Genomic DNA, 144,179 nt, shown 5'->3' on the forward strand with positions numbered 1-144,179 from the left:
CCAAAGAAAAAACCCGAAATTCCTAACGGGATCTAATTGGCAAAATTGACTTCAAGACGGGTTCGTTCCGGGTGGAACACATTTAATTTCTTTGATTTCAATTTCTTTTTTTTTTTTATTTTGGTGTAAGCCCGGTTTTATTCCCTTTTTGGGCCCAAAATTTTTAGGGCTAAATTTTTTTTAAACCCTGCATATTTTGGCGGGAAAAATTTTTGACACTGGACAAATTTTAATTAAGGTATATCCGGCAAACTTTTGATGTAACATCTACAGAAAATGAAAACACATTTTGAATTTTTTTTTATTATTAAATATGCATAATTTAAAGGGCAATGCAAGCTTTCCCTGCAAAAAAAAATATGCATACAGTACTAGAATTTTTGATTTTCCCTTTGGGTCCTTTTTAAAAATTCCTCGAAGATATTGCTGTGGTCGACGCTATTAATTTTAAAATTTACTTTAAAGTGTTTTTAAAAAAAGTGTCCCGTCATCAACCCAAAAAAATAATATAAATTCCCTTTTTTCATTTGAGAGTTAAAAGGCCATTTAAAACCCCAAACCCCATGAAAATCAAACCAATATTTTTCACAATTTAAATATAAAATAAAAAACATACCTAAAAATCCTTTTATGACCAATTTAATGAACGGGTTTTTAAAAATTTTGGGATCATTTGGCAAATTTAAACCCTAATGAGTTCAATGCCCCCAGCCCGAGTTAATGCTTTTTTTTACAGAAAAAAAAAAATAACATCCCTTGAGATAACCATTTTAACAATTTTTTTTAATCAAACTGAAACAAAAAATTTACATACCACATCCAAACAATTGAAAAAAATTTTCAAAATACAAGTATCAATTTTTGAAAAATCTACGTTTTATTTTTTCCCCCGCCAAAATAATGTTTTAAAAAAAACAATGATTTTTAAATGCAGCAAACTGAACACAAGGGGAAAATTTCGGAATGACCCCAGTTTTTTAAATTTTATTGAATGGGCATTTCAGTCTTTTTTTCAGAATATTTTTTATACAATACATTCCCGATTAAATTTCAGAAAAATTTTACGATTTTCATCATCTACGGCCTTTTTAAAATAAGTTTTGCTATTTTTCCACCTAAATTTAAATGAGCGTAATTTACCGCACATATTTTCGGGGCAAAAAAAATTTTTGGGAAAAGGGTTGATTTAACATCCATTAGAATATCCCAGTTGCCCCGATAAAGTGAAAGAAAAAAAGTTTTCATAAAAATACTAAAAAAGAATTTATATACAATAATAAAAGATGTTACGGGGCTTCCCCGGTTTTGAAGGATGTTCCCTGTACAAAAATAACCCTGATAATGTAAAGCTTTTTTAAACTATAACCCCCCAAAATTTTTTTACAAAACAATCAAAGGGCAACAATCAGGGACAAAAAACCCCTTTTTTTAAGGGGGATTTTAAAAAAATGCGGTTTTTTCAGATATTTTTCCAATATTTTCATTTTTTTGGACAATTCTAGACCTGAAAATTTATCAAAATAAATAAATACCTTTCAAGTAAAAAAAAAAAAAAATGAAAACAAAAAAAAAAATATGTTCTTCTATCGAACACGGGGCTCCCTATCGAAATCAAAAGGGGGTCCCCCCAGCAACAGGAATTGCACTTTTAAAATTCACCCGGGAACCCCTGATGATATTAGTAAAAACATTTCTTTTCCCTTTTAGCCATAAAACATCATTGGTTATAGTTTTTTCTGGCGTGATCAGAACCCCCGGTGACCCTTTAAAACCCGGTGGGTAATTTATTTGTATAAATTTAAAAAATTTGGGGTTTTAAAAATGAAATGGAGGTGCTTTAAAAAAATGGGTACACAACCCCAAATTTTAGCTTAAAAAATGGGAAAGGGTTCGACGATTGTATTGTGTTTCAAAATTTAAATTCCCCAATTCCCAAAAAAATAACTTTTTTAGAAACATTGTAAAAGTTATGCAGTAAAATTTTATTGTGGGTTTAAAATTAAATGTCGTATAATCATGGTTTAAAAAAAGTAAAATGAAAAAAAAATATGTATTTTACTTTTTAGTTTTATCATCACATAGTGATATTTTGGGTTTTCGTAATTTTTCATAAAAACTGTCCCCTGTCCCCCAAAAATAAAACAAAAGGACCGAAGGCCGAACACTCATTGCAACCCATGAATCATTTAATAAAAAGCCAAATCATCAAAATAAACATTTTAAACCCGGTTTGTAAAGATCCACCCAAAAATGTAATCTTTTGAATGGAACAGGGGTTTTCTATGATTTTGGGCCCATGACATAGATTTACATGGCCCCGTTTCAAAAACCCACCTGATTCATCCCAAAAAAAACATTAGACAATTTTTAAAGAAGAAATTTAAACCCCAAAAAAGTGACCTCAAAAGGTTCCCCCCAAAAATTTTTTTTTGGCCAAATTTTACCCCACGGGCCCCCGGTTTTTTAAACTTGTTCTAGCTACCCTTATAAACATTGGGACAAAGTTTGGGCGGTGAGCTATTTCTTTTCTTTTTCTTTTTTTTTAAAATTAAAAATGCTTTAACCTTTCCCAAAATTTGACAACTAAAATGATGAAACTTTTACCATACTCACTATCCCCTTTCCCTCAGATCGATTAAAAAGATAAAATTGGCAAAAATGCCCCAAAATGTTTTACTAGGTACTGGTCATCCTTTTTCAAGGGGGAAAACAAAGAAATGAAAAATTTAAAAAAGTAAGAAAAAATAGATCACCCTCTTTTTTAAAAAATACCTCCCCCTCCATGAAAATTTTTGCTTTAAAAACCTTCCAACTCCTCAGATCAGTTTTTAAACCCCTGATTGAGAAAAAGGGGAACCTGAAGAACTTTTGAATTACTAAGGTATTTCGAAAAAATTTTTTTTTCGATAAATTGGTAATGTTAAATGTAATAAAATTTTAGCTTAAAAATAATATTAAATTTATGGTCTAAAATAGGGAAGGAAAGAAAGCAATTTTGGGAAAAATCTTTTTAAAAACTCCAGCCCCCCCCAAATTTTTTGGGAAAATTACCACCATTCTTTTATAGTAAACCCAAGCGTTTGAAAGGATTTTCAATTTTTTAAAAGGGAGTTTGCCATAAATGTTTAAATTAAACGTGATTTAAAAACACCTAATGACTTTTAAAAACGGGGTAAACCCACAAGGTTTTAAAAATAAAAAAAACTTGAAAAAAGGGATTTTTAAATTTAAAAAATCCCGAGGCGAAATTTCCCCAAAAAATGAAAGAGCTTTAAAAAAGCAATTAAATTTTTGAGCACCTGCGACGTTTGAATGGTGGCCCCTGTTCCCAAAAAAGGTCTGGTGGGGAAATTTAAAAACAAATGTTTTTAGATGTTTGTAAGTCTTGTCTTACTGTGTATATCAATTTTATTTTTTTAAAAGAACCCTTTTCCCTTTAAGCCCTTCAGAAAAGGAAAATTTTTTTGCCGACACTTGTTTTTGTAAAAATTTTGCATTCTTTTCCCCGTGAAAGGGTTTTCCTTTTATACCCGAGAAATTTAGTGCAAAAGAATTAATTTTGTGGTGCCAATTGAAACCTACAAGGGGTTAAATTTTTAAATTTAAACCCAAAAAGAATGACAGGTAAAATTTTGCTACATTTAGGTTTGGGGAAACCCAAAAGTTAAAGGGCAAATTTGTTTTATTAAAAGTTGGGTTGGGATGGTTTTCATCAAATTTTTTTTTCCTTTGGGTCTGTAGTATTCAAAGGGCATTCCAAAATTTTGCTGCCCGTCTTTAGGGTTTCCCCCAAAAAGAAAAATGTAATGGTGATAACCCCTTTTAAAGGGACAAAGGAAAACTTTTATTTTTTAATTATCTATAAAAAATGATCCCCCCCCAAAATATACAAAGCCCAAACAGAATCCCAAATGGGGAAAAAAAACTTTAAAAAAGTAAACCCTTTATATCAAAAAAGCTGAAACTTTCACTATATAACGGTCCCCCAAAATGCATGGTACAGTACAGAGTATTACTTTCTATTATTGGGGATTTTTGGGTCAAGTTTTCCCAAAACTAGTGTTTTATAAAAGGGGACTAAAATACATAAAAAACCCGTTGAACAATAATGACTTCAAATTTCAAAGAGGGCATCAAACATTAAACAAAGCCCAATTACCTAAGCGGTAAGTACAACTTCCCCTTAAAAACTTTTTTCTAGAGATGTTCAGATAAAAACTGATAATTCTGAAAAAAGGAAAAATAATGTGTTTTTTTTACCCTTTTAACCTTTTTTCCCTTGCTCGCAGAACAACTTTTGAAATTCACTTTTTTTGTGGGAGATCAAATCAATGTTTAAATTGAAACAATAAACCCCAAAGGGGATAAGGGGTGTGTCTTCAAAAGGCAACCGTTAAAAATTAGACAGGTGGGATTTCCCGATTCAACAGTTTTGGGGCACAACGTATGTTCCCCAAAATTTACATTTTGGGAAAAACTATTCCTTTAAATTTTGAAATTTTTTTCTGTTTACAATTTTCTCAAAGATAAAAAGGGCGGCCCAAAAAAGAAGGGGCCCAAAAACTTATACTTATTGGGAAAATTTTCTACGAAAAACCATCAATTGAAAAAAAGGGTTTGGGGGAATGAAGGGAATTTTGTTATGCGGAATAATCGACCCCTTTATTTAATTTGTTATATACAAAAAAAAAAAAGGAAAAAAAAACTTCCAATTGGCAACAAAAAAACCCGATCTTTGTGTTAAATTTCCCCCCAAAAAAGTGTATTAAAAAGGTTTGGTTTTTGTCCCCCAAATTAATATTTAAAAAAATAAAGCCTTGGGGGGTGTCCCCCCATTTGCATTGTGAAAATTCTAAATTTGCTTATCTTTAAATTTTTTTTAAAACACTACTAAGGCAAAACGATTTGCATTATTCCTTTTAGGGAAAAAAGCGAATAAAAAAAACAAAATAACCAATAATAATCGTGTGCGGCGGGTTGGGGGTGCTGCGTTTTTTAGAACTTGGGTTTCCCTGTTTGGGCTTCTTTTCCCTTTTTTAAATGAACCCCCTTTAATTTCTTTTGAAGGGACAGCAAAGAGATCTGGAAACCCTCTGTATAATTTTTTAAAAAAATGTCGGTTTTTTTTCAGAAAATTTTTTTTCCAAAACTTTTTCTCACCTAGATTTTTTTTTTTTCTGAAACTTAAATAAATTTTTTTTCAAGAAGCAAGTAAATTTGGGAGCGTTTTAAAAAACCCCCTCTTGGTCCTCTTGTTTTACTTTATTGTGGGAATTTTTTAAACCCCCGGTTTTAAGATTGAGTATTAAAAAAAAAACACTACTCTATCCCCGCACGAAAAAAATTTAAAAATCATTTTGCAAACAAAAAATATCCCTTTGATAAGGGCGATTTCAAAATTTTTTGTTTTACCTTTTTGGGAAACGGAAATCCGAAAATTCCCCTTTGCAAAACTTTAAAGGGTTTTTTTCATGTTTGGCTCGAAAAAATGTTCTACAGTGTATAATTTAAATTAAAAATCTGTTTTTCAGAACTTCGGGGAAAATTCTTAAGAAAACCCGTGCTAGATTGGGTTTTGTTAAAACGAATTGAAAATAAATGGGTCCAACGCATTTTTTTATAAAATGGGTTTTTTTGAGAAAAAACCCCAAACCTTTTTTATTTTTTTTGCGAAAAGAAATTTTTCCTACAAATTTGGAAATTTTAAAAAGAACATTTTTTCTCACTCAAAAGATAAAACAAATTTGGGCCCAAAAATGGTAAAATAAAATGTATAGAACCGTGTGCTTATTTTTTAGGGATTTGACCTGATGAAAAAAAACCTCCCCGTTTTAAACATATTTTCCGAAAATTCATTGGGATTTTCTAACCCGTCAATTTTTAAAAATCATACTTTTAAATTTAGAAAGGGAGTAATAGTAACCCTTGTAATAAATGTGCTCAAAAGGTTGCCATTAATTCAAAACTATTTCATTTTCCCTAAAGCCGAATCCCCATTTTATTTCTACGTTTTCCCCGGGTAAGTGAAGTTACGGGCCCTCACTTCCGGGTTTAAAAAAAAAGTGCAGAAATACCTTTAAAAGAATTATTTAAATGATATTTCAGTTTTTAAAAACTTTTTTTTATGAATGTGCATATGCTTTTTCATTTTTTGTTTTAAAAAAATTTGGGTTTCAAGCAAAGGGGGCCCCTTGTGCAAAAAAACTTCCGGGTTTTTGTTCCTTTCCTCCGCCCGCAAAAACCCCCACATTTCTCCCTTTAAATTCCCCTTTTTCCTTCCCATAAAGTTTTTATTGATTTAAAATTTAAAACTCTTTCCCAAAGGGGGAATCGGACCCTATAATAGAAAAGTCACGTTACATTTTATGTAACTGATGACCATAGGCCCAAACTTTCTTTTTTACTTTTTAAAAATACTGTTTCCAAAACATGAATCTTTTTTTTGTATTCGATTTTTAATTTCCATTTGGGGCCCCAGCTTTTCAATGACAAAATATATATCTTTAAAAAAACTCAAAATCGAAAAATAATGAAATATATAATTTCCAGTATTTTAAAAGGGTTTTTTTTGGGGGGAAAAAAGCTTCGGAGATACAAAAAACACCCCTTTTTTTTTTTTAGTTTTTTTACTTATGAAATTTAAAATTTTTTGGTGTATATTTCCCTTTCCCGGAACTTCTATTTCCTTTCCCCTTATAAATTTGGGATTTCAAAATCAAAAATTGAAAAATAAGAAATCGTCCTTTTTTTGATTTTGCCTTTTTTTAAAATTAATATAAAATACCTTTGATGAGGTTTTTTAAATTCACACTAATAAGATAAAAGGGCCCCTATGCTATTTTTAAACTTTTTATTTTCAATAATACCAGCTACTATAATAAACAAATTCTACAAAGTCCAGTCAGGTTTTAAAAAAGAGGGTGGTGAGGGGCAAAAATTTCAGTAACCCAGTATGAGTAACAAATTAAAGACAAACACGTATTTAAATTTAAGGGAAGGGCGACAAAAACCCCAAATCTAAAAAAAATTTTTTCACATGAGCGAAAAGAGGTAACTTTGTTTAAAAGTTACGTAGACGAACTTGTGGATTAACACTCATATTCCCAAAAAAGGGAAAGTATAAAAAAAACATTTTTTAAATAAACAACAAAGGAAAAAAAAATTTTTTAAAATTTTTCCCAAAATTTTAATAATGACAGAGACAAATACTAACGAAATATAGGCCGTTGATTTTGTATAAGGACCTTGACAAAGCAAAAGGGTGGAAAAGAAACCTTTAAAAAAATATGGAAAAGGCCCAAAAAAGTACACTAATACAATTCATTTAACTGATCTGTTTACATTCCGCTAAACTTTTAAAATTAAAACCCCAAAAAAAAGACGTATTTTGAAAGGCTTTTAAAATTTCAAAAAATAAAAAAACAGCAACAACTTTTCAAACATTAGTTTAACCCATTCTAACATTGGTGCATGAGAGAAAACGGTTTAAAAGTTTTTTATTGAACACCACTAAACTTTCCCAAAAAACGGTTTTCCCCACGGTAAAATAAGGGTAGATAATCCTTTAAAGTTCAGTACGGAACTTAAAGTATTTGATTGCAAAAATTTTTTTTCTTAATAAATTTTCCTTCAATATCCAAATTTTAAAAAGGGAAAATTTTTTTTTGATAAAAATTTTTACCCCTTCTCATATACAGAAACTGTAGCCCCCAAAGGGCCCTTTAAAAATTTTGTAAAAGGGGCCCAAATTTCTTTTAAATATCATTCCTCAAGTCCCTCACTGCAATACATGTAATTTATTCCGTCAAGTAAGCTGTGGTCTAAACCCTTAGTATAACCTTAAACCACTTTTATTATTTATATTGACTACTTTTTAACATTTCTTCACTTCCTTAACAAAATTTCTAACTTGCTTATTACAAGTTTTTGTTAGATACTAGTTCCTTTTGTATATCTACTAACTTTCTTGACGGAATGGAAAAGTTGTTCATTTCACTTTTGCCAGATAATGGAAGATAGCCTAAAACTTTATTGCTTATACTGCAAGCGCTTTGTATAAACTGTGCTGTATATGAGTCAAGCTTTGTTCGCCATTTTACTGCAGTTGCACTAGAATTTTTCCTCTGCGTGCAATGTCTACAAGTATCTCGGTTGGATAGTGTTTGGTTTTCCAAAAACATTTTGATGTTGTTTGAAAACTCTAAGCTTGCAAATTGAAACATTTCTTGTGCTGTTCGTATTGGTTCATTTGCCAGATTCTCATAGCTAACAATGAACAGCCTATTTGGATATTGTACAAGAATCTGTTTAGAGTATGTTAGATCTTCTATTAATGTTCTGCAATGACTCTGTACTATCAGTTTCCAATGTGAGTGTTTTTGTTTAACCCATCTTGAATTAAAAATTCCCCTCGGATCTCTAACAAGATGAACCACTCTCAAATTTGGATACACATGCAAAAACCGTAATAAATATTTCATCCTTAATTTAATAAATTTCATAACTTTTACAGGTGCTTTTTTACAGTAATTTTCTGCTGCTTGTAGACTAGCTTTAAAAGTTCCATTTTTCCCACAGCATCCATTGGCATTTGGTGTTGACTTTTTTTCCACACATATTGGAATACATATTGAACTTAAATTACAGTGAAGCCAGAGATTAATTGCATATAGCAAGTCTTCCATTTGTCTTGTCATACTAAACAAACTGAAATAAAAGTCTTATTCTATATTATATATAAAAAAACTTGTTCTATAATATACATATACCAATTCATATTTGATATTATGTTCAACATTATTGATGCCTTTGTTTTCATTTAATAAACATTGATAAATAGCTTTTAAACTATAACTATAAAAAGAGGATGAATATCAAATCTGCAAAGCAACGTTTCAAAACCGCAACTGCAGCTGCAGGTGATAACATACAAAACATTGTTACAAAAATATGAATTATTTTGCAATCAATTGCAACGAATGTGGAAAATTTAATATTTGCCAAACTGGAGATAAATTAAGAACTATTCATGCACACGAAATAAAATATCTTTTAACTAGATACATCCAACTAAGTAACCATTTAGATGTTTATAGTAATACAGCACCACAGTTTCACGTGTAAAATGAAATTAGATTGTACTTCACTTATGTTAGCGACCTTTTCATAAAATTCTTTAAACCAAAACTTAACAGATAAAAGTGACAGTTAAATGCTAAACAATCAAAACGGTATAATAATTACATTCCGCTGAATCAAGCAAAGTCGATATTACGTCCACTAATATTGACATTGCGTCGTTCCCATAATAAACTCACATTACATATGTATACACTGATTAGCCGATAGGCGAAACTAGTTTTTCCTCTAGATACTGTTGGGAAGTCAATTGAAGTCGTCTCGTTTACTTGATTTAAAGATTTAGTGTAAGTGTATCTCTCTCTCTCTCTCTCTATTTTATATATAAAATAAAAGATGGGAAAAAAGATGTGGAGAAAGATGCTTATGTCTTTACATTTTAATATTGTCTATAAACATTTAAAAATCAATAAAAATAAAGAAATGAATAACCGGTTTCACCCGTTCAACGCGGGATCCGAGTGAAACCGGTAATTTATTTCTTTATTTTTATTGACTTTTAAATGTTTATAGACAATATTAAAATGTAAAGACTTAAGCATCTTTCTCCACATCTTTTTCCCCTGTATTTAATCCGTATTGTGCTTTTCAATTCGGATATATATATGATATTTGTTTGTTTGAGTGAATATGGAATATATCTCACTGAGAACTGAGAAAATTTTAGCGTAGCGCGAGTGAACATGTGAAAATTTTTTCACTTCGAGGTGAGATATATCCATATTCACGAAAACAAACAAATTTTCTTTTTATTTTATGCTCAATTACATTTAGATTTGCATTTTGCAACTATTTTTAATCTCAGCGCGGGAAACAGACGCGCGTAAACAGACATGACGTCAGACGTGCAGTGACGTTATAAAGACGCATACAATATTAAGTTCCATTTTATTTTATTTTTTGCTGCATTACGTTATGAAATTCTCTTTCAGTAAAATAATTTGAATAGAGAAATAAACTATAAAGAACAAAGTGCGACTACAATTTTTATCCTGCTTTAAGCAAATAATTAAAAATTCATACACAATGTAATGAGGGGGTGGAGCTATATCTCTCACAGTGTGAAAATATAGATTTCATATTTTCACAGTGTGGGTGATGAAATATGAAAATATTTAACTGATAGAATACAGTATTTTATTAGTTAGCATAAGATAAATAAATACTCACACCTATATATATCTTGACACGTGTTTCTCATACTAGATAATGATTGAGAAAAGTACGTATATATACTAAAGCAACATTAACATAAAATCTTTACATCTAGGTCTCATAATTGGGCTGCTAAATGACGTTGCAATTACATAATTGTGGAATAATATTTGCAAACAATTAAAATACAATTATTTACTTCCTGACCTATATCACTACATTAGTTGTGATCATTAGTTGCAATCTTGGATTCAATCACTTTTGGTTCCATGGAACTCCACAAGCTAGGTATACACATATCAAGTGTAACCGATCCTCAGAAATGTGTCTATTCGTTCATATAATTCTACAAGGAAAGAAAGTTCAAAGCCTTCTTTTATTAAATGTTGACCAATGCATAAACTTCAAAAATCAAGATAGCGGTAAAAAGTTAGAATTGACGCCATTTGTTTACCAAATTGAACAGAACATTCCTTAATGCAATTGTAACGTTTTTTATTTTCGTACTGCTAACTGATTATGGAGTAATGACTCGACAAGAGAGTTGCTTTACTGAATGGGTATGGTTACCGTTTCACTAGAAATTTACGATTGTATCAAATTATGCCGGAAGTATTTCAATCATTTGACTATCAACTATTTCAGTTCTGCAAAAATGAAATATGTATATATAATTGGGAAATTATATGACACGATACTGCTGAGTAAGTTACTACTATATTTTACGGAAGAGCGTGAATATTATTTATTAACTCGGAACTTCGAATTACTAACTCGAAATTTCAAGTTACTAATGTTAAAATTTCGAGCTACTACCTACAGTAGTTTACGTTGATGTATAGGACCTGGCCAATATTGAGTACCTGGTGTATCCATCGGGTAGCCCTACAGGGTAATATAATTAAGATGACCGGGCCGCGTTTGCTCATAAAAATATCACTATTTAAACCATGTTTATTTATTTATCATCTTTCACGTCGAAACGACACAGTAATAGTGCATATGGCGACTGCTGAGCTTTTATGTTGGAGAAATACCCCATGTGCTTAAACCATGTTTAAGTCTGGAAGATGTTCGACCTAGTTTGAGCCCATATGACAACAAAATATAGACATACCCTAAATAAACGTTAGTTAGGAGTCTGACTAAGATCTGGTACCTGCACAGATCAAAATTATGAGGAGCGGTCATTAAAGGAGAACGAGAATTATACAACTTTAGAATATTTCACTATTTTGACTATATCTTGAAAGTTTTCAACCTAGCCCTACACCTGAATATAGCATACATGTAAATGAAGGTCTGGATACAATTTGAAATCGGAGTAGCTCCAGAGGCTATTGTAGGTCATATTTTGATGTATGATAGTAGAAACTCATGTATACATATAAGTTCGGTACGATATATTCCTTTTCGAAGAGGCAACAGTTCATTATTATAACACTTTTGGCCTTTGACAGACAGACAGACGTTCAAATTTTGCGGATGAAAGGGCAATATTGTTTTTCGAAATTTCGTGTTATTAACTTTCGAGTTCGATACTATATTAATAGAAGGATGATTCCTTTTCTAAGAGTCAACAGTTCTTTATAACAGTTTTGGCCTTTGACGGACAGACAGACGTTCAAATTCTGCGGATGAAAGGGCAATATATGAATTCGAAATTTCGTGTTTTTAACTTTCGAGTTATCAAAAAACGCACATGGCACTATTACTCCTCCGTAACATTTACATATATTTGGACAATTAAATATTTAGAAGAAACTTATATATAGAACTTCATAACTACGTTTATTGCCACATAGCTCATTAACTAAGGGAATAAGTTTTCTTTTCTGTCAATAAATTAAATCGTTTGAAAGGTACATGAAAACATTTTTATACTACTGTTTCATTTCGATTTGTGCAACTTGAAGTTCGGGTAAAATGTCCGTTAATTACACTTAGCTATCATTTGGTATCTTTTGTAAATGTAAAGAATAATAATTATATTTTTGTTGCTTTTCCGCTTAAAAGAATATTAAAGGAATAACATAATATGAAAATAACTATGTAAAAAGGGTAACAAAAGACAGAATGGGGGCGAAGAGGTGAGGGTGTAAAAAGTGTATAATCTTTTACAATGTTTATGATGATAAAAAGTGTTTCATAATTTGAAATGAAAAAGTAATGAGGTATTCGAGGGAATTTTTGCCTTTTTTTGTTTGAAGAGGTCTAGATTTTCCTTTCCCAAAGCTATAACATTTTCCAATAAGTTTCTGTTTTCTAATTTCTGAATGACGCTTTCAATTTTTGGAACTAGTTTACAATTTGTCATTTGCATTTTTTTTATCGATGCCTGTTTTTAAGGTATTAGGCCCCTAATAGTGATGTTTAAAAATGACATTTGCTTGGTATATTCTTACAGTTGACCGTGCTTCACACTATGTTGCAAATTTTTAAAAACTTTTACCGTGCCGATTTTTATAAATTTTGTGTAATTTATGGTTTTTCCTCAAGCTCAAGTAGAGACAAATTTCAAAGCGGCAGCCTTCATCCAAAACGTTGCAGATAATTCATTATACCAATATTTTTTATGAAAGAAGCATCAAAGTATTGGTAAACAATTACAAAAATTAAAATAAAACAGTCAATATCATTTTTTTTTCTGGGGTACCTTAAATAAAGGGATTTAATGAGACAAAATTCTAATTTCAACATTGAAAAATTAAGGTCAAATCCTGCGGGTCTGTTTTGAATTCTGATCACTTCATTCAAAAATACCCTTGGGGCAGAAATAAAATCTATCTACATTTCTTCCACAATATGTAATCGAAAGAGTGAAGGCAAAATAGAGAACTTTTACCGCATGTAACTCAATATTTTTAAAGATTTCTAACTCTACCCTTTCTGTTTCAGAGGTAAATTCACTTTGAACAGCAAGAAATCACTTATCAAAAGAATTATTTACACTTTTGTACAATGAGTCAGTAACAAGTATTGAAAGAAGTAAAAAGTTACTAGAACAAAAGAAAAATAAAGGAAAAAAAATTTGGTCCCAGTGTGACTTCAACCTACGCACCCCGCCACCCCCCCCCCCCCCCCCCCCCAAACCCCACCTGAAAATTGCAGCCAAAGTAGGTTTGTGGTAGGAATTGAATACTCTTCAAAAAGGAGGTACTCTGTTATGGGCCTAATACCTTAAAAAAAATAGTCGCTTTTTTCAACATGTTTTGTGCAACTAATCACTCCCAGAAAACGTGCTTTAGTGTTTCATCACGCATGTTACAAAGTCTTCATGATATAAGTTGGCAGTTATAAATGTATATATTTGTTGAAATAAAAACAAAATAGGTAAGGGTGAATTTCTCGGAAGCATGGAGCTTCAAAAATAAAGCCTCAGAGCCACGCATTTGCAAAGTAGGCCTTCAGCAAAAGGAAGCTGTAATGGAAAAAATATTTCCGATGGGTTGCTTCAAAAATCTAACAAGTACATATAAATTTATGCCAAAAAGAAGATAATCGAGGCGAGGGAAAGTAGTAAGGGGTAAAATGTGTGGCGGGTGGTAGTAGTGGGGTCGGGGGAGGAAATAGAAAGGAAAAGTAGCTGTAGAACTTTTTTTGGAATAATTATATTTGACATTACTCAATATTATCATTTGTTGACACAATAGAGATGAAGATATTCAATATTATTTACTATCGTTATCGACATGACTTTCTCATTTTCACAGTGGAGCGACTGTTTCTCCTTTCATTTATATAAAACATAATATTTTATTTGGGTATTACATTTTATCACTTTTTCCATTCAAGTTTCATCTTTGTATTGTTTTATTATTTTTTATTTACTTAACTTTGATGACTTGAAAGCGGATACAGCATGGATAATCTCACGTTCGTTCAAAAACTATGCGTGGAAAAATGGTACATTTGCCTTGCCGTTTCAAAACAAAAAGCAATGTTTGACCTAAAGTCACCCTAAAGTCATATACAGTGTAATGCTTTAATCATACTATTCTTTCTACTATTATTTCTACGTCTTCTATATTATTTTCCCATATAATAAAGCGGTTTGCGTTAATGTTTCCAGGGTTTATATTCTAGATAGGAACATATTTTGGCACTTATCATTTTTATATCTTTCATCGAAAATTTATTTTTAATCATACATTTGTATTTTTACCAAATACTGATCCATGGCTTGTTTTTTAATGATGTTTCTTTTAACCCAGCAAGCTTTCAATTAATTTAAGAAAGCATAAGTATCCATTAACCTAATCCCTCCAATTTCGTAAGAGTTCAGACGGGCTATATGAGTTTAATAATGTGAAGTAGATTGTATTAATGACATATGAATATTACACATGATTTTATTAATTTCAAAACTTTAACTTATCTTAAAAGACACAATAATATACATGCATAAAATTGTTAATCGGGGGAACATGATTGATGCCAAAAGTAACGCAATGAAAGAGACACCAAAAGCTTCAAGAAAGGCAGGCTCTTTCTGATTACTAATGTCGGGACAAATAATTTGAGCATTTTTAATTTTTTATATCTGTTTAGACATGTCGTGCTTTTGTAGGTTTAGAGTCAGACCATCATAACTACATGTAATGTGATGTTTTTACAAGCATTTTATGGAGAAAGAATATCACACTTGCCCACCAGGCATCGTTGCAGCAATGGGAGGGCACGACATTCCGTAAGCATATAGATGGCTCCCTCTAATTAAGAATTATACTCTTGCCATGCTTTGAGTGCACGTCGATGAAAGGCAAGCGATTGCATTGATTCAGTCAACTTTGCGACGGATGCCCCCACCAGTTTATACATCTGTATCACAAATAAAAAAATGATACCAGTCTTACGATGAAAAAGAATATATTATGATTGTGGGACATTTTTGACATCTTAATCTTTATATTTAACTTTAAGTTTATTGTTTAAACTGTGATGTTTTATCCGAACGTAAACGACGTTGTTATACCTTGAACGAAATTCCGAATGGTAATCAAACGCGAGCTATAAACATGGCGTTATTCGGAAACGATATTATTATAAATTTCCTGGATCTGAAATATTCGTAAACTGAAAAATCAGTATAACCTAAAACGTAGTTTTGACACAGTGAAACGTTACTTTTTGTCTTTGGTCGTGCTTTTGATATCAATAATTACTGATTGTACAATTCCATAACACGTTACAACATGTTTCAACAAACAACAAAGAAAAACGGCAGGTTATGTTCAAAGTAATAAGTGCATCTTGCGGTAATGTTAAAACAAAGATCATGAAACGTACCGAAGGAGCAAATGACATTCATAATGCTATGTAGCTTTTTTACCTTAAAAACACGTCAGTGATATAAATGTGTTGGTCCTGGTAGCCCTTTAGACTATGGACCTCCTGTTAATGAACAAGACGCAGTATGCATAATTCAAGGTCTTTGTTATGATTTTTTAAACAAAATTTAATTGTGACATAATTTTTGTCTCCTTTCGAAACATAACATTCAGTCTAAATAGCAAAAAAAAAAAATGGCAAACGACCAATTGATATGAAATATAAACTTGGGGTTGGCAATACTGATGTAATTTGGCCAGGTGATGTTGTTGATATGCAAGTTTTTCAACAGACAATAGAAATATAGATGACTGGTTTACTGTAATAGATGTGTTAAGTAAGTACGCTTGGTTTATTCCATCAAAAATAAAAACGGAGGAACTTTTACATAAGCATTTTACAAAACAGTCTCAAGGAACTTTTACATAAGCATTTTACAAAACAGTCTCAAATGGAAGAATTCCTAAACATTTCTTTCTAGCAGGATGAAGGAACGAGTTTTATAATTAAACTGTCCAAATATTTTGTTTTTAAATAATGATAAAATAAATTTGTATGACACATAATACGAAGGGAAGGCGGTAGTCATAGAGGTATAAAAATATAAAACAAATAGTGTGGAAATACTTTTCTGCAAACAATATTTACACTTACATGAATGATTTAGAGGAAATGGTGAACGAGTCTAATAAAACAAAGCATTCTAAAACTAAACTGACACCGACTGAAGCCTGCAAAGATTCGAATTAATGCACTCTTTACTTTAACTCGAACAGTAATTTGCTAGTACAGAAGAGTTAGCTAGTATTAAATCGGAGACCGAGTTCGTATAGTTAAAATAAGGAGGCATTTTGAAAACGTTTAGCGGTGGTCTAGTGGATAAGGTGTCGGCCGCTCAATCCAGGGGTCGTGGGTTCGAGTCCCATTGGGGTCACGACCATGACTTCTAATATGACACCAGTACTGGTTTTTCCAGGAAGCGGACTCGAGAGTGGTTCCAATAAGCTTGAAGCTTTCATCACAATCGAGCTAAAACAAATTAGTATAAACTAAACTAAACAAGCTTTTCAACTTATAGGTACACTTGAACCTCTCCAGAGTGGCCCTCTCTCTAGCAAAAACCTCTCTATAACAACACCATCAACAATTTCCTAAGCTAAAATATTCTATAAATTTTACCTCTCCAGAACAACAGCCCATACATAACAGTCCATATTTATATCCCCCAAAACTTGTTGCTCTACAGAGGTTGCACTGTATATTTCTCAATAAGTAATAAGTATTAAAGCTTCATTGGGCAAAGACATTAATTTAAACACTCTTTTCTGTACTCAACTGTTTAGTACAGAATAGGAAAATGCATGATGATTTAATCTTTATTTATTGTAAACAGTTTTTTAAAGTAAATAAAACACAACATTTTGCTATTGAAAGAAAACTGTTTTACTGTAACAAAGCATTACACTGAACAATACCAGCTGTCCAACATTTGAAAATATTTCTAGAAATATTTAATTCTAGTGATACAGTAATAAAGAAATAATTTAAACCAAAGCAGTGTTTTAATACTATTTATACATGATGAGTGGTTATACATCAGGCGTAATATTTTCACAATGGTACAGCCCGAGCGAAATTGTTTCAAACGACTTATAACCACCGGATTGTATCAATAATTCTGCAAAAAAAAAATTTCCTTTCTAATGATGATGTCGCAAAATTTAGACCAATATAATGGAACTGTTTTCTCATGTATTCATGGCGCCAAATGTTAGGTCGTCACGTTCCTTTGTTTATACACACAGGGACTGGAAATAGTAATACATCTTGCGGAAGAGTTCAATTTGGGCGAAAATGATGGCAAATTATTCTATAAAGCAAATAACAAAATTAGTATGTGTGTAAAATAATCTAGACAGTTTTGCAATGTTATATTTCATTTCAAATATGCTATTAAGTAAAATACTGGATCAAATTTGAAAGCACTATTTCTAGATGCAAATATGGTGGTAAATATCAAGTTGACGTTATGTTAACATAATAACTTTGTGATGATTAATACACTGCTAGTCATATTTGAATGAATTTTAGACTTTTAGGAAATATAAAGTCTGAAATGCGGTTTTTAAAATTGTCTTAAAAGTGATACACTAATTTAGCCAAAGAATACGATTTATAAAGATACACTGATTGGCTAGCCATTGTTCAGTGTAATTATGAGTCTGAGATATTACTGAAGTTTAAAAAGCTTTATAGATATGTATTGTTTCTGTATTTAATGTTATAAATATTTTCATGTATTATTGACAATATAATCAGCAGATTAACCAGTGTCATTTGTTATGCTATGCTCCGTATAGTGAACACTACTTTTGATTACTGTGAAAGAAATTAAAGGTCCTACTTCTTGTGTCCAGCCCTTAAACACCACGTTGTTTTACTATATACATGAAAAATATTTCCTTTTAAAAAAACATATGCTCAAAACCAAAAACTTTGAATGGCCTATACATTTTAAGGGCTTACTTATAATGTCACTTAGACTCTTTTCGAGCTCACAAAATTTTCTAATAGTAAACAAAAATGGCTGCGAAAATTTTTTAAGTGACAAGGTTTTAGTAAGGTTCATCTTATTCAATGATTTCAAACACAACGAAGAACTGGGTACAAAATGGTGAATTTTATACCTCTTTCATAGTAAGATATAAAATCACTTAGAATTTTGTCGAACTTACCTTTTTGTAAATTTGTATCTATTTGGAGTGCGAAAAAATTCTTAGTGACATTTTGATTAAAATGTCTTTCCTGTCAGACATTCCTTTAAAAAGTCCACTAGATTAAAAAATATATATAGTTGTTTTCAATCATATTTTCAAATATTACAACAGCTGCCAGAATTGTAAAGCAACAGGAATGTTTTCCTTCTCCTGTAAAATTTCAGGAAATGCAATTAGCACTTTGTCGCATTCACCCCTCGATTTAATCTTTATGACATTATGGCAATAAATCATTTCAACTAGGATGTGTCTGTAGGACACAGGGTGTGCCCCCACTGTTACATTTTTCACAAATAAGGGGGAATAACTAAAATGTTTGCAGTCTTAATGGGGTATAGCCTAAAAAATATGAAAAAGGTTTATTATTCTATACCATATACATTTTGAGCTATGAGCATCACAAACAAAAAATCCACTATTTTGGCTATTTCAATGGCCACAACTCTGTAATAAACACTAAAATTCTCAAGAAGAATACCAAGTGTGCAAGGTCACATTATCATAAAGACTCAAGCAAGGTTTCATGAATTTACGTTAAATACTTCCTGAATGAGGTACATAATTAGATGAAAATGTGCATATTTTTAAAATTTCAGGGGCCATAATTCTGGAAATAGGGGGTGGACCCTGAAGAAAAATATGAGGTGCGCAAGTTCATATCATGATAAAGACTCATGCAAGGTTTCATGAATCTATTTCAAATACTTTTTGAGCTAGGCGTGTCACAAGGTAAAAATGTGCATTTTTGACTATTTCAGGGGCCATAACTCTAAAAGTAGGGGGTGGAGCCAGTCGAAAAATAGGACGTGCATAAGTTCAGATCATGATAAAGATTCATGCAAGGTTTCATTTATTTATATAAAATACTTTTTGAGCTAGGCGTGTCACAAGGTAGAAATGTGCATTTTTGACTATTTCAGGGGCCATAACTCTAGAAATAGGGGGCGGACCCAGATGAAAAATAGGAAGTGCCTAAGTTCATATCATGATTAAGACTCCTACAAGGTTTCATGAATCTATATCAAATACTTTTTGAGCTAGGCGTGTCACTATGTGAAAATGTGCATTTTTAACTATTTCAGGGGCCATTGCTCTAAAATTAGGGGGCGAACCCAGACGAAAAATATGAGGTGCGCAAGTTCATATCATGATAAAGACTCATGCAAGGTTTCATCAATTTATATCTAATACTTTCTGAGCTAGGCGCGTCACAAACTTCGGACGGACGCACGGACACACAGACGCACGCACGGACAAGAGCAAATCTATATGCCCCCACCACTCATGGGGGGCACAAAAAGCTCTAGAATGCGAGACTGAATGCTATTTAGTAATAAGCCAGACCTGGACTTGATAATACATATATTCTTATGTAACTATGATTATTAGATATGTTTATAATCTCTCTTTACAGGATTCAAGAAAACACTTCCATAGACTTTAGGTCAACGAGCTGTTAATTTACATATTATTTTCCTGAAATGTAAAAGCGTAAATATCAACAGAAATAATGAAACCTTTCGCACTAAATGAAGTCGAATAGAAATCAACGAAGAACGCCGTTCCTGCCGATGAATCTCAGCCCTCTCCCAACACTTAACCTCTCGCCTCTGTTTAAGCAAGAGTACTCCCTCCCTATCCTCCCACACTTTAATACTAATTTGTTATTTTTTTTTAAAATAATTATTTCAAAATCAGTCTGTTCATAAATTAATATTTACCTCTTCTTGAGAATTATCTGTACGATTTTGTTCAAATTTTCTATTATTTTTCGTATAATTAAATGCGAAATTGGACAGCAGACCTTAGTCCGCGTTAGTCAAATCAAATGTTAAGAGCTTTAACTACTGCCAGTGTGCGAGGGGTCTCGCAATTTTAAATCATTATATTGCATCACATTTTGGAAATGTAATAACACATATTTAAAAAAGTACGAGTGAAGAGGTATATGTAGTACACTAAAAGAAAAGTCAAACGTAGAGTTATCACTAAATGTAATGAATGTATCCCCGCACACACTAAAACATTGCAATTTGACGCACATCGGATCGCACAAAAATGTGGACTGTATGTTCATAGCATATAAAAAGAAACAGTAGTTCAATAACTCTGCAGAATATATATCGAGGAAAACCTCAGCATCCACCATGCGAGACTAGGGTTAGTATTGATTACTTAGGTGAAGTTTCACATAATTGTGTGGAAAGGTTAGGAAGATAAGGCGTACACAAGATTGCATATGCAGATTATATGTATATAGTATGTTAACAAAAACAAAGTCCCGTGAATGTGCAGAAATATTTTTCTGAAAGAAACTAACATGACCGTATAAGCTAGGGTAAATACGGATCACTTTAAACTGCTAGGCGCTTTGCGCCCTAATTGGTCTGGTATATTGTGGTGGTGATTTAGTTCGTATAAATTCTCTCTACTATATATATTTATACCATGCATATACCAATAGGAACATAGGTTTATTCAGAAAAGACTCCTGCATTTACTGGCATGAAGTATTTGTTTTTATTTTTTGTAAACCAGGGTTGGACAATAATTCGCGCTTTTTGATTATAATAATAAGCAATATGCGATTCAGCGTGACCGTTATAATCGCACAGCCGATTTTACATTAAAAACATACATATCAATACGATGCTTAACAATGATTCTTTCATTTAGTAGCATAAAATAATCAAGCAATATGTTATTCATCGTTTGACCTTTCGTCGCCTTATTTCCACAATACACCTAGTACAATTGTTTTTCAAGTTTGGAAAATGCAAATCAAAAGTTTAAGTATCACTAACTTTGCACAAAACTTTTTCAGACTTATATAAAGATTTCAAAAGAATTGTTAAAATAGAACTGTAGAAAATTAAAATGATGATTATAAAATATCATTTGAAGATAAATATTAAAGTATTAAAAGTGACTTCAAAATTCAACTTCTAGTTAGGTCCTTGTGGAATAAAAATAAAAATATAAAAAAATGTAAAATTGCCTTTAGAAATAAGATGGCAAATGTCTTTTTCGAAGTTTAATACTGACTATAAAGAAAAAAAAAACAAACGATGAGCATTTACAAAACATTAATATTAACGTGATACTGGAAACTGACTTCAATGTATTCAATAACTTTCAAGCATGAATCCTAATGAACTTTTAAAGAAATATTTAACAAATTTCAATAATGCAATATTCCGAAATGATCTTCTTACAAAACATGTGCCAACATTCAACAGAAACTGAAGAAAAACTATTGGATGACTATTAATATTCAATTATCTACTAAACTAAAATTCAAGAAACAATTTCATTTTCTTCATCTTCAAAATGAAAATTATAACAAAACCAACAAGATCTATACTCTTCAAGCCTATATATTTCAGCATTAAAGGAATCGTGCTTTTAAGATATAATTATTTTTCATCTTAATACCAATTCACAAAAGCAGCATTAATACTGCGTATTTTCAACGTACAAAATTTTAAATCAAATGGAAATTTATAGGTTTATTGACAAATATTTCATTCAAATACTGCATACTATTTATGTAAACATAAATTCAACAGTATCCTCGGCGTACCATGATTCGCTGACTTAATCTTAATTCAGCGCAAACTCAATAAATAACAGTTGTCATGAGAAAATGTTTATATACCTGATTAGATACATTTATCCTCAACCACATACATTATTCCAACTTACTTTATTCGATTTAGTTATCTAGTGGGATTCATCCGAAACAGTCATGTCAAATAAATTAAGTCAGTCGTCTGCAAAACCTTGATTTCGCGGATATGACATAAGAGCATCCTGGGACTTAAATCACGTGACTTAAAGGTCAAATATAGTTATGTTATAGTCATGATTTTCAATCAATGTTTTAGCTTTAAAAATTTTTCACTACGTAACAAAAATTAAAACATTAACATTTCAAATTTCCAACAAAATGGCTTCTATTTTTCAAGACGGATATGACATCAGAGCATTCTGGAACTTAAATCATGTGACTTAAAGGTCAAATATAGTCATTTTATAGTCATGATTTTTAATCAATGTTTTAGCTTTAAAAATGTTTCACTACGTAACAAAAAATAAAACATTAACATTTCAAATTTCCAACGAAATGGTTTCTATTTTTCAAGACTTACACAGTGAGGACATAAAAAAGGTTCCCCTCTTTTAGTTACTTTTACGTCAGTGCAGTGAATCTGATTGAGTCAAGTGTTTCTTTTCCCATCTCATTACATTGAGCTCACTTTGGGAACGTGATAGAGACAATAATGGCCTTTATTTACTTCTGATAGGCTAAGGTTTATTCAGAAAGTTTGAAAAAGCAGGGAAAATTATCCTTTGATAAAATGTAAACAAAGTAGAAGAAGGAAATTTGGACTTTTATAAAAACATTTTAGGGTATGACTTCGTAGTGGCTATATTTCGGGATTAACGTAAAAGGTAAAATTGTTATGACAGATTAATATTTAATGCACTTGCCTTATAAAAACGCATTTTTTTTTTAAATAATTAGAATAATCGTCATGGTTGAGTAACATTCGTAGTAAATGCTGGCGCAATTTTCGATGTGTGAATGGAAATCTCGCGTGACCAGTAAGCAAACAAAAAAGGCCGCGAACCAAGATACTCCGCGATTTGAAGGACTCCGATATATAAGAGATCAAACCACATTACCAAACAGTTTGAATTATTTTCATCAGTATCGTGCTCACACTTTGTATCGACTTTGTCCTATATGTGTTGTTCATACAGACAATTCATTTATCAAAAATGAGAACTGACTGTATATTAGACATCATTATTTCTCTAGGTGTGCGTTATAGTTTATAACCACTTATAAACACAGTAAAACACTAGTCTCACACAGACTTGTGCCTAATTATACTTTTTATAATTATAATCAACTAACAAATTTGAAATAATTCTATATCATTATTTATTGAGAAAAAATCAATTAAAACAATTGTAATTAATTTATAACTGACTCAAATTTGACTCATTATTGTAAATAAATGCTATTATTCTTAATAATTGTGCCTCATCTATTAGTGTTAAGGTGAAATTTCACACTGTTTATACCTATTGTGCTGTAAGCTTTTTTGGTATTCTTTCATCACTTATATCTTTAAGGTATTTTAAAAGCTTTGATTGTGAATGCCACATAAAAACAGTCAGTTGCATTATTTTTCTTTAGAAAATATTGTATTGATGAAAATAATGTATCTTATTATAGTTCGGTATAGCCTTTTTCAATCTAAAAAAAATAGCAGAAAAACAAAATACTGTCCAGTACTGTTTACCAATATAAAATGATTTTATATAACTGTAGTGTAGAGTGATTTATTAGTGAATACAGTAGTCTCACATCATATACACAGGTCACCTGGTAGGAAACACATATTAGTCTTGTTTGTGTCATGGTATAGAACATTTATATTAAAAACACGGGTATGGTGGAAATGTTACATTTATATTTTGCGGCTCGCTGGTAATTAAACACGTAAAGCTTCAGCCCTATGACACATCATGAGCTTTGCTGCGTTTAAAAATGTTCTATTTCCAAAAGTTACAAGAAGACATTTTAAGGCATGATTTGATGAAAAATAATTATTATCAATTACTTGTCCTGAATAATTCTAATTAATAATTATTTGTCCCTGAAACCAAATAATTATTTGTAATTTAATTTAGAAGATTGCCAACATGATTGTTATTATAAATTATTTTATAAAATAATTAGGCACACTCCTGGTCTTGCACTGAAAGTAGAATAAACTATCTACGCGAAAAAGTGATACACATTAACATTGTGTTTCAATCTGTTTTAAAATATTTTTGTTAAATGAAACATCGCCATGTTCCTCATACTGTTGTCACGTGATGTGAAATTGGTGTTTCAAAATGTGGCCTTGTGGAAATTACCTTAAGTGTTTTTTACGACTTAGGGCTTTTTGGAAATGTGATTTACTCTAGTTATATGCGTTCCACAACGAAACAATCAGGATATTATGATACCAAACATTCCAAATTGTCCAAAACTGATATATGGCGTTGTGGAAATCAGGCGACACGTTATAATCACACGGACGATATTAGTTTTAAACATATATACCGATACGGCGCTTAAAAAATGATTTCTTCATTTATAAGCATACAATATTTGATATTTTTTTCTTTTGGAAACCAGTGTTGTATAAAATTTGGCGCTTTTTTATTAAGCAATATGCGGTTCAACGTGCAGCCGTTACATGTATAATCACACGGACTGTTAGTTTAAGACATTTTTAGAAACACGACGTAGAAAATTATTCAGGTATGATTCCTTCATTTACTGGTAAACATTTGAATATTCAGATACGTAGGAACTCAGGGATGGGCGATAAGCATCATAATTTGAAAATTGAGAATTTTAAAGGAAAATTATGATGCATTTCCTTTTATGATACTTTAAAAACAATTCTCTATATCCTATTTAAATAGAATGTTATAATGTTGGATTGAAATGAACTTTTTAAAAAGTCTGGGGTCGATAAATGATTACGATAATTGCACGCTTAGAGTAAGATATCTATCTGTCTATCTATATGTATCTATGTATATATCCGAACTGAAAAGCACAATACGGATTAAAATCATTCGAAAAAGATGTGGAGAAAGATGCTCAAATCTTTACATTTTAATATTGTCTATAAACATTTTAAAATCAAGAAATGAATAACCGATTTCACCCGTTCGACGCAGGATCTTCAGATAAATAAGTTTGTTCCTATGCGTTGACGTCATGACGTCATTATTGTCGCTTGCATCTTAGAAATGACGCCGCTTATGTCTTGTACAATTATTTACTTAATTAATTGACAGTTCTAATGTTAAAGTGTTAAGCAATGGATGAAACAATTTAACAAAGTGGTTTTCTTTGATTCTTCGTAGAGTACTGTTATTTGCTGTTGGTCGGTATATAGGGGAACTCTTGTTTTTGTGTTGCAATTTTTTTGCGCATTGCGCGATATGTCTGCTAACTGGAATAGGAGTATCTTTGCCTTGTCGGATATGCTGATTATATAATATAACCCTGTTTCTCAAATTTCCCGTTTCCCCTATGCAATCTTTGTTGCATCCGTTACATTTTATTGCATATATCACATTAGTGACATCGCATGTTCCTGAAAATTTTATTATAAACGACTTGCCATTATAAAATTTGAACTCGTTCCCTTCTGTTATGTGTGTACACAATTTACATCTAGGTCGTTCACATTTTCTTTTTGTGGCCTAATTGTTCGTCTCATCGTATCTTGCTGGAATAAGGATCCTCTTCAGATTTTGTGGCTGTCGTTTGGTTTTAATAATAGAAATGTTTCCTCATGTTACATGTATGTTGTTTCTAGATGAAATAAAACGATTCATTGCAAGTGGAGTTCAGCTGAATAGATATGTATAAAGATACATTTCTCGGGGGATGGAGGCGGCGGGAGGGGGTGGAGGAATGGCCATAGGAAATATAATGTGGTAGACACTTTTATTTCGGAAATGATTAACTTTAAACTGTTGTCTTTTCTCTGTGTGTTTTGTTTTATTGTTTGGAGATGTTTTGGTTATGAGAAATAAACTGTTCAATTGGTTCAGGTCTTAAACAAGGTAGGTGTGAAATTTAGTAGCCGCGATTGAACTGAAAGCACACATCTTAGTCACAGCGCCACCAGTACTGCATAGCGCCATTCCTAATGCGTCAGCGCCACCTCTTTAAAAAAAATACTGCTATATTTCTTTTAAGGGAGAATTCAATACTACTATTGTTTGCCCATGTAAGCATCGTACATATTTTGACCAACTGCATACGCGATAATGTTCTTATAGTGTGTATATGCATCCTATTACAGCTCTAATACAGACAGAAATCAAAAAGTATAATTTCGCAATTCAGAAGAAACGATCTTGACGCCACAATTTTTTATAATATTTTAATAAAATGACAGTCATCCTGAACTACTTCATCCGATTTTAAAAGTAAATTTCATCAATTAAAATATAGGACAAAAGATAAACATTTACAATTTGTTACCACGGAAATGTCGATAGCTCTTTACCGTAACACCACATTTTGGTGATGACGCTAGGGTTTAGTAGTTCTGTTATTATTGGTTGCAACGTCTCATCGACATAATTATAGGTCATGCTTTGATGGTGGAGGAAGACCTCAATTGCCCCATCCATTCATCATTTCATCACGGGCGGGCACCTGGGTAGAACCACCGACCATCCGTAATCCATGTGTTTGGCTTCTTCACATGAAGATATCAACGTCCCGGGTGAGGCTCTGTAAGAAGCAAGTGATTCAGTCAGAGACCTTAACCAATCGACCACGCCTAGTGTAAATTTTGTAGACATTAAGACCTGTATTGTAATAATATTATATTCGAACAACGCATCTAAATTTAGGCGTGTAGCAAAACAGGTGTGTAACTAGAACAATATAATGATCTAATTTTAATAAAAAAAGTTAGGGTACTGCCGTTATAATCACACGGGCTGTGTGAATTTTACACATTATATACCTGTATTATCGTGTATGAATACAGCATGCACTGGTATAAATATTTTGGGTATTAAGGCGCATAACAACACATGGGTCTGTGTTCCTTTATTTGTTTATTTTGTCCCTGTGTGTTTGCTTTGCGCGCGCGTGTGTGTGTGTTGATCGCTTGCAGTGTTTGTGTTTGGTGTGGCTACCTTTTTAGAATGCGGCTTTCTCTGTCAGATATTCTTCCTTGTTTTTTCATATTAAATTACATATGTATCTTATGTGTAAGAAAATATGCTTCTTTTGAACTACTGCTTTGGTATTAAAACCATTCGATTAGGAGAAATGGATTATGAAGTTGAAATCGTGAATTCTTGAAGTTGAAGTCGTCAATTCAAGAACTTGAAATAGTGAATTCGTGAATTTATGAAGTTGAAATCGTGAACATAAAGCTGCAGTCTTTAATTCATGAAGTCTTTCGTAATTTTTAGCATTAAATACTACTTATATAAAATTCCGGAATGGGAGGTATATAGTTTTGGCGTTGTCGGTCCGTCCGCAGCCATATCTATAAAGTGGTTAAGTGTACTTCAATAAAAACTTCATATCAGTAATAACCACTATAGGGATATATAAAATTCGGTCCTGCAAGTTACAGTCAGATTGCTCAAGTAACAACAGAGTTATGGCCCTTAGTAGTTGCAAGTGTTAACTGCATAGGGGACCATATATAGGTGAGTTTCTGAATTTGTAAATGCTTATAATTCAAAAAGGTTTTAAGCTAGAATCCCCAATCTGGAAATAATTATCAAAAGGCACAGGACATTTGATGTCACATTAGTATTATCCCCCTCTGACCCACAAAAACAGAGTTTTCTCCCTTGATAGGTTATAAAATAAGGCTTCTGGTCTCTCATTAAAAAGTATTTTAGCAAGAATCACAAAACCTGAAATTATTATTCATTGGCACATGACCTTTCTTTACACTTAGTACCCACCCCTCACCCCACCCATTCCCTTGATCCAGTAAAAGCAGAGTTTTCCCCTTGATTGGTTATAAAAATAGGATTTTGGACTCATTCGTCAAGTATTTTAGGTAGAATAGCTAAACCTGAAATAATTATTCATCGGCACATGACCTTTATTGACACTTAGTATTCTCCACCTTTGACCTTGTAAAAGCAGAGTTTTTCCTCTTGATTGGGTATAAGATAAAATTTTATTGCCTCTAATTGAAAAAGTCTTTAAGCAAGAATCCCCAAACCTTACATGGTTATTAATAAGCACGTGATCTTTGCTGACTTGCAGTACTATCTCCCCTTTTCCAAGTAAAAGCAGAGTTTACCCCTTAATTTTATAAGAAAAAAAAGAAAAGAATTTTGACTCTATTACACATATCTTTACAAGAAGACTAATAAAAATAGTCGAAACGTTGAATGAAAATGGAGTTAGCTTTGTAATTCTCCTGTTCTCTGAACATATCTTTACAAAGCATCCTTATATAAAAAAATATTATCCAGTGTTCAACACAAACCTGACTTATTACGTCTGGGTATGTTGTTTGCAGTGTTTTAGGGCGAGGGTGGCGGGTGGCTTTAGATAGGTGGTTTCTGTTTATTAACCTTAATTTGGATAAAGCCATAACAACCAAATCTGATGGATGGGTAACTTATATTGGGATTGCTTTTGGGGTTTCTGATCAGGGTCAAGGTCACTGTTGCTAAATAGAAAAATATATTCTGCTTAATAACTTGATTTATTAATTTCATGAAACTAATTATGCCTTTGCACTCCCGACTATAACCTCATTCGGCGGGGGATACCAGTTCATCGAATTTGCTTGTTTCTCTTATTTTGCAGGTTCTGATTTTATCAGTTTTTGACGGGATCTTTGGTGTGATTACTTACAGAATACCACCAGTGCACCATGAAACAACTATGCAGTTAATAAGTCATTATTTCACCATTGGATACAAATACAAAGAGATACTTGTTGCCCTTCTGGTAGTGCATGGAATAAAATTAAGTTTAAGACATTTGAAACGATTACTGAAAACACTTATTTTGCACCGAATGACCGCCGAATCACCGATAGACGACATAATAACTTTCAGGGAGTGGAAAGTGCATTGGATACAAAACAATGTGGAAACGATTGAAGCTGAAGTACGGATTGAATGTGTGCCATTCAACAGTGCTTTGATTAATGTGGATTGCTGATCCAGTCGGAATGGAATGGAGAAAGAGGAGGAGGTTACTCCGTCGACAATATTCATGTCCGGGCCCTAATTTTGTTTGGCACATTGATGGCTATGATAAGATAAAGCCCTTTGGGTTTGCCATCTATGGCGCAATTGACGGATTTAGTAGACGGATCATGTGGCTCACTGTTGAAACGAGTAATAACGATCCGAAATTAATCGCAAGGTATTTTTTACAAACTGTTTAGGGGCGATTGTCCCAACACTAATTCGGGTCGATCGTGGAACTGAAAATGTGATAGTGCATCAGCTGCAAATATTTCTTAGACATATGTATGGAATTGTATACCCAACCACTGAACACATCGGGTTGCATTCCAGAATTTGTTACCCTGTTTAAACTAATTAGTCCATGGCAAACGGAATAACTGGGCTTAAGGATGCTGAGGATGCTTTTAGCCTTTACATAACCCTTATTTCATTTACTCAACAGATGTTATAAAGTCTGTTTATTTATCCAAAAGAAGAAATAAAATCAGTCCATTTATTTAGGATTTCATTCATCATTTCTATTTTTGTTTATTGTCGCCACAACAAAAAAAGCAAGACTGCCCCATACGTACGAGGGGTGTTCGATACGTATCAAGAAATGTGTCACAAGTTTTTTGATATTGCATTTCTTTGCAGAAAATTTTGACCATACATACCTTGATATGTTTTGTATTTAAAGCGAAGGGGAAAATTAACCCAACTGAACTGATGCAAAAAAATCACAGTCACTATGGCCACGTTGTGTGTTTCGTGCAACAGAGAGTGTTTTGTAAAGAAAATGTAATTTTAGATGTTTCCGACAGATATTGTTGGCGCCATGTTTCACGTATGCGTAGGGTGCCCCGCTCAACGTTACCCGACGTTACCATAGCGACTGCGCAATTTTCCAGCAGATCAGTTTCTACTTGGCTTTTAGTACAAGACGTTTCAAGGTGTCTTCGGTCAAAATTTTTTACAAATAAATGCATTATCAAAAACGTTATGATACCTTTCCTTATACTTAACACCCCTCGTAGCTCCAGATTAAATTGGTAACATGTGCTGCCCGCTAAAGAAGCCACTTTGACTTTAATGACAGGTTACCAAACAGAAAATTTAAAATCATTCAAATCAACAATTAAGAAGAAAATGACGAAAGATATGAAAGTATTCACGCGACTAAAATTTCAAAGTTCCAAAAAATGGATTTTGTAAATTGATGTACAAAACCGCCAAAGGCCATAATAAATAATGTCCAGGTTATTATCCAATTTTGTTCCAAAATGGAGGCAGATGACAGAATTGTATTTTCATTTTTCATTATTTAGAAAATATATTTGTCGGATATAATTGGAAACATTAACTAGATCTTTCTTTTCTATCAATACGCATTTGATATGTAGACTTTGATACCAATATTTTCAAAAATGTGGCTACCGTTCCTTATACGTGAAATTTTCAGGTTCGTGATTTTTCTAATTTGAAATAAAAAAAAAATTGGGACGACGCCAAAATATGGGGACAGAAAGGGTTGAAAATCTAAGATTCAATTCATAATGGCCTAAGTAATTCCATATAGGCTAATGTTAATGATTTAATGACTATCAGTCAGGTACATGTATTTGTATTCCCCGTTAACAAACGAACAGAGGTAACACAACATGCCCTTCCTCCATTATAAGTGGCATAAATAAATAAATAATCGTATACGATAAACAGAGTAACAATTAATTGTACAAGAAAACAGTCAGAATGATTGAAAGAATTGATTGAAAACGGTTGCTTACAGAGATGCAAACTACAGGAAAATGGAAGTATCTTTGGCACTTTATTGTCCTTCCTGAACATTTGCGTCTTTAAGCTTCTTTTTGGCTTTGCATAAGAGCCGGTACTGGACTAGACCACTGCCGGACAAATGGAGATATATGAAAATTTCGCCAAACCGAACTGAAGTTTACCGGACGAACTGTACCCTTCGGAAGCTAACAAGCTTCGGATGAATTCCTGTGATCATGATCGTGTATAACGTTTTATGTGTTGCATTAAAATTGAAGTTTTCAGCTATTAACTAGAACTATCATTAAAGATGATAAATATCCCCGCCACACTTTGACATAAAACTAACGGTTATGTCATTGCAGAGACAAAAATATTTCTCAGGCACATCTACATTATACGTGGATCATGTGTATGCTGCTTCTCACTGAAATCCACATAAAACTGAATAAACAGTTTGCTCTATCCACATTCTGACTAAGGGCACATAACCTTGGTGGACCCGAAGTTTACGTATAATATCTCGGGCAGATCTACACTATATGTAGATTACATGTATGAAGTTTCAATAAAGTCTCCTTAAAACTGTAGAAGTTGTTTGCTCCACAAACATTTTTCATCTGAATGGCCGACCCAACTTTTTGACAAAGGGCATACAACACAACTCAAAAACGTAAAAAACTGGTACAAGTATTTCCCTTGCTTGGTACTCAGCATTAAAAGGGGAGAACTGGCTTCTCTTCTCTCATGGAAAGAGGCGTCCAGAGTGATTAATCTAAGTTGTACTGCCGATTTCAGGAAATTTCGCCGAATGGGCGTTTACATCAAACGCAGGTAGTGAATGATGTAGCTTTACCCTAGTTATTAGTGAGCACGCTTTGTAGTTTGCTCCGCCGAAATGTATATTTCCAGTGATCACAGTGGTTTAAAGTTACAGAAAAGAAGCCGTGTTACAAAGGTTTAGTGACAAAAGTAAAATATTATGCGAGTTTATTTCAAGATAATCCTGCACCTGCACCTGCATATACATATATGTGTATGTACACATTCGCAATTGATGTATCCAGTCTTCGTAAAATGTCCACGGATGTATTATGGACTTTTTTTCAAACACATGTAATTCTGATTAAATGCATATCATAGTCAAATGGTATGGTCGTCAAATACTAGTATTCGCGACAGGCAAATTTATCAGCAAGATCACCTTTTACAAACGTTGTGTACATATAGGTTCATTTTTTACCCTCACAGTTTTAAATCAAAAGATAAAATACTTTTACCGATATGTTCTCTCAAACGAGGCATATACGTAAGTTCTGTAGAATCTGTTTTGTATTTACGACATAATCTGTAAAATACCAAACCGAACATGGGATCGACATCGATTAGAATTTCATTGGAAACGTTTTCCATAGGAAAAATTATACATTATCATAGAAATCCGTAAAATTATTACTGTCTATAAAAGACATGTGGTATGCGATGTAAAGAATACTTAAGTCAAATGGGAAAAAGTAGATAATAATAATAATAATAATAATAAAATCTTTATTTAATGAAGGTAACATACAAAGTGTACATAACATGAAAACGAAACGTAAACTTATTTTCAGTATGGCCTTCAGTTAACAACAACAACAATACACATGTATACAAACATTTACGATAAATTTCACAAAATCAAATTTAATATATATATATATATATATATATATATATATATATATATATATATATATATATATATATATATATATATATATATATATATATATATATATCAATGATCAATGTATTAAATACGATTAGAAGCTTCCCATTCATCCATCCGACAGACACTCACATAATTATAAGACTATTAAAGAGAAAAAACAAACAACAGCAAAACAAAATAATAATAAAATAACTGACATCATGATATGTAAAAACTGTAATAATATAATTATTTTAAGCACTGGACTGTAACATGAACAAATGTCGTTTGATATTATTTTTGAATGTTTGTAATGTACTTGATTCCTTAATTTCAGCAGGTAATTTATTCCAAATATTAACGCTGAAGTACGAGAAAGAATCTTTAAGATAATTTGTACGAGGTGTTATACGCAAAACAAGATCTTTGTGAGCTGTTGATCGTAGATTATGCAATTTATTATTTGAGACACTTAATATTTCAGTCATGTAGATCGGTACCATGTTATGCATAGATTTGTAAACCATCACAGCTGTGTGATATTTTACCCTGTCACTAAATTTAAGCCATTTTAGATCATTAAAAAGTTCTAATGTAGGTGACCTTATCTGTCTGTTAAGTATAATCTTGGCCGCTCTTTTTTGTATTACTTGCACTTTATTTATGTAACATTTTGTATCTTTTCCCCAAATAGTACAACAATAATCGAGAATGGGAAGGATATATGCGTTATAGTACATCAATTTTGCTTCTTCGCTAAGATAAAAGATGATATTTTTCAGAAGTGCAATTTTTGCATTCAATTTTTTACATACATTGTCTATCTGGGCATGCCAATTTAGTGTATTATCTAGATAAATACCTAACATTTTTTGCACTGTAACATTTTCTAGCTCTATGTCATTTACTTTTAATTTTAGAGCATTACATTTCTTTACTTTCATCGAAGAACCGATTATCATACATTTCGTTTTCTTTGGATGTAAAGACATGTTGTTTAGAATACACCATTCATTGACGTAGTCGAGGTTTTGTTGTAAAGTGTTTTGAATTTCATCTAACTGATAACCGGCGTTATGCAGTGTAGAGTCATCAGCATATAAGTCTATATTAAGTTCATGATGTATCATTGATATGTCATTGATATATATCAAAAACAATAAAGGTCCTAGAATAGACCCTTGAGGAACGCCCGATTTGACGGTAAGTATATCTGATTGTAAGTTACCCACCTGGACTAACTGTTTCCTATTTGATAGATAAGACTTGAAAAGATTTAGTGTATTTCCAGAAAAATGGTATAATTTCAATTTGTAAAGTAATATTTCATGGTCGACAAGATCAAACGCCTTTCTTAAATCAAGAAAAATTGTTCCAATTATTTTTCCACTATCAATATCTTTAATCCAAGCATCTATTAATCTAATTAATGCTGTATTGCAAGAATGATTTTTCCTGAATCCAGACTGTTTGTATTATACTTGTATTTTGAAAAAATAATTGAAGATGTGTGGCTATGTGGCGCTCATATATTTTGGAAATGGTAGGTAGAATTGAGATTGGGCGATAATTTTCTGCAAGTTCTTTACTTCCTGATTTAAAAATAGGTAAGACACGAGCCTCTTTAAGTTTATCAGGGAAAATCCCAGAGTATATTTTTAAAGTATTCTTACTTAGACTCTGTATTAACTGTTCCAAACCGAACATAACTTGTTAGTTGAACCCATCGCCCTAACTCATCTTTACAGTTTTATGCCGATTTCTGCTTTATTGCAATTACATGCCCGTATGACTTCTTAGAATCCGAATTGTAGTATCAATCGATCGTGTGACCGCCCCCGTAGTCGAGTTGTTAGTCGCTGACTTGAATCAATGTAACCTCTCACTGATTGGGGGCACGGGTTCGAGCCTTGCTTCCGACCATATCTCTTTATGTGAGAAAGTTGGCAGTTTATTACGGAGGACGGGAGTCTAGTACTGGTTTTTCACAGGAGCGATGGTTAGGTAAACTGCCCACCCGACATAAAGGAAGAACTGTTGAAAACTTGTTCATCCGTAGTTAAACGTACTAAACGTAGTTATCCGTACTGAAACGTACCTTGCCGTAGTTTGACCCGTTATTAAACCTTAATGCGAACGTAGCCATACGTATTGATCCGTAGCTGAACGTAGTTATCCGAGGCTGTCCGTACTTCAGCGTAGTTCAACGTAGTTCACCGCAGACCTGTCCATGCGATGGGTAAGTTGCCAGGCGCAGTAAAACGTAGTTTAATGTAGTACGCCGTACCTATCAGTACTTATTCGCGTCCTGTATCAGTTTGTTCCCCGTTTCTCACCATTTTTCCCGTACTAAGACGTACTGCTCCGTACTTATCCATGTCCGCCCCACCACAGACCAATCCCATCTGCACCGTAACTCAACGCACGGACATATCCGTATGTGTGACTATAGCTTAAAGAAGTTCGGGCTCGTACAACAAAAGGGAGACAACTTCGAAAGTGTTTTTGCACCTTCCCACAGAAAATATGGTTTATCTACTTCTATTATATCTACTATACTTGTACAGTTACATGTTAGGGTTTCAACCCGCGCGCGTTTGTTTTTAAGAACAACGCTAGTAATTAGAGTCTTTTCCAATTAAGCTATCCAGGAAATGCTCCGCTCGCAATATAGTCATGCAAAACATGAAGCATATTATACTTCTGCAGAATTTTATAAAAATCCGAAATAAATCCAGTGTATTGCTCATAATGGTTCATAAAGGACATTAACCGGCTGACAAGCTAAGCTAAGCAGGTCGGTGGCAGCCAAGAAATTGTAGCTTCTTTAACTCAGCGATATTTTCAATGGATCCCATGTTTAACGCACACAGTGTGAAGTCTGTGTTTTTGTTGACTTTTATGACTTTTAATGATTGTACGTGAATTATACAAAATCTGTGAGCTACTTCCAAATGATCAAACTCCGTTTTAGAATAGTTGCTCTACATTTCACAGCCGTATAGAGTCTAGGGAATTACAACAGAATTGTATTTTGTTCTAGATGTCAGCGGGTTTAATTGGGTTGGATGTGAACCACACTGAGTTCCTCTCACTTTGGTCGCTGCTTCATGTAACGTTCTACCTGTTGATATATATCTATTACATACACGACCAAGATGTGTAAGTCTCTACTTCACTTATCTCCTCATTGCCAAATGTCCACTGTCTATTACTTCGAGGGTTTTTAGTCTCATTGAAAACTGTTATCGCACATTTCGACGTGTCATATTCAAAACGCCACTTACACGTGTACTTGTGACATTATTTAGCATTTCATCAAGTGCGCGTTTTAAGAACGAAATCAGTACCATGTCGTCTGCAACTGTTGGAGAGCAAAACTTGTGACATTATTTAGCATTCATCATCTTTTTTTATTTATATTTATCAATCCTTTCATTGAATTCTGTAATGGTTTCGGTAATTCTAAATAAGTAGAAGCGGTTAAGGGACTATATGTATATCTTCTTATATAATAAGTATCAACTGACTCTATTCTCTAGCCGCTTCCTTTTAAAATCCAGTTACTAGTTATAATAATTATTTCATCAAATGCTTGACCAAAAGTGATTTTTATTTCATTTTCATAAAATTTCATTAATAATAATTAAAGCCTTTGCTTGAAAATAAGCTAATTTATATATTATATCTGTTTTATTAATTTTCACAAAAGTCTTTTTTTATTTTATACCCTTTTCAGTTTTAACTTCAGTTTTAAGAATATCAAATGTGTCTTTTATAGTAGAATATAACTGATTTTTTGGATCTTGTCTATATGTAATTTCAATTTCAAATTCTTAATATATTGATAAATAGACCTCTCGATTCCTCTAACAGACATTTATATATTATATTTAGATAAAAAATCTTTAAGCAAAATAAATAACTATATAAAATAAAATAAAAATCAAGATTAAGAGAAGGTTAAATATTAGAATTTATATTTTCTCCCATTAGTTTCTGATTTTCACCCGACTTTTATTTACTTTACAGCACATTTTAATAACCCAGAATTAATATCAAGATCTTGAGATGCTGCGTAAATAGTTTCATTTATTTTATGCTAACTGATGAAATACTGTGTTTTATCAGTGAGATATAGTCCATATCACTCACTGCATACCACTTATTGTAAATGCCGATCTACTTGTACATTGTGTGTGTGTTTAAATTTTAAATTGTCTGCTTAAAACAGGATGAAAGTAGTCGCACTTTGTTTATTAGTTTATTTCTCGATTCTATTTTACTTAATGAGAATTTCGTAACGTTATGCAGCATAATATAAAATAAAATGGAACTTAATGTTGTGTGCGTCTTTCTAACGCCGCAACACGTCTGACGTCATGTCTGTTAACGCGCGACTCTTTTTCCGCTCTGAGATTAAAATCTGTTGCAAAATGCACACCCCAACGTAATTAAGCAAAACATAAAAAGAAAATTTGTTTGTTTTTTCGTGGATATTTGAAATTTTCTCACTTCTCAGTGAGATATATTGCATATTCACCCAAAACAAACAATTATCCTCTATTTGTTCTTTCATAATTAGTGTCACAATCCGTTTAAAAAACTCTTTTATGATTCTTTCGATGATTATTTGGTCTGGGGCAATCACATAATCTTTCATTATTTCCTCTTCTGGAAATAAACAATCATTATCCCATTCAAATAAATCTGTATACTTTTCAAAAAGATAAGGGTCTATAACGTTTTGTAATTTATCAATCACATGTCTTTTATATTCATCGATAACTATTTCTTATTTTATCTAATTTAGTTGTCCAGGCATTAACTCTAAATGTGCTGAGGAGACTTTATTCAATCTGCATACAAACTTAGAGGACATTACGAGACGTTCTTGTGTACAAGAGCCATACACAAGAACCATAACTTAACAAATTAACATTGCTTTCTTCAAAATAACCTTCCTTTAATTAATATTTGTGTTAGGACAACTCAAAAATTATCTAAGGGATTTTGTGGATTTTTTCACATTATGACAAGGTAAGTTGGGAGGAAGTGTTGCCATCGTGCTTACTTTTTCCAATTATCTCCCTTTATCAAATTTATTTGTCCTGAACATTACAAATGGGAAAAGAAGTTTGTATAAACTGCATGCAGGAATAAATACATTTACTGGGAAAGAAAACATAACTCTTATAGGTCCACAGTTTGTTACTTTTAAATTATCCCCTTTTAATACATTTCAAAAGATTTTCCAAGAAGAAATGGTTTACGGGATTGTTTCTAAAGAGAACAATTTAAGTAATTGTACACCAACAAACCACATTCTTTTATCATATCAAATTATGCTTGTCCTGAACATAAGTGAAAAATTATTCAAGGTATCAAGTTGACATATGACATTTGATTTCACATAATGAGAGGAGATACAATGTGCAGGAAACTGTCTATACAAGTTTATACCCTTTTTGTTATATTAAGCCAACAAAGCTCTTGACAGTGAACGTTTTTGTACATGCCATTTTAAGAAATATCTTCCGTTAAATGCAATAGAAGGTTTGACAACAAATTGTACGTTGAAATCGTTTCCATTATGTGGGGTAAAGGTATTCAAGTTTATATAGCTTACATAACTAAACAACCCTATATCCTGAATCTTCATAAAGAGTATGCGTTTATTTGTGTTAAAGCCTTATTTCGGATACATGACGATTTTCAATCATAGAATGAAATGATATACCTTACAATTCGGAAAAGAGAAAAGAATAATTTATTGGCAATTTTTTTCTGTTCTTTCAAATATTAACGTGATTAAATGGTTTTCCAATAAATGTAAGCACTGTTGTAGTTTTTAAATCATACACTTTTATATGCAAGGTTATGTATCTTTTCAGTAGGCAACATGGTCATGTTTATTTATATTTCATAGCACTTACTGCGACCTTTGGCATATATTTGTGATATTTAAACTGAGAAGCATGTGTAATCAAAATGATTGCAATAGTTAGATAAAGAAAATTATCTTGGTTAAGTAGTCTTACCCCGAATTAAAACAAGTCAGAGCTGTCCGTAAGACAGCGCGCTTGACTTTTCTCATTGCTTGACTCTGAATTAGAGCTTTGCCAGTAAAAAGCTATATAAAATTTTAACCAAAAGATCTAAGTTAACAAGGGGCATAACTCTGTAAAAATTCAAATCAGAGTTAGGATGTTTATTTCTCCTAGTGTAGACTTTGATAGTAAATAACTATTTAATGTTTCAAGTCAATAGCTTTGATAGTAACAGAGATATTTGACTTTATCAAAATCTTTAACCAAAATTCTTAGTCAAAAAGGAGCATAACTCCATCAAAATTCAAATCAGAGTTATGGGATTGTTTCTCCTGGTGTAGACTTTGATATTAAATAACTATTTTAAGTTTCAAGTCAATAGCTTTGATAGTAGCGGGGATATTTGACTTTATCAAAAACTTTAACCAACGGCGGCGCCGACTCCGACGCAGGTGCGAGTGCATTAGCTCTATTTTTTCTTCGAAAAGTCGAGCTAATAAAGCAACGAAAAGGAACATTTAAAACTTTACAACATGTCCTGCCAGAAGGTGACTTTCAACAGTATTTCATGATAATACAAAATGTATGTATGCAAATATTACATAAAGATTAACTGGGACGTTTTTAATCTGTAAAATAAAAGCTTTTCTAAAATCGTATATAACTAATATATACTGAACAAAATAGCTAAGTGTCCCCTATATTTGTTTGCCAATATATTCAAAATATAACATAAACTACTTCTTGAAATGTACTGTACACTCAGAACAATATGTTATTGATAAAATGCCAAACTTTCAACAAAACACGTCTTCAGATATAATATTCATTTATTTTACGATTTCAACCTATTTTTGACAGGTCACAAAAAGTAAACAAAAATGTTTACAATGTACATACTAAAAACGAAAACGTATTTGGGGAAGATAATGAAATAACTTCGTTAACTTGCTTTTTCGAAAAACAGCATTCATCATTTGTGTCATATTTAACAATTTGCTTGAAAAAAAAATTAGTATGAACAGTTCTTATTCTTACTGGTATTCACTTCTTTACTAAAACACAGCTTTTATGTGTTTTTGTGACTTTTTACAAATGGGGTGTGTTAGTAAATAGAATAAAATTATATGTTGGCGTCACTTAATATTTTTGAAATTTTATTATGTTATTAACAACTCTTTGTTCTAAAAGTGTGCTAAATTTCAAAATTGTATTAACTTTTACAGAATTTTCAAAGATATTGGAAAATTAGCAAATGCGGTTAGCTATTTTGTTCGGCATATATACCCTATGACCTTTAACCTTTATATATGAGCATACAATGCGTTTTCGAGTGCGAGTCATAATTTATTAATTGGATACAAGTGTATGGTTTATTTAAACCTATAATTGTAAAAATCAAATTCTGTATAATGTGAAATTATTCATGAATCATTGCATCAGTGCCGAAAATTATTTGAAAATATCAGTTTTAACGCATGACGTTTTGACCTCTATAATTTGCATATAATGGTCATATTTTTTATGGAGGCAGCACCCAGATGAACCAGGGATGTTTAAACTTTAATAAAGTCTTTGTCTCCAAGCATTAACATTTCGGCCTTCATAAAAAAATTTCAGGGGCTAAAACCACCACACTAATTTTTGTTATTCGTTTTCCAATCATTTTTGCTACTGTGGTCAACGACTGTCCAAACTGAAATAGAGACAACTCATAAAACGGTTATTGAGTGAATACATTTATATAACAATGTGTAGATATTGATTAGAGGTAATCAGCTGTATAAACATCGACTTAAATTTCTCGTGGAAATGGCGTGCCTCACAATACACAATACTTCTCGAACACGCCACGTATGAAAACGCTTATATCGAGGAATTAAATAAATTTCAATTTTACACAATCAAAAACTTTTGTCGGTCATCTGAATTTAGGTTCTATAAACTGTGTATTTAAAAAAATAGAAGTTAATATGTTTTGCTGTTTTGAACTAAACGAATTTACTCAGAAACTTGTAATAATATTAAATTAGCGGCCACATTGAATTTCGGTCGCCATGTTGACAATGATTTTGTGTTTCGACGAAAAACTAAATGCTTGGCATCAAAAAATCAATGTACAAAATGGATAGCTTGTAGAGAAGTCGGAAATATTTTTGTCGTTTACTGTAAATAGCAAGATTAAAATTGAGTTAAGTATTATAGATTTACCCTACTAAGATGCCATAAATACTTGACCAAGCTATAATGAGAAATAGAACAACCTTTGATTGGATTGAATGCAAAACTATACTGACGTCCATTGAATTTTTCATAGTAAAGATTTGAAAAATGAAAAGTTTTTAAAGCAATACGTGGATGGATTATAAATCTTAATATACTTTTATACGTTCGCTTATTTTTGAAAATCAGGGTAAATGAATTCGTAACGCATTTAATAATACGACCTTTTCTTTACTCGGATAAATTTAGAAATATTTTTTGGATGGTATTGTATGGATAAACAGATACCATTAATCACATCATTTCAATTTATCTTTTCTTTATCATACAGGCTATAAAGTGTAAAAAATGAGTTTTCCAATTATTTGACGAGCAAAACGTATAAATAAAGAACTCTTCAGACATCCAATTTCAGATAACATCTATAACAAAATAATCATTAAGGTATTAGACCCGTATTAAAGTACCTCCTTTTTGAAGAGTATTCAATTCCTACCATAAACCTACTTTAACTGCTATTTTCATTGGGGCGTAGGTTCAAGCCCCACTGGGACCAACATTTTTTCCAATATTTTCCTTTTTTTCTAGTATGTTTTTACTTCTTTTAAGACTTATTATGGATATATTGTACAAAAGTGGAAATTTTTCATTTTATAATCGATTTCTTGCTGTTCAAAGTGAATTTACCTCTGAATCAGGAGGGGTAGAGTTAGATATCTTTAAAAATACTGAGTTACATGCGGTAAAAAATCTCTATTTTGCCTTCATTCTTTAGATTACATATTGTGGAGAATGCAGGTAGGTTTTATTTCTGCCCTAAGGTTTTTTTGGAATGAAGAGAGCAAAATTCGAAATAGACCCACAAGATTCGACCTTAATTTTTCAATTTTGGAGTTAGAACTCTGTCTCATTAAATCTGTTTACATGAGGCACCCTAGAACAAATGATATTTACAGTTTTATTTTGTGTTTTATAATTGTTTAATGCTTCTTTTATCAAAATTAATGCTGTAATGAATTCTCTGCAAACGTTTTAGATAGTGGCCATCACATTGAAATTTGTCTCTACTTGTGTTTGAGGAAATACCATAAATTATACAAAATTTACAAAAACGGCACGGTAAGAGATGTTAAAAATTTGCAACACAGTGCGAAACATGGTCAACTTAAAGAATATACCATTTATATGCCATTTTTTAAACATTACTATTAGGGGTCCAATACCTTAATATCACTTTAAACTGAAATGACATTGGACTCGGAGATATGCATCTATATATTATATGAGTGATTATTTCTTTTCTCATGGACTGTTTGTATCAAATTATTTCAAAATTAAATATGAATAAAAGAAACAAAACAAGGAAGTATTTGTATTTTTTAAACAACCCGTCGGTAGTATTTTTCTGTTACAGCTTCTTTTTTGTTGCGGGCCAACTTCGAAATGCGTGGCTCTTAGGCTGTGTTTTGCCTTATGAAAAAGGCATCGGCGACCTTTCTTTGTGATTGTGCCGCCCTTTATGTATGTACCTTAAATAAACAAGAATGGACTGTCCAAGTTACTTAGTAGTAGACACCCGCTGCGAGAGCGGGAGGTCTTGGGTTTGCTCCCCGGCCATATAATTGAAAATGTACTGGTAGCCCCCTGTCTTTCATTAGGAGCATGGATCCAGGACAGGTCAGCTGGTGTCATTTGTATTATTGGAATATCCTTTCACGTGTCTACCACGTGGTATTTCTGTAATTCAGAACAAAACGTTTGGGAAGTATGCCCAATTCTACAAGTATAAACCGTCGAACACACGAACACAGCACGAGCATCATCTGGCATTGCTATTAGTATCGTTTTCTTGAATAAAGGAACATTGACTTTCGACATGATACATTGTCTTTTAGTGTCAAAGTTCGCTGCCAAAGTGGGCTTTGGTTTAGACAGTTATTTCTGGATAAAAAAAGGCGAACGGCAAATACAAACACCTCGCCAAATTTTAACAGCGGATACTAATGATATACTTTTCTGGTATTATCATAACTAGGAATCCTTTTACTCAATTTAATAGTTTAACAATACCGATACTCTCCAATATTTGAGTTTAGGTTACATCTGTCTTTAAAGAAACTTACCTAGATTTCCGATAGAAATTACTTAACGTGACATTGTCGTTTCTATACTTTGTAAATGGTAAAGTTAGATCTCGATTAGGTTCATAAAGGTAAAATGCACCAGTAATTTCTCGAAATATTGAGCCCGTAAATGTCGATCCAGATCTACCATATGCTACTATGATGATGATTTTAGCAAATTCAAAACGTCTTCCATTCCCTATTTTGATGTACTGACTGATATTTCCAAAGGCGTGGTTTTCTTTTGCTGAGTCTGCAAATTGTGCATACAAAATGTCTGATTATTAACGTATAATTGGAATAGTGAAGGCAACATTAAAATCTGTCTTATTTTATTATAACGATTTTGTTTAACATGTGCATTTATTTGTTTTATTTTAGGTTTATTTCTTTTCTGAATGATAAAGTGTGAATGCAGTTTTCAAGAATTTATAAATGCGACATATTTTATGTGCAATATGTTAGAAAAACCCCTGATCATTGCTTTTATATTCCATTTTCTTCTTTTTCTAATTTGATATTTTTGTAACCATTAAAAATAAATGACGCTATCAACTTACCGTTCGACATGTCCATGTATGCTACATTGCATTATGATATGGTATGCCGGACGTACTGTTAACATACACGGACATGTCAAACGGGAAGTTGATAAATAAAAAGGAGGTAGCGGCCGTGGACCAGTCCATCTTACAATGGACAGTATAACCGCTACTTCGCACAATACCCCCTAATGGAACTACAAGAAGGCCAAGTAGACATTTTATCAATGTCTGAGTGATGAACTATGTAAAGATATCGGAGTGGAAGGTAGAGACATCAATCGGACTGTCAAAGACTTCAACACTTGCATACTAAAGGCAGCTTACAAATTCATTCCAAGGGGAGCAATAAAGGACTGTATTAGCCCAGAGTCATGAGCTGGAGAATCTTTCAGGCAAAGCTATCAGAAACCAGGGAAGAAGCAGAAAACAATCCCCCACACTCTACAGCAATCCAAGGCTAAGATCCTCAGGAAAAAACTGAACACACTGCGGAAGATCTTTAAAAAATACAGCCTCGCTCAGCCTAGAGTGAGATGGTCAAAAGCTGTGGAGATTGTCGAAACCACTGAACGATGAAGACACAGGGAATGGCTCCAATTCTAAAGGAATGGTAAACTGTTGACAGGTAAACACGCGGCAAACACTTTTGCCTCCAACTACAAAGATGTTTCCAACATCCTGATCAACAAGGGACGACAAAAACGGAAACCTGAAGAGAAAAAAAGGGGGAGACAGATAAGTCAAGTGTCATCAGAATGCATAATACAGAGTCTTACAGTATATGAGCTACAAATAATGCAAGAAATCCTTGTATTTAAAAAGGTGCGCATTGTGCACCTCCTGTGAAAAGCGTGAAACTTGGCACGGTAGTGCATAACTTATACGCTTATTTAAGATTTGGAAGCTGTATTTGGAAATCCAAGATGACTGCCAAAATCAGTTTACAAAGAAAATGGCAAAACAAATCCTATGCATTTTGTAAAAAGCTTTGGAATAATAGTGGAATATATTCACTACAGTTGGAATAAGTTTGCGACTTATATTGAAAAATGAGTATGTCCGCCAAAATCCAAGATAGCTGCCCAAAAATCATTTATTTGAAAATGACGAAATAATTAATTACATCGCGTAAAACATGTTATTTTGAACAGTCATATAAAAATATACCCTTATACAATCAAGACACTCATATTGAGACATAAACTTTTATGGTCAGTTTATTCCAAGATGACCATCATTATGAATCTATTTTCACTACTCACACTTGAGTGTCTTTTTTAAAGTAAACAAGCAATGTTATTCATATTGTCCAGACTGAAAAAAACCCACATTATCTTATACTATGCTACTTGTATTCCTTGATACTAAACAATTATGTATAAAAGCTGGTTTCTTTTGTTTACATGTAAAAATGAAGAATAGAAGTTGCGCTCCCACCCTTGTTTAAATCCAGTAATAACTTAAAACAGTGCCTAAAATGTCAAAGGACAAAGCTCAACATTTAAATTAGCAAATATACCAACTGATTTTATCTGAAAGTTTTGTTCGAATTGATACTGTTTTGCACTGTAATAACAACAAAATGAGCTACAATTGGTTCAGATAGGTATATAACAGGTACTTGTAAAGTGAATAATGCATATGTTGGTGCATAGTGCATTACGTAAAGGGAAACTGCTTTTATATTGATATCAGTTTAGTAAAAACAGAACATTGCAACAGAGACAAGATGTATGGTTAAGATAATTTACTAACAATAAATATATAAAAATACAAGTTTTAGTACAGGTGATCTAGAATGAGTGAATGAGTGAGTTGGGTTTTACGGCAAATCGACAAAATATGGTCATCCATCTAGAATGAGTATCGATAGTGATTAATCAAAGTTTTAAGAAAAGTTCGCAATCGAGAATTGTTTATCTATTGTGTTGGTTTTAACGTCGCACCGACACAATTATAGGTCATGTGATGACTTTCCAGCTTTGATGGTGGAGGAAGACCCCAGATGTCCCTCTGTGCATTTTTTCATCATGAGCGGGAACCTAGGTAGAATCACCAAGCTTCCGTAATTTAGCTGGATGGCTTCCTCACAGGAAGAACGCCCCGATTGAGGCTCGAACCCATATCGATGAGGGGCAAGCGATTTAAAGTCGGTGACCTTAACCACCCAATCGAGAATTAGGAAATTGATATCAGCTTCGAATACAAGATTGTTTTTCAACCATTAACATCACGCCTGACAAAATTGAAAAGGCTTATTGTACTCAACATATCATTTTTCGAGTAAAAATATACACACATCATTTAATACTGTTATCATTTATTTATATTGGTTTTCAAATGTTTATGTAAAAAGATAATTTGTTTTAACTGTTTAAACTGAAAATTGAACTACAGTTCTAGTTGTTGAATAGTAGAATCACGGAATTGCATACAATCGACATTTTACTTGCGACCTCGTCTATTAATTGATATTTTATGAAACGACCGGTCAAAATCCCTCCCGGATATTTTCAGTGCATGAAGTAATTCCATTAAACTGTTTTTATTCAACAAGTAGCGACCACATTAATATAGTCCAGACTGGTAAAATATTTGACAAAAATATCTATTAACAAACCGGATACCAAATTCCCGCCGGGCATTACATTACCTGTGTAATTAGCGAGTACGATTTGATGCTGGTGATGACTGATGATGATAATGGTGATGGTGATGATTTAATTGTATAAAATAGAAACAAAACACAATGTACTTGTATACATTTTGAAATTAATATACATATATATTAATATGTATATTAATTTCAAAATGTATACAAGTACATTGTGTTTTGTTTCTGTATATTAATTTCAAAATGTTTACAAGTACATTGTGTTTTGTTTCTATTTTATACAATCAAATCATCTTGTTCATAAGAAATACAGTTACATTAACATTTAAGATAACGTTTAACCTGATTGAAATTCATTATGAGACTTTCCATTAAGAGACCACTTTTTAGCAGTCTTGTGGGCGATCTCTTTCTACAATGTTGACTGAATTACAATCTCAACATTTTGGACATAAAATAGTCCAGTATAACTCACTCAAATGGTTATAGTTTTACTTTGAATCTATCGATTTTTATAATTCTTATGGCACTTTAAATTGTCCAATAATGTGAGAAAAACTACATTTAAAAATAATCAACGGTTACGGAACTACATACAGAGTAGCATTATTTATTGAACGCCCCTCGTTTGAAAGGTATATGAAAGTTTTAAACTACATATTGTAGAATAATTTATTTTCGCGAAAAGTTTATGCAGGTTATGATTCTCCCATAAATTCCCATTATGGAAAATACTTGAGTTCTAAATTTTTCAAATAAGTCTAGCAAAACACCAAGCACACGACCCTATTTTTTATTTACTGAATTTTCTGTGTATATTCTGAAAAATCAGAGTTTAATCAAATTCAACGTGCATAACTTCCTTAATATTCGAATCACATAATTTGCACAGTAAAATACAGTTTGTAAACGTATAATTTTGAAATACTTATCAAGGACTGAGTTTGTCACTTTATTACTCTGTGTATAAGTAACTCTTTATTTGTGCTACTTACATACCCACTTATTTGTAAACAACCTTCTGCTATGTATTGCTATATTACTGAAAGTACAATGCCCATTGCCTAGAACTTTTTCTTTCAGCATAAAACGATGAAATAATATATGTACTTTTGGTCGTGGATTCAGCCTTTGTGGAATCCATTCAATTTCAATTTCTATAGAATACCGTTTAAGCCAGTGCTAGGTTGCGTAGGAGAATTGCACTATCAATTACCTCTCATAAACAGATTCTGTCAAACGGTGTCTGCTATTACTTTGCTTCGCTGAATTAAATAAGATCATATTAATTTGGCTATTATAGTCTTGCAATATGTCATTTACAATAGGAAAAAGATAACATCTGTATATTGCTTTGCTTCTACTAAGGAATAATCAAGTCAGATGTAAGATCATCAGATCAGAAGGGTATTAAAATAAGGCTTTGTCCAATATGCCAAGAAACTGCCAAATATCCACTGCAATATCCTGCAAACCTGAATTATAGTAATGCAAATTTTAGAGAGGAGTTGTACCACTCAAAGTACATGATAAAGGCTACTTCCCACCACCATTTTTCCACGACATACGAACAGTCTCTGTATGCAATCGCCAAACAGATAAAGTGGAATAGGAGAATGACATATGGTGGGAATAGGGTTTTGATCACACTGAGTGGACTATACATAAAGACAGAAGCCTTTTTGTGACATGCTAGACAATAGTAGATGACTGCACACTATACGGTCAGACTCTGAATCAGTAGACATCATATATTTTTTTTGTTTTCATTTGACCTCACCCAACCCAACGGTTTAAGTATGTTACCCGTTGACATCTGAGGCGTTATCATCCTTTCAGAAAAAGAACCCCACTCGTTTTATAAATTTTCTAAATTCTGAAGAATTAAAATTCAATTCCGGTTTTCTCCACGTAGGTTAACTTGCGGTCAGAAACAAACCTTGAACTAGTGTCAACACTAAAGTATATGTCTATGAGTATCACATCATCCGAACTATCCATAAATAATGCAGTGCTATTGGATAGCGCTAAACAAACTGAAAACGTTTCACTGAAGCGTTCGTTGAGTATTCACCATAGGTACTTCAATCATACATGTAGGTTCTTAAAAAATTCTAAACAGGTGTGGCATCGCATGGCAAATCTACTTCTAGGACATTCCTAAATCTAGTTGTGATCATACCCCATTCGTCTGTGTTGAAAAATGGAAGAAAACAGCACATTCCCGAAAGCAACAGAGGGACTTTCAGTTTAACATCTGCGATTTCCTAAGGTAATGTAATATTGCCAGTGTATGAGTAGTTTAGCGGTTTGTGGCCTTTCGTATGACGGAACATGTGCAACAGAATAATTGTGTCAGTACTGATATAATGAAGATCTAAACACATAAGGAAAGGAGATCTGTCTACATAGGCAACCTTACTGCGACATACCGCAAAAGTAGTTCCCTCGGAAGCACCGAGAACAAAGGCAAAGAGTGAAAATTGCAGACTCGGTTTGATTGAGTCTGCTCATGAGCAGTAATGAAAAATGCAACTTTGCCAACGTCCCCTAGCACCGGCTTAAGCAGTATTCAATCTTCAAATCTAAATGAGTTGAAATCAATGATCCCGAAGGACCAGAAAATATAGCCACACTGACTTGAAGTCGGGGCGAAATTTTTACGGCCGCCACACAGTACTTAACACCAGCTGTTATGAAGTAAACACAATCCAGAAAGTAGATCCATCGGAAGCACAGAGAACAAGGCAAACAGTGGAAATCACAGACTCGGTTTGATTGAGTCTCTACATGAGCAGTAATGGAAAATGCAACACTGCCAAAGCCCCCAAGTACCTGCTTAAGCGGTATTCAATCTTCAAATCTGAATGACTTAAAATCACTAATCCCGAAGAACCAGAAAATATAACAACACAGGGATGAAGTCGGGTCGTCGTTTAACGGCCGACACTTAGCATAACACCTGCTGTTGTGAAGTGACTAAATTCTGGGAAGTAAATCCCTCGGAAGCATTGAGAACAAGACAAACAGTGAAAATTGCATACTCGGTTTGATTGAGTCTGTTCGACAGCAGTAATGGAAAATGCAACACTGCCCACGTCCCCTAAGCATTGTTATTTGTCAGTCTCCTCAATTATTATTTTATAAATGTTTCATTAATTGCAGAAATGAAACATGCTAAAGTAAAATGATAGACTAAATCTAGGGTCAGTAAGTAACAACATATACCAATCGGGGTTGTTCATGGATGATTAATCCAAAGGCAATAACTATAGTACGGGGGTCAAAGGTCTACCTTGCACCCACTGGACTTTTTCATAGGTACCAAATTGTTTGGCATGTCCGACTCTTCACAAAATTAAAACTGTTCCCATGAAAAAAATACTTTTGAACTATATATGATTTCACAGTTCCATGGCATGCGTTCATTTTTGGAAAGGAGAGATGATAATAAAATATTGTTTCATAATAGAGCCAAGACATTAACTTTTAAACAGCATTATTATTATTAATATTAATATTATTATAATTATTATTTATATTATTATTGTTATTATTATTATTATTTTATTATTATCATTATTATCATTATACCAGGATTGTTGAGTGCCCTTTTCATTTGAAATATACTTCAAGAACGCTTTACAATTAAACATGTGACATGTCGCAAATATGTAGGAACTCACAAAACATGACATATGCAATCATAAGAACAACTTCAGAAAATGAAACTTATTAATTGTTGAAATGGTAACGAACATTGAATAACTTAATGACTGAAACTTGATAATTAACTAATTTGCATATTCATGAATATTAATGTGAATGTTACAAAATGACAGAATTTTGTTAAAAAGTAATAATTTCTAAGTTTCAAATCCATTTGAATGTACCAAACAGCTTTGATCTGGTTTTAAAGACTCTCTGTGTTTCTTTTTTAAATACATTATTTTGGTACTTTTTTAGTAAAAATCGGATTTACTACTAGCAGCTAATTTGCAAAAAAATGTACCAGTGTCACAAACAACGAATAAAATTCTGAGACCACCAAAACTGAATAAAATGGTATTATTAATTGTTATCAAATGAGATAACAATTTTTATATGGTCTTTAATGTTTGCAGGCAAAGAATTATTATTTTATTGAAGGTAGAAACAAAATGTAACATACATTATACATGCTACGTTACCATTTCAACAATCTTGTTGTATTACATCAAATATTTGAAAGATATCCCAGAAACATAATAAGTATTGCTTATTTCGTACCATAATAGTACCAGATGCTTCTTTACTTGTCAGACAGTGTGATTTTTTCCGTACCAAACACTAAAAAACGTTACCACTACCATGCTTTTAGAAAGATGTTTAAGAAGAAATTGAAGACCAAATTATCACATATTGATTTATTTAAACTGTTAGCGGTAAGTTTTAAGAAGGTTTTCGTCTGTCTCTTCCATGTAACTGTAATTTAAGAATTTCAGTATAACATTCAAAAGTATCCAACTGATGATGCTGTTTTCATGCTTTGGATATAACATTTTGATGAAGAAATTCCATACTCAAAGCAACATTTCAACTTCCGATGTAGCCATAGCAACCTGATTCACAACAGCGTACGCTTGAACTCTTCAGCTTCTGGTCACAATGCTAGTCAAATTTTGTATAAGGCTGAACGTAAACTACTTCAGGAACGTATCAGTAAGAAATTCGTTAATGAATTAGATCAGGTACGAAAGTTTTTGGGCGCGAACTTAACCGCCGAGCTGTAAACAGAAAGGCGCACGACAGAATTTTTTTTTGAAAGTAAATATTTACAACGTGAAAGATTTGACAAGCTTTTGGCGAGCAGAAATGGAACTGAGAACGACGTTGACAGCACTCCAGGGATCAACAAAGACAAGTGGGTGGTTAATCTATCTGATCGTACCCTACAGGAGGACGAGAAAAGCTCTTAAAACGAGGTATGAACTTTTGTGTTACCCTTCCCACTTTACCTGTCAATGAGATTATTGCCTCTACGGAGGCGGCATGTTGACATATTAAGGACAAATCAGTAGACGATTGTTTACGAGCTAAAGTCGTGAAAGTGGTTAAGCAAAGTAAGATCCTTAAGAGTAACATTTCTAGTGGTTAACGTAAGACCTTGAACACTTTAGCCAAAGAGAAAGATATCGTCATTCTACCGGCGGACAAGGATAGGACTACCTACTGTAGTTTCCAATAGTTCGATATATGAGGAAAAATGGACAGGTTAGTGACAGATAGGGACATATGAACCCCTGAAAAGTGATCCAACACGGTCGGTGAAGAATAAACTTATGAATTTATTGGAAAGTTGGACAAAAGACTCCTCCATATCTTACAAACTGTCCAAAAGACTCTATCTAACCCCTGGAAATGTGTCCAAACACTACGGACTCCCAAAAATACACAACAAGAATGCCCCACAGCGACCGATTGTCTCAAGCTCAAGTAATGTATATGACACTGCTAAATATGTAGCGTCAGTAAATGGACCATTGGCGGGTAAAACACAGCACCGCATTATCAATAGTGTTTATTTTGTGCAGACAATTCAGGGACTAAAGGTACCATCGGGATAGGAATTGGTATCATGTGACGTTTCCGTACTCTTTACTTGTATGTCTGTAGAAAAGGCGCTTGAGATTATCAGAATGAGACTAGAGAAAGATAAGAATTTGAATGGCAGATGCGAACTCAATGTTAAACAGGCCAATGAACTTCGTATACCGAGGCAAGTACTACCAACAGAAACAGGGAGCGCCAATGTGGTCCCCTGTCTCCCCTATAGTTGTTAATCTGTGTATGGAGTTCTTTGAACGTCAGGCACTAGACCGAGCCATGAACCCGCCCCCTCCCCAATCACTGTGGGTACATGTAAGATATGCCGATGATATCAAGACCAAAATACATGAGTATGACATTGACCAGTTCACAGAACATCTGAATTCTATGACCCACACATGAAGTTCACTTCAGAACAGGAAGAGGATGGGAAGATACCATTTTAGACACTTGTATTCAACAAAAGTAACAGTTTACAGTTTCACTTCAAACCACCACTTGGAACACAAAAGGTCACTGGTACGAACCTTTTTACATAGGGCTATCACACTCGTTATTAACGAATCAGAGAAGAAAAAGGAAGCTGAACACGTGAAAACAGCGCTACGTGCAAATGGATACTCGAAATGGATATTTCTGCTACCCAACAAGAAATCTTAACAGGACAAGTCTCAAAATAGTGCGGTAAAGGAAATAAAAGTAAATGTGGGTATGCCCTATATTCGTTGAACGTCTGAAGTTCTGGCGAGAGTGTTTAAGAATCATGGAGTGAACATGTTCCACAAACCATACAAATCTATAAGGAGTCAGGTCACCCAGAGGAAAGAACAAACTTATAAACTGAAAATGTGTGGAATAATACACCATGTGAAATTTAAAAGAAGATTACATCGGGGAAACTGCCAGAAAACTAGATTAAAGGAGCATGTGAACAAAACAAATTCAGCCATACATGAACATTGTCAAAACATCGGACATACCATCAAATCTGACAACACCAAGATTCTGACAAGTGAAAGTGGACTTATCAAACGCAAAGTCAAAGAGGCTATCGAGAAAAAACAGCGGAGACCATCGCTCAATCGAAACGAGGGCCTGGAGCTCCCCCGTCTACGGACCTCTCCTCTGATCACATGAACTTCCTACGTCACGTGACCTTCCATGACACCGGTCAGTTAGTGCTGAAGAAGGCAGTGAGAGTCTGCCGAAAATTACACTAGGTAAACTTTTGCACTAAATATGGAAATTCTTCTTCAAAAAACATAATCAAAGGGTCTCGAGTCAGATATCAAGATAAGGCATTTGTCCGTGACGATTCAATAAAGGTATCGTGCCTGAAGTCAATAGACTTACACTTGTATACTATGTAGACTGGTTGTGTTGTTATGCTTCCAAAGGATCATCTTAAAAAATACTTGCTATCACAAAAAAGTCTTTAAGTGCTATGTAATGGTTAAGTGCTATGTAAAAATTCCACCCATACTCGGTTTTAGTGTTGTTAGATTTTCCTGTCCTTTTGGACCATGTTAATAAACATAGAATTCCTCTTAAGCCAGTGCTATGGGGCGTAAGATTTGTTTCACACTTCATTACCTCTCATAAACAAATTTTATCCAACAGAGTTTGCTATTTATTTGCTTGGTTGCGTTCCTTGCTTTAACAGATTTTCATAAAGTATATAGCAATTTTTTTTCAGCAACTCTAAGTGTCGTTCAGAGGGCACTTAGTATCTTTGATTTTTGAATAGCACTATGTAATTGTTTTTTAACAATTTTGATTTTCAAATATTTAATATTGTTCTCATTTTTGACAGTATGTTTTGCAATTTCATAAATTTAAATCTAAAGATTACTTAAAGTACCTGAATATTTCTTTTTTAAGGTTTTGTTCAGTGCTGCTTTTCAACAGTGAATATTTTATTACTAAGCCCATAATCTCAGTACAATGCATGTTTTTATGAAAGTAAAGAACAAACAATTCTCACGTAAGTAACTGCATAGATGTTAGAGAGTTTGAGATTTCAACCTTCGCCTTCCCCTTCAACGTCTCTTGCGAAGTTAACGTATGAAGTTGAAGTTCGATTAAAATTCCTTGAGATTTCAAACTTTACAATGAACCTTACTTCTTTTAATCCGCCCATTCAATTTATCTGTAATTATGATCGTTTTTCTCGTGCATTTTGATATCAATTGTCCGAAAGTGCATGACTTTCACAAGAGGTTTTAAAAATGAAAATTGAATAAAAGCATTTCAGTTAACATAACCATCGCATGGATATTAGTGCGGTTACAAAAATAATTATATAAAATGATGTCAGTATACAATGCACGATTGTATATTATATATGGGAGGAAAAAAAAATGATAATCCTATCAACGTATTGTTGATGGTGTTCTTGAAAGATATTACAGTTAATATTTTTAAACAAAAAACACGAGACACCAACTACTGCAAATGCATTTCTCGATATACTTTGAAGTTAAGTTAAATGTATGAGATAAAGCAAACACAAAAGGCTGTTGACTAGATTTCATAGTTTTTCTTAAAATTTTATTTTTACTTTGAACATCGAATTCCTTAAAATACGCGTTTTACTTGTAGACTGTACCTGTTGAAAATCTAACCTTTTAATAGATTTGTTGATAACATGAGCCAATATACACAATTTATGAATACATTTAACAAGCAATTTGAAACAAATGTAAGATACTCCCGTGATATCATACGTTTTGGCATCGTTGCACTCAGTTTGACTCTGTATAATGCCAAACTCTCAGACAGCACAATATAATCGTACCACGTCACCATGTGTTTAGCGAAACAGTCAAGAACTGCTAGGTGGCGACGAAAATTGTCGCATGAAATAACATGTGGACATATACACGTATTTGTTTGAATATACTATTTCATAAGTAAAGCATGTGCAGATCAAGGAATTTTGATTAGAGGGACACCAACTGTAAAGAGGGGTCACCCATCCATGGGTGTGTGTGTGGAGGGGGGGGGGGGGGGGGGGGGGGGGGGGGGTGATGATGCCGAGTATGTGGACAGAGTAGATGTACAAAGACTGAAGTTTTGACTTTCGTGATATCACATCTTCGGACGTTCAAAACTTCACTTCTTACGACAAAAAGACCTTTCTGGTATAATCAATACCGCCTGAGGACACAAATATACCATAGAAGTTAAAGTCTGAACAAAATCTCAAAGTTTCTCAAAATCAGTTGATAACTTCATACTTCCAGGTTCAATTCAATGTATTTAGTTAAATCATTAGCCAAACAAAACGTCATTATTCTTATACGTATTGATAGTGTTTCGCATCTAATTTAGTCCAATTATACATATGGATAATCGAATAACTTAATAAGCAGAAATCCTGAAACTAAGATTTTTATTTCACATAGTAATGAAGCGAAGTCTTAGGCTTACTTGATATTACATAGAAGACTTTAGTAGCAACGTCTGATATAAATAAAATACACGCATATCGGTGACGTTTTACCCCAAATATATATGAGAGACGTTGAAGGGGAAGGCGAAGGTTGAAATCTCAAACTCTCTATTATCAAACACTTCACAATAACACAAAACATGATAAGTATTCTGTTTAAAAAAATCCATGAAAGGCAGTCCCAAATTGTAACCCTTTTTTCAGTGTATGCAGTTAGCAGGGATTTACACATTAATTAATATATACAGAATATATACATAAAAATACATGATAAATGTAAAAGGTAATTATTGACAAAATATTGAAACCATCAGATAAAAGAACAACATAGTTAAGAAACTGTTATAAGTATAACTTAACTGATAGATGCATTAATCAAAATGGAAAAGGAAAGTTGAATGTGTTATGAATGTTTCAGATGATTTCTTGCTTGACAGAAGTAAAAAAGAAAGAAAGAAATAATACTTTTAAATTTTAACACCGTAGTAACGTATTTAAAGCGCCGTTATGAAAAAAAAAAAATCTCATTGCTTGAAAAGTATGAAACTATTTTGTAAGAGTACTTAATATCTTATAACCAAACATTCCTGTAACTAATTTCTGAGAAAATAACGATACCATAAAACAAGATTACTGAATTGGTAATATAACATGTGTAATGTATGTTTCAAACAGATTCCTCCTTCAAATAACTATTTACACTATCTTTTCATATGATATAGCTCAAATAACACACGTTTATTGATCAAAGTGTATTTCACCATGTTGTTCAGTTTAAGTTATATCTTGTTTCCAAAGATGTCTGTTTTAGCATATATTAATTTTATGCAAATTAGCTAAAGTACCTAACGTGGAAATATTCACCTTCAGAGTAACAACATTCTATTCTAGAAAACTATGAAAGACATTTAGACCAGATCAAAACTTTCCGATCTATATTTCTAAAAAATTGATGTAATAAAAGAAGGTAATTGAAATGGTAACGTAACATGTGTAAATTATGTAACATACTAATTCCTCCTTCAAAAAGGTGTTCCAAGCAATATAGCTCACATAATTGTAATTTTATTGATAAAAATTAATTCAATCACTTTATTAAATTTTAGCGTATCTTGTGTCCTGAGACTTTGGATTTGGTAGTGGTTAATATTATGCAATTTAGCTAAACAGTTTTGCGTGTTTTGGAGTAAAAAAAGAAAAGATACCATCAGAGTAACACAGTACTATTTAACAAAACACTGTTTGGTACATTTAAATTGATTTAAAACTTGGAAAATATTATCGTCTAGTATAATTTAGTCATTTAGTAATATTCTCATTAATGTTCATGAATGTGCAAGTTAGTTAATTAAAATAAAGATACTGCCAATGTCTTAGCTCCATTTTGAGACCATTTTTATTGCTTTATCACCAGAACGGACTAAGAACTGAATAAGACTGATTTTCATCTAATGGTTGTCCTTTCTAAAAATGAACTGTTGCCATGGAAACAGTGAAATCATATATAGTTTAAAAGGTTTTTTTTTTCATGAGAACATTTTTGTTTTGTTTTGAAAGAGCTGAACAATTTGGTATTTATGAAAAAAAGTGTAGGGATGTGTGCATGGTAGACCTTATTGCCCCTCCCACACACACACCTACTATGACATGTTGTAGTTATACGCGATCAGGACGTGTCTAATTGCAGATGACCACTAGTTAGAAGTTTACATTCTATGTGGGATATGTTTAGTCTGAAACAAGTGGTAACATACTTTAGTACACTTACACCGTCAACTTCTACAATAATTGGTTTGATTCTTATATCAGACCCAGAAAAAATCTCACAAAGTGGTGTAACTTACTGTTGTTTTAGTGACTATATGATGACATTTTCACCAGGAAGGTTACCCGTAAATCGATAGTAAAGCACAATAATATTACTGCTTGATCTCAAAGACACTGTACAAAAGAAAGTTTTCAACAGTCTCTTTAAGAATCAGATTGGACACCAGTTTTATATTGTGAAGATGTAAACACTGTTTGGAATAACTTCGAGTTATCTTTTTATCTGCATTTGATGCCAATGCTCCATTCAAATCAGCGTATACGGTTTAACATCGATGGTAGCATTTGTTCTAATAAACAGAAAGTTGAAGAAAAAATTAATACTTTTTATACTTCTGTTGCTGATAAGCTATTAATTAAATTACTAAATATTGTTAATAATTTTGGTAGTAGCTTTGTTTTCAATTTTCATTCTTCAAAAGGTAATCAGCTGAATAGCTATTCAATTTCAACAGTATCTGAACGCAACGTTTTTAAGTATCTAAACAATCGGTGTCCAAATAAGGCAACAGGGTTGGATGGGATCCGCTCTCGTGATTTAAAGGACCCGGTCTCAATTATTGCTGATCCTCTCTCACATATTGTTCACCTATCTATTATACAGGATGTGGTTCCCGCTGACCTTAAGTCTGCCCGAGTAGTCCATTTATTCAGGAGAATGACAAGACGGATGTTGGAAATTACCGTCCAGTCTCAATGATTAGTGTTGTCTCTAAAATCATAGATAGGGTCATAGTTGATCAATTAGCAGAATACCTAATCTAAAATAGGCTATTGTATGAGTTCCAGTCAGGTTTAAGGCATGGTTTCTCCACCGATACTTGTGTTATTCCTATCACTCATTATATCCGTTTTCAATGGACAAAAGGTTATCTTGTTGTCACGATTCTTTTGATCTCTAAAAGGTATTTCATAGAGTTAATCATATATGTATACATGTATCTGTAACATCACTGCAATGGTTTTCTCCTTATCTGTCAGACAGACACCAACTAGTGGAGTCCTCAGGTGTTCTGTTCTCAACAGCCTATGTATCCTGTAGTGTCCCCCAACAGTCAATTTTAGGCCCTTTGCTGTTTTTCTACGTGAATGGCATGTCTGCAGCTATAAAGAACAAACTTCTACCTTATGCGGATGATTCAGCAATCATTGTCTCGGCCACAATCAAGCGAGACATCGAGGAGACTTTGAATCATGACTTGAATATTGTCAGTCAATGGCTTTAATGTAATAAGTTGTCTTTGCATCTTGGGAAGACAGAATTTATTTTAGGTCCCAAAAAGATTAGTTTCCCAGTCAAGTCTCGATATAAACAGAAATTGTCAAACAATCAAATCCAAAATATCAGTTTAATATCTCGGTGCCATCCTTGATCAGTGTTTGTCCTTTGATTCTTCCGCTAGATATGTAATTAATAAATCCAATGCTAGGTTAAAATATTTGTATCGCAAAAGTGAATTTCTCACCCCACACACAGAAACACTTTTAGTCACTTCCCTTATACAGTGTCATTTTGATTATGCTTCATCTATTTGGTTCAGCAGTTTAACTCAAGAGTTAGAACACAACTTACATGTTACACAAAGTAAGCTCATAAGATTTGTATTAAGATTACACTCTATGTCTCATATAGATAAAGAGCATTTTTAAAAATATTAACTGGTTACCTGTTGCACATAGAGTAAACCATATTACTCATAAAACTGAAAAAGTGGGTACTTTATAAAACATATCCCACTTAATGTTATAGGGATTTTAGGTCTTACATGTTAATATTAGTACAAGGTGATATCAGTATTATTTAAGTGTAAATGTCAATATGAAAATCTCTTTTATTTGTATATGCGGACAGTGAGCTTGAATCTCTGATGCTTGTTGAAATGGCATTCTAACGTTTCGGAGCTGCATGCTTGAATTTTCTGTCACCATACTTTACCGTTCGACTCCTCGGTACAACCAAAGACACCGGGCCATTGGCCGACTTTAAGTCTCTACGAGGCATATACATGTCTAGCATATCGGCAATGCACTTGGGAGATTTTTTTGTACATGGCTTTGTATGAAATTGTCAAGATTTTGAACTCAATTCGGTGCTGAACATTGAGCCAATGCAACTCCTTCAAGACCGGTGTAATGTGATCGTATCTTGGAGTCTTTGTTATGAAGCGGGTCGCTGTGTTTTGTACACATTGAAGTTTTTGCAGTGCATCTTTGGAGATTCCATACAGCAGCTAGTTACAGTTATCTTCTTTCGATGTAACAAGAGAGTTCACAAGAGACTTGGTCGCATCAGCTGTGATGTTCTGCCTAATGTGGCCTACTTGCCGAAGTTGTGCATAAGCTGTGTCACGACTATGTTTGAATTTATTCTAGCACCGACTTTCTTCACACAAATTGACGACTTAATCTGATAGGGTTCTTCTTTCACGCAGATATCTTCGGGTACATTTGTGTGATTTGTGTGAAACAAAGTGACCTTAGTTTTGTTAGTATTGAGCTTCAACATGTTCTGATGCATCCAGGAGACTGTGTCGTTGAGACAGATTTCAATTCGAAATGGGTCTTCATGTTGGTAGGAAATATAGTTGTGAGTCATCGGCATAAAAGTGGCTATTCAGTCCATGCCTTCTGCAGATTGAACCAACGCGTTTTGTGTACAATATGTAGGTTTTCGGTACTAGGACAGATGTTTGTGGTACACTGTATTTCGTGTGAACTTAAGTAGACAGTTCGTCATTTATTGAGAATGCTGGTAGCGGTCATTCAGATAAGAAGTCATCCACTGTAGTGGTTTGCCAATGATCCCGTAGTACTATTCCAAGCGTATAAACAGCGTTTCATGGTCGATAGTATCAAACTTTGAGAAGTGCAGTTTCTGTCGAGTAATGCTTTCTGTAAGCAGACTGGTGCTGTTCATATAGGTTCTTCGAAGTCAGGTTGCACTCAATGTGTTTAGCTACTACTTTTTTCCAGTACCTTTGAGACAAAAGACTACAGACCTTAGTTCGTTTGGTCATTGGAATCAAGGTCTGTTTTTAAAGAGATCTAACATGAGATTGTTTGAATTCTTTTGGAACATACGCGGTTTCCAATGATGTGTTGATACCTTTTGTCAAAGCTGGGAGGAGCTCGTGAAGGCATGTTTTTAAAAACATGTTGGTATTGGGTCACTGAAGTCTTGTACGAGTTGTTTAAAAGATGCAGTGATATCATTTGTAGCACCTAACAGATGCTTTGTGATTTTTTCTTTGAATCTTTTCGCAAGATTCTATCTTATCCGAGTAGAAATGTATTTTAGCCTTTTATTGACCTATTAACTGTTAAACACTGTTCTCTGTAAAGCTGTCATGAAGTTCTTGTGTATACCAGTCTTTGCTTTGAAAGTCACTGAAAAATGATTGCGGGCGACCTTACAGCTGTTGTCAGACAAACCTTTATCAGGGACTTCAATGTTTGACACGATGTCATCGTTATCTCTTGAAACGACAACATCCAGAATGTGTCCACCGACGTTAGTAGCTTCATTTACATGCTGTGTCATTCCGTAAGCATCCAAAGTACTTACAAGTTGGCTGTGTGTCTGTCTGTCGGAATGTCAAAATGAAAGTTAATCTCCTACAATGATGATTTGTTTGTCAGTTGTTGCAAATCTAGATAGGAAATTGGGCCATCCATTCTCAAAAAAGTCTCCTATTTTAAGTCCATTTCCCCGCGAAAATGGTGGTTTATAAACGACAACTAGACGCAAAATATATTTTTTATGCTCAAATTGCAGTCCATGTATTCAAAAGTTTAGAAATCTTTGTCTCGTGTTGATGCAAGAAAGGCGCACATCTATAGAAGGTCTCTGTTTTATTGCTACGCAAGCGCCACGGCTGCCGTAACAACGCGGAACGTGCTTGATCATGTAGCTATCTGAAACAGTTCAATTTAGCATATTTCATCTAAAGCACGGCCAAGCCAAATTTCTGTGACAGCAACTATATCAAATTTATTTGAAATAATATAGTCACAAAAAGAGAATGCTTTGGTTTTTACTGATCTTATGTTAATACTACATACTTGAATAGAGGTCTGACTTTTAACTAGAGAGTGGGGTTCACGTTGTACATGTACAATATTTATAATTTTGTTGGTAGAAGGCACATCTGACTCTTTACTTCCACCTTGACGAGTCTCTGCAAGTATAGGGATTGTCTGAGATAACACTTGTACGTTATTGAGATTGACCATTGACCTTAAACTGTTGAAACTCTGCATGTATTTTGGTGACTCTGTAAAACTACAGGACTTATTTGCGGTAATTCCCGTAGATTGTCTGTTTTAACCCCTTTATTTGCGTCCCAAACACGACCTTATTTAGGAATTCTCCCTCGAGTACCCCTGTACTGAGACTAACATGATCAACAGACCTAAAAGTTTTTTTATACTTTTATTATCCCCGTCATAGGTGTATGTGGGTCAGGGAACCATCCGCACTCAATACCTTACAAATTTTGTATATGTTTAAGCAGAATATATCCAAGTCTGATTCATGGCATATATCATTATGAATTTACAGATCTGAAAAAAAAAACTGCCATGATATATGACATGTAACTAGAAAGTTTAAACATTGCATTAACACAAGTAGCATTATAAAGTATATACAGATAAAAAAGTTCAATCTGTCATGATATATAACATGTATCTAGAAACATTGCATTAGTGCATGGTATCATTATGAAAAATGTACAGATAGGAAAGTGTAATCTGTAGAAGCTGATCTGGCTTTTCAATATTGGTTGATTGATGTACAAAGGAAAGATCACATCTTTTATACTGTATAATCCCTGCATTATCTGCTAAGCGTTCACCAGTTATAATGGATATGGCTGGAAGCATGTTTCTTGATTTTAAAATCCAAAATATGATACTAAAATGATTTAAAACTTCAAATGTCATGCAAACCACTGTAAAATTCTTCACAAAAGATAAACCAATCTATTCACAATAACCTTATGTACAATCTTGCCAAGTTCCAGAATTTGTAACGAAGTATTTCCACTTATACAAATGAAACTATTGCGGGCACGGAAAATGCAGCCGACACATTGGCTCATATATATAAAAATAATTCTTTTTTACAAACATACCTCCTAAATAACATACAGCGTTTCGTCGAAAACATTTGGTAATGAAGTAATTTCGGGATTGAAATAATCATGATCTTTGTTGAGCATGAGCAATATCGGAACGACTATGCGAGATTTCCGATCCCGGCTGATTCACTTTCTTTTCAGACTTTTGCCTAACCATTAATTATATATTTTCCACATTTTCCGCGTTCCTTTTGAAATAAAAAAAATCAACATTTGCAACCTTACGACTAATATTTATTCAGACAGGCATTTGTCAGATCCAAAAGACAAATGCGACTACTTTCAAAACCGTTGATTGTCGTCAAAAAGTCCATGCGTAACACTTGCATAGCTTGAAATGACTGAAAATTACTAATTATTGGTATAACAATATCATATACCACAAATAAAGTTCCTTTTTTTGCGGAAGAAATTTGACACTATGTTTACGACATTACAAAATTTACGTTTCTTTGCACATGTGCAGAAAAAACACTTTTTATGCCAGGGAGGTACAGTTATTAAATGAGACTACAATACTGCATCGCTTGGGATTGACATACATGTATTTCCATATTTAAAATTGATTTAAGTACCCTGATTTATCCAAAATTTTATTCTATTAAGATGGGGTGGGGATGTTCCCCATACAATATTTTAAATATATCTGACCAGGTAGGTATCTGTTACTAGATGCGTGGTTTGTCTAACAATAGCTGTAGGTCATGTTGTCTGTCGATTATATGCGACGTTTAATCAATACATTTTCCTTTACCTTTATTTAAATCGTCATCTCTTTGCAAGAGTGACTTTCAAGAATTCAATGAATGTTATCAATATGTCCTATGGCAGAAATACCGCTATTATCAACTGCAATAATATTGTTCTAAATATCAGTATTGTTATTCAGTGTGTGTCGTTTTACGTTTAATAGCAATTTAAAACACTTCTGTAACTAAATGTATCAAAACAATAGTTATCTAACAAATTCAATGGAAATTTTCCCAAATGTATTTGGTAAAATGATTAAGTCCTTTGTCAGCTGGATGCTAGATTTTCGTATTTGATCGTGTCTAACGAAAGAGGTGGACGACGCCATGATAGTTCTAAAAGCCCACTGACACTGAGCTGCTTTGATATGCTTTTGCTTTCCTTTTCGTCGGATCCTTAATGATATTCTGCTGATCTTCTGCTTTCTGCAGCGGCGTGGAGAACATGCGCAAATGGTTTGTTAAAAGCTTCGTGAAGATCCCTTGAATGCAGAAATACCGCTATTATCAACTGCAATAATATTGTTCTAAATATCAGTATTGTTATTCAGTGTGTGTCGTTTTACGTTTAATAGCAATTTAAAACACTTCTGTAACTAAATGTATCAAAACAATAGTTATCTAACAAATTCAATGGAAATTTTCCCAAATGTATTTGGTAAAATGATTAAGTCCTTTGTCAGCTGGATGCTAGATTTTCGTATTTGATCGTGTCTAACGAAAGAGGTGGACGACGCCATGATAGTTCTAAAAGCCCACTGACACTGAGCTGCTTTGATATGCTTTTGCTTTCCTTTTCGTCGGATCCTTAATGATATTCTGCTGATCTTCTGCTTTCTGCAGCGGCGTGGAGAACATGCGCAAATGGTTTGTTAAAAGCTTCGTGAAGATCCCTTGAAAGTATAAAACTCAACTAATCAAAATAATAGAAGACTCGGTTTGACTAAGTTTGTTCATGAGAGGTTTAGAAAGGTTAAATACCCTGACACCCTTTAGCACCAACTTTAAACGGAATTCTGTTGTGATAATATTAAATGAACTCCATAAAACTAGATGAACAGAGGTTTTTCATATAGATATTTACCCAATCATTTTTTGTTTTTCACATAACGTGCATATAGTTTCCCTTTCGTGAATAAGATATTGAGTAAGTCGAGGGCTTAATTTTATGTATACTGTTCTATCATATTGGAATATAGTGGGGATATAGAGTGTGAGCATTGTTGCCAAAATACTGTTTTTAAGCACATCGGCGTTGTTTTAAACTGACCGTTCCAAGGCACAATTCGTTCTTTTCCTTTATTTTACGTTTTGAGCTTTCTGTCTATATGCTTTACTTTGTTTGCGTATTTATTATGTTCTAAACTATACATACATTGATGCAGTGTTACGGTTTAAAGATGACGTTGCAGGGTGTATCACATATCGGATCTTTTGAGAAATACTTTCAGTTGCAGAGAAGGATGATGAAAAAAGACAATGAAATGACTACCCCATGTCCCTGATGCCCTCCCTTCTGCAGATAGCTGAACGTAAAAGGTCATATTAAAGTCACTATTTAAATACAGGGGTAATGAATAATACTGTTTTTAGATAGCTTTGTTATCGCGGAGCAGAAGACGATCTAAGTATAACACTTTCAGTGTTTATGCCAAGTCTTAATGAATATAATTAACCAGTAATTAAGAGTAAATAAGAATACTATCATGAATTTAACACATTTATTAAATACATCTGTTAAACTTATACTGGCATAATCGTCTTGATCTAATCAAAACGAAATTGCAAACTATGCATGCAATTTGCACATAATCTTATGATACGAGCATAGACAACTATTTGTGCCGACATTGATTTGTACTGCATTTTAAATTACTTTCCTTCTGGGTACTTATTAAAGCAGATATTGGTAACATATATTCCCTAATTGTATGTTATATTTCTTGTAACTTTCGGAAATTAACTGATTTCAAATTCAACACCATAAGCATAATCGAAAATAATTAATATTAAGAGGTAGAAGCGACATGTAAAAATGCATTGTAAATTAAGTGGGTGGGGTACAAATTAAATAGTTAAAATTAATTGAATATATTGTTTCCTGAGAAAGTGTAAATATAGTTATTTGAAATATCCCATTGGCTTGTTTAATGACACGATATTTGATATTAAAAGCAATTTTACTGATTTTTTTTCAGAAATTATTCAGCAGTATTATTTTCGTAATCGGCCGCCATGTTGATGACGTCATTTCCGGTCGCGGTACCCAGAAGAGATACATACATATTGTTTTTGTTTGAGATCAAGGAATAATTTGGTTATATTTCTCAACTACTAGCGGGATTACAAGTGGCCTAGGACTAAATTATGAGAAACGATTGAGCAAAAATATCAAATTAATAAAACTTACAATTTTCTACATTTGGTGTGTCTCGGAATGCTTATAAGTCTTCGGCAAAGAGTTGGTATTTGTGTCCATTTTAAAGGTTCATTAAAATAATTTCTCTAGCTTGTAAGTAATGTTTGTACCGTAGAAATACCATATAACGTTTAATTATTATAGTGAAAGTTAAAAGCGCACACGAACCATCATTCAATGGAATCACTTCTTTTTCATAGCTAACAAGATTTAACAAAAATTTCGGCAAATGTTCTGAATGGCAATTTAATAAACTGTAATTTGGCAGTGACTTAGAGGAAATGAACTCTCACATAAACTTGTATGATAAGAAGTCTCCGTTTTCGAAATGCCACTAAACCCTATCAAAAAGTTATATTTGAATTGTTCTGTATGTAATTATGAAAATTGTTACGGAAAAAAGGTCACAAGTTACATATTGTACAATTTGGTACATGTCGTGCACTATTTTGTCAAAAGAAGTAACTTCTCTTATACAGGTTATGTCGCAACACGTCATACATAGTTTTCTAATCATTTTCACCTTTGGTCAAGCATATATTTTGTGTACCTAGTCGTCTCTGATATGGGTTCAGTAAAACATATAAGATTACTTAAAAATGTTGTGAACAAGTTTCGACGTTCATAGACGATATCCTAAAGTGTTTACACCAGTTGGCGTATGTAAAGATAAATGATTGTCAAATATTCCAAATTCTTTCAATATTTACATTTTACTGGTTTCAAAAGGAAAACTCTGACCAAAGGTGTTTAATTACTGCAATGTCGATCATCGTTAAAGGCTATATTGCCCCAATACTGAAATATGGAAGTGAAGTTATGGGTTTTAGTTCTAGTCAATCCATGGAACGTGTACATATGCAATATTGTAAAAAAGTCTTAGGTGTTAAAAAAACAACACAGAATGATTTTATATACGGAGAACTAGGCAGAATTTCCTTTCACTGTAGACACTTATTTAATGTTATTAAATACTGGATAAAAATCTTAGGTAGTAAAGAGAACAAGTATATAAGTAGAATTTATCAGGTATTGAAAAATGATTTTGAAACTAACCCAGGAAGACAGAACTGGTGTTCTCAATTAAAAGGACTTTTATGTTGTCTTGGCTTTTTCGAAGTTTGGCTGCAACAAAGCGTAGGTAATGCAGATATGTTTTTAGAAATAGTTAAGCAAAGACTAAAAGATAATTTTGTACAGAATTGGCATGAAAGGTTACAAGAATCGACTCGAGCATTATTTTATAGAACTATTGCAAATTTTAAATTTCAAGATTATTTAGATTATTTCACGGTTAATAAACTTTGTCAGTCTTTTGTAAGATTAAGAGTGTCATCTCATAGGTTACAAATAGAAGCAGGTCGATGGGCAAGACCAGGAAGAATCCCAGTGAATGATAGAAAATGTGTAATATGTAATAAGCTAGACGATGATCGATATTGAATATCATTTCATACTTGAATGTTCAATGTACTCTGATTTAAGAAACTATACATACATAAAAGGTATTGGAAACATCCAAATATGTTCAAATTTATTGAGTTGTTAACGCTAGAGAATACCATATATATAAGAAAGCTAGGAATTTTTGTATATAAAGCATTTCAAAGAAGAAACGACAGGTTATATGGTACATGTGAATAAAAATTTTAGACATGAATAAGATTTCACTACAATCACGTTTTTGTATAAAAGAAAATAACTATCTTTAAGTCAATCATTCTGAGGTTATTTCATTATCTTTACTTTATGTGTTTTGAAGAAATTTATCCATGGTATCAGTCTTGCATGTATGTTTTTGTAAGATTGATAAATTTGTGGATATAGTCCATTGATGATAAAATAAGTAGCCTTTCTTCCGTTTCGTTACGGTAAGATCGGTCGCTTAGCCACAGTTAGTGTTTTTTGTGTGTGCATATGTATATTAATGTGTTTATCGTTTGACAATATTAATGTTATGCAACTGCATAACCGTCATTTTTCACTTAGGAATGCAGAATTTATAGATGCATAATTCCTTAAATTTTATCAGAATGAATGTGTCTACTATATCAATATTTTATATACAAGTGTAGTTGATACATTAAAAGAAATATTGTATTAACATAATCTAAATCATTTATGTTAAATGAAAAGGTTGCAAAACATATTTGTCAGACCTTCTCCACATTGAAGTGTATGTAATTATATATATGTTTTCACTGTTCGTCATATCTGTATGTATGCTTGTTATGCCATGATGGGCTAATAGCCTTATGGAATAAATAAAATAAAACTGAAACTGAAACTGAAACTGTTTAAATTGTTAGCCGAACGAACCGTGTCGGATAAGCTATAGTTAAGGAAGTGTCCGTGCTTTTGTAATTGTGTATACCGCAGGATGTGCTGTTTTATGTGTATATGATCTCGGTGTCCCTTAATTTGTTTCTTGTGTGTTAGTCCGAAAGTAAGAGCAGTTAGTTTTAGGCTTTGATGAAATTTGTTTACGAAGACCTGCCTACTACCACAAAATAATCATGAGCTCATGTTCATTGTTACGGACTTTTGGTCTTGTCATAACTACTGCGCCGTAAGATGAAACATCATTCATTAATTGATTCGAACTTGGAGAATCACTTCAATTTTACCAGGCTTCCTACGATATCGGGCACCTCGTCTTACATCAACACGTCATTTTTCTTACTTAAGTCAGCGTCATAAATAAATGTTTTGCAACGTGAAATAAACCCAAATTTTTTAAAAAGGAGATTTTTATCTTTTATATTAACGATGTATATCTGATCTTCCTTTCTAGTTACTTAAATTGTGTACATCCAAGTAAATCTTCCCAAAATACTAGTTTTCACGCTACATATCAATATCCAGGTGGATAGCTACGAAGAAAGAAATATTGCTTTCAGACAATTTTCAGAGATATTTGCCTGATAAAATTGTGAAGGTTTGTAAATTAAAATTGATATGGTATTTGCAAGGCATGCAGATAACAAAGGCCCGCCCATGTACAAGAAACCATATTACAAGAAATATATATAAACTAGTATTTATTATTTATTATAACCTTTTCCAATAACGAAAGTTCTGATCTTATAGAAAAAGACATAAACAAGTTCATTCCTTAATTTAACGATATCCTTTAGAAACTCCTAACTTTACCTACCTTTATTGGTAACATTTGGTTGAATCATGCTTTATTGCTAACATGGATTCTTTATTTTAATTATTTGCACTTATCGTCTAAAGTAATAGGTGTCAGTGATTTCACTATATATGTTGACATTAAATATTGACATAAATGTTTTTTTAAACAGTTTTTTATCTGTTTTGTTTTTGAATAAAATGCCTTGGTTAATCTAGCATAGCCTTATAACTCTTAGAACTCTTTACTTAAGGCTAAGTATCAATAACAAATTACAGGTGTATAATAATACAAACACAACTTGAAGGCTGCAGCAGTTTGAAAGTATTTAGTCAACTTACCTTTTATCATTTGTATTCCATTATAGTTTTTGAAAACTATACATGTGAAAGCGACAGATAAACATAGAGAGTAAAAGGACTTAGCCTTGCACATATTGACATAGTACGTATTTGAAACCTGTTTCTGATATGATGAAATCTTTTTAGCCATCCAAATGAAATATATTGATATGTATATTGATATGTATACTATAGCGTCAGCCGGCATATTAATCAATGCAAACATTCTATATGAATAACTATAGATTCTGCAATAAGCGAGTACTGTTTTTGTTTTCAGACTCAATTTTCACACAATATGATAAGTGGTAATGTACCAAAATACGTGATAACAATTTGCAATTGTGTTTAAAAATTCGAAACAAACCACCCGTTTCGTGTTCAGTCACTACAATAAATGCTACACTTTCCACTTTGATTATGCCTGACAGAATGCATAAACATACTTTATCTCATATAAAATCGCTGCAAAACACACCAGCAACAAATTTAAATGTCTATAACTTACATTTTCTTGATGAATAGTGTCGGTGCCGAATCAAAGGAAAGGTTTATGATTTGGATGACAAAATACTTTCTGTCAAACTTATGAAATGCAAAACCAGCTAAAATATTTGATCCTAACTTGAGGTGGTGGTATATAATGTAACGTTTTAGTGTTATCACTTCTGTATATAAATTCAACTATGCAATTCAAATTCCACGCATACAATATGTCAAAGAATTTCAAGAATAACATGAAAAATTCACTACAGATAAACACAATCTAAGAACTACTTGAAATTTCCACAATTATCTTTAAACCAAATCTGCCGAAACTTGGTGTAACTTTTATTTTCGTCTTTACCCAGATTATCTGCATCCAGTGTGGTTTCATTTTGTGGCGCTTCTCAGCTTTAGAAACTATTAGTGTGAAACAGTCCATAAATTTGAAGCGGTTTTCAATTTCACCTGCGGATAGAGTGGGTGGAGAACGGTTACTAGCATAAGGTTGTTGTGGTATATGGGGCTTTAAAGAAGTCACATGAAGTACAAGGCCGTTAATCAATAGTTAAAAGGTTTTTGTTGTTTGAACATGCAAATAGGTAGCTAAACATTGTTTACTTTTGTTTCCTATTTCTTCGAAAGAGGATCAAACATGACGTTTTGTCGGAAAACTCATCCATTCGGAAGCGGAAGAAAAATGAACAAATCTTATTCAGTTCCGGTCGACCCCCAAGCACATTCTGCACCAGTATTTTTGTAACGCAACAACTGACACTTCTAGACAAATTTTAGCGTGATATGCATGGTAATTACGTGACATTCCCGCGATATCTTGGCCTTGGCATAACACTGCAGCCACAGATATTATCATATCATATTATCATATGATAATAGTAATGACAATTGTAATAATGTTTCTTATACTGCTATTAAATGAGATACACACAAAAAAAAACAAAAACACTCACACTCTTGGAAAGCCAATTGAGGGCATTTCCAGGAACCTCCTGCGCGGTAATTTTTTTTATCGCCTCAGGTCCCTAACCTACATAGTCAAACTTGCATTATATTGAAAACTTTCAGCAGCTTACCTATTATTTTAATATTTGCAGTATTAAGTCACTCTTATTTTGACATTCTGTTCCCCCATTACGATAGAGAAACACTATTATCCTATAAGAATTATTTACTTATTCCTATCTTAAAGCCACAGTATGATGCAGTTTATCATATCCTTTCGGCTACCATAGCAGACTAATACGTACCATAAAAAAGGGGGTCGCTATTACCGCTATCATACACCGACTAACTACCGCAGACGCCTAAAACATACCATCAAAACGAGGGTCCACATTACCGACATCGTACAGCGTAGGACTACCGAGAATTTTTAGTTTTTCTTTGTATCTGGGGTGAATTTGAGTTTTATTTTTTACAGAATTTCATCTGCAGTGTAAACGTTCATTAATGTTATTAACACAACGATATGAAATCAGTTAAACTAGTAAGGTAAGTCATTCATATGCCATGCTTGATAATATCACGCAAGAAATCATAGGTGTCCATTAAATTTAAAAACAAAATCAAACGTTTCGTGCGCAATAATTGTCTAAAATCATTGTTTTCGGAATATGTTGATGAGATAATCCTTTTCAGGCAATTAAAGGATCATTACTCTTCAAAAGATCAATTGATTTTAAAGGTTGCTCGCCGCGTTAATTACCAAACTCAGTTTTTAAAACTGAATTAATTACTCATTTCTACGCTACGGTATTCAAAGCTATTTTACTACGTCTGCATTATGCGGCTTCGGCATTCTAGGAGTCTGAAAACCACAGATCTGCCACCAATGCGATTTGTAGACTTTTCTCCAATTACTGTCACTGTAGCACTACGGTAATTCTGAACTTTTTCCAGTAAAATACAAAATTGCAGTGTGGTAACGTACTTTGGGATATTTTCGTTATGGTTAATTTTTCACCTATATAATGCTCAAAAATATACCTATGTCCAAAATTTGACACCATCAGGGGTCAAATTTAGCAACATTTTTTACTAGCTAAAAGTAGCTAGTGCGCTTTTTGTTCACTAGCTAAAATGAAAAGATACTAGCTAATGTTAAACAAATAATATTTAATTTCTTTATTAATATTTTACTGGCCAAAACCTACTGATTAATCTCTGTAAGAAGCCAGTCACAAAAAAAATCTATTAGCTTAAAATAGCTAGTGCCATTTTTATCCACTTACAAGTTAAAGTCAAAGCCTTTCATGTTAACTTAATGCCAGCTGCAATCATGCATTATATCTGAGTTTTGTTGAACAATGGAATATCATTTTCAAACATAAATGGTAACATTCCTTTCATGCAGAAAAATGTATACCTGCAGAACTAACTTTATTAAAGCTTTAAAGACATTTGCTTGGTATATTATTGACTAGCTGAAATTAGCTAGTACATTCCAAACCCACTAGCTATTCTTAAATTCCACTAGCATTTAGCTTGTATGCTTGTCTAAATTTGAACCCTGACCATACTTTGATAAGCACCTCATTTGGTGCTTGTATGTTTTCAAATTGAGAGACGGTACGGCAAAAAGAAAATAGACGTTCATGAACATTTAACTAATTCTTTTTGCTTTTGTTTTTTAATGCTATTTGCAACAAATTTCAGTACGTATATACCAGATATAATAAAGTCACATGTACGCAGTTTGTGTTGTTGGAAAATCGCAGAAAAGTAACCTCCCTTGGATACTCTTCAAAAATGCCGGTAATGTTGTTGGATTTTGATGAAATATTCGAGCACATTTTCAAAAATACACACGGCAAAATAAAACCACTACATTTTGGGTTAAAAGGGCGAAAATTTGCCGACGTGAAAATATCCCAAAGTACGGTAATCGATTGTGATGTGCAATCGCCATTTGGTACATACGATTTTTCTAGACTGAAATAGTGTAAATCTATACACTACGGAAGTAAAACTTAAAATTGTTATTGCACGTGGAACATACATTCTAGTCAATTTTGGTTTAGTCATGGCATTTTTATATATTTTTGAGATTAGGTTATTAATTAATTTGCAACCTCATTTGTAGGTACATTTTTTATTACTAATTTAACCTTTAAGAGTCTTAATATAAATCCTCTAGTTGTCATTTTTTGCAATGATTGCTTAATATTACCCAGTCTTCAATATTTTTGTGATAAGTTTGAGTCTTTCTTGTTTGCCTGTGATATGTCTTCCTGTGTCATACCCTATTATATGCCAAGGACCACAATGGAAATAAGGAATTTTTCTATCTCTTTTTTTTGTGTCATCCTTTGCTATACGAGGGCTCTTCAAAAATAACGTAGACTTTTTCTCTAGCTTTTATATACTTTAATGAAGCAAAACAAGAAATATACAATCATGATTTGCAGTCTTTCTACTAACTGCACGGCAAATTTGACGTGATTATGATCATGCATTCAGGAGTTATGCTTCCTCGAAAACAGTCACTTACACGGACCCGGCGCACGGCAATCATATTTCAACGACGGTAACGACGTCGTGCCTTCATTGTGATGCTTTCATTAAGTTTGCATTAATTCATACTTATAAATTTATTTTATAAATTTTCATGAGCAATACTTAAGTCAAAATAAGTTGTTTGGTTAGACTACTAAATATGTATGAACACTTACGACACGCATCTCAGACAGGATACTCAACGTGAGTACTTGGTCTTTATCTACGGCGTCATACATTGGCGTTAATGTCCACTTGCAGTTTTTCCGTTTTCTCCCTCGATCTCCGCTGTTTTTATGCAATTCTGGACCATTTGAGAATCGTTTATACGACTTTAAGGTAAAGACACAGATGACTGAACATTGCTGTTGCGTCTGCTTCATTGAATTATGATTTGCAGTTGCTGTTCGCCATAACAAAGCAATTGTCTTATCATCCATGTTAGTCGATGACGACATTACATGCATTATAAACAGTAATACTCACTTAGTTAAAACGTTGTTTTCTTCCGTCTCCCACGTCGGAATGACGCCATACTCTAAGTACATGTCGCCCTGACGTGTTGCTGCACTTTGGCGTATTTTTGGGCAAAAAGTGTACTTTTAGCTGCGAACAGGAGCGATCGAATTCAAATCGCGACAGATCAAAAAGCGACTGCGCCGTTTATGCGTAGCTATGGTAATAAAAACGTTCGACGCGCTTAGCCTATCAGCAAAAATGTTACAAAAAATATATAACCAAATTACAGAGAGATTCCGAATTACAACGATATATTTCACATTATTATTTACACAATAAGCAACATTTGACAGCAAAAGTCTACGTTATTTTTGAACAGCCCTCGTATAATGTTGATGACATGGTTGTATTTAAAATACATTTTGTTATTGTTATTTGTATGTTTTATATGATGCCATGAAATTGTACAGTGTATGCAGAAATCTATCTATCTATCTATCTCTCTCTCTCTCTCTCTCTCTCTACCTACGTATCTATCTATCTATCTATCTATCTATCTAATGTACACTGTGGTAATTCACTACAGAACGCTTCATCGTTCTATATGCACACACCGCTTCTTCCAGTTGCATACTAGAGGTGTGTTAATTTATCCAGTATGGAATTATTGTACTTTTCAACTTTTCAACTCAAACTTTATTTAAGAATGCATTTAAATTATCCCAAAGTACACAATGATAATTTTGACTTTGAGCTCCGTGCATTATGCATTATAATACATAGATAAACTGGAATGCTTATAATTGGTGCAGTATTCAGTATTCCACATGTGACTTTGTATACCCATTATATTTATTTATAGTCCGGGTCCGTAGTGTAGGAGATACATTCATGTACTTGTAATCTCTGAAACCTGTACTTGAGGAGAGTCGCAGGTTCGAGCCCTGCTACCGAATAGGATTTTCTTCATGTGAGAAAGTAGGCAGTTGCTTACGAACTTTGGCGTTTAGTACTGGTCTTTCCAAGAAACGATGGTTAGGTGAACTGCCCGCCTGATATAACTGGGATAATGTTGAAAACGGCCATAAATCCGAATAAAAACAAACTATTCATTTACATACTCTGATACGGTGGCAAATTGTCAATTTTCTTCAAGATGTAAATTTGTCATTGCGCGGTTTGAGCAATTAATTCTATCCTACCGACACTAATGACTATGTGTAGACATAAATGCTTTAAATATTAAAGCATAGTAGTTATATACATTTGCAATGTGGCCTGGCGACATGTGTGATTCCACCGGGCTCTAATACTCAAAATAAAAAAATCTCCAGAAGGGAGCCCGATTACCGGAAAGCCCAATAAATTATTCAATTAAAACAGAACAAAAGATAAAAACTTAAATTTATTTCACGTTTCTTTTGTCAAAAGTCGGTAATATCTCGTATTAATTTTAACGAAGCCAGAGCATAATATAATCAGATGTTCTTTTTTAAGTCTTGTTCCGAAAAGAAACAATCGAATTTCCTAAGAAAAACGTTCATAATCATTTCAGTCCTAGAAGTATTAGTATTAACTGTTTCCAAAAACGTACATGAATGTGTTTCCGGTGAAATGAGATCTTACAATTCTTCATTATACAATTAAACCATTAATACATAAAACAATTTTGTCAACAACTTACGACAATAACCGTCAACATATTAGATATAAGCCATCGAAAGACAAAGTGGGCTTAGTGTAATTAGCATTGTTAATGACGAATGGAAAGACAAAAAGTCCAAAATTCAGTCTGATAAACATGTCATCGGTAGTTCTGTTTAATCATTTAGTTATGTGTATATATTTAATATGTCCGATTATTTAGGTGGGCCGATGGTCTAGTGGTAACACGCTTGACTGTCAATCCAGAGGTCAGGGGTTCAATCCCGGTCCAGGCACGGGAAATTTCTGAGATGCTCTTGAATGTCTCCCACCTAACTAGAGGCCTGTACTGGTTCTTTCCAGGAAAGACGGCTCCGCGAGTATCGGTACTGTCTATTCGCAAAAGAGCTAGGCTAAGTTAGCCGGACACGTCTGTATCTAAAACGTTCTCTCTGTCTGGTCTTGGGGCTTTATCTCACTCTGTCCCTCTGGTCAGATCGCTCTGTGTCTGTACTAGTAGAGGATGAATTTTGCGCCCTGTGTGGCTGCGTCTGCTATATGTAAAGCGCCTTTGAACGTGTTTATCATGAAAAGGGCTCTAAATAAATCTGGTATAATACAAAAATAATGATAATGATAATATGATTATTACTTTTATATCATATTATTAAATAAAATCAATGACGTTACGATGTCGTTCTTGGCATCTGGAGAAAAAGGTGTCAATTCACTTTAATAGCTTGTAACTTTAAAAGTACTTGAGATATCTGCATGGAATTTTCAGGAAATATTCACAAGAAGCCAAACTTTATGAAACGTGTCTTTCTTGAATTTCAAAAATTTAGCTCTAAACACCTTTTCCCTCGAGACAGCTCATATTAGAGAAGTATATTGCATGTGAAAATTAAATATCAAAAGATGAATCAATCAAACTTTCTCATTCGTACTAAAAACCTAACGTACATATACACACGACACATAGTGAAAATATGTACACCATGTAATGCTCTCACTAGTCATATCCACTGTCTGTTTCTTTCTCCAGTATTTGCTTAGTGTCAACTAGTCAGACAGTCATTTCTTCTTTGTTGATTTCCCAGATGATTGTGATGGCATTTTACGGGGTGTTTCTGTTTTAATATGCACCTTCCTGGGTGATGTTTGCAACGGTTATGTAGTTAAACTGAATGAAGGGACTTCTTATTAAACTGTAGTAATAATGAGCAATTATAAAACGTATCAAATTATAACATTTAGTGATTTACAATGGTAATATATACTAAAATGATAAAAGAACACTTAAATACTTCATGCACTTAATTTCATGAACACAGTAGTTTAGTACCTAATTTTTCCAGACGCCGTTTTCTGTTGCCCAATCGATTTTCTGGAGTTTCCAATTTCGCTCTAGTTGCCATCAGTGTTACGGGCGTTTTAGTTCTGGATGCAACATCATGATATGGTAGAAAGCATTCCCTGAAAGTTTTATTTAAAAGTTCACGGGGATTAACATTGAAATTAGATGACAAATATTTTTATGTAAGCAAGACATTTTGATTTTTAACTACAATTATTCCACAATTTATCTGGAACTGGCTTCTGTACTTCAGGGCTAAATTTCTCGAAACTTTTGATCCTGTACAAAGAAGATTAACCTGTTATGAGCAGTCGGATATATAATGCAATAACAGACCTGTCCTCTTATGACATGCTTAAATGTTCGAGCATTCGGACCAAGAGGGATAATTTGAGTAAATGTTTGGAATTGAGCGACTTATATTATCAGCAATGACTCAGACCTAGTTTATATATATTGAGTATTAGAAATTACGTTCACTTAACAAAGCAAGGACTCAATAACACCATAAAATCATTAAAACTACTTATAAGATCAATGTAACTTTCTAATAAGAATTTACATTGCTTACAAGCAAATGATGACGTTGCTGTTCGGAGACCACCGGCGGTATTGAGCTTCTTCATACTGCAAAATCGACAAGCCCTTGTTTGCCCATACATTGAGATAATTTCATGCGAGTCTGCAAACTCTCGGTCAATGGTACCAACGACTTGCGTTTGTTTGGGTTTCCTAATTCTTGAATGGTAACCTTCAATCACTTGTTCCGCAACCTGATGTAAATGATTAAATTTTTATTTAAAATTATGTTATAACAATACTCATTTTCATATTAGATATTTATAGGATCTTTCTTTCATTTATTGTAAACATTACAGGCAATCTAGTTTTATTTTAGTTTTAGGCTTTTACCTTAGTTGGATTAATATATTAAGAAATAAGATTAAAACATGACTTCCGAGAAAAGAAATAACTTACTCTTATTTGGAATTTTTGGTGCTTAACCCCTGGCCTAATGTTTTTTACATAATGTAGCAGTTTATCAGGGCTATGTCAACAGCAGACTATAGGAAATGGGCCCATCACCTAATGCTTGGTCTTTGTACGGTGTAGCTACTTTGGAGGTAATCGTACCTATCCACGCCCACATGTACTTGTTGAATTCAACAATAGCGGTAGGACAGGGGTATACCGTCTATTCCCATTTTCTTTAAGGATTTACTTGCTTTCTGAGGACTGTATGCAGGTCTTAAGGAACGGGATTGAAACATGTATTTAAGTTGTAGATACGATTTTAACCAAATACTGCATTATGTACTATGGAAATGAGCATCCCCATTTTTCTGGTACGTATTAGTTGTCTCCGGTAGTCTGCCTGCAAAACAGTAGTGGTAATGGAGAACCCCAAAAATATAGTCTGCATTTGGTGGCTCAGGTAGTGCGTCGGTGTACGATAGAGGTAGTCGAAAGGATATATAGTAAGATACATTGTTGTAAAAATATATGTATTGTGGTACAAAATTTCTTAACCAATAAGCTTTTAATTTATGGATCGGAAATTAAATGGTCTACCTATCAGTCGACTGACAATAAGCAAAATGGTTTACACCCCCGTATATTATAGGCGGTTATGGGAAAGAGAGATAAAAATCCCCAAAAGTATAAGAAGGATAAGTATGTCTAGAAAACACACTTTAATAGTCAAACATTTTTTTTTCAAATTAGCCTGCATCTAATATCTTTCCGCCTTTGATAAGCGGAGCTAAAATTCCTTCTAAATTTCCATACTTTTTCTTCATATTTTATAGTCGTAATTATAATTCCGGAAGTGCTATGATTACTAATATCTTGCATTTCAGTTAAACAGTGTCATTCATCGTCATGTCTTATCATGGATCAGTATTATATGCTATAAATGTTCACTTTCTTACATAAAATAAATGTACCTTCCGAAGTATTTGATAATTTCTGCTTTTCCAGTAAAATCTTGAGGTCGAATAAAGTGTAAAAATGATAATAAGGATGTCTAAATTTAAGAGTGTGATGCTGTAATTTTGGAAACAAAAAGAAAGTATTTTGTATGCAACACACTTTAAGAAAAACAAGACATATAAGTTTTGACAAGGTCAGTCACGTGAGCATCATGCCATAATGTATAGGAGTTAGAAGCTTTGACATGAACCCAGTATCAGTAAGTGAACATGGTGGCCTTCGTTTATCACTTAGTTGGGAGGAGAAGCCGCAGATATACTTGCATGCAGGAAAGCATACCTTTCCTTTCTAACAGAATTTAGTTATAAAAATACAAACTATCGGCTCATCAGTGTACATATAAAAGTAACATGACGTTACTGTGGTGACAAGTTTATCGAAGCTTATAAAACCTTTCCACACACACATATGTTTATCAGAAATGTAATATAACGTTGGAAGAAAGGAAAGCAATTACGTCCTTACAAGATGATGACCACATTGTAATCAAACAGGCAGACAACAGGAGGGGGATGGGGATACCTTAACTTTAAAACATGCCACACTAAACAAACAAAACTAAGCATACCATATGATTTAGCAAGACGTATCTGCACAATTGTTTCAGATACTAATACTAAGAATATACACCTTAAAGGACTTATGTTATAACTTTTAACAGAAATTATTCTAAAACTATCAAAATGGAATAAGCAACGCACTTAAAATTCCAAGAGAGAGACTAATTCAAACAAATATTAATCCACGTAAAGACATTTTACCTTACGTGTCTACATTCATCCCTAAAACCCATGAATTATATACAATTATCAAACCTAATTTACCTATGATAATGGTCAGACACTAAAATGAAAGAGGTACTCGCAAATTCAAAACAAAAAAAAACAAAAAAAAACAAAAAACAAAACAAAACAAAAAACGGCGAACTATTGACAAAAGCTAGATTTGAAACAAGGTTTAAAAACAGCGGACCTTTAACCATTATAAAATGCAAACTACCAAACTATTCTGTATGCAGATATATAAAAGAAAGTAATTTCTTCAACTAGAATGGCAATGTAAATGGAAATATGACCTGTGATGCAAAAAATGTACTATATATCATCAGCTGTAACGGGTGTGGGGAATATCATATTTGCCTAGCTGACGATAAATTGAGAACAATAAGAACTATTCACACACAAGAGATAAGAGACCCTTCTATTAGACAGATTCCACAAAGTAAATATATAGACGTTTCCAGTAAATGTTATGTACATGCCATTTTCCCCTGAGGAGAATTATTGTTTACTTAACTAGTTTTAAGACATCATGTAAACTTTAATCTAGAATATTCTATTGTGGTCTGTAATAATGCTGATAAACAGTGCATCACAGTTATTTTAACAAAATATTGTCCTTGCTTATCCAGAATTTTCTTTTCATTCTTAGTATTACTTGAAAATTCTGCAACCTTCCCTGATTCTTTATAAAGAGAACGATGTGTATTAATATTATCTAGATAGTTGGAAATATTTAAGAGAATTTTCTAAATTTTGGATTTAGAAAGCTATATTTGAAGAGAAGAATCATTTTTTGGGGATGAACTAAAGTTACTTCTAAACTGTGGATTGAATTTAAACTTGACTTGGACAGGATTTGGACAACATCTACATATAAGCTGGAATTTTACGGATCTTTGACATTTTTGAACGTATTTTAATTGCTACTTAAATACATGAATAAAATAATGTTATTGTAGTAGTTGCTGGTCTGTCTTTCTGTTACTTCTATTTACTGTAACAAGAAACTGCTACCTCTGACGTAACATAATAAAGATTAAAAGTTTCAAATGTTACCATTCTTTATAATGAAAAAAGATAGTACTTCAGCTAGGTTCACGAAATATTTTTTTTTTTTAATGCTTTAAACAAAAACTTAAAAACTTAATAGACTACAGTGACAGTTAAATTCTAAATAATCAAATAACAATATTAATTACCTCTCTTTGAGACAAATAACGTCAGAATTACATCCCTTTATATTGACGTCGCGACTTCACATGCCTTTCTTACGTATATACCACTGTTTTCTTCTTTAGGCAGACAGTAGGTTAAAAAGCAGCATTCCGCAGACATTGTTTATATGTTGTCTTTTTTTTGACATTTCGAGGTCTGTTTTGCACAATTATAATGAAAAGCCATTTAGTTTATACTAATTTGTTTTAGCTCGATTGTGATGAAAGCTTCAAGCTTATTGAAACCACTCTCGAGTCCGCTTCCTGGAAAACCAGTACTGGCGTCATATGAGAAGTCATGGTCGTGACCCCAGTGGGGCTCGAACCCACGACCCCTGGATTGAGCGGCCAACACCTTATCCACTAGACCACCGCTCCCTTTCAAAAAATCCTTTTTAAATTGTATAGTAAAAGCCGCGTCTTGAAATACTGAGAAATCAAATATAAATAAAATTCTTTGTCTGCCTTATACTTTGTACGTAGGAAATACGAACTAGGCAGACATTACATGAATATTCATCATAAGGCAGACCTTATATGTATTTTTATATCCATCATTAGGCAGACATAGCATAAGTATATACAGCATTAGTCAGTCATTTATTATATATTTATCAGTTGGTAGATAGAATACACCAGACATTTTGAAGTATGAAAAGAGCTGAAGTGTGTCATACACATTATTATAATTTTGAATACAATGATATTTTGCTTATAAGTACAACTCGGTCGAGTGATGTTTGTTTGTACAACATCCTACCGGTTGATATTCATTTTTATACCTCATAGAAACAATGTAAAATAGGAATAGACCAACGAAGACTATTCATTAACAGTACATTTCGAAAAATATTAAGGTAGGATATGTTTTAAATATCATCATGTCAGATGATATTTTTGAGTGACACACTGTCGGCGGATTTTATTTGAATAGCGCCCTGCTGACATTAGTTGAAAACAGCAGCCAGGTGATATTCATTTAAATTCTATCAGTTCTGGTGATATTCATAAAAATAGTACACGTGTCGGAAAACGTTCTGATTATTTAATCATTGGACCGAGTAGACAATACTATACAATACAAAGTTAATTTAACGTCGATCCTTATATAAATAGAGAAAAGATGGGGAAGCACAACAACACGATGGTGACACTACAATTGTGAAGCGCGGCAGTGTGATGGCGACGCGCAACAGAAAGATGATATTACTGCGATGGTGAAGCCTGACAATACGATAATGAAGCGTGGCAGTGCGATAGCCAAACACCACAGTGTAATGGTGACACTACGATGGTTAAGCGCGATAGTGCGATGGTGTAGCGCGAAAGTAAGATGGTGAAGCAGAACAGTACGATGGCGAAGCGCGACAGTTTGGCGGACCTCACCATCGTACTGTAGCGCTTCGCCATTATACTATGTTTCGACATCGTTCAATTTTGATGATTGTTTGATAAAACGGTTTTTTTCCATTGCATATCAGCTGACGCAGCCAGTTTCTAAAAGCAGAATTCCTGTGATATCATTTGCGAACTTAAACGCATCTTCTACTTTAAATGAATGTTTGGCATAATTTGTCTCAGTGCAATGAAGTAAGTGTATACTGTTTATCTTTTCTTTTTGATATGTTCTGAAAAAAAGTCATATCAAGACAATATGTTCAATCGAGCTCGAGTTACAAACAGATAATCATTGATAAAAATATATAAAGGATTTCTTCGAACTAAAAACGGATACATAAAAAAACTGAGTTGACAGGAAAAGTTCAACTTGTTGATATTTCCGTTTACTTTTCATACATATAGTTACAATCTGACACATAAGGTGCACAGTTATAATGTTTTACGTTGATATCGTACATATATGTACAGTCTCGTTATGCTTTAGATAGTTCTGAAATGGAAGTATTCCATAATGTGCATTTCAAGGTTACAAAGCAAAGCATGAAAAAGTCACTTTTGGCAACATACTGAAAATGAAAATTGAGTATAGATAGAACACAATGATTTTATATTCAAATAATGTTGATTGCATGAATACATGAAAATCAATTTCCAATTGGAAAAATATTGTTTGTCAGCACAAAGAACTCATGAAGTTTTCACTATACTTGTGTTTTGTTATCATTATTATTTTCAATATTATTACTGTATATTTTATCATCCTATATATAATATAATAATAATAATAATAATAATTATGAGGATTATTATTATTATACTTATTATTATTATCATCGTTATTATAACATTTAAGTAATAGTTATTATATCATTTTATATCAAAATAATAACTTTTATTCTTATCATTCGACATTCACTGAAGAAAAATTAATTTCTTTCAACTCCACTGCACACATCTTCATGGTCTAGTTGGGGTCCCTGCTGTGCTAATTGCCCTCTAATCAGTTACTGTTACATAATCGCTGATTATAGCAGCAGATAAGATGGGAGTTGTATATTGGATTTGTGGTGGTGGGGGTGGGGGCACTTATATAGTAGTGAATCTAGGCCTTTAACTACAAGATGTCACTTTACAGTAAGATTCAGATTAAAGAGAAATGTTTAGTACAACGTTTTTATAACTTAATACACATCAGTTTCAAATTTAAAAGCAGGATACACGAGTTTCTTTCGTCTATAAATCACCGATGTGCAGTCATCACTTAATCCATCAGTACATTTAAGATGTTCGTGTCACATTTGACATTATACAAAGTCATAAATTGACATTTTATACATCCGGGCAATGCCATGTAATTAAGCTCTCGTTTGGATCTCGCCTGATAAAGGTAGACTGTGTGCATCTATTTATGTTATCATTTAAATTAAATTAAAGACCTTGAATGAGTTGTCAATATCAGTATTGATTCATCTCGGTATTATCAGAAAGGTCTAATACGTATCAATTGTTCCAAGTATTATTATGTGAATAAAGAATGGTGTAAATATACGAAAATATTAACAATAGCTTTTCATTTACAATGATTCATTTCTTCAAAGTAAACAGTATAATAACGATTCAATTGAATAGAAAAATTCTTCTAAGTGTGACAGATCATGAAACTAACATTCTCGCATACCAGAGGTCTGCCATGGTTCTTCGGGATTTTGACGGACCTCTGATGTATGGGAATAGAAAGTTAGGGGGAAAAAGAGCGAGAAGGGGACGCTGCTTATTATTTTCCAGCTATTCCAAACCTGTTATGAAATCATTTCCAAAACTAACCGATGATGACCCAGTCTGCAAAAGCACCCCCACCCAGTTTATCTGCTTCTTATCGGCGATTATGTAATTGTACTTAACGGAAGTGCAATTAGCTCAGCAGGGATTCCCGCTAGACCATGAAAAGTGTGTGAAATGGAATTGAAAGAAATAATTTTCCTTAAGGAGGTAGGTTACCTTGTTACATGGGTAAATTCAAATTAGTTGAACCGCAGCATTTTTTTTTGTATTTCGTGTAATATTAAGTTTTAACTGCTAAAATCTCAGTTTCGTTTGTCTCTGTCCCTTCAAGTTCAATTTTTATCCAGGTTTGAAGAACATGACCCTCCAAAGGTATTTCATATAGAAAGAAGAAGGAAAATACGGCTATTTAACACTTTTCAGTGTATTTTAGTTTCACTGATATCCGTAGAAGTCAGCATAATCTATAATTTTACTAGTATGCACGTTAGCTTTCTAATATACGCTTAAAATGTATATGTCGCGGGGTCGTGTTTCCATGGTAACGCATTTTCTCTCATTTTTAAACAATTATGTATAAAAATAGGAGTTTTCGACGGCTTCAGTGCCATTTTGTTAATGACCAACATGGAATATTTGGGAAATATTATTAGCAAAATACCAAGCACTATACATGGTACCCTATTTTTCTTAAAAGTTTAAAGTAACCATGGCAACAGAGATGTTTAAAATGGCTTATATCTTGCTTTTTGTCGTAATTTCTTATAAAATAATATTGAATAAGATTATCTTTCTAGCTGATGTAGCTTTAAAACATATTATTTCTAACGTAAGTTATATTTTCGTGTTATCTGCATTTATTCAAACAAATTTCTAAGCTTAGAATACTTACAGCAGTACCCCTCGTCTGGCATTGTTCATGGAAAAATCGTTCAGCATGCTACTATTATTCTCATGGATATTGTTGAAATGAAAATAAAAAGCCGAAGCTGTGTTTCTTAAATAGACTAGTGTCAACGCTTTTGAATTTTACATTTAGATACATAGGTCACGGGCTTCGTTTCCATGGTAACATCAATTCAATTCAAGAAACCACAATTTTCTTCTGAAATTTGAACAATTTTAGATCTCAGTTTTAGTATATAAGTAACAAATTATCAACGGAACCTGAAAAATAGGTATTACAAATCAAACTGCTAGATTTTTTATTTGAAAATGGCCGTTACAAGTAACCTCTCATCCAACTATATTCCAAATAACATTGGTTACCATCATCCATTTTCTTACATTCCGCATAACATTTCAATATAACTACATAAAAGAAGCAAAATATTGATTATTATTCAGAGCAAAAGAGACAAAAAAAAATATTTCAGCAAATAATGGTTATTTGAAAATAGTTTGAATAAAGAAAATGCACAGAATTACGTACTTTCAAGATAAAAGTTATTAATTTTGCGCGGTAACTGACACGTAAAGTCATGACGTCAATAACGTCATTTTAAGACAACATTGTTTTGAAGCGTTTCTGCGGCAATTTATTCATTATTTCTGCGTTTATTAAACCATAAAGCGTCAGATCGAAGACAGGTCTATGATTTGTTTTCAGAATGAATATACAAACACATTTAGTTTGTCGTAAACGTCGTCGTAAATCGTCACGTTAGCTTCCGGTTGGACATGCGCACATACAAATATAAAGGTAACCTACCTCCTTAAGTGAATGTAGAAGGAATAAATGCTGATAAATACATAATGATATAAAATAATGATTTATGAAAATAATACGAATAAACTAAAGGTTAGGTGAAAACTCGATAATTCGGTTTTATTGACATACAATATCCGAAAGTACCATAATAATGAAAACGGTATTACCAGTTAAAGTTATCATATATTTATATATATTTTCTTGCAAAAAAGTGTAAATGATAAATGTCATAAACATGCAATCTTTGTTACAATAAGTTAACATAATGAGAAAGAATCAACAATATATAGTGTTTCATCTATATATGGTTTTGTTTCATAAAGAAATGCTCCATTTTATAATACTAAAATGCACACGGCTTGTTCTGTCTAAAATGTAAATATCACAATATTCAGAAAGCAGTAAAACAATTAGGTTTGTAAATACCATGTTTCTTTTCGAAATTCAATTTCAGTTTACACGCATCTCAAGCAAAGGATCAACCGTGAGATTATGATTTAGATTCGGTCCCAATAAAATTGACAAGACTGAAGTGAATTTATTTTCAATAATTATAACACAGACACCAGAAAACACTCAAGACATTCTCAACATGCTTTTCTTACTAAATGAATGGTCACATTTGTAATTATCTTTTAAAAATATAAATTAAAAAGGTATGGTATCGAAACACAATTCGTCCTTTTTTTACTTGATAATATCATAATATTCATGATTAAATCAATGAAATGAAATGCAATAAAACTTTTGCAACAAATACAACACATATTTTATATATTCGAGATCCGTCAATAAATCATATTTCACTTTTTTTGTAAACAGTTAGTATAATACATAGCTTGCATAAAACTGACCAGTCGCCAAACGCCCGATCGCTCCACCTCTTTGATCACGTGGTTTGGAAATGCGAAGTCAGACCCCTGCCATGGTCATTGGACAAAAAAATGCTGCTAACAGCTAACCTGTCATTGGACCAAAACTAAAAAGGCGGACACTGACACCCATCATCTAATGAGGGTCTTGAAATTTTCACAATAGGCGGAATTAAGAGTAATTGTATTTCATTATTTTGCGCATGATTTATCAGACATGGCAGGTTTTGATATTCCCAGTTTTCAATAATTTTGATATATATTTATACAAGCCTCTCTCGACCCGATTCGTAAACATATTATTATTTTTATTGTTTTTATTGTTGTTGTTGTCGTTTATGTTAACTTAACTTCCGTGATTCCGTTTCAGTTTCACAAGTATATACGATCATTTTAGCCAAAACCTGGAGATCAGTGCCTTTAATATGATATTCTGATACCTTTACAGTTTGGACGAGCCGGATATATGATAAGATTTGAGAAATGCCACCCCCACTTCCATTTATAATTAGAACGATAAAATCTCTTTAAAAACTCAAAACCAATTTATAAAATTATTATTTGTACGACTGAGACCTTCAAAAAACCCGAGGTCCACGATTTTTCACACAAGGTTTATTCATTAAATGCTCGCCTTTCATTGTGAGCCGGACCTTGTGTCAAGGTAGAATTTTGCTGATAAGACAAGATTACTAAAATATACACTTTCAGAAACAAAAAATAAATTGGGTATCGTTTCACCGAAAGTTTATAAAGGGTTTTGCAAGTATTGTACTGTAAGTTCTTGTAGACCTCTGAGTGTGAAAAATCTTTTCAAAAGTTGAAACTGGCACTCATAAACAGTTCAATTTTGGCTTTACCTACTGAAAACGATTATTCCATTTTAGACACTGATGCAAGCTAGTTGGCATATGGCGAAATCTTGAGTCAAGTTTAAAACGGTGTAGAAAAGGTCATAGCCTATTTTTCTAAGTGTTTAAGTATGTCAGAGCGTTCATATTGTGTGGCCAGGAAAGAGTTAGATGCTGTTGTAATATCTGTAAAACAATTCCACCATTATCTCTACGATAGAAATTCACCATTCGAAGTGATCACGCCAGTCTGAAATGGTTGACAAATTTCAGAAATCTTGAAGGCCAACTATGTCGATGGGTCCATAATCATACTTGAGAAATATGACTTTGAGATATTGTATTGACCAGGCCGAATACACTCAAACGTTGACGCATTATCAAGAAGACCGTGTTATAATGAAAATTGTGAAAACTGTGATAGGATAGAAAGTAGATTTCAAACGGTTCATTAGTGTAAAGTTAGTATCACTAGAAAACAGAAACTTGAAAATGATCAAGCCAAGAGAAAATTAGATTGTGAAGACCAACAGCGCAGTCGACAGCTAAGAATACTTTGAGAGAAAAGGGGATCATGGTAATCTCAATGATAGCATACTGTTGATACTGTCCATTCAATGTTTAGCTGTGGTTAAGACATCCGTGGTCTTACTGTTACTATTGCAACAAATCGTGCTACAAATCTGCTGTTGCGTAGACTGTATTCTAAGTTTATGTAATGTAAAGAAGTCACACTTGACGGCAGCGAGATATAGTCAGCTGTACCTTGACACTAAACCACCCGGGAAATCTGAACGTTTGAGTGACGAAGCGAAATTGCAAAACATTTGTAGAAATGAAAGTAAAATACTCACAGAGAATAACGTCAAAGATCACAAATTAGGTCCGGTTAAGGTCAAGAAATCGTTAACTGACTGTGACTCAGCTAGCAATACTCCTAATAGTACGAAATATAAGGACGAGAGTCTGAGCCTATTGAAAAAGTGAAATTGCAACAGAAATGACTACATTACAGTGAGGTCAACTGTGTCCTTAAATGGTGTCGTGGTTAGAATGTCAAAATCTGACAATCTACTGGTTGAGGTTAACAAAGATCAAACCATGCACTCTTCTAACGAGGTAAGATCTAAAGTATCTGACAGGAAGAGCGAATGTAGCATACGATCATGCAAACATAGTTCAAAGGTGTCTATCGAAGTGAGGTCAGTATTTGACAAGAATCCTGTGAATGATGAGTGTTTACCCGGTTAGTCAAGTAGAGACTGTAATCTGACTATTGCAGAATCGCAAGGAATTGTTGACAATTCAAATAAGCAAGTAAAAGACGCCAATCAAAGTAGAGAAAATGTTTCTAGGTTGAATATCGAGATCATAAATTTTGAACATGTAGGCGAGTTACAATGAGCTGACCCAATTCTGAAACATGTCTTGCAGTGGGTAATGGCCAATGAAAAACCAGACTGGAATCATTTCTCCATTTGGGGTAGAGTTGAAGTATTACTGGTACAGGTGGGAATAATTTGTAATAAGAAATGGCTTGCTTTATCCAAAATTGGAAAATGATGTTGGAAGTTTAGCCGAGTTCCAACTAGTAGTTCCGAAATGTTTGACTAAGTTTATATTGTCAGAATCTCAAGACTCTTTGACCAGTTCACATCTCGGTGTGAAGAAAACCTTGAAGAGAATAAGACAGAAATTTCTCTGTTACGATGTGCGTGATGCAGTAGAGCAGTGGTGTTGAAAATGTAGTGTATGTGCATCTCAAAAAAATGCCAAAAACTAAATTTAAGGCCCCTATGAAACAGTTCACCTCTGGTGCTAAATGGGGAGAAGTAGCTATAGATTTTGTCGGCCCACTTGGTAAAACTGCGAACAATAATCGGTATTTAATGGAAGTGCCAGATGATTTTACGAAATGGACGGAGGCAGTGCCATTACCAAACAGTGACAGCTGCTAAGGCGTTAATTGAAATGTATTTTCAAGGTTTGGCATAGCGCTTTATATTCATTCCGATGAAGGTGCGCAATTTGAGTCAAAAATATTTCAAGAGTTATGTAAACTACTAGGTATTCAAAAGACTAGAAATACCCCATTTCGACCGCAAAGTTCGGGTTTAATTGAGCGTGTAAACGGAAGTATTCTCGACATGCTAACAGTATTTGTGTCCGAACGTAGAAATGACTGGGATAAGTATGTACCTTTATGTTTAATGGCTCGTCGTAGTTCTGCACATGTAGCTATTGGCGTCACAGCCGCATCTATGGTCTATGACTCTGAAATAAGGCTCCCAATTGATCTTGTCTTCGAACAGCCTGAATTAGAAAATGCTGAAACGAGACAAAAACATGGTTCTGATAATGTAAATGCCTTTGAAAGAAGAATGGTAGTAATACATGAATATGATAGGAACAAGCTTAAAGTCTCCAGTGAGGTCAAGAAAAAGAAATATGACCTCGATACTAACTTCCGACAGTATGGTGTAGGTGATCAGGTGTGGTATTATAACCCACAAAGGAAACTCGGTCGAAGTAGTAAACTCACGAGACCATGGAAGGTTTCCTATACAGTTTTGACATTGAAGATTAGTAGCATTTTTGTACCGTATTCAAGGGTTATGTCAGAAACCCCGTGTAGTACATCACGACAAATTAAAATCATATCTCTGCAGAGCATAGCAAGGTTATGTTGTGCAGATAATGTAACAAATTGATAATGTGCAATTACAGCCTGTCCTTTTTATTTTCATGATTCTATTTGAAGTTGCATCATTATGCAGAAATACATGAATTATGTGCAAAATTGCCATTCAATTTACAGTCATGCTGTGTCCAAAGTTATCAAGCCTTTTCTGTGTTCGCACATATAAAAAGAAAATGACATTGCTAGAAGTAAAATATATTATTTTTATGCACTGTAATACTATATGGATTAGAATATTGAGAATTTATACTTAATCGATTTTTTTCTGATTCCAGAAAAGATATACTTGCAAGATCTGTGGTGATATATACTTTACGACAAGAGGGAAATGTCGTTCACATCTCATTGAGCAACACAGCCAAATAAGTTATAAATGTCTAAACTGTGGAAAGATTTTCTTAAGAAATACTCCTGGAAGTTATTGTCACACGTCAAGAGAGGATCTTATAAGATATCATACAGTATCTGGTGCAAGAGGGGTTGAGGCAGAGAAGATTCTGCAGGGCTATATATAAATGTTGACGATCTAATTATTGACAAACATGCCCCCTATGATTAGAATTCCAACAAGACCAAGGGCTTCATATGGCAATTAGAGAAAAAATAGCTTAAATACATATAATCACCAAGGAAACAAACGCCCTTGCATCAGGGACCGGTCACCATAAGCAATATCCTCACCTAATTTGTCGTCTTTATTGCGGTCTCTGTCATCCTCATTAACATCATCAAATTCAGCATCGTCGTCAAATTCTTCATCATCATCAAATTCTTTATCAACTAAAACTCTTCATCATCAACATTTGTAAGTTACCGTATAGCGGGTTATTTCTCCGGGGGAATATTTCTGCATTTCTGCGGTCTCTCGGTAGAATCGCAAAAATATTTCCAGCAGAATATTCATCCAGCGGAAATTTAAAACGCAAAAATATCTGCATTTTTCATCAACGTTGTTTCACGATATGTTATTCGAGATAATCCGAACTCCACAATGGCATGATCTAATTATTTGAAATTACCGTCGTCATCTAACAATTACCGATAGTTAGGTGTGATTGTCAATCAAAGTCCTAACTGTTAACCTCTCAGAAAACGTTTCTTTTTTTTGTTTGTTTGATTTTTATTTAGTAAATGTAATAAACTGTGTGAATTCACTTGAGTTGTTCTTATTAATTCCTTATGATAATCTTCAGAACTATACCTTAGTAACCTTTATACTTGTGTAAATGTTATGCCAATATACCGTTTGTTCAATGTTATTATATCTTACAATGTATTCATTAAATGCAAAGCTACTTAACAACAGTTACCGGCAATTTAGTATATTGTTTTCATACGCTATCATTCTCACGTCGTCCAATCATGCGGGCAACAACTTCCTCCTTGGTATCGAAAACGCAGAAATTTCACTTCCTTTTATGTGAAAACGCAGAAATTAAACACGCAGAAATTTCTTTCACGATTTTTTTGACCGAAACGCAGAATATTTTGACCGTAGAAATAACCCGGTAGCTACAAGATCTGGATGTAATGTGGTGGACTTGCCGTTTAGTGAAACAACAATGAAGAAATATACACTGAAAGAGAGAAAATAGAAAAGCAAAGACAAGAAGAGAAGGGCGGATGGGGAGAAAGAAAACGAATTGAGGAAGAAATTAGGAAGGAAGAAATGGAATTAGAAATAGAAGAAAAGAGAAAAGATGAACAGAAACAGAAAGAAGAAATGAAGAAGAAAGGAGAGATAGAGGCACAGAAAAAGAAGAAAGAAATGAGAAAGATTGAGGAAAGGAGTAGACAAGAGGAAAAGGAAGCACAGAAGAAGGAGGAAGAAAATTGAAATAAAAAGATAGAGGAAGAACAAAGAAAATAAGAAGAGGAAATGAAGATAGAAGAAGAGAATGAGAAGTAAAGAAAGAAAGAGGAGGAAATGAAGAAGACAGAAGAAGAGAAAGAGAAGGAAAGAAAGAAAGAGGAGGAAACGAAGGAAACAGAAGAAGTAAAATAGAAGGAAAGAAATAGAGAAAGAGGAGACAATGAAGAAGTTAGGAGCAGAAAAACAAAGAAAGAATGAGGAGGAGATGAAGAGACGAGAAGAGGAGAAAGAGAAAGAAAGAGAGAGACGAGGAATGAAGAAGGAAGAACAAAGAAGGAAAGAGAAAGAATAAGAATAGAAAAATGAGAAAGAAAATTATAAGATATGAAAGAACAAGAGCTGTCTCCATAGGATGACACATGCCCCCGATGGCACTTTGAATGAATAGTTATGGCCGATGTTAGAGTTTAAGACCTTTGACCTACGGACCTGGGTCTTGCGTGCGACATGTCGTCTTACTGTGGTACACATTCATGCCCAATAATTTTAAAATCCATGCATGAATGACAAAGATATGGACCGGACACGCCCATCAATGCACTATCATGAAATATGACCTTTAACGTCTAAATGTGACATTGACCTTTGAACTACGGACCTGGGTCTTGCGCGCGACACGTCGTCTTACTGTGGTACACATTCATGCCAAGTTATTTGAAAATCCATCCATGGATGACAAAGATATGGACCAGACACGAATGCACTATCATGAAAAATGACCTTTAACGTCTAAGTGTGACCTTGACCTTTGAGCTACGGACCTGGTCTTGTGCGTGACATGTCGTCTTACTGTGGTACACATTCGTGCCAAGTTATTTGAAAATCCATCCATGGATGACAAAGATATGGACCGGACATGAAAATTGCGGATAGACTGACAGACCGACAGACAGACAGACTGACAGACGGTTCTAAAACTATATGCCTCCCTTCGGGGGCATAAAAAATAGATGATAGAAAGAAAGAGAACATAATGAAACTAAATAAAATTGACATGATCAGAAACTACCAACAAAAGAGAATTAGATTGAATGTTTCCGGAATTTTTTTTAGATAAGAACAACATCATTATAAGCGTCGGCTAGATTTTTATGTGAGCTAGCAGACCTTGACACTGAGGAAATATTTTTGGATAGAGATTTAAAGTTTTTTTTTCACATTATTCTTAATTATATAAAAAGTGAAGTAAAAAAGGACAACTTTCTTTAAACATTCTGCCCAGCAGTAGAAGTGAGTTACTATTTGAAACAAAATTTATGCTCTCCCTATTCTGGAAAAGCTTGTAAAAGAGAAGAAAGACAAAGATTATTGTATTAATTAATCAATCCAGAAAATGATAATGAATTTCAGGATTTTAAATGCAACGAAAATGAAGTAATTTAATATTTGAAATATAATGAAAATGAAGAAGAAATTTAACATTTGCACTGTAATGAAAATGAAGTAGAAATACAACGAAAAATATTCCAGAAACCACCATCCGAAGGCAAGTTGTATATTGTATTAAATAAGAAGACTGTATTAGATTTGATAAAACTTATAAACATATGTAATTTTTAATTTGTTAACTTTATCATTACATCACACTTAACTTACTTTTTAAAGTTTATCTCTTAAAGTTACTGTCTAGTCATCACTCGTCTGCATTGTCACATAATAGTAGGAAAGGTACTGCTCCTGTTAATTGTTAAGAATTGCATTTAAATTTTTACATATTTTTGTTTCTGCATATTGTTGTAAAATTTTGATTTAAACACATGCATTTAAATTTCAAGAACTCAGACTGTTAGTGTAGGTTGAAATAATTAAATAGTTTCAGGTAGAAAATTTTTGGTACCTTTCCCCGACATATTTACAGTCTTAGGCACTGTATTGTTAACACATGTTTGTAACTAAGTATAATATTGTTATAATGCATTTGTTTCGGGTATATTAGGTACTGGTTTGAATCCAGGATCTTAACTTTGTATTGGTGGCTATAGATATGCACTATTGCGTTGTTAGACTGTAAACCACACCTAATTGTTTGCATAATATGCGCTTCACATTATTTTGTGTAATGTTTACACACATAGTAAATGATAGGTACCTGTTACATGTTGTACACTTCAGTATTATATGATTGCATATACTTAGAGTCTCTGCATTCGTCATTATGGCTGCTGTATGTGTTGCAATAGGACTTCTGCCTGAAATATGCAATGTTATAATTAATTAATTATAAATAATTAGGAAACAAGATGTCATGATTTTGTAAATAATGTAATTATTGGACTGACAAGAAAACTTGGAAAGAGATGTATTTTTATTGAGTAAAATTTGTATGAAACATGAGCATGTTTCATAATTTATGCTGCATAATATTCGTATTGTTTTCATATTTCATTCATATTGCTGTTCGTTAATGTTAAGTCTTATATACATGTATTGTTGTTCATGATTTTGTTTAGATATTAACATTGAAGACTAAGCTACAGCTGATATTTCCACTTTGTTGTGTTTTTTTTTCTTGTCACTTATTGGTGTTCTTTATGGTCAATATTCATATGTAATTGTGCCATGTATTACTAAAATATAAAATATTATTACATATTTTGTCATGCAATTTAAAAATGCTACCCTAGTCAGTAAAACAAGGCTTCGAGCATGTTGGTAGCATCAAGGCTACACCAGATCTGGTACCATAATATAGGTTGCATTATTATTATCTAATATACATGTAGTTGAAGCCTTAAATTAGATATTTTATAAAAATATTGTTACCCCTGTTATGCTGAGTTAAATTTACAGTATGTCTGTTTATCCGTATAAGTGTGACACGGTTTGTCTGCAGATGATGCTCTTGTACTTTAATGCTCCGAAATAATAAGTATGTATGTGCATATATAAAGGATTAATGCAAGACATTGTGCAACTGAAGTTTAATCTTAATACTATTGTTAATTAAATACCGTATAGATGATAAGTTAGGTAAATTATTGTGTAATGAATCAGGCTTGCATGGATCGTTATTTGCATATCTGAAAAAGCTGTTTTGTATTTATTATAGAATCTAGTTTGGTACCTTTATGGTTTTTATAAACGTCCATGTCTTTTAAACTGGGGACCATTTCTTAGAAGAGGAGGCAATGCTATGCTTGACATTTAACTGACAGTTTTGAGACGCTTTCTTACTATACTTTTCATATGCGTCTGGCGACCCAGATAGTTTCCAGTTATATTGCTAGTTTTACGCTTATTGCTCGCTGTCAACCTTGATTGTTGGTTTTGTTAGTAAGTATGGATTGTATTTTATTCATTTTAATCGATGTTTTCGTTCCATTTAGCATATTTATCGTAGAAATCACGCTCGCAAATATAGGCGCGATTCCTCTGCACATTTGTTTATCCGGGCGTGACATCATACTCGCATTTACTTGCGGCAAATGCTATATTGCGGATCATTGTTTACATTTTTGACAGCTAGTTGTCAGTTGTGTTTCTGTGACTGTACCGGGCAGATGCTTCTGAAAATGAAATCCCACGTGGTGGTGCTTACCCATCTTTGATTATTCTATCTATTTAGCGTATTTGTTCTGGTCACTAACCCGGATTTAACGTTTAAACAGTATTTTTATAGAGACCCAATAGACCTGGTGCGGTATGCTAGACATGACCCAATCTGGTCAAGTTCTTGTATTGTTATGAAACGAACCAGAATTGTTATTAGGTAGTCTTATTATATACGTGAGCTCGGTATTTACATATCCTGACATTTTTATTACTTAAATTTATATAAGATGATCTTTTACCCAATCTGGTCAGAGTGACCCAATCAGGTGTTTGACCGAATCCGATCTCAACTTACTATTTTAAGATCCATACATAAGTGTATCATTGAAATATAACCATACAATAGAAAATATATATATGAACTGGTTGAATTTATCAGCTTTTACATTCAGAAATCTTAAAGGTGTCTTATTTGAACCCATGTGCCCAGCTTAGTTTTCATGTTGCGACTCTAGGTCCAGACTTGCAGCTTGGACTGCGAGTAGCGTTGCCAGCGGCACCAGTCATTAATTTGAGGGCAAACAATATCAGGAAAACATCAATATGGATGTCTCTCGTCCCATGTGTATAGCCTTTCTGCGATGTTCATTTCTCTCCAGCAGTTAATCAAAATACAATCTGCAGAACTGCCTGAAGCGCTTTACGGTTGTTTACGTAAAGTTTTTGTTAATATATTCTCCATGAGATCTCAACAGAAATTCATTTTCTGTTAAAAAATAATAATTTAGAGATATATTTCTGTTCTTCAATCTATAGATATATATATGTCCAAAAATGTCTTAAAATTAGCTTGAAAGGCGCGAATTTCTTTGATCTTGGGCAAATATCTCTAAAAAAAGCAAACGGACCTGTATATTTTATTTCACCATAGTAAAGGCCAAATGTTTATTTAAGTTTTTGAGAAGTTTCATCAAAATCTACATTCTAGAAAAAATTCTATTCGCGAAAAGTTTGTCAAAATTGTGATTTTCCCATAGACACCCATAATGAAAATTTGTGAGATCTTTTTCAAATCAGTCTAGCACAAATTCCATCACACGACCCTATCATTTTCTAATTGTATTATAAAGTGTTGAAAAATCAGGATTCAATCAAATTCTATGTTGTAGAAAAAATAGTTTTTATAGACATACCTCAGTCAATTCAATGGCCCAGAATAAGAAGGGCGTAAGTGTAAGTTACGCCCTTTTATTAATGATATATATTTTAAAACTACATACCAAGGGGCATAATCCTATTAAAAATTGTGTTACAAACTGTTGTGTTGACCAAATTCACCAATAATTAAAGGACATAAGTAAAGACTTTTTTCAGAATCATAGTAATAGAAGGGCGTATCTGCAATTAAATGTTGTACCAGCAGGGTCCTCTTACGCCCTTCTGTTACTTCTATAGAATTAGAAGGGCGTATCTGTCAATATTGTTTTTCGTTTTGCCGAAAACGATGACTTTCAACTTACGCCCTTCTAATTCTTAGGCGTCGAATGATTACTAATGTGTTTTTTTTCTGAACATTCTATAATTTTTTCAGGTATGAAATGTCTGTCTGTTTTCATTTGCAATTCACCTTTATAACTTTCTTACTTTTGTTTACACACCCACATCATACTTGTTATGGGAATTTAAAATGACACACAAGCATCTGTTCCTGTATCTCTGGGAGTCATCCCAGGTCCCCAGAGAGAAACAGAAAGTATTTTTTACATTCCTATTGACATAACCCAAAGAAATCCAAAGTTTTAATTGTACGTATGATCGAAAACTGTGGCTACTGTTTCGTTTCTAAGCGATACATCTAGTGATGCGTATTTTTTACATTCTTTTTGTGAATAGTATGGGGGTTGGAGAATAAATTTGGTTTCAGTAAACTAGTTTAAGCTCTCTCCAATGGTGATTTTGCAACTTACCGTTCAATACAGCTCTCTGTTGTGACCCTTCCTCGTAAGTGGTGCACTGTTACTTGTCAGTGACATCGTGTATTTAGATACATGTACACATTTTGCAATATAGAGCGACGTGTGACTGACTGCTTTCTACGAATATTGCCATATTCTTGCAGTTTTGAATTTGAAAGACGAGTAGAAGCTAATATAAGTGCATTCGATGCAGAGGAAAACAGACGTACAAACATTAAAATGCTATGTTTAAAGTTAAGCTGACAAAATATGGGATATGTTTAGAGAATTAAAATAATTGAAGTATCTTAAACATTTAAACCTTTGGAGAATAAGTACAGGAGATTCTAGATTCAAAAAGACAAACGACTTAGAAAAGTCCTCGTTTTAGGTGAAGTATGTGTAGAGTCAATGTGTACAAAACTTGTCATTATTGCTGTTCCAGTCAAAATTTAACGAAAACAGCCATCCAAATCGGATCCGATGGGACGAAAGACAAGAAAAGTCGGTCCGAATATAAAAAAAGTTTTTGATTAATAGATGCCTCATAATTAGGACTAGTGTCTGAATTATTTCAAGAGCAGGGCGCTCGGAAAATCCTTAAGCGTATGCTAGTGGGAAAGTGTAATTTCCACAAGGATTTGTTTATGAAAGGGCTTATGTTGGAAACATCAAACATTTACTTGAGATGTGAAGAAAGCAACCTGTCCCAAAACAAATCATATGACATACATTAAATAAGCAAATATTCGTCTAACTTGCCAGAACTTTCCCCATTTTTGTCATTCGAACCTACAGTTATTCGTTGAATGCTGTTATCGCCATTGTAAATATCTTGAAAGTGTTTTTCTTATTGATATCTATATTTAACGATCGGTAAATACATATTCCTCTGTGGTAAATTGGTATAGACAGCGGGAAAGATATTATTACCGCGGCGCCCCGGATTTGATTCCCGACTCGGGGCACCTTTCTTCCTTCTATAAGCATTTTAAGATAGATAGTTCAGAAACATAAACTCATATTCTTCAAATTTCAATTTCAACGAAAATTCTTTTCCATTATCCATTTCCTGAATTTAAGTGTTACAATCAGTAATATTTCTGGTACGTTTACTGTAAGTTTTGGCATTGTTAAGTGAGTCATCATAGTTCTAATTGTGATATACGTTGACAATATTTATCAAATCTTGAATTTGTTTCTTAAACATTTTAAATTGTTAATTGGTAAGGTCATTTAATGTTGTGCCAAGCGCATCACCTCTTTGTGAAGCTTCCTTTTCAGATCAGATTTATATTCTGCAAATTAACTTTAAAAGGAATTTAACAAATCCTGGCATTTTTGTCAGATCAATGTCAAGTTTTATTCATTTGTTCTTTGATTACTTACTGATACAAATACTGTAACATTTTTCTCAGCTTCTGCAAGCTTGTAGGTCTTCGTGTTTAATTATACTATCTTTTAATTCCACTACTTACTTGTAAATAATGTATAGTTTGGTCCGAACTACTTCCTTCATTTCTTAGTCTGTCATTATAGATTGCATTTCAAGTTCCTTCATCAGACAAACCTTTAATGAACTTTTTATAATTTTATCTTGTAACTCAACTGCTACTGTTTCGTTGTTTGTTATGTGTTTTGTTCATCGTTCAGTAGTGTCGGCTTTGGTTTTAAGTGTTTGTCTAATACCTTAGAGATTGAAATCTTCTTTTACGCTTTGAATTTTTAAACACATATCTTGTCACTGTAGCGCTGGGCTTATCTGGATTTTCTAAATAAATTTCATTACCACTCATATCAAACTGTCTGTTCATTGTATTATTCAGTTCCTTGTTTCTATGAAGATATGATTCCTTTTCTCTGTTACGACTGTTGGATATTTGTCCTTGTTTTTATTGCTTTGTAACATATCCTCTTAAGCCAATATCAAATTTAACTTTGCTTATACTATTAGCTGCACTTATTTAACTTATCGCAATAAAAACTTCCATTATATAAACAAATAAAATTATATTTCCCTTTATAGTTTCGTCTTACAATTTTTTCTTCTTGGTTTGTCAATATGAAAAGCTATACTTTTGTTTTCATGCATTGTTAAAAATATCACAATCTATATTTTGATCCCTACAAATTATATCTTTTTTCATTTTCACTTTGACTTTCAAATGAAATATAAAGTGAACGGTTGATGCGGATGTCTTTTTTGTGTGCAATAGTGACGCTGACTTAAATAATGGGCAAAACAGTGTTTGTGACGTCCATGGATAAATACATTCACAAACAAATTTATGAATTCCTCAGGTTCAGAATCATTCACAGCGATTGTTTCATCATTCGAAAATTCAAACATTTCGATTTCAATAGAACAGCCAGTCTTACATAAATTGTCTTTTAAGTCCTGATATTTACACTGTTCTAAATTTTTAGCATAAATCTATCATTATATATTAGAGCTCTTTGTGGCATATGTATAAGGGTATTTGTTTTGCTTGACCCTAACCCACATATTAACATTCTTCAACATGAATCTGGCATAAAAGCATACACTTGCTGATTAGAAAATTTATTGCTTTTCGTATTACCATGATTAAGTATTTCCATAAATAATTTATATTAATAAATATAATTTATATTAAGATTAAAAGTGAATTTAATTTATATTAACTTATTATTTAAATGTCATTAATGAGACGGAGTGAATTAGCTGATAAAAAAAGAAAGACTGCTAAAAGGGGAAAAGAATTTCGATAAATTACCAATTTATTAGTGCCACTGATTTCGAATTTCCTTTCATTTCAACTTTAGCACACCCGATTTGTTACCGATTTATTATTAGCAAACCAAAGACCTGATTTGTTACCGATTTATTAACCCGATTTTTTTCCGATTTATTACAGATTCATTAGCTCATTTCCATGCAATTTGCATCGTGATCAAATCGTGAACAAATCACCCGATTTGTTCACCATTTATTACACCGATTCATTCCAATCATTTTTTGTTTGGTTGGGCTTTTATTGCCCAAACTACCTCTTGAAAGTTGGAGTGTGAGTGAGGATTAGCTGCTTCTGTCTTGGTTTTAATTACATTTAATAGTTTTCTATGCCACTTGACTTTGCATTTCCTCCTTTGTAGGCTCGAAAGTGGGATAATATACCTCTTTTACTAGGTCGGGAAATTCAAGAAAGGGATCTTCACAGTTGGCTAGAAACTGTTTCCTAATGCAATACTGACTGAAATAGGTTCATATAATGTTAAACAGATTTAGTCCCCTCCAGGTGCTCTCAGTTGTGTTGTATATGTTCCCGTGTCAGGATCCACGATGTTGATGGAGTGGTGCACCGTTAAGTGGTTGAAACCCTTATGGCAAAAACTACAATGTGCCTTCAACAATCACTTATGATGGTGGTTCCTGGCAAAATGTTTCCCTTTATGACTTCATCAAGCGACAACAGATTCTTTTGATTTCCTGTTCATTTCCACAAAGACCCTCACTCCTACCATACGCCTTCCCTTGTGCTTCTTTGTCTTCCCAAATATACTCTTACCAATTTCCACAATTCTTCCTGGCACAGCAATATTACCTGTTTTTTCTACTTTGTTGCACACCTCTCTGCTAATGTTGAACCAGTCAATTATAGTTTGTGAGACTATACTCAGTTCATGTATCACAAAGTACTCCCTATTCTGTAAACCCAGAAATAAACATGCATATATAAATCTATATTTTCTAAAGCCAAATTTGAATTACTAAACCATTAACAATGGGGAATTGAAACCTTTTTACTTCACTCATTTTTTGAAAACTTCCAACACCTACCATCTGTGCTGAAAGACTAATCGGCTCTCAGGCCAAAATGACTTTTATTACAAAACTTGCAGAATGTCCAGCAAGACAAAAAAGCAAACCATGCACAAATAGTCACCCTATTAATTTTGTTCAAACTTTCATAACTTTACATAGGTCTATAAGCATGAATGTTGACAGTAGTTTGTTTGTTTACACTTTGGAACGCATGTATCAGGTGGTCATCATATGACGTCATTTTTGGTAAAATGTCAAAACTAGTGGCCATTTATGCGAAAATCAAGATAATGTTATTCATAATGGCTCGAGTTCTATCAATTTTTATGTATTTCACTAATAAATATTAATGTAAAAATAAATGACAAAAAAATGCGTTTTGGGGGTTAATTTTATGTTTACTTAACTATCTAAGCCGGAAAGGCGCTTCTTTTGTAGCTGCAGCATCTGACCCTAGGCGTGTTATTATAACTAAGATTATTCTGTGCATTCCGAGGTTATTGTTTAATTCAGATGGCTTGGACGTTGTAACTAGAACTTATATGATACCACAAAATGGGTTTATTAACATGAAATGTTCCAACAATCTTGTAACACAAGACATACGGACTTCGCATTTAGAAATGCATCAGTCGTTAGAAAACCTATACATGTCATAAAAAACACAGAAGACTGCTAAAGACAATTTGCAAACTCAAAATCCTTACTTATTACACACATCTAAAATAAACGCAGGCGACTGCTACTGCTACGAAATAAGCGCAAGATAAGAATTTAGAAATTATCTGCTGTAAAATGCAAGGCCTGGCTATTAATATTTCTAAAACATATGCTTAAATCGCTTGTCTAAAGATAGGACACAATTTTTTGATCAAGGAAGATGTCCCCAAGACTGTAAGCCTCCAACAGTCAATGTTAAGGTCAAGGTTAAGGTTTACCGGAAGCGGTATTTCCTATACTACAGTTGTATTATGATTTGTTGTATAGATAGTGATGAGGCTCATACCAGTCGTTCTTAGTTATTCATTCCACGTAACTTTAATGCGAGATTTAAACAGTGGCAACAGAGGATTAAGTTTTGCAGGTAACCATACTTGAAAAACTTTTTTTTTGCTTAAGATTTAATAAACCCTGTTTTACATTGTAAATGGGAAGTTGAAAACGAGATATAATGCGTTTTGTACCATCACAAAATACGTGCGTACATTCAATAGGGGCGATTAAATACTGGCGATACCTCGTCATTTTATACTTGTGTTAATTGTTAGTGCTTAATGTGTAAGACTACAGGTTGACGATTAAATATGTTTGAAATGAAAATTCTTTATTCTAGAGTCACAGAAATAAAAATATGTAAGGAAACCAATTCTGGAAAGAAAGATATTGTATTCCTTTAAAGAACTTTTCAATTAATAAGAGTATAACATCTCAAAAATAAATGTATTCGTTACTATTGTTTATAAATTATAAAGACATTTTCATTTACGTTTGTGCTAAGTTAAATGACATGGTTTCTTTGTTAACGTGATTCTTCTGTTTGAATTAATCCAATATTAATGTCAGGATACGAGTTATATGACCAAGGGAAGTGCCTACGCCTTTAGTATCTTGAACAATGGAATTGGTCCTATCCCTTAGGTGACTATGTCTTAGACTAGCTGCCAAACGAAATATAATGTCCTTTGTTAAAACGTTAGCTGGTGAGACCAAATATCTCATATATATAGAATTTTCCTCTGGCTACCTTGCCTAAATGATTCGTGTACCAATGATTCGTAAATGATTTCGATAATGAGCTATATAATTTCAGGGATCAGGCAAATCACTAAATGTTTGTTTCAAACTAACAATCTTCAATTCATGATAATTAGCTCAAACTACCATAGGCTGGAGACTATGCTTGACTGGTCTTTTTATTGAAGTTTCCGTCAGACAATGTCTTTGAATCAACAACATAAGAGTTCTATCGCATAGACGCTTGGCCTCTGTCCTCTTAATTGAAATTGCAACTCTATATGATTGACCTGACTCCTGGAATGCTCAGCGCCTTTATGCTATCATATGTAGCATTCAAGTACTATGGCATTCAAGTACGTTGGGCCGGTGGTCTAGTGGTAACACGCTTGACTGTCAATCCAGAGGTCCGGGGTTCGAATCCCGGTCCAGGCACTGGAAATTTCTGAGATGCTCTTGGGTGTCTCCCACCTAACTAAAAGGCCTGTATTGGTTCTTCCCAGGAAAGACGGCTTCGCGTGTATCGGTGCTATACACGGGTACGTTAAAGAACTAGACTGTTTATTCGCAAAGAGCTAGGCTAAGTTAGCCGGACAGGCTGTATCTAAAATGATTTCTCTCTATCTGTTCTGGGGGCTTTATCTCACTCTGTCCCTCTGGTCAGATCGCTCTGTGTCTGTATTAGTAGAGGATGAATTTGAATGTGGCTGCGTTTGCTATATATAAAGCGCCATTGAACGTGTTATTCATGGAAAGGGTGCTATATAAATCTGGTTTAATAATAATAATAATATAGGCATATCCCCGATGCCTTGGCTGTACTTTGCCAATAATGCTGAATCGTCTATAAGCTTGAACTCTCCTACTCTCTCAGTAGATTACCAAACTCTGGATCTCTATCTCAGCTTTCCGATGTTCAGCCTATATTTGCTATCGTCTATAGCATTTAATACTACCATGAAGGTAAAACTCCTATGCGCTGGCCCTATAGCTCGAAACCTTGTTGAAATTCTGCAACTCTTCTTTAGTCTATGAACTTCAAACTTCTTCTTTTTAATAACTTATCCGCCCTGACATTATAGTTGCAATAACTTCCTTATCAAGGTACTGGAATAAATTATTAGTTGAATCCTCGATGTGTCTTCTTAATTGCTGGATACCGAATGAGCGCTCTGTCATCCTTCTACCTAATTATACTTTAGCAGACACGAGCTTTGATTGGTGCTATTCATAGAACGTGTTCTGATTGGTCTAAATTTAAACATAGTATTTTACAACGAGTTCTTGCTTTATTAAATATCTGGTTCCCTTTTATATGACATAATGTGTGATGCTGGGATCTAGTTATCACTGTAATTAATCCAAATCGTTCATAAATGAACCAAATCCTATTATTTACAGCATTCTACAATACGTATAGCAATGACATCGTGCAAAGGGAGTCTAACACTATATGTGCTTATGTGTTACGTTATCAGTGTATCATATATACAAATTATTCTGACAACTGAATCAACTCAAAGAACAAACTGTGTAAATGTTCGTGTAATATCACACAATGCTTAATATATTAATTTTGCCATAAAGCAATACTTTTAGCTGTTTGCATGTACTTGTATAGTGTAGTCCGCATCTAGAACGAATGTGATTCTTGCCGCATAATTATTTCCCATACATAGTTCTTTAAATAATTATAGGTCTACGACGGTTATGAAATTCAATTCTTGATTACCCAAAGACTACTTTTAAGTAATTAAGCGATGTGTTGTGACTATTTTGTTCAATGTTTTATCCTTTTCAGTTTATACATTTCCAAAATATCAATAGGCTAGTTAAACTGTTAATGCTAGAATAAAGAAACTGATATTTCCAGAGATATTTACGAACGAGCATTATTGTACCTACTAAAGGAGCTGGAAATTATGAGAAACAAAAAAATCGTATTACTGGTGTGGATATATTTACTGTATAAATGGTTGATTGAAATAAACACAAGAACGGGACGAAACTCAGAGAGTGTACATGTGCACAATAAAGTTTTTCAACAATATAGTGACCGTGCTGGTAATAAAACGGCACCGCATATTTTGTTAATCATTGCTGACGATCTTGGATTTAACGATGTTGGATATCATGGTTCCGAAATTAAAACACCAAACCTAGACACTCTGGCAATGACGGGAGTCAGACTAGAAAATTATTATGTTCAACCAATTTGTACGCCAACAAGAGGCCAATTACTAACTGGCAGATACCAGGTTGTAGTTTTTTCTTTTCTCTTCAACAGATTATTATACTAAACAAAACGAAATTGTATATTTTTCAGATTTCTCACATTTTGGACAGATATTTTTAATAAAACATATCAATACTTCAACAAAATCAAATCGTGCTGTGAGATAGTGTCTTTAATTTTACGATCATTTCCAATTTTAAAACATTGTTAAAAAGTTGCAAAAATACATATTGAAGTAGTACTTTAACAAAACAAGCAAAATTATTTGAAATGATACAGAGGTGTGATAATTGACGTTTTACTGATATACTTAAAAATATCGAATCAAATTTGTATTTATTTCAAAGACAGAGAAAAATATAGTTACGTTGGCATGTTAAGGACATGCATTTATTTTTTAAAGATTAAATTATCTCGTGCGCACGACATCTTATCTCGAGCGCACGACATCTTATCTCAAACGCATGACATCTTATCTCGAGCGCACGCATCTTATCTCAAACGCGCGACATCTTATCTCGAGCACTAGACATCTTAAACTTGACAATGAAAAGACTCGGCACAAGATGGAAGTCTATAAATTAAATAAATAAAACGGCTTCACATGCCTTTCTAACAGTATTCAATTATAAAAAAACTAATTTCGCCTATCGGCTCATCATTGTACATATAAAGGTAACGTGACGTTACTATGGTAGTGATGCCAATATAAAGGGACGTAATTCTGACGTTATTTGTCTCAAAGGGGCGTAATTAATACTGTTACTTGATTATTTAAAATTTAACTGTCACTGTAGTCTGTTAAGGTTTGGTTTAAAGCATTTTATAAAAAATAATAATTTTAACCTAGCTGAAGTACTATCTAATTTCATTTTAAGAAATGGAAACATTTGAAACTTTGGATCTTTATTACTGCAAGTATCTATATGGTTACTTAGTAGAATGTGTCTAGTTGAAGGGTCTCTTATTTGTTGAGCGGGAATAGTTTTCCTTGTTATTAATTTATCGCCAGTTTGGCCAATATAATATTTTCCATATTCTTTGCAAGTGATTACATATAGTACTTTTTTACATAAAATGTTTTGCCGTTAGAATTGTAGTAACTGCTTTCTTTTATATGTTTGCATAAACAATAGTTTGGTCTTAAGCATTTTGTAACTGTAAAATTTCCACTTTTATTAGACTTGTAAGTCTAGCTTTTGTCAATAGTTTTCTAAGGTTTGGTGGTTGCCGTTTGCTTTTAATGAATTTTGAATTAGCGAGTACCGCTTTCATTTTAGTGTCTGACATTGTAAAAGGTTAATTATTTGTGATAATTGTATATAGTTCAGGGTTTTTAAGGTTGAATGTAGATACGTAAGTTATTATGTCTTTATGTGGATTGATTAGTGTTTGAAGTAGTGACTCTCTCGGAATTTTAAGTGCTTTGCTGATTCCATTTTGGATGATAGTTTTAGGATAATTTATGTTTAGAAGTGATGACATAAGTTCTTTTAAGCGTATATACGAGTATATATATATATATACTTGGCGTCACTGAAAAGTTACCACTTAATATATACCTCTTTACTTGTTTATACAATCTCGACGTCACTTTTTCATGGCCTGTGCGCGGCCTATTATTCACAGACCCTGTCTGATTATGTCTCCTAACTCATTCCATGACTGTCAGGTGAGAACAGCACATACGGCGTGCAATTTCACGACATGAAAGTTCGGCGTCAACCATGTCAATGGCCCGGTGGCGCTGATAGTGCCTTAAACGTGGCATTCTTAGCAAGGATATTTTTGATTTTTTAACGTATTCCTTTTAGTCTATCGACTAACTTCCAAGTGCGATGAATGATTTGCGATAGAATTTTCGTACATGTCGACAGTGTTGGAAAAAGTCATTTTGCACGTGCAGCCCGTGCCTTAAATGGAGTTAATCGAATTTGACAAATCTTTACACCAGTGACGTCTCCGTTGCGTCAAAAATGTAGTCGTGTTATGCTTTGACCACAGTCCAGTGCGATTTTTAAAATATAAGGGCCACTAGGATGGGAACTTTTCAGTGACGCTGAGTATATGTTATTTAAACTTCCCACAAGTATAAGTTTATCACATCATTTAAGATAGCAGTGCACATAATTGGTCATCCTATCGATCATAATTAATGATGCGTACTGCATGTTAGAATAGGTACAAATAGCAGAAATTAAAAAATATGTACTTTTTGACATATAAAATATAATAACAAAGATATCAAAGGAGCGCAAGATGATTCGTTAACTGTATTGATACAAATGTAGCATAGTGTTAAATTGTCTGGACATGGCTTTGTAAAATCACTATGTTCCATTTTCAGAGCAGACTAAAACTACCACTTATTGACAAGTAGTATTGACTTTTGTGTTACTGAAAATCAAATAACGTTCTTCTTTACACGACCACATATTTTTCCATAACAGCAGTACCCAGCCCCTCCCAAACCCTGCACACAAATCAGGCACGTTAATAATAAGTTAAAATGATCGAATTGAAATTATTGTTTATAAACTTGTAATACTCCGGTCACAAAAACGCTAAGAGCTTTTTCAGTTTTCAGTCGAATTCTGGCAAACTCGTTCGACGTGCGTACGGACATCGTTGACTCGTACGAGCGTCGTACGGAATTTTTGAACTCGTAAATGACCCGGAAACTCGTTGAAAATGTTTCACCGAGCTCCTTAGTTCTCTTTGAGCTCGTAGAGAGACTTTCGAAGTCGGAAGCAGCTCGCAAGAGCCCCGTACGGGAATCGCATCGCACGATGTCCGTACGGATTGGGAAAACTGCGAGGTTTGCCGATGCTAGTACGACTATCGCGGGGACTCGCACGGTCAACGTACGATGTCCTTTTCTAAGTTTTCATTTAGATCCTTCTGTGTGAGAACTGCTTGCACCTCCCATCTATTTGATTGAGTATAGATGAGAGTAAGATATAATCATTTCATATTACATGTTTAGTTGCCATTGCAAAATGTTGAATATGAAACTAATAGTTTAGTGCTTTTCACATAAAATGTTATCATTTGCACAATCAGATACGAAAACAACACGCATAAACGTAGAATAAGTGTTACAAAATATAGGTCAAACATTGCAGATACGGAACGTGTAAATATTCTTATTTATCTATTTGACGTTTAAAGTCGATGTCTTATACATAGGCATTTAAAGTAATTCTTATATGAGACGATTACCAGATGCTTACATCTGATATCATCTGCTGATTTTTTTTGTGAGACATGATAACACAGATTTGAGTATTATTGAATCCCGGTGTGGCATGTTTTTAGCTATTTGCTTTTCGCTTTTTTTGCTTTTTTGCGTTTTTCGCCTTCCTTTCTGCCATTTCTATATGCTCTTGATATAAATATTGCGTTTCGCTCTTTTTTTTTTTTTTTTTTTTTTTTTGCTTTTTGCATTTTGCGCTTTCCTTATTGCCATTTGCTGTATGCTAAATTGTTTTTTGTTTCTTTAAAAGCAATGACACACACATCAAAAAAGCTATAGAGATATCTACACGGGTTTTCAAAATATGAAATCAAGGAGATCTTAAACTTGGCAGTGAACTCAATTGTATTTTATGGAATGTGCGTCTTTTGCTATCTACTTTTTATAGGCCAATGAAACGGGACGTATTTATTTACATACGGCGACGGGCAGCGTCCACTAAAGTTGTCTGCTCTCCAACTTTAGAAGTTCTTATCCAATATCCACTAACATGGTCACAATGTTTATAGGCATAATGTCTCGGCAAAGTTCGATAACCAGCTGGTTTTGTTAAGTGGCCGGTCTGATAATATGTATGGTCACTATGGACAGCATCTCAAACCATGAGTTTCATATACCAAATTGTTCATGAGACTCTTGACTATCTCCTAATGTATTTCCGTCATATTTTGAGCGGTTTGTCTAAAAATGAGGGTCTTTTTAGGGGTTCACTAAAGCCTGAAAATACGCAAATGATTCCTTCTGCACTTTTCTCCAAAAGCAATAGGCTCATAAACAGTAAATTATAACTGTTCTGAAAGAAAATAAGTTTTTGTAAAAATATCATCTTATTTTCAACAGTTATTTCCCTTTGTTTCATGCACGCCATGGTTTTAGCGTGTTTATTGTAATTGTTTTGAAAACGCACGTTTCTTTTCAATTTTCTAGTGTTTTGTGTTTTTAAAAGGATATTATAGGTAAAAAGGTACGACTTTTACTTTATTTTCTATCTTATATGTTATAATTTTATATATTTTATATCATGTTTAATGAAATACACGTGATATACGTGCAAAAATCGTTGTCATTCTAAAATTGTCAAATTGGTGGTATTTCAATTAGTTTGCAGCATCCTTATAGATACATTTTACAGAAATGTGGTTGCTAAATGGAATTTTGTATATAAAAGTTTACATTTTCACGAGGAATCCATGCAGAATTTTTTCGAAGTGTCATAGTACTCGGATAGGTAGATGAATTCGGATATTACTGAAATATTCCCATTGGCGTGTATTTGTAGTGAACAATGAATAGATAATTGAAACATTCTGTTTCTTTTTTTTCAGATATGGCTTGAATTAAGCTTACCTACACAGGGACACGTAGAAGAATAGTCTTTATCTAGTTTCATGTATTGAATATTCATTCAGGTATAATGCACATTTATTGCTTCTAACTCATACGATAGTAGGTTATAAACATTTCATAATTTTGATTAACATATAATAATTTTGCATCTTTGAAAAGTGAAAATTATATAAATCAATTAACATAATTGATTTAAGAACTTTACATAGTATACGTCTTATATAGATATCTTTTCTGCTAGATGGCAAAATCTTTAAATAAGCCAGATTCTGTGCAAACTGTTAGAGCTTAAAATTTTAGAATAAATATTAAAGAACTTATATTAGAAAATACTCTGTTAAAAAGACACACATAATTTTTATACATGTAGTGTAAAGAAAATATGCTTAAGCATTATTTACAATGTAAACAAACCAAATCTAACTACACACTCCGTGTAACTGTTTAAAACGGCATTTTCCAATACATGTTCATCTTAACTTGAACCCTAAAATGATGATGTGTAGCAGATTTTTTGTGTTTGGGCATGATTAGCAATTAACCATCTACCAGAAAGATATTGACATATCCGCTTTAATGCATATCGAATATGGTCCTTCGCAATGTTTAGTAAATCGTGAAGAATATGCACACATTTCAGGCTGCATTGATTGTATTTTTCTGTCTGCAGATATGTCGTAGTTATCACAGAAAAGAGAGTCATGTCACCTGGAGATGTTGAGCATACCGATGGAGAGACTTGGAAAGTGACGTGGCAAATACATGAAAATCAGTGTGTTGTCTGTGGAAAGTGGTTCCGAAGTGAAAGGGTTATAACAGCTGATGTTGACAAAATAGATAAACTGGTGAGCATATAGGTACATGCTCTTGGCCCATTTTATTCATGACAAAGGAGATAGCCTCTCGAACAAAGTTATGTGCAAGGAAAGAACGACTAGATCTGGTGTGAATAAGTTCGATTGGAAAACCGATTGCTTTATTTGTGGTGGAAAATGTGAGTCAATTAAGTATAAAATAGGCGCTGTTAGAAACCAAACATCACGAATCTGGTCATTAGTTACAGACGAAACTGATACACAGCCTGAAAATATGTTCACTTGAAAATACACCGGTGCCTTTGAGTCTGTACGAAGAAACTGGGAAAATGTATAAAGGAGGTGAACGCAAATCAGACTACCTGCATAAACTTGAAACCTTACTTGAAAGAAAGATGCATTCAATTGATTCAGCGGACTGCGTGATATTTGATGGAATGGCTGTCGTTCAAGCACTAAAAGCACCAAAGGTACCCGTTACATTTGTGGACATGGTTAGTGCATTTTTTCAATACATTTTGCAGAAGTCAAGAGCTATCGTTGGTGTGAAAGAGATCCACGTTGTGTTTGATAAGTATTACAAGAACAGCATCTAAAGCTTAACTAGGCAGGAACGCGGTGACGAATTAGTTTGTAAAAATATAGCTGTGAAGAGGACTATTCTTATTCCTGAGCATTGGGAAGATTTCCTTTCATTTGGACAACAAAAGGCTCATTTATGTGACTTGTTTACCGATTTTTTCCGAACTGAAGGACAGTTACTTTTGCACGATGATGAAACCATGATACTTAGCGGTGGAAGTAAGGATGAGTCTGTTAAGGTCACAATTGACGAGGTCATGACTGTAGATGACTTGTATTCTAACCAAGAGGAAGCAGATACAAGGATTCTTCTTCACGCCAAATATGCCATGGAAAATGGTAATCATATCATTGTCGTTGAAAGCCCTGATACCGATGTTTTTGTTCTGCTTACACACCACTACCAGATATTTCGATCATGTGTTATATACTTCCATACAGGTCACTCGGGTGTTCATACAGATCCATCAAGATACATTCCAGTACATGAGATATTTGATAAGCTAACAGTTCAGCAAAGAAATATATTGCTTCCAATATATTGTATCACTGGCTGCGATACGTGCAGCTATATTCGGGGCAAAGGAAAAGCAACTGCTTTCCGAATATTGAGTAATGATTGTATTGAACACCAAGGACTGACAGACTTTGGGAAATCAGTTGAAATCACAAAGGGGCAGAGACAAGCTTGCGTCAAATTTGCTGGAATGCTGTATGGGAAAAAGTCATGCACGTCTTTGAACCTTCTTCGTTGTGAAAAGGCAAAGACTTCGACAAAGCCAAAGAATCTTCCACCAAGTGATAATAGCTTCACGCAACACATTTTGCGATATTACTACTTATATGGCGAAATGCATTGAGACCGATCCATGACTTCCCTCCTGTAACAGAATTTGGATACAATGTTGATGAAAGTGGAGAATTTTTGGAACATGTTCTTTCAACACAGCCTATGGCTGCACCAGAACTTCTTAATGATATGTTGTGTGACTGTAAAAAAGTATGTGATGAAGAATGTCCATGCTTCCAGAACAAACAGCCTTGCACATCTGTCTGTACATGTCTTGGTGATAGTGGAGACACAGACAGTGGTATCTGTGTGAATATTTACACACTTACGTGTATGGTAGATTCCGACATTGATTCAGACAATGAATAAATATTGTTTTAAAGGCGTGTTCTGTGGTTTGTTCAAGATAGCAAGTACATGGCAAACATATAAAATTGAGTGACAATCAACATAAAATCATTCGAGAAATTGAATTGTTAGACTAGTGATGTGATCTATATCACCTTTTATGAAATTCTCGTATATGTAAATGAAATGATAACAACTGTATTTTTTCAATGAAACTAAGATTTGTTCCAGATACTAAATACATGACAAGCTTATGATATCGGATGACTGTCAATATGAAATTATTCGAGAAATGTAGTTATTAAACTACTGCAGAAGTGTTGTGATCTATATCAGTTTATCTGTGAAGTTCTCGTATGTGTGTAGCTCTTAAAATCAAATTATAACAACTACATTTCTCCAATGAATTACATGAACAATTATCAGACGGATATAAAAATGATCCAAATGTATAACGTTTAAATGAAATTTTTGCAAGTTTTCTGATTCAATTATTTTACAGAAATATGAATTTAACAAATTATATTTAGTTCAACACATATGGTTAAATTATTTGTTATCCAACGTTATACAGAAAGAATGGAAAAAATGGTCCTCGGGCAACACGTGAAAGTAGATTGAAATTAAACATATATCTCAGAATAGATACGCAAAATTTTTCCAAAAGTCTTGATAAGAAGTTTATAAGCTCATATTTTATTCGAATTATAATTGAAGAATACCGTTCTGACATGAATCAATTGAAATAAATATTCTTTAAAATGTTTCTGATTGTAATGAAAACTTAAAACAACGATTTCGATTTTTTTGTGTGATTTGGCAACTGCCAAAAAATCCTGTTTATACCCAAACCGCTCAATTAATGACAGCAGAAGACTATTTTACATGAAAGAGCAGATTTTTCTGAAGAATTTAGTATATAAATCTTGTGGTTTGAGGTGCTGTCCATAGTTGATCGTTAACTAAGCGTCTTTTAAGTCTTAAGCCGTTCAGCTAGTTTGTCTTAGTAACTCTGGAGGCTCTGAATTACTCAAAATTGCAAAACTGGACAGTATCCGCCATCTAAGATGAGCAGTTCTTATCCAATGTTCACCAAACTTTGTCACAATATTTACAGTATTTTCCGGCTTAGTTTGATAATCAGCTGTATCCTCCAAGTCTTTCGAAAGTTTACCTAAATTTGTGCAAATTGACAGTGTCTGCTCTCTAACTTGAGTAGTTCTTATCCATTGTTCTCAAAATTTGGTCATGATATTTATGGACAATATTCATGGACATAATAGTAGACTAGCTCGATAGCCAGCCGGATATTCACTTTTCAGTTATGGCCACTGAATAACTTAGATTTGGAAAAATTGACATTGTTCGCTTAATAACTTAAGCAGTTTTTTATAATGTTTGTCAAATTTAGTCAGAATGTTTATTGGCATATTATCTTTGCCAAGTGTGATCTTTGTCACTCCTGCAGGTACCGGGCCTATTTTGTGACAGTTTGCCATTCTTGTTGTTGTTTGATTTTTTTTTTAGGAATCTTGGTGCGACATGTTTCTTTGCTATTTGCGTTTTTGCTCTTTGTTTCTTGCGTTTTGTTCTTTGTTTCTTGCTTTTTGTTCTTTGATTCTAGCTTTTTGCTTTTTGTTTCTTGCATTTTGTTCTTTGTTTCTTGCGTTTTGCTCTTTGTTATTTATATTTTGCGTTTATGGCTTTTCTTATTGTGCTTCAGTCTGACTGAACATTAGTAAGATTGTGTACGTCATTCAGATTAAGTTTGCTTTTCATCTAAAAAGATATAATAATAAAAACAATTATAATTACTATGTTTACAATAACGTTTATGTAAACCAGTTTCTAAAAATAAAAATCGAGCAGATCTTGAATTTCAGCAGCATGGACTGTATTTTCAACACAACCGTCGAAAAAAGTAAAACGCGAAAAGCAAAACACAAATAGCAAAACATGAAATGCAAGTAAAAAAATGCAATTAGCAAAATGTATGTCGCACCGGGATTCCATAGAGTATATATGCACATGGGAGCGGTAGTCTAGTGGATATGGTGACGGCCGCTTAATCCAGGGGTCATGGGTTCGAGCCCCGCTGGGGCACGACGATGACTTCTCATATCACACCAGCACTGGTTATTTTCAGGAAGCGGACTGGAGTGTGGTTCCAATAATCTTGAAACTTTCATTACAATCGAGCTAAAACAAATTAGTATAAACTAAATGTAAGAATGTGTAGTGCAAGTTCGGGAGGGTAGATAAAGCAGCATCGAAACTAATTCTATTGGGTTAGTAGACTTACTGTGAAAATGCAACGTGTTTTGGGTGCCTTACCGTAATTGGTCTGATATAACGTGATGGTGACTTGTTAGTATAAATTTCTCTACCAATTTGAGTTACATAATTTTATTATTTTTAAAATTTGATTACAAAAGTATTGCAATTGCCGTCGCGTTGACTTTACGTATCCACTATTTGAATGCAAATGCTATTCGTTGGGCGCAAATATTTTAGACAATATTTATCGTAAACAATTAATTTTCTTGCAAATATTAAACCTTATTCGAAGAGCTTAAAACTAAATTTGCAAGCAATGAAAAACAAGCATCAGTTTGTCGAAAAATAGTAAAATATGCCTACAAACTGAGTAATGTGATAAGTACCTCATCTGCATTGATGTTTATTTACCTTCACGGTACAATTTGGTGTGTTTAAACATGTTAACTTGTCTGAGATAAAATGTTTCAGAAGATAAAACGTTTCAGATACTTATTAGATGATTCAAAGAAAGTTATTTCAGGTTAAGCAAACGGGTATATTATTTAAGATTAACTTCGACTTTTAAGTTGACTTTCAATGAAAGTTTGCCTTGTTACATACCAATTTGTAGAAACTTACATGTTCTTTTTATGGAGGGTAGGCCACTTGCAGACTCAGCATGATAATGTATTTGAATGTCATTCAAATAATATGTTTTTTTTCCTATATATAGTTTACTGACCTTTCCAAGGTTGTGTCTTTACTTTAAACATGCTTTTTGTCCATATAAAATGATATGTTATGTCATGTCATGTAAATTTTATTGTATGCAGGCGCTGCTACTTATTTCCTTACTCCGCCCAACTTTTGCCATCCCAACCCAACTCTCCTGTTTATTATTGAGTAACTTAAAGGATAAGTACACACCGTAAGCTGTCTGAAGATCTTAACCAGCGCATTTGCAAAAGGCCGTCCATGAACGGCGCCTTTTTTTTGTTTGTGTTGTCCTACTTGTCTTGTTTTGCTTCGTTTATAAATTGCATATAAGAAAAAATCAGTTGTTTTAGACTTTTAAAGCATCCCGGCTGATATAGTTTCCACCAAAGTTCATATTTGCTGAGGGACTACATTGCAATAAATGGCCCTGGCAATGTTTGCTGTTCTCTTTCTTCCTGGAAATTTACCCTTACCTTCGATTTTTGTATTGTACATACAATTCTCAAATATCTAACATAAAGTCTTGGTGTAAGAATCAGACAAAAAGTGATGCTCGTTGATTTGATAAAAAATGAAGATTTATAAAAACAGTATATAGAACAAATTTGGGTTGCTCATGCGATCAAGTAACTAAATCTGAAATTGCCTGTCATGTCTGCGTTTAACATTACTGAACAGCTATACATATCTTACTTTTCATGTTTTTGCTGGGATGCTTTATCCCATAAAAAGAATTTCATTTCATCGGACCTCTCAAGCCGGTATATATAAAAAGTGAATGCCGTTGCGTAAGGCTATTTTTAAGTACATTTGAAGCTTATAATACCAGACACATTTACACCGTAACAGTCTTTAATACAAAGTCAGAGTCACAAACAAAAACATTAGTGGATGTCACCATATCTATGTGACGATGTCAAAAGACTTGCATTGTTTACAATTTATCGCAGCCTGTGCTAATTAAATACTGTGTACAGGAGGAATTGGAACTTAGAATTTTCCTACAGCTACAAAAAGGAGCCTCAAACAGAACTAAAGTATGCAGTGTTTTGAACTGCTTCAACATTTTAACACTGTTGACTCATATTGTCCCTGCCCCTCAAGACTATAGAATTAAATGATGAGACATTGTACTGCATTTAGTTTTCTGCCGTTGATGCAACACAACATGCTAAAAACAGAATCCTGGGGCAGTACTACTCTCTTACAAGCAGTGCTAGATACATACAACTACTAAGAAGATGTCATATTAGATGTTATCTAAGCATTGATTTGTTGCGTTCAGTAATGGTACTAACACAATATTTAAGAAGCTACAACATACCTTGAACAGCTGGTGGTATAATTAGGTCGGCCCTTCACATTTCCTCTCTTTTGAAGGAATAATAGCGACAACCCGTGAAATATAGAGCACCGTAAAGAGCTGTAACTAATATCTTAATTCCCTTTTTAAAAGGACATATTAGAAGTTTATTAGGACATATCAATGTTAAGTAATTGGGTAGGAATCAAAGAATAAAATACACAGTGCATACAGGACATATCACCCTTTTTGTTGTGCGAAAGGCTCATACTGCGACAAATAACACCAGGAGTTTAACGTACACTGTTTCCCAATCAAAGCTATAGATGGATGGTTTTTTAAAAAAATGAGGCAAACGTTTGACATAAGAGTTGAAACTTGAAACTTTCAATTTATGGTGGTGACCTACTTCATATGGTGGAAAATACTTCCTATTTCAACGAAATAACTTTAGGAAAGTGTTGAGAAATATCAGTCAGAAAACATTTCAACCTTTGATTCAAATGTGCAGCGGAATTGAAGTAAGATGGGTGATATATACTATAGTGTTTTATGAGCAGAAAATATTTATAACAATAATTTTTAGGTGTATGGTCTTAGACATATTTTTTGAATTGTTTGGGGACAGTAGGTTTCAAAACTATTATGTTCTACAGAAAAATGAATACAAATTAAGTATTACCTAAAAAGTGCTTGCTGAATGAAAAATGATCAACAAATTGTCATGGACCCTACTTTTTTTCTCACATTTATGTTTATGAAAAACAAAGATAAATATCAAACAGGGAATGCCACGTTCCATAAACGTAGCCTACCCAAAATGAAACTCACAGCACCCAACATGCACACTCACATACAAAGCAAACACACAAGGACACAACGAAGAAATAAAGAACCATTTTGGGACACCACCTTGGAACGGTCAGTGGCAAAAACACCACTGGGGAGCTTAAACAGGTTTATTGTACCCACCCAACCTCACTCTTACTCCCACCATGTTCCAAAGTCGCGGGACGGTGTAAATAGAAGTAATTCCCGTTAGGTGAATCTCTAACTAACGCAATGGAAACAAAAGGCATGGCATGCAAAAAAGAAACATGCTCCTGTATAATAATATAAAAAGCAAACCTTAAGAAACAAAAACGCATGAACACAATGCCTGTGCGACGACAGAGCATCAATAGAAACACCCTTAAGGGGCCCGCAAAACAGGCCAGAATACAGAAATCAAAACAGTTCAGTCCTGGTGGGATTTAAAAACTGCTTATCACAGAGTCCTCCCTCTCTTCCGCCAGACACAATCACAGAGGGAAGCGTAGCGTCAAAATGTAAAAGGGTTGAACACTTAACATGCAGTGTGTCTCGAAACAGTTGGGTCGTAACAGCTTTTAATAAGGATTTTATAATATTTCCCAATAGGGAAATTACCATGACCCAAAATCTTACGAAGTTTGTAAAGCACATACCCATACAAAAGGGCCATGATGACCCTATATCACTCACCTTAGTTTAGTTGCTTGCTTGAAAAAATTTCTAGGTCATGGTAAAGATTATTTAAGATAACTACTGAAATGTGTTAAAAATTATGTAGGTGGTCCAAATTTCTTTGCTGTAGTTTCCAAATGAAGAAAGAAGGTCAATAGGTCAGAGTTAAGAATATTAAGGATGAGTATTTAAATCTTTTTCAAAAGTTATACACGTGGTCAAAATTTTTATGCTGTACCTTCAAAAACAAAAATGTAAGTCAGTAGGTCATGATTAAGACTATTCAAGATGAATATTAAAATCTGTATCAAACATTATACTTGTGGTCCAAATTTCTCTGGATTGCTTCAAAAACAAAAAAAGTCTATGCAAAACAATGACCCACCCGGCTGTGGACTATATTGACCCCATATCATGTATTGAACAATCTTTGTAGAGAACCACTAGAGCATGCCACATACCAAATATCTAGGCTCTGGGCCTAATGGTTTCAGAAAAAATGCTTTTGTTAAGGTTTTCCCTACATAAGACAATGTAAAAACTTTTGACCCCGGGGCGCAGTCAATTTTAACCACAGGGTCATTATTTGAACAAACCTGCATTTGGAGCCCAATGCAACATATATTTATATGTTATACCGGATTTATATCATCGCAGATCAAGCTACTTTTATAAAAACTTAGCCTGTTATATTTTTCAGAATTTGTTGCATTATATTTATGTAAAAAAAAGAACACAGGTCTGGTCTGATGGACAATATAAGTTGAAAAATTTATAGATCAGTTTTTTATATAAATAAATAAATATTCTACGCCCCATGACTGCTTTCAGGACTTGTTACCAGTTATTTATTTCAAATAGAGATAATGAGTTCGCAGTCAGATTTCGCCTTCAAAGAAATTTGAATCAGCAACCTTCGGATCAAGTCAGTCGGGCTCTTAAAGAGACATGCCTTCATATTAACAGCAGAATTTTTTACAAAAATGAAAAAAAAACATATGGATTCTAGCAATTGATAAAATGATATCCAAATATTGTTCAAATATATATTTCAAGGAGTAAAATGTAAAGCATAGCTATACCATCATACTTTTTATTAAATTCTAATAGCGTGACATGTACTGTGAAATTATTATTATTCGTGGGGGTTTAATTTTCGTGGATTTTGTGTAGTAAACTACTAGTTCTTTGGGACTGCATTAAATATTATAAATTAATTGCTAGATTTGTGTCCGATGCATTATTACCCAAATCACATTACACGTTTCTTGGCAGGAAATAACACATACACAAGTTAAACAGCTTCTAATTTTAGATGCAGACTCGCATTCATTTTGCAAAGGAAAAACAGTCGGACGTTTGTTTCGATTATGAATTCTAATTGTGCAAGACTATATCCCGGGTGCTACGGTTTTGACACTTTTTAATTGGCGCCAACTTTTCACAGTTTCATTAAGTTTTGCAAATTAGGGGTCGTATAAGATAACACGGTCGTTAATTGGCACATGATCCCTCGCTAATCTCCTGCGGCATATCTTGTAAATTTGGTAACCATGGTAGCGCTGTTTGACACGTGTAGGTTTCACATGTAAGAACAAAAATATATACTAAATCTAGTCCTGTGGAAATTATAACAAAAAAAAGAAAACATCAAAAATTTTAAATCCACGAATTTACATTCCCACGAAACAACCGTTTTGGCCAAAACCACGAAATTTCGTGCGAACGAATTTAAATGATTTCAAAGTATGCGAAAAGATTCTTGAATCTTATATCAATAGATTGTGAATGGTACTGTTTCTCTTGTGCGTCTCGTATTTACTTGCAATTGACATGGAATTCTTACGTCATTCGTGTCGTGCGTATATTTTCGAGAAAAAAAATTAAATTTTCTTGCTTTCACAAACGGGGCGCGATAAAAGAAATATTTTCATTGAAAACTATCTGATGATGTTAAAGGAATTGGATATAGCGGACTAGAAATTCTTCAATAAGGATACTTAAATACATGTTATCTTTAAATCGTTCTTGGAAATGATGTTTTATTTAAGATATCGTCGTTTAATGGGCATGGTCTGATCGGTGCCTAACATTTCATCCATGTTTGAAATGAAGAGTCTAAGACTTGTTTGTTTACAACTTATATATTGCGGATTTTATTTAACGATACAGATAGAGCTAATGGAGACTTGGAATTACTTCGGAGGGGTTATATCTTTCATAGGTTAACAGTGAGTCAATTAACATTTTTTGTTAAATAAGTTGCTCATTGTTCATTCAAAAATGACGAAATTACAGTTCACTCATGCACTCGCGTGTAAACAAAATGAGTGTTGAATCACTCCTGAATTCACGTGAAGCATTTCCCGTAATACTTCAAATTTAGAAGGCAAACTCCAATGGCAACAAGAAATTACAATTTGAGACTGCCATTTGAAATATAAACTGGAGGTTTGAGAAAAACGCTTGTCTCCCACAACTGCTCCTATGAAAAATGTCTCTAGATGTTTTAGACGAGTGGATCCAATTAGATGGTCTGGACGAGTGGGTCAAATCAGTAATTCAATGGCCATAATTCAAAAGGGCCAGGGCGAATTTCGCTAGTTATCGAACTTGGCCGAGGTCTTATGGTCAAACACCTTTTGTGCAAGTTTGGTGAAGATCGGATGAGAAATCTTTGACTTAGAGTGCGGACAAGCTTTGTGACAGACAGACACTGCCCCTATGAAAAATGTCTAGTTTCTCTAGATGGCCTGAACGAGTGGATCCAATCAGTAATTCAAGGGCCATAATTCAAAAGTGCCTGGGCGGATTTGGCTAGTTATCGAACTTGTTTACATAATTTCAAACGCTGACATCAACGTTTACACAAAAGTTCTATCGGCACGCACCACTGTGTCGTCCTGAAAGTAGACGATAGCGTCTTGCTTTTCTATAGACCAACATGTTATTCATGAATGTGTTCAACGTATACACCTAAATGGCTTGGACAGAAGCTTACTTCAGTAAAACTTAGAAAGAACACAAGTAAAAGTTATTTAATTCATATGCTCAATAACTATTTAACTTTTAATACATTTCACTTGATCGGATGGAAAAATACGTTTCTTGGTCCTTAAGAGCTAGCGAACAAATATGAGTTAACCTGACAGCATTAAAAATACTTTAATAACTATTAACCCACGACATTGAATGCTATTTAACATTTTCCTTGTACATTGTTTGTGATATTTGAATAACTTCGATAATGAAAATATTGGACAAAGAGGCTTTGTATTATTTTGAAATTGACATATGAAGTTGAACTAAATATGAAATAATTACGGATGGATATTCTGACTTTTTATTTCTTAATTGTGAAAGTTGTTACTGTAACAGTCAAATTTGACTCCAGGCTTCAACATTCTGCCAAAAGTTAAGTTTTTCTTCATAATATTTTGTTTTCATTTTTACCTTATAACTTGAATATGAAATGGGTTTTCCACGTATTTCCATTAACAATGTTTCTAGAAACAACTGATCATTGATAACAAAATGTATGTTTGATCTATCCATTAACAAAACATTGTCTAAGTCATACACTAGAACACAGTTCTGTAAAATTATTTCATCCTTTTTATTTATTAATGACTTCTACAAATTCAGAATCATTTAGTAAGGACTTATTGAATTTCCATAGTCCCTTTCCACGAGTGGTGCTGAAAAAAAAATCAGGTCTAAAAATGCAATAGAGTGGTCAGATTTATACCTGATATCAAAATCACAATTTCTTAGATATCAATGCAAATTTTCTGTCAATAGAAAAAAGTCAAGCCTGGCTTGCTGTAATTGGATAAATCTTCTCCAAGTATACTTTCTCACATCCCCATGTATTTCCCTAAATGCATCTATTAGATTCTTTACAGAAATATTTGACATCAATACATTTCTAGCTTTTTATGGTTTATTGATTAATAGTTTTCTTAATCTAAGGTACGTTTTAAAAATTAATTGTAATTACCACACATAATATAACTATCCTTTGTGTCAAAAGTATCAATAGTATTAAAACATTTTGAAAAAAAAACCCACAGGGTCATCCGTATTAGGAGCGTACATATTAGTCCGAACAAATTTGATATAATTGTATAATAACTCTATAAAAATTAGCTCCCATTACTGTCTGATTTTACAATCAAAATTTTAATATTTAGACCTTTTCTAAACAGTATGGCTACATCATGTGAATTCGATTACCATGCTTTTCATGCTCTTGAATAAAATGTGTTTCCTGTAAACATAATATGGCGGCTTTTTATCCTTGAACAGAGAAAAAACATCATTACCTGACCTACTGTTATTCAAACCACGACAATTGTAAGTGTAAATCTTCAAGCTATCCATAATCTATCCAGTACAACATTGTTACACTTCTATAATTGCTTAAGAATAAAATACTGCATTCAGGCAAGCAGTACATATATGCTGACATAGCAAGCAATGCATGTGAATAGTAGATTGAAAAATTCTCAAATTCAAAACACAAATGCTAAAGTTTTTGAATTATCAACATGCTTCCATGTAGACTATTACATGAGTAAATTAAAATATTTAAAACACAGGTCACCTTAAGTAAAATTTATCTTAGGAAGAATTTGGATTCATATAGTAACTAGTATACACATAAAGGCTCAAAATCTATGCCTTAGGTCAATGTTCAAATACATGTAATGTTACAGGTTTATGACAGCCAAACAAACAGATAACCAACAAAAAAGTACATGCATATGATCTCTGTCAACACATTAGGCTTGGCATTTCTTAAAAGCCAGAACCAATATTTGTCAGATCTAATATTTGTCAGAAAAAATATGATTGTATTTAGATTCTAATACCACAGTGATATATGCAAAAATACAATGATTTCAGCATTTGATAACTTAACATATTATTACACTGTAGCTCTTTAAGAATAGCATTGCTACACAGTAACATTATACATTTTGTACTTGCTAACTATATTCCATCAGCTTAAAAGTTTTATCATTTATTAGGTGTCTGACACATACGTTAACATTACATTCTTAATACAAACTGCTCAATTTCTATCACCTGAAAGGATGTAATGGTACTAAAATTGTGTGTATGTCTTTAGTATTTTATAGATACAAACCAAAAGGATCATGTATCTAAAATACATATTCATATATATTTGCATACAGGACATTATTGATTTTACATGGCACTTTAGCAGAAAAAGGTCACGTAAGGAAAAAAAAAGAGCTGGAATGAAACAAAATCTGCAAACATGAATGGATATCAAATATTTATATGTATCAATGTACGACCACAGCGTAGGTGAAGAAAGTGTTTATACTTTTGGAATACCTTTCTTGATTTTGTTATTCATGAACACTTGGTTAATATCGTCCAAAATGTCAAATTTGATTCTATTACCATCCTTTGTTTGTCCACTGACCCGATAAAAAACCAAGCACTGCTTAATTCATCATGCCCCGCAAGTCTATTTATCAAACCAGTATTCATTCTAGTGACATAATCTATCAGCTTGTGCCCAGTTTTTCTCATCTCCTTTCTTTCCATTACTCTAGATTTTACATTTATGTTTATGGCTTTTATGATCATTGGTTTTACACCTCCATTTCTGGGATGGCAATCTATGTATTTCCAATATTTCCGTTTCGGCTATAATCACCCTAGCTTCTATTTTAACAGGTCTCGCACAGTTTTGCTCAAACTATCTATTGTCTCATTTTCTTCCTCTGCTACTTCCATAATCTTGAAATTATTTTTACGAGAACATTGTTCATTATATATGTCGTTGTAATTCAGATATTTGTTACTGTTAATCATCTGTTAAATGCTTTTTCTTGTCACTTAAAGAGAATTCCGATAATTTTTTTCCTTTCATAGAATTTTTTTAAATTCATATATATGATAGGAAAATGTGTGCTGAAAACAATGAACAAATAAAAATAATAGGTCACCAGGTTTGTTTTTGTGAAAAATTGCTTTGAACACACCCACTGTTGCTGAAACTGCCAGCGATTTTTGAACATTTCATAATTTTCTGCTTTTTTATAAATACCAACCAAAATATACATCCAGGCAGCACAATACGGTTTTTTTCTTATTACAGATTTTATCATATACTTACTTGATATCATAGTCATATTTGTAATACTCTATCCTTACAATGATGGGTACAAATGAAAAAAAAATATTGTTTCATATTTACTTTTGTGAACTTTTTCCAATGAAAAATACCCATAGTGAAGAATATTTTTTTAAATTTTGAAAAAACTCTTTCATAGATTTTTTTCCTTTTTTTCTTGTGTATAGATAATTGTATTGTGAGCATAAAAATGGCTAAAAATGTATAGGTCACCAGGCTAAATTTTATGTTAAGACCGCTAGAATACAAACACCTGTTCGGACGGAAATGGCGCGAACCTGCCCAAATTGATTACATGTATGTCTGCTAAAAGTTTAAAAAAAGTTTTAAAAATTCTTAATTCTTTCTATAATTGCATACTAAATAATCTGAAAGGTGATATTGTCTTATCAGTACTAAGTCAATTATCTTACATTATATGAACAACACTGTCTTTATACTAAAATGCGATGTGAAAACACAACCACAAAAATAGCAAAATACCTGTCAGGCATGATACTTGTCAATACAACATAAACCAGTATCAACATTTGATTACTGATATAACTTATCAAAAATGTTATTTCATTCAAGATTCTTCATATTTAAGATTGTCTGTAACATGTTTCAACAAATGTTGACTTCAGTTCAGTTTTCCATAGAAAGTGTCGGCTGCGCAGAAAGATGCGCATTAAAAACTATAGGAATTCCCTTTAACTGTTGGTTTTCAAAGCTGAGTGGTCTGTTTGAACCTGTAATGGTTGACATTTCTCATTTACCTGCCTTTTTACGTCTTTTTGTACTTTATCTTATAAAGATTTCAGTATTTTGTTTTACTGTTTTGTGAAACAAAGTTCTCAATATCATCCTTTTAATGAACACTATTTATTTCTCCTCTAAGTTTAATTAGTTCTTGAGTCATGGTATCTAACTGCATTTGAATGGCAGCAATGTCCCCTATACAATCATTGCTTACTTCTGAACGTGTTCGTTTACTAGGATTTTCACTCTTTGTTTGTTTACTAGGATTCTCTCTCTGTTTATTTATTTTGAAGAGGACTTGATTTTGGCTGACCTGAACCCCTTCCTTTTATGATGGTTGCAATAGTTACACAATAAAGAAATGTATTTTAAAACTTCACCTGTTTAACACTGTCAAGAAGTAATTGATCAGTAATCCTTACATTGAATTGCACTTGTTGTACAAGTTGCCTTTAGCTATGCACAGTAACCAAATAATCCTTGATACAATTAATATCACCAAAATATTCAATAGTTTGAAATGTTGTGAATGCAAGAAGAATCCTTTTTCAAGTTGAGTGTCTGCTTTTCCATAAACGCATTTACCATTCCCATTCCAGATAATGATAGATTTCCATTAGAACTTTTATTACATATAAATTTTGTCACTTTTCTATCACTTTAAACTGTATTGAAATGCAAAAAATGGAAAAGCAAAATTTATCTGACCATAATGAAACATTTCCTCAAGCAAAACAAAACAAGAAGAGAGTTTGTTTCTTCATCCGAAGTCTGTTAAGCCAGGACTGGCAGGCTAAAAACAGCAGTGACATCTAAGAATATTTCTGCTGTAAGACGTCTGATAGATGAAGTTACAAAGTCGTCTTTTCTTCGCATGCCACTGGAGAGCAGTTCCACATTTTACGCGTTTCTCAGGAAGCTGTTGGGTTTTAAAAATGTTGTGCCATATTGGTGCCTCGCATGTTCGCCGATGAGGAAAAGGTCAACAGGGCCTAATGTGCTATAGAAACGCTGAAAAATTTTCATTGCACAGTATCACAGCTTCTTACAGATGAGCCATGGATATACTTTTTTACGTAAAACAAACAACAGACAGTTGCTGTGGAAAGGTGATAGTAGACCAATAATTGAAAAAAAAAAAAAACACTGAAAGTTTCAAAAGGTTTTGTACTCGTTCTCTTTAACGCAATGGGTAATGTTGTAAAATTTTCCACACCATCAGAAAGGTCAGTCACTGGAAAAAAGTATAGAGATAAAGAACTGCGTGTAAGGACTGGTCTCCTTGGCTTAGGTTTGATCAATGACAATGTTGTGGCTTAAAAAAGTGCCATTATTTTAAAGTTATCAGGATATAAATACAAATGGTACAAATAAATCATTTAGCTTATTCACCAGGTCTGACACCTTATGACAAGTTTTTTCTTATTCCAAGGCTGAAAAAGAACATGGATTGGTGCAAAACTTTATCGAAAATAACTCTTGGTTCTTTATGACCATACTATGGAGATTACCTTGCAGTGTACACCTCTTATATTTCTCGACTGCATAAGTGCGTGGAAGTCAAGAGCGAATACTTGTATAAACAAAATTTGAAGTCTGTGCACAGACTGTTTTTTTGTAGAATGATCCTCGTATTGTCCACTTGTAAAATGGCATCAAGTATTAGTGTGTTCAAGTCTGCCCAGCTTTATTGTTCTTTCAGTTGTTGAGTTAAAGTTGACCGCGCTGTTAATCGGCCTCAGATATAAATTTCGTGTGTGTATATTTCTAATCTGCTGTCGGGTGTGTATTTTGTAATTATCTATTTAGCTGTAAAGTAGACTCAATTATTTATATTTATATACCGGTATTATTGTTAAAGTCTGCCTAGCTAATAAAATTAAGTTAAGTCCTTAAGACTTATACTAAGTATATTACAAATAAGCTTCTTCAGCAAGGCTTTGGTTATTATAAAGTACATGAACAATTCAAAAAAGGAGGATGCTGGGGAGGTTAATATGACGCTTGCCGTAGGCCAGACTGGAAATAAGTTGTTCCATCCATTCCAGGTGGGGACTTTCGTCGACTTCCAAGTCAAACAAAAAAACTTTACCTTTACCTTTACAACTTTTACACCTTGCTACGTAATTCAGATTTAGTTTTAGAATTTAATAGTTATTAAAAGGCGCTTCAGCAAGGAGGTCTATCAAAACCAAATTTTTATGGGCATGAGGTTTACAAACATCATACGATTATGATCACCGCAATTTTCCAGTTTTATTTTGTAACATTATCAAACGTTTATTAAAATAGGTTATGTTTAGTGTTTAACCCTTTTACATCTGTACCATACAATTACCTCTTTGATTGTCTAACGAACAGGTTGACGACTCTATGAAAGGAAGTTATTGAATCTCTACGGGACTGAGCTAGTTTGGTGCCAGTTTGTCTATTAAGATGTTTTTCTTGTTGCTCTGCCTTCGGTAGAGGCATTAAGTAGATGTGAATTCGGTTCTTAAGAATTGCTTTCAAAAAATATTAAGAGTATTTTTTGTTTTACATAATATTCCTTCTTTTGGCTTTGGGTGTGTTGGGGATAACTTTTATTTAGCTGTCATTTGACTCTGAAACTAGATTGGGAAATTATAATGAGATTAGAGGCATCATAAACTTGTTTAAGCTCCCCATTCGTGTTTTCGTCACTAACAGTTCCAAGGCGATGCCCCGCTGTGTTCGTTTTGTCCTCATGTGTTTGCTTTGTGTTTGTTTGTTGTCCTGGTGCAGGGTTGTTTTTCAGAGGCTGCGTTTTTTTAAACATGACTTTCCCTTTTGGATAAGTATCCTTGTTTTAGCGCTTTTCTCTATTTTCACAAGTAGTTTTTAATGATCGGTATTTTTTATTCAAATAACTTACTAAACTGGTTTATTAGATTTACTTAGATTGCAAAATCTGATGAAGATAACTGCATACAAATCTAAAGTAAGTAATAGTGTCTACGTTTCAAGAACAGAATTACACAATTATTTGGCTATGCGTCTTACGTTTCAAATTTATCTTCTGGTATAATTTTTATTATAAACTGGCCAGACACTAAACGTCAACTGCAGATAACCAAACATAATTATTTCTAATTTTAAAATGACTAATAAACTAACAATATTTCAAGTTTAACATTAGAGTTATGAATCATCTACATTGTAGCTCTAGTCATATTATGATTTTTGTACTTAATAATACTGTTTTATCATTCTATGGCCCTCCTTGTAAAAGTAGGGCTCGACTTTGTTACTGTAACGTCAGTTGTATTTCTCTGCATAACTGTTGAAGATTATTGTTAACCTTGGGTGGAACGATAGATAACTGATATATAGTGGTGAATACACTAAAATACAGACCAAATCTGACATTGCTAACCCCGCTAACTTTCGTCTTCCTGCCATTTTAACATCTCTTGGGACACTCTTCCTTCAATCTTTTTAGTAAGTTGACGTGTTGCAAAATCAATTTATTTTAAGACTTCTCAAGCAATAACTAACAACAGCATATATAAAGTAGCATTTTATTCCAGGTCAACACTTCAACATACAAACAAGTTGTGCCAAAGGTATCAAACAAAATTATATATCAATAATATAAATTAGTGGCAGAAAAGGCCGCATGATATCAGGCTCACTGGCTGACGAGCAAGCAAGCGCATGTTTTCATCAATAAATTGACTAAAATAGCAACTGCAGACTGCGGACTTGTGAAACTACGAATTACGCTACGTAGTAATGGGCAAAACCTAGTTCACACTGTAAACGGACCTATCTGTTAACCGACATAGCGGTAACACGCTGAAAACTGACCTAGCTGTTAACAGACGACCTAGCGGTTAACATACTTTCAATTGACATAGCGGTTATCACACTTTAACCGACTTAGCGGTTAACACACTTTAACCGACCTAGCTGTTAACAGACTTTAAACCGACCTAGCGGTTAACACACTTTAACCGACCTAGCGGTTAACACAATTTAACTGACCTAGCGGTTAACACACTAAAGTGTTAACAGAGCTAGCGGTTAGTATCACTTTAACAACAGACAAGCAACCAATGGCTCGATATACTGTCAACCAACCTAGCAGAATACATCACTATAACAACAACCTACAACCATCAGAATATTCTAACATTAAATCTGACTTATCCTACAAGATCACGCACCTGCCTGCTCGCCCAGTCATAGAATTTTCCGCCACAGTAAATTGAAGAATTTATTCCCCCAAAATTCTAATAACTTCTACTACAACTACAAGCCGAATTTAAATTGTCTTAGAAACCTGCAGTCCTTGACGACTTATCTTCATGACTTACTAATAAACCATTTATTATTAGTTTTGCTGCCCATTTACTTGAACCTGTACTAACTATACGTACTCATAATACCTCTTTTGTTATTACAATGATATTTATGGATGTACAGACTGACGTAATGACAGGATATAAATTGTCTAACGCTCAAATTTGGCCTTAAATGATATTTCTAGCACTCCATTTCTGTTGTAATTTTGTGTTACTGGTTCTTTCTCATGCAAACAGTTAAAATTTAAGTACAGCTATGATTCAATAATATCTGTTAATTAAAGCTCTTCAGTCAGATCCATTTATATATTTACCATTGATGGTGAAACAGCTCGTATTTAAATAGTAAAACCATAATCATAAAAATTATTGACTCATAGCATAAAAGACAAATTGATATCAAAAACCTTACAGAACTTGTCATGAAAATTCACATGATTGCCGCCCTTAAACACTGACATTTAGAGCCTTACTCTTGTTCACTTGTTAACAAATATCATTATTTTGTACACTAGAATGTTTGTTATTGCTGACCATAATATGTATATTAAATGCTAAAATTGGTTTCCCGAACTACTGGTTTAATCTGTTTCGGGGGACTATTTACCCCTGTCAAGAATACGATTTTAATCATAATTTGAATATTTAAATTGGTACACTGACAGGGATTTTCTATGTTTGCAACATTAGATTAATAAATTTTCTGGTTTTCTCCATATCCCTAATAAGGCTTAACTTTTTTCAAAATTCATATACCGTTATTTAAGCTACAAGCAGGAGACCACCGGAACGTTCTTTGCGCGATCAATCCCATTAAACATTAATCAGATTTAAAAAAAAATGTGTGCACAATAAAGGCACTTAAAAGTGACTGTGCAAGTTATAAGACCCATCTTCGAAGATATAACTTGATGTTGGTACCATGTTAAATACCTTAGCACTTGAGACTTTTGCATTGTAATACAATGTAAAATTGAACTGACTTATTCCCATATATAGGGTTTATTACTTAATGTAACTGTTTTGAAGCTAGGCATAGTTTGACAATTTTACATACCTTTCTGAACGAAAACGTTTTTTTAAAAAAAAAACAACATTTCAGCTGAAATATATGCAACCATAATTAATGTTATTCCACTTTTCCATCCAATCAAGTGCAACCCATTTCTAGCGTTTTATGTGCAGTCATGAAGAGTTTATTTCCTTAGTAAGCAAATGTATTAATACTCTATTATCCTGTTTATATGAATTGCAGTTATATTAATCTGATTTGTAACCTAGCAAACAATACGAAAGCCTGTTCAAACTCCACTGTGTAAAACATTTCAGCTTCTACCTGCTTTTATTTAATATAAAAACTGGTCTGGGCAGCTCCTTCATTATACCATGCCATGCAAGTTGGCATTAGCTCTAAAATATCTACAAAAGAAACATTAAAACCAATTATCATGATTTTTATTTTTATTTTTATTATTTTTTAGTCGGGTTTAACGTCGCACATACACATTTTAGGTCATATAAAAGAACTGGCTTAATAACTGCTGACGAAATTACTGCCTGTAAGCAATTACAATCCCTACTTTGTAAAGACCGATTGCAATGATTTTAAGTGTACAATTACTGACCTCGAAATAAAATTTATCTACGGTATTAAATTAACATACACAAAATTAAACTATATGAGCCGCGACAAGCTAAAAAGGTCCCTAATGTTAATGTTGTTTTGTGTAAATGACGTCCAAGTTATATGACGTCACTTGGACGTTTTAACATGACGGTGCGCCTTTTTAAATTTGAGAAAATGCTATGATACTCCGCTTCAGACAAGTACTTCATTCTATGTTTTTTTTTTTTTTTTTTTTTTTTTTTTTTTTTTTTTTTTTTTTTTTTTAATTTTATTTTCCCTAATTAATCTTTTCAAAAGCTTTTAACTGAACACTCTTTCAAAATGCTTGCTTCTCCATGTTTATTTCATAGAACAAAAAAAACGATCAAAGCGTCATTAAATTCTTTTTTCCTTTAAAATATAGAAATATCTATCTAAAATCTGCTAAATTAAGTTCTTTTCTCCACTAAATTTTTAAGTTGAAATCGAAATTTCTATTTTAGTAAAGAAATTCATGTTTTTACAGATAACGCCCCCGGATTATTTTGAAATCCGGAATTTTGAAACTCAGCACCTTTTGCCTTTGACTTTTCTCGATTTTTTGCATTAAACGAAGTTTTTTTTTTCCCAAAAGTAAAATTGGTCGTTTTCTTCTTTAAGTTAAAAAATAAATTTCAAGGTTTTTTTAAGTGGGTCCCCCATGGGAGTTTTTTTTTCCCCCAGGGGGTTTTTTGCAAAACCCATGGGAGGCCCACGGGGGTTTCCCCCATTTAACCAAATTAGGGAGAAAAAAAAACCGGGGGTTTTTTTCAAAAATTTTTTCAAATCAAAATTTTTTAAACTCAAATAATAATTTTATACAATAAAAAACTGTTTGACATGATTTCGCGTTGAAAAACGACTTTTGAAAAAAACTCCCTTTTTCGTTATGGGAGGAAATCCCCCATGGCGACTCGATAAATTTTTTGAAATTGCTTTTAAATGTTTCACTTTTCAATTAATTAAAAATTTTAATATCAACTCAAATTAACTTAAAAAAGTATTACTGGGGCGAAAAAAAAAAAAACGTAAACCCCCGGGTAAAAACCTCCCATTGTTTAAATGGGACACAATCCCTGGGGGTTAGAAAATAATAAAAAAAAAAATATTGTGAAAATTTGACGGAAAAAAACATCATTTTTTATTTTAATATAATATTCCTCATAAAGTAACATCGGGGTTTCTCTCAGCAAAAATATTATACTTGTATAATTCCCATGCCACCGACACGATTAAACACAGGCCGTTTTGCGAAATTATGACCGTAGCATTGCGATCCAACGATTACATAATAAAAAACGGGGTCAAAAACTTACTAACAAGACATATATTTGACTGAAAAAATATGCACCGCGGGATTTTTTTAATCCAAAAATTTAAAAATGCAGGAGATTAGAGGAAACTCCCCTTTTTAAATTAAAGTTCACAAAAAAAAACATACCCAAAATCAACCCCGATCTGCCTCTGTCATAATGCAGTGTCAAAGACTTAAATCATTTTTAAAGTTTTCCCTTTCTTATTTGAATGCCTAAATTCCCTCAAAATTATTTTGATTCTTCAATTTTGTTAAAATACGTGCAAGAAATCAATAATTTCAATTAATGACATTTTTAACAAAAAAACTCAAATTTTCAAAAAAAATTCCCATCCCCAACAACTAAACATACCGCACCTTTCGGAAAAAATTTCCTCTGAAATTTCCCCAGCAAAAAACCATTATAAAAATTAAATCAGCAAAAGGCGTATAATGAAAACCTGAAAAAATGCCCCCCCAGTTTTGATAAAAATTAAAAAATTAATACGAACTTTAACTTTTTAAAAACTTACAATAAAACGTTTTAATATGGGGAAAAAAAACTTAAATAATCGAATGCATTACTAAAAAAAATTTTAAGAGAAGTTTCAGCTTACTTGAAGTAAACGGGGATAACGCACTTATTCTTTTAAGCAACCGTCATAAAAAGATACATACGGGTGGGGGGGGGTATAAAAAATTTTTAAAATAGCTAGAGTTTGCGTAAAGGAAATTGAAAGTAACACATTGAATGTTTTACCAAAGAATAAAACTGCATTTCGGCGTATTTTCAATTTAAGTGTTTAAGGGGGCTTTTTTCAAGAAAAAATTTTTGGGGTTCCTAAATTTTTTTAAAAAAAGGATGAAAGACCCCTGACAACGCAAACAAAAAAATAATAATTTTTTATGAAGAATTTTTTTTGCTTTGACGCGATCGTACGTCGCAGCTCAGGGTATCTGAGGCAAAATCAAAAGGGCATTTTTCTTCAATTACAAAAAATCATACTACTTTAAAAGATTAAAAACACTAATTTTTTCCCCCCAATTTTTTTGATTTTAATATCGAGTTTAAAAAACCCCAAACCTTTATCTATGCTTTTTTCTTTCATTTACTATAGTCCGTTACTTTTAAAATTGTTTTTTACTAATATGCAAAAAGCCAAAAAACTGTTGTTTTTTAACGTACCATTCGATATTGCTTTTTCTTTAAATTGTAGAAAAAGCCAATTTTACTAACCCGTTTAAAAATTTTTTAGTAGGGTTTTCATAAAAAAAGCGGTCGGAGTTGAACCCACGACCTACATATAAAAAGGGGGTTTGCGTTTTGGCTGTTCTCGTTGTGAATACTTTTTTGAAATAAAATTCTAAACCCCGAAAATGGAGGTGAAAAAATTTGAGGTGTTTCCGTTTTTCTTTTCCTAAAAAAAAACAGTACTTTTCTTAAATTGGGGGGGAATAAGTGATTGACGGTGGCCAAGGTACATAATAAAAATCATATGGCGCGTACGTGTTTGACATTGATATGTAAAACCCCAGGGAAAAGTTCCCCCCGGGGAAAAATAAAGTTTAAATTTTTTATACAAATCGCGGCAGTTTAAAAATTTTTTGGGCGGACTTTGATCTTAAACGCGCACATATTGATTGAAATACTGCGCACATACAAAAAAATAATAGGCCCGCGCCTGAAATCCAACATAGGGGCTTTGGCCCAGTATGGACCAACACTTCCATCCAACAGCTTTTCCAAGCAATGTTTCGGTTTCAAACCCTATGCAATAAGAAAACCGAAGCGAAAAATGGCCCGCCCGGGATGCGGTATGCGGGGCTGGTTGGATCCATGCTTTTTCCAAAAGCCACAAAATTTGGTTTTCTCATGACGCGGCTCATTATCCCGCACTTTAAAAAAAGTATCACTCGCCTTTTGGAAATCCCGGTGTTTTTGACTTTTTTGGGGTAAGCATTTACCAGTATTCCCTGCGAACATATTGCTTAATACTGCGCAACTATTTTTATATAAATACCGCGGGTTTGAGGGCAAGTGAGCCGAACAAAAAAAAACAAAAACAGGTAAAAAAACATCTACCCATCTGTGCTCCCGAGGTATACACCCGCAGGAAAGGGTTCCTTAAATTTTTTTAAGTTACGCATGAGCAAAAAAAAACCATGGGTTTTTTGTTTTATCAACCTTTTTTAAGTTAACCTCCAGCAAAAAACCTTAAAAAATATACTTAATTTTGTTTTGACTGTACCTTCCAATCTGTGTAGAATGTTTAATTTGATTTTTGAGTAGGGAAAAGGGGTTCTAGTAAGTGCAAAGCGGTGTCTGCTTTCATTTTGAAACCTTTGGCTTTATTTATCATACAAAAAATTTTATCAATTCCGTCCCGCGAAGTAATATTCATACATTTTTAGACAAGCTAAAGCAGATATCTTTTTGGCATTTTTTGACAATGTAGTGAATACCTATTTTTAAATACCCTGTAAAATTCTAAAAACGATGGCTTTGCTTTGGAATTAAATTCAAAAAAAGGGGAAATGTGAAATATTCACATCAGTTAGGGGTGTCTATATCTTTTTAAGAACAACAGGATCTAGAAAATATCATTACTTTGGTATATCCCAGGGGGCCCTTAAAAACGAAAAAACCGCTAAAGGTTTTTAACGTTCCCATAGAATCAACGGGAAAATTTCCCTTTAAATATAATTTCCCAAAAGTGCATGTATTTTAATTCTTACAAATTAAAAAGTACTAGATATGAAATGTTTATTTTTATTTAAAAAGATCACCCCGCACGTAAAATTATGAGCCGTCCCATGAAAAATCAACATATGGCTTTGCGACAGCTGGACCGGGACCAGCCTGCACATCCGCGCAGTCTGGTCGGGGACCCACGCTGTTCGATTTTAAAGCCATTGCAATAAGAAACCATTTTTAACACATGGATCCTGCCCCGACTGCGCGAAAGCCCTGCTGGTCGAAAAACCACGTGGGTTTTCTCAGGTCGGCCATTTATTTTGGTATTTCTGAAAAATGTGGTTGCAGCGCTCAAAAAAAAAAGTTCTGACATCAAGGATAGCTAACACTTTTAGACAAAATCAGAAAAGATCTTTGGAAGATTTGGAAGTTTGTGTTATTTTCCGAGGCAAACTTTTTGTGATAAAAACTGGCATGTCTTACAAAACCCAGGTATTTTCAAAACGTTCCCGGGAAAATGAACATTGACCCCATATTAGCAAATAAAAAAAAATCCCCCGCTGATACATTTAGACGGCGTAGTAGCCCCTGCGCAAGACAAATGCGACTTTTTTGTCCGAGTTTAACCCATGTACTTTTAATTTTCACTGCTTCCCGAAAAGCGAAGGGCGTCTCGTCTTTCTTGCGTGTCAAGGAGTATTTACCCGGGGAGATTGTTTTAAAAAAAAATATGTCGGGGCGTCCAGGGGGTAAAACCGTGAAAATTGGGGGAGGTTTAAATTTTAACTTATACTTTTTTAAAAATTGTTTACAACAAAAACCTCCAAAAATCAAATAATTAAAAATCTCAAAACACTGAAAGTGGGCCTTTTTTACACCAAACTTATTTAAAAATTTTTTTCAAAAATATCAACCCGGGAAAATTTAAATATAACAAAAAGGGATGAAACAAATTTTATGTTTTTAAAAAGCAGATTCTTTGCAAGAAAATACCAAAAAAGAAATTGCTCTTTTTTCAATAAAATTTTGCTCTTAGATCCAGTTTTTTTTATTTAGTTTTTAATTAACTTTTGCACGACCATCATAGGCATATGGCACTTTTAAAATCCAACTTATACAGTTTTCAGAAAAAACCATTTTCAACAAAAATCGACAAACATTTTCTACAAGAAAAAAAGGGAAAAAAAGGGGTATGAGTAATGCGCAATGAAAAGTCGATATCTTCGTTTGCCGCTGTCCCCGATAAAAAAACCCTTTTTGTTTTCAAAAAAACAACCGGGAACGCATGCAAAGTGTCTTTTTTATTAAAAACGTTTAATTTCCATGTGTGAAAAATACCCATTTGGCTCCCGGGGTTCGCACCAATGCGCAAAAAGGAAAAATAGGATCTATTTACATAAGGGTCACTTTTGAAATACCCAGGGAATATATTTTGACTAATTACTTCTTTATAACCTCAGGAATAGGGGCATTTAAGTTTCATGCTAGTCTGGGTACCGGCTAGATAACCTCTTTTTAAAAAATTGTTTAATTTCTGACTCATCATCTTGTTCGATTATTGCGTTTTTGAGAATAAAAGGGGGCATAATTAAAAATTTTTAGAAAAATCAGGGGTTACTCTGTGAACAAAACACAGGGTCTGAAAAAAAACTGTAGTTCATACAACATTTTTGTGGAAAAAAAAGAACCCCCTTTCTTTGGGCAGTCATTTTATAATAATTTAACAAAGGCATGTTTTTTTAATAATTCAAATTTATGTTATAGAAACGGTTTTTGGTTTAGTCCAGCCCGATGTAACGAATCACTATCAGTCATGAATGGCGGGCACCTAATCCTTTACGCTTCGTGTATTATCTGCGTAACAAAGAAAAACCATACCTCCTAGTTAATACTTATTTTTTTTTTTCTTCTTTTTTTCCTTTTTTTTAACAGCCCACGGAAGCAAAAATAAGTAATTTTTGGCCACCGATCTATCGCAAACAAATAAGGGCATGCAATGTTACGACACTTAATTTACGCAACTGGACGGAGGGGGACGATTCTAAAAAGTGGTGGAATTGGGCCTGTTTGTGAAGTATTAAAAAAAAAACTTTAAAACTCAAAATTTTGAAAGTAAATTATTCTCCAGGAAAATTTTAAAAAAAATTCATCCCAAAATTCCGTACTCAGGGATTTCACGAAATTGGGTTAATGATTTAAGGGATCCAAAACACGTCCGAGGGAGCGAAAAGTTGCAATTTCAAATAAAAACAGATATTTTTAAATTCTTATAAGATTCATCTATTTTATCACAAATTAAAAAAATTTCTTGACCTATTTAAAATCTGTACCTTTTATCATGTACCCCTTGACAAATTTTTCCAAAAAATACAGAATTTACATTTTGGGGTTTTGTAGTTTTTTTGTTGTTTCCGAATTGGAAAACTTAAGTTTTTTAAACCCCCTAGATATTTAAAAAATTACAAACGAAAAGGGGAAACCATACCATCAGGTTTTGTTTTATTTCCGGTTAAAACTATTTTCCTTCTTCCGGTTTTTCGACGGGAGTTTCCTCTCAAAAAAACTTAGTGAAAAATTTTTTTTATAAAACTTTATAATCATTTTACTTTTTTTAATGTCTTTCTGATTTGATAACCAAAAAACCAACTTCGGGATCGGTCTACAACGATTTATCAATATTTTGTCAAGAAAATGGCAAAGTATCAAATTCGGGGTCCGCAAATACCAGTTTTTAAAAACGTAAAAAATGAAAAATTAAATGGAATATCGATGCCGTTTACAAAATTTTAAACGATGAGAGTTCTGTTTTTTGGCCGTTCGTTCTGTTCGTTCTAGTTAAAAACCCTTAAATGATAGATGGATTTCATCAGCAAAGGGGAGAATTTCCAATGTCCAAGACGACAAAATTTGTTAGATTGGGTTCCTTTTGGGTTTAAACGGGTTTTTTTTTGAATAACCTAAAATTAAGCAAAATTTCCCTTCTGACTGTTTACCGCGGGCTTTATTTACTTTTGACCTAAAAATAATTATTTAAAATTGAACACAAAAAAAATATGAAATCTCTACAAAAATCTTTAAAAAAACCAAACACACACCATTTTGTCCCCAACCCCGTCGCCACCGTCAACGCCAAATATAAATTTTATTTTGTTTTAATACAATATTTTTCATCAGGTGATTTTAAAGACACAGAATGACCTTTTTTTTGTTCCAAAATATTTCAACAAGTAATTAAAATTAAATATGATATTTTTATAAAAAAAAAGTTAATTTGAAAAAGTGCATTTTTTAAAAACATCTGAAACATGAGAAGACCTGAAGTTTCATTTTACAACAGTTTTTGTTTGTTTTTTTTTTTTGGTTTTTTCGCCTTTTTCAACAAAATTCAGTCTATAACGGGGCAGTTAACCTAACCATGTTCCTGGTTTTTGTACCCCTACAACAGTTTCCCCCCCCAAATAACTGCCAATTTCCCCACATGAATCAAGGTGGAGGACTAATGATTTTAGACACAAGTCGTTTACAAAGAGTCACGGGAACAACGCCACGCCCCAGGGTCGAATCGCGACAAAAAGCGATCCGTAGACCGACCTCCCTACTGAGCTGGGGGCGGTCTTTTACAAGAGGGGTTTTTTACCTTCTAAACCCGGGGGGGGAAAAGTTTTAAAAAAGGGGATTTAAACAGGGAAAAAGTGAATAAAGCAGTGTCGGATAAGGGTTTGGTGTTAGAGGGGACGTAAAAAATCGAGTGTAAGCAACTTGGGGGTCTTGGCATGCCCCCCTGAAAATTTTTGGAAAAAAAATTTTCCCCAAATTGGGGCATTTCTGTTTTTCTTAGGGGCTTATCTGGTATTTACAAAACACAGGGTTTTTTGAAAAATCAATACAAGTAACTATTAATTCACTGCGAAAAAAGGGGGCAATAACGGGGGGTGACGGGCCCCCTATAATTTCGAAAAAAAGGGATTTAAAGGGATTATTTTACAAATATAGGACCCCAAATATACATCCCCCTATCGGAACACATATACGGGAATCCGTTATTTTATAGCATATACGGATCCCCTAAACGCCCCAATATACATAAATGTATATTTCCCCATATATGCAAAATACAAAATTTAAAAAAAAACCCCAAAATGGGTTTATTCGTGTCCCTTTAACAAAATTCATTTTCATTTTTTCAAGGTCTTAGATTTTTTTTTTCCCTATATTTCCGTACTTAGAATTTTACGGAACACAAAAAGGCCGATATTTCCCAAAAACGTATAAAAACGGGTCCCCCTATTTTTGTCATTACGGGCTGTGATTGCTCTAATTTAAAAGGGGCATTAAAGGACTTGATTTTTTTAATAACGGGCTTTGATTTTTTCCGTATCGCATGATAACAAAATAAAAAAATCCCTACTTTTTTCATTTTACGGGGCTTAAAGAAACTGTACTTTTTTTATATACAGGCACGGCTATCCCGTTTTTGCTGGTTACGCAAATAACGGGGTCCCTTTCTTTTTCAGGCGTGAGCTATTTTTGCACTTGACACTTGAAGACTGCATATTGTGATTCTTTGTATGATATAAGTAAGCTTTGGGCAAAACACGCACCAGTAAGAGTTAACTAGTGTCATTGCCCATGTCCTCTGCTTCAATTCAACATTTGTAAAAAAGGCAAAGACGGTCGAGAAGTGTTTATGACGATAGGAATGCCAACATAATTTAACGAGCTTTTAACAACGATCGGGTCAGTTTAGTATGCTCTCATATTGCTATAGGGGATATCAATTAGCCATTTCGTCTGTCCATTACAGAAAACGTGTGTTGCGTCGTCGTTCGACAGTATTAGTTAACGTTCCAGATGTCACAATGTCAGCCCATTACTAATGAAAGTTAGTTTTACCTCTCATGAACAGACTCAATCAAACCGAGTCTGCTATTATTCTTCTTGGTTGCATTATTTGCTTCCAAAAGATCTTTTTACATATTTTGTTAACTATCACAACAGCAATCTTTAAGTGCCGTGTGGCGGCTGTAAAAGTCTCCCCGTACTTGGTTTCAGTGTTGTTATATTTCCTGGTCCTTTGGTATCATGGAGTCCATTCAACCTATGTATAATAGAGTTCCGCCGGAGCTAGGGGACGTGAGAGGTGTTGCACATTTCATTACCTCTCATGAGCAGACTCAGTCAAACCGAGTCTGCTATTATTCTTATTTGTTGCATTCTTTGCTTCCTAAGGATCTTTTTACAGATTATATTAATGATTGTCCACATATTTCGGACGGGTTCGAAACCTAATCATCTTGGCAGGTCACCAGTTCGTTAAAACATAACACCACAGGGTCCGTAATTGTTTCAAAGTCTACATGGCTATTATACCTGTTCATTTATGTATATCAGATCTAATCAAGCTGAAAATATAACAGCGTTATAATTGCCAAGGTTGTTTGTACAATTTGATCAAGAGACCTTGTTTTGTGACACCCGATACACAAATATATAACCAGATTTCCAAATTGATTAAAATTTCATTAAAACAAACATTCAGAACAAATTTCATATAATCTAGTAATGTTTACGATGTAGTTTTACATGACTTTACCCAGTTTCAAATTCGTTTTAGAAGTAATTGAAACAAACATTTTGGCGCATGTTTCTTTACGATTGGGCTAAAATTGTGACCTGTACAGTGTTAACAGTGGAAAGAGACGGCTTACGAACACAGAGACATCACACAAGCTGACACTGAGCTCTCTGTTCCAAGTTCCAAGTTGAGCTAGATATCAAATATCAAACGTTAAGTGCAAGATTTCTAATGTTGAATATTATTGCTACAAAGTTTCATGTCTGTAGGTCAAAAAGTGTGGAGAAATGTGTCTAAGCCACTGCGAAATTAACCTGTAAACCACTCGGTTTATTAAAAAGCTATAATTACTAAAGATAATAGACATTGGTATCTTTAATTGGTGTTGGAATACAAGTACAATGTATACCGTTGTTGCCAACGCGAAATGCGCTGTGCATATTCATTTCCTTCATATTTGTGTCGTTAAGTGATGTCAGGACTATTTGACTTGACTTTATCCATGTTGCCTCAGAGCTCCAACTATCTAGACGATATAGTAACCACGGATAACCCGTACTTCGCTCTTATGGTGGCTAATAAATGTTCTAGACAGCTTCAATCAAATAATGCTAACAATGATGATGCTATTGCGTCTTTTTAGATTTACATCTAACAATCAATTATTTTAATACACGTACAAAATATACGAAAAAGTTAATGGTAAAACGGATAACTTGAATCGTGATATTATCAGTTTCCCTCACATTGATAGAGATGTACCCTCTGCCACATCTTATGTTTATATTACACAGCTAATAAGACTTGCCAGAGCCTGTAGTCATGTTAAAGTCTTTTATCTATGTGATATCGCTATTACCAGAAAGCTTCTGCTTAGCAGGACTACCGTTATCATAAAGATGAGATTTACAGACTTGTTACAATATGCGTCCATTATCTATTACAATTACCATGATTTTATTGAAAGAGGCTTTGACCGTATTACTTTGGAACGAACTGCTACGTGTAACCCTTCTTGGAGTTTCGTTGGTGCTCTTGTTTCTACAAGAACAAGGATGGATATCCAACAGGGAAAGCCACAATCCAAAACGCAGCCTCCCCAAACGTAATCCAGCAAGCGGACGCGCACACGACCAACACAAACACACACAAAGCAGACACACTAGGACAAAACTAACAAAAAAAAAGGAACACAATGGGGCCTTTGAACGGTCAGTAGGAAAACCACAACAATTACTGAGGAGCTTTTACCAGTTTATGGTGCACCTAACCTCACTCTTACTCGAAAATAGAGTGATGTAGTAAATCTAGACATGAAGCAGTAGTTATTTTTGAGTTCCCGGGGTTAAAAAGTATTCACCAATTGAGCAAAACACGGATTGTCCATACTAAGAATATCATCTATAGTGTGATGTATTATTAAATGCACTAATAATGCTTGTCTGCGTATCTGTAGAAAGGCTCAACAATACCTCGTTCACTGCGACACGGGGTGCACCATTTTTTCCGTCCCATGCTAAAACCAATTGCTCGTCTGATAATTGCATCCCTAAACCTGAAATAAATATTTTTTTATCCCAGTCACACATACGGTGCGGAGTGAGTGAGTTGGGTTTTACGGCGAATCGACACAAAATGGTCATATATCGCCGAGAAGAAACGCCAACGGTAAAGCATAAACATTGATGTAAAAATGTAAAGCATACCTAAAAATATCCATGTAAAAATGTAAAGAACACTATGAATAATGTAAAACGTATCTAAAAGCATCCGTGTAAAAATGTTAAGCATATCTAAAAACAGTAATGTTAAAATGTATGTACGTGTGTGTTAAAATATCAGCTGCAAACATAATAATATTGCAAGATGTAAATAAAAATAAGAAATGTTAGATCTTTTGATATATTCCTATCTGCTTTTTAAAAAACGATAAAATATTTCCGACTGAAACGTTGTCAAATAACTCTTTCAAAGATTGAACGTCATAATATGTACTGCGTTGTGTAGCAAAGTCCACACAGTCGGTTAAAATGTGTTTAATAGTTAGCGGTGTTTGACATGGTACACATTCGGGTTGATCTTCTTTATTCAAAAGGTAAGGGTGAGTCAAACGGGTATGACCTATTCCACAGCGAGAAAGAACAACTTCCTCCCTGCGAACAGATCTGTTCCCTTTGGTGCCATTCCACTAGAGTAGGTTCGATATCTTGAAGTTTATTGAATGAAGCACGGTTCCATGACGACTGCCATTTAGATAAAATGTGTTTGTTTATACTGGGCCTAAAATCGGTATGTGGTAATTTCAAATTAGATAGTGATAATAAAAGGGATTTCTTTGCTGCAATATCAACATCCTCGTTTGCATGAATACCAACATGACTAGGAATCCAACAAAATATGATAAACTTTTTTAAAGATAGTTCATGAAACCTGAGAAGAATATTTTGAAGAATGGACTTTCCATATTTCGGTTATGAATTGACTGTAAAACAGAAAGCGAGTTGGAAAAGATAATAAATTTTTCTGCACTATTTCTGGATATAAAATTTAGGGCTAAATCAATAGCTTTGGCCTCGGCTGAAAATATTGTTGCATTATTTGGCAAACGTAATTTTGATTGATGTAGGAGGCTGACAGCAACACAGCCAACCTTTGATTCATCTTTTGAACCGTCTGTGTAAATTGCAAAATAATCCTTGTAAGTTGATTTGATTTCATGACATTTGGACTTGAATATTTCAGGGTTTGTTTCAGACTTTCTAAAGGCAGTTTTCAAATCGAAAAGAACTGTAGGGGTATGAAGGGTCCATGGTGGTGTATCTGGAATTGAATTTTCTTTAATACCATCGAATTCAAAGTCAGTTTCATACGGCGCGGATAGCTACGTCTAGCCACGGATATAAACATAGTAATCCGTATCGATCCGTACCTGAGACGTACCTCAAAGTAGTACTCCGTATCAATCCGTTTCAATCCGTACGGCTCAGGTACGGATCGATACGGATTACTACGTTTCTGTCCGTGGCCATACGTAGCTATCTGCGCCGTATATGTGACTGGGGTATAATAAAAAGGAAAGGGCTTTACAAACTTCATCACAAGTCCACATAGTATAATTTGTAAAATGCAACTAGTAATAAATGCTGGATCGAAATTGCAAGTGAGAAAAACAGCATTTTCCCTGGCAAAAGACCTTTGAATTAGGGCAGTTAATTTTTGTATTTATTAAATTATGTGGTAAAGTAGTATACAAAGTAAAAGTCGTATTTACTGACTGAAGATTATAATTATGAATGCTTAATTTATCCCAGATTTCGCCAGAATTTTTTACCGACCAAAATAAGTTTTTACCTGAGTTTTCGCATACTAGTACTTTGTCACAATATCTTTTCACGTTGGCTTTTACAGCAATAAGACATGATGTTAATTACTTTGAAATGCAGTGGAACAAGAACTTGAATTATATGGGTTGTTTATGTAATTTTGGAATCTAGTACATGTTTTTAAGTTTCGTTTGCTGGTCATCTATACGAACTTTCCAGTTAGAAACGTCAGTGATCAAATGTCGTTCAACAGAAGTACTCAGTGCAAAGTCATCAGTAGTTATGATTACGGTTTCGTGTGTTTTTATTTAAGTATCTTTACATGAGCGTATTTTGTGTTTTACAATATGTTCCTTTGGTAACTCTTTCTTGCGTTAGGGATATACCTGGCGGGGAGTAATTCTATTTACACTGTCTGACTATATAAGAATATGGTACGGTTTAATGAGTCCGGTTTGTTGGCAGTTAAATAGTTTAAACTCCCAAATAGTGTTTTGTCAATGACTCTACTATGTTCTTTTCTTTTTAAACTTTTGTGTATGTTTGTTACTTCTTTGTTATAACTGCATCTGTTTGTAGTTCGTGCTGTTTCAGATTCAACTTTTTCCATGTTGACTGCTGTATGGGCCGCTTTGTTCTCTGAATGTGGATTTCCTGTTGTACTTTTTTTCTTGCTTATCACTTTAATATTACACTTGCAAACTGTTTACTGCAGTTTGTTTGCTGTTACAGACAATGGTGGAAACCCAAACGTTGGAGGAAGCAACTTGCCTCTTAAAGGAACAAAAAGTACATT

At 33.5% G+C, this 144,179-nt stretch overlaps 1 protein-coding gene across 2 annotated transcripts; it reads right to left on the reverse strand.

The window, feature by feature from the left end:
- Positions 1-7,779: 7,779 nt before the first annotated feature.
- LOC128556333 (carbohydrate sulfotransferase 3-like) lies at positions 7,780-68,985 on the reverse strand. 2 transcript variants are annotated; one of them, XM_053541066.1, is made up of 3 exons: positions 68,849-68,985; positions 43,034-43,286; positions 7,780-8,706 (listed from the first exon to the last, which is right to left on the reverse strand). In XM_053541066.1, the coding sequence occupies exons 1-3, from the start codon at positions 68,940-68,942 to the stop codon at positions 7,917-7,919; spliced, it is 1,137 nt and encodes a 378-aa protein (XP_053397041.1). In that variant the 5' UTR covers positions 68,943-68,985; the 3' UTR covers positions 7,780-7,916. The 2 variants fall into 2 exon arrangements, 1 of the variants encoding a protein (XP_053397041.1); XR_008370579.1 differs by lacking the exons at positions 7,780-8,706; positions 43,034-43,286 and adding an exon at positions 63,449-63,845.
- Positions 68,986-144,179: the final 75,194 nt, after the last annotated feature.

This window comes from Mercenaria mercenaria, chromosome 4, assembly GCF_021730395.1.
Source record: "Mercenaria mercenaria strain notata chromosome 4, MADL_Memer_1, whole genome shotgun sequence".
NCBI classification, from domain to species: domain Eukaryota; kingdom Metazoa; phylum Mollusca; class Bivalvia; order Venerida; family Veneridae; genus Mercenaria; species Mercenaria mercenaria.

What these genes read in the sequence shown, in the direction of transcription:
- LOC128556333 (XM_053541066.1), bottom strand. Translation starts at nt 68,942, where the DNA reads ATGTGCAAGGCTAAGTCCTTTTACTCTCTATGTTTATCTGTCGCTTTC. An exon ending in TGGAATACAAATGATAAAAG is followed by an intron (nt 43,287 to 68,848) that starts GTAAGTTGACTA and finishes CACAATTTGCAG; the next exon opens with ACTCAGCAAAAGAAAACCAC. An exon ending in AATTTCTATCGGAAATCTAG is followed by an intron (nt 8,707 to 43,033) that starts GTAAGTTTCTTT and finishes CTTTTATTTCAG; the next exon opens with TTTGTTTAGTATGACAAGAC.